Raw genomic sequence first — 141,709 nt, forward strand, 5'->3', positions numbered from 1 at the left:
TACTCCTTTGCATCTGCTCCTGCCCCCAGGTTCCTGCCTTGAGCTCCTGTCCTGACTTCCCTGGATGATGGGCTCCACGTTGTAAGCTGAAACAAGCCCTTTCCTCCCCACGCTATTCTGTTGTTACAGCAATAGAAGTCTAACTAAGACATACTCTGAAGAAAAAAATTACCCGTTGCCATTGGTTTTTTTTTAAATTGTTTTATTTACGTGTGTACACACATGCATGTGGGGCCTTTCTGAGGCCAGAAGTTGGATCCTCTGGAGCTGGAGTTGCAGGAAGGTGGGAGCCACTGACATGCGTATGGGAACTGAACTGGGGTCCTCTGGAAGAGCAGTATGCATCGTAGGCAGTGAGATGTCTCTCCAGCACCTTCATCACTTGTGTGCTACCAGGTGCTGAGCCCAGACTCGTGCCTGTCAGCCAGGAGCTTGACCATTTTTGTTTTTGTTTTTAAAGACTTCTTTAGAGGTGGGTGTGGCCATGTGCCTTTAATCGCAGCAGAGGTATAAGGAGTTCTGTGAGTTGAGGGTTATCCTGGTTTCCATAGGGAGTTCCAGACCAGCCAGGGCTACATACTGAGACACTGTCTCAAGAAAAAGGATATACTTTATTTTATTAATTTTTATCTATATATATCCAAGTGCCCGCAGAGGCCAGAAGAGGGTATTGAATCCCTTGAAGCTGGAGTTAGAGTAGGTTTTAAGTCTTCCCACACGAGTTCTGGGAACTGAACTCAGGTCGTCTGGAAGAGCCACAAGTGCTATTAACCACTGAGCCATCTCCCCAGCCCAGCTCTGTTGCTTTAAATGAAGTGTGAGCCAAAGGCTAAGATTTGGCGGACTCCAGTGTCCAGAGCCTGACCCAGTCAGGTAATCATGAGGTCTGCAAAGATGGCAAGCGGTGGCTGGATTCTCATGTGCACATTCAAGGGCATGGAGCATGTGACCCAGGATGGTTTGTCTAAACTTTCCGGAAAAAAGGAGCGTTTTGTCCATTAGGCTGACCGGTTAATCTTGCAGTAAAGGCTGGGGTTTGGGTGCGTCAGCTTCTGTTAGACAAAGGAGAAAGTGACTTCTGTTAAGTGTACACTCTGGTCTACTTGACTTACATTCTGAAGCCCACACATCCTGGGCTGTTCCCCCGCCCTCAGAAACTCCTCTTTTGTTACGCTATAGTCATGATAGTGCCTCCAGGAGTGGCCTGTGGACCTGAGGACCTGCCCGCTGTGCTAGACAGACTCTGAGGCAGCCCACAGTTCCCCACCTCTGGGCCTTGGTGCCCTTATATGATTCCCAGGCCTGATGAAGGAACCTTGATAAAACAAACAGGACAAAGACCTGGGATGTAGGTGGTTCCGTGGCTATTGCAATCTGTCCTGTGAGATCATTGACTTTGAAAGAAACACGAACCAGTGCCGTAAGCTGCCCACAGAGAGGAACACATAGAAAAAAGGCTGAAGGTTACTTGACAATCAGTAAGAAACCAGGGCTGTGCTAGTTTGAAAATGGATCCTCCCTAAGTGGAGCCCCACTTGAAACCTCAGTGGTCCCCAGCACCTCCATTCCAGCCTTGCAGGAAGCCAAGGTGGATGATGCTGGACCATAAGGAGGTGACAAATGTGTGATATCTTGAGCTGCTCAGTCAAGATGACTTCACTGAGGTGACCGATAGAGAAAGCACCCCCAGGAGGCCCTTGATGCCCTTCAACTTGACACCTCCCCCCAACTCTCTTGACCTAGGTTTCTCTTCTCCTCCCTCCAGAATGTAGCAGATACTGGATCGGATGGAGGGACTCTCTCCTCCATGTGCTGGAGAGCCTGGGAAGCCTAGCCCATCACGTTCACAGCCTTCCCTACAGCAAGAATACCATGGTGGATGGGGGGAAGCCTCCAAGGGGAGGCCCCAGAAAGACCTTTTTCTCTAAAGACAAAGGGAATGTCCATGACTCCCCTACTTAGGCCCTGGTGGGGAGTGACTTGAGAATTCCATTCGTGGCCAGAAGTGGTGATAAACGCCTTCAATCCCAGCACTCAGGAGGCAGAGGCAGGCATATTTTTGTGAGTTTGAGGCCAGCCTGGTTTACATACAGTCGGGGCTACACAGAGAAACCCAGTTTCAAAAAAAAAAAAAAGGAAAAGGAAAAAAGAAAAAGAAAAAAATAGAGTTCCATTTGTGAAAGTCAAGGGCTGACTGGAGAGCTCACCACACTGAACACAAGACAGATGAGAGATAGCATGAGCCAGTCTGATGCTCTCTACGGGGCTTGAACATAGACGCACTGAACCTTGCTTGAGCATGGTGATGCCCGTCTGTAGTCCCAGTGCTGGAAAGGGCAAGGCAAGAGAAGTGCCCTAAGTTCTAGGCCTGGGACGTCTAGAGAGAAGCAGAAGCATAACAGCCCGGCCTATAAAGAGTGAAACTTGCATCAATGAAGCAACGTCAAAGAAATGGGAAAGTGGGGTGAATGAGAAGAGAAAGAAAAGAATGGAAGGGGAGGTGATGTGGCAGAGAGCAGCTGGGCAGAAACACGCATGCACAAATGTACACACACGCAAAGTAGCATGGAAAACAAATATCGGGGGTAAAGTGAAATGGGAAGACAGGAATGGAGGCTAGGTGTGGTGGCACACACGGGCTATCTAGCACCGGGTAGGCTGAAGCAGAAGGATGGTGAGTTCAAGGCCAACATGAACTACACAGAGAGAGACCATAGAACGAAAAAGAAGAGATGGAGAAAGGAATTCAACGGAAACAGAACAGTGGAGTAAATGGGGTGAACCACAAGATTTGGAAACGAACCGAGAGTGCTAACAAAGGCAATAAAATGGAATTGAAAAGACTGTGTGTGTGTGGACGGGCACACACGGGCACATTTGTGCCCGCATAGGTGTATGCGCATGTGTGTGCGTGTGTGGGTGTATGCGTGTGGAAGCCAGAGTCCACTTCAGGTTTGTTCCTCAGGAATTGTCTGCCTTTGGTATTTTGTTTTGCTTTGGTTTTATTGTTGGTGGTGGTTAGTTTTGCTTTGTTTTTGAGACAGAGCCTCCCTGGCCTGGAGGGTGTGATTAGGCAAGGCTGACCACCAGGCCTCAGGGTTCCCACCTGTCCCTGACTCCCCAGCACTGGGATTATGAGAATGTCCCATCATGCTCAGCTCTTCTGCAGGGGCTGAGGCTTGAACTCGGGTCCTCACTCTTACATGACAAGCACTTTACCAGCTGAGCTATCTTCTCAGTCCCTAGAATGGAGATGGTTCTCAGAGGAAAGCTCTGTTGGACGTTTATCCTATAGAGTTCTCAGCAGGGGACAAAGGTTTCTACCAGCCCAGAGACAAAGTGACATCAGAATACATGGCATCAAATTACCTCATAATTTGATTCTGGGTTTCTTGTTGATACTGGGGGGACCAATGGCTGCTCCGGAATTGGAGTTGGGGGCAGTGGCTTCCTGGAACCTTCAGGAGCTACAGAAGGTAGCTTCTTCTGCAAGTAAGCAAAGAAGTCAGGTGGGACCCATAGTCACAGATGAACTGGAAGATGGCAATCTATACTCCTCAAAGACCCAGAGAGGCTGGGTGTGGTGGCGCACACCTTCAATCCCAATACTCAAGAGGCAGAGGCAGGAAGATCTCTGTGAGCTCAAGGCTAGCCTGATCTACATAGCAAGTTCCAGGGCAACTATAGTTACATAATAGAGAGACCCTATGTGAAAAGAAAGGGGGGCGAGAGGAGGGGATACACCCAGCTCAGGGTCCTACAGACAATTGCAGTGGAAGAAGAGCTGGAACCCCAACTCCTGCTCTTCCATAAGGTGTTCTCTCTCTCTCTCCCTCCCCCATCTCCATCTCTCTCCCCAGTCTTCCACCGCTCTCCCTTGCCACTTTCTCCCACCCATCATGTGCCTGGCTAGCCCCAAGGGCTGCTGGAAGGGGTGACTTGGACACAGAGCCCTGTGAGGCCGTGGGCCATGATCTCCCCGTCCCTGGGATTGTAATGCAGTGAGTCACCTCTCAGCCTTGATGAGCATAAAATCCTCTGGTCACATTTCCCCCCACGGTTTCTATAACTGGATGCACCAGGTCCAACCTACCTCATAGTCCTGCTCCGGAGAGACAGATGACAACACCTGGGGAAATGAGTTTTGAAGAAGTCAGAAGCTGGGGGTGTGGCTCAGCAGTGAAGAACTTTCTAGAATCCCCCAGTGAGATGCTGGGGGCATGGCACAGTGGTAGAAGCTAGTTTAGCATGCTGAAGCCTGAGTTCAACACCTAGCAAGACATAAAGATGATAAAGAGAGAGAGAGAGAGAGAGAGAGAGAGAGAGAGAGAGAGAGACGGAGACAGAGACAGAGACAGACAGACAGACAGACATACAGGGAAGGGAGAGAGATAAAAAAAATAGAGGAGAGGAGAGAGCCTCTGGCTATGGCAGCCTCTCATCCTAAAAGGTAGACATCCCTGTGGACTGGGGAGGGACCAGTCACAAAGTACTGGAGCAGTGACAGTATTGGGGGAAACTCACCCACCTCTTTGCCAATGGCCTTCCACTGGGGCTTCAGCTCATTGTCGTACACAGCCTTTGGCTTGTCTAGAGAAAGCGAACACAGACCGTAGTGAAAGTGAGGCCAACATAGAGAAGGTGCTGGTTTTTTTTTAACTTCCCCTCTTCCCCATCATATTTCAGGCGAGACTAATGAGCCCATTGAGTGACAGGAAGAGAGGAAGTCATCTTGGCTGTGTTCATGAGCCGAGTGTGGCTTGCCAAGTCCTCACTTTTTACCCTCTGTCATCCTGTTTCCTGTCTGTAAAATGGAGCAGGGACCCGGGCGTGTAGGTTCTGGCCTTTAATCCTAGCTACTCTTAAGACTGACGCATGAGGATCACAGTTTAGGGTCTTTCTGGGCCCCAAGAGACTTCAAGGCTACATGGGCAAATTGAAAGGCCCTGTTTCAAGGTAAAGAAATTTTTTAAAAAGGAAAAAGTATACCCGGCATGGTGGCACCCATTTCAGTACCAGCACAGGGGGATCTCTGCGAATTCAAGGCCAGCCTGGTTTACAGAGTAAGTTTCAGGACAGCCAGGGCTACATTGTGAGGCCCTGTCTCAAAACTACGCACACACACACACACACACACACACATACACAAAAACACATACATAACAACAAAAAAATAAAATAAAACCCTAAAGCATAGAAAATAATCACGGGCTCAGAACTCACCTGGAATTTACTACAAATGTACTAAGCAGGATAAGGAATCGAGCGTCAGAGCCCTTATTTAGCATATACAGGCTATGGGTTCCACCCCCAGTTAATAAGAGAGACAAGAACAAGGGGGAGGAAGAGAAAGAGAGAACATTTAAAACAAAGGAGGACAGGTTAGGATGGAAACAGCGCATCGCAGGTAGAGCACAGTGTTCCTGGGACCCAACAGTCACCTGGGGCTAAGCCAGGAGAGTCCCGGGCTCCCAACATCACTGCCATGGAGTCATTGCATCTGGACTCTGTGGGCCCCTGTGTCGTGGTCCTGAGAGTAGCATCACTGTCTGGTCTCTTGCGGGTCCTGAAAGGTCAAATCCCTTATGATCTCCCAGTGTGGGTTCTTGCCTGTTTCCACGGGTGCTGTCTATATCCCCATGCCCATCCCCTCATCCCATCCCATCTGCTCTTGCGCAGTGACCCCAAATACCCTGAATTCTCAGGATGCATGGACAGGGTTCAAGACCACGACAGCAGCCATGCCTCTCTTTCCCACGGCTGGCCCCAACGCCCCTTGCTTTTTTTTTTAATATTTATTTATTTATTATGTATACAATATTCTGTCTGTGTATATGCCTGCAGGCCAGAAGAGGGCACCAGACCTCATTACAGATGGTTGTGAGCCACCATGTGGTTGCTGGGAATTGAACTCAGGACCTTTGGAAGAGCAGGCAATGCTCTTAACCTCTGAGCCATCTCTCCAGCCCCCCCCAACACCCCTTGCTTATTACCATCTGTCCTTCCGGCTGTAGAGGAAATAGGCCAATCCTATCACCAAAGCAATGGCAGCCAGGATCCCGATGACGATGCCAGCAATGGCTCCAGGAGATAGAGAGGATGACGGGGGACCTCCTCAGAGAGAGAAAGACTAAGCTTAGCATGCTCTTCTCCCTATCCCCAGCTCCATCCAGAGTTCCTGGATTTATCTTCACTAAATTTGAGTATGTTGTTTTCCAGCCCCTGGGACCCAGCAATTGGTGGTGTGAATGGCATCCTCCCTAGAGTACGATGGCTTGGGTTCGAAGCTCCCAGTTGTGTGACTTTGGGCACACTGCTCAACCTCTCTGTGCATCAACTGTGTCTCCTGTATCTGTATAGATATCTGTATAAGGGAAAGAGGGCCTCTTCTGTAGGGTTGCTGGAAAGATTAAACGTGTTAGTTAAATATGTTATGTAGAGTAAAGGTCCTGAAGTCCTAGGAAGAGATCAGTAAATGAGTGTGTGTTGGTGGAACTGGTTATGTAGATGATCAGGGCATGGACCAGGGAAAAAGATTTTGGCAACAGAAACCTGGCTCCCCCTCAGATAAGGCCCCTTGACTCTCCGGGGCAGTGTGATCCTGTGCAAACCAGTATTCTCTTACTGGCAATGAGGAAGGTGGTACTCACTACACAGGTGTCTCAAGGATGAAAGGAGACCATAGCTGGTCATGCCTCACACGGAGCAGATGTCTCGTAAATGGCCTGATATTTGCCCATCCACTTCTATCTCAGCCTTTCTCAGAAGGATAAGGGCCCAGGGTTGGAGAAAGTGGTCCCATTTATGGAACTTCCTGGGACCTCTGTCTGTCTGTCTGTCTGTCTGTCTGTGTCTCCATACATGTGTGTGTGTGTGTGTGTGTGTGTGTGTGTGTGTGTGTGTGTGTGTAGACCTGTTTCAAACTCACTGCTATTGATTAACACCCCTAGCCCCTCACTGGTACATTCCACACAGACACACCCTAGCCCAGAAATGTCCTTAAACTTGGAGGCCTTTGCCTCCCAAGTAACTGGTACTGCATGCCTGCACTAAGCCTCTAGAAAATCCTTTTTAAAGATTTGTTTTTATTATTTTAAGAACTGTGCACATGTCTCTGTGCGAATGTGTGTGTGTTCATGTGAGTACAGGTGTCCTCAGAGGCCTGAAGCCTTGGGTCTCATGGGGCTGGAGGGGCAGGCAGTTGTGAGCCATCTGATGCGGGTGCTGAAAGCAAGCTCAGGTCCCCCGCCATAGCAGGCAGCGCTTTTGACTTCTGAGCCATCTCTCCAGGTCACTGAGGTGCTTTCACCCAGAAGTCTGGTGCACCAATAAGACTAGTACCAAATCTACTATAGACCTTTGCGATCAAGCAGGATCATGCATGAAACTTCTAGAACATTCGAAGATACACTTGTGCACTCATGAACTTATACACACACACACACACACACACACACAAATAAAATAAGAAAAGAATTCAAGGGCTGGAGAGATGGCTCAGTGGTTAAGAGCACTGGCTGCTCTTTCAGAGGTCCTGAGTTCAATTCCCAGCAACCGCATGGCGGCTCACAACCATCTGTAATGAGATCTGGCACCCTCCTCTGGCCTGCAGGCATACATGGAGGCAGCATGTTGTATACATAATAAACAAATAAATCTTAAAAAAAAAAAAGAACTCAAGCGAAAATGCAGGGTTTCTCTACCAGGCATATCTAGTTATTGGCATAACATATTAATACTATCAACATATTAACTGCCGACCCCATCACCTCACTCACCCCACACACACACACACACACACACCACACATACACACACACACACACACACACACACACAGGCTTTATTCAAGATTCGTCGTCTCTCTAAACAGTTCAAGAATGCAGCCATCATAGACAGGGGTGGTGATGCACCCCTGTTTTCCTAGCACCGAGGAGGCTGACGTAGGACGGTCAGAAGTTGGGGCCATACGTCAGGTGTGGTGGTGCACACCTTTAATCCCAGCCAGGTCTTGGGAGGCAGAGGCAGCTGGGTCTACATTCCAGGCCAGCCAAGGGCTATGTAGTAAAACTCTGCCTCAAAAATAATTCTAGGGTCAGCCTGGGCTACAAAGAGAGAACCTGTCAAACAACATCATGAGACTGGGGGGATGGCTCAGTGATCAAGAGCACATACTGTTTTTGAATACACTACAACCTCAATTCCCCAATACCCGTGTCTGGCATCTCACAACTGCCCATCACTCCAGCTTCCGGGATCTGATGCCCCCTTCTGGCCTCTTAGGGTATATGCATCCATGAGCACATACCCACCCAGCAACACAAGCATATAAAGAATTAAGGGATTTTTAAGAAACACCACAAACCCATCTACAGGTGAAAAAAATAAGGCTTAAACAGTTCAGAGAGGCTACACAGTACAAATCCAGGCGATCTGGGCATTAGGTGTGGGATTCCCTGGTTCTGCATTGGAAACCTAGCTAGGCACTGTCATACTTCAGCCATGCTAGGGGAAGGCTGGGTGGCTAGAGCCACATGGGGAAAGAACACGTGGATTCCAGAACAACGGAGCAGGAGCAACTCACCCACCACCTTGACCAGGACAGAGGCGGACCGGGCCAGGCCGGTGATAAGGTTGGAAGCCGTGCAGCTGTGAATGCCCTCATGCTCCCAGCTCAGCGCCTCTATGCTCAGCTGCTCCCCAGTGTGCACTGTGGAGGAGTGCTCGTGGGTCCAGTGATACCTGGCATCCGGATTGGAGTCAGCCCGGCAATGCAGGGTCAGGCTGGAGTTGAGCATCGCCTGGATGGTGCTGGCCTCTCCAGATGCTGACCCCGGGGTGATGTCCACTCGGTCAGGACCATCTGCAAAGCCAGACACCGTGAGTGTTCGGGGCCACAGGCAAAGTGACCAGATTTGTCCTCTCCTGCTTTTCTTTTTTTGCTTCGCTTGTTTCTGTTTTGCCTTTGGGGTTTGTTGTTATTTGAGGCCTTTTGGTTTCTTGTTTTTTTGTTTGTTTTCAGACGAAGTCTCAAGTAGCCAAGGCTAGTCTCAAACTCACTATGTAGCCAAGGGTGATCTTAAACTCCTGTTCCTCCAGCCCTCCAGCCGCCCCCCCCCCCCGTTTGTTGTTGCTTTTATCCATTTATCCTTCCAGATTCTGGCTGACCTCAAACTTGCCAAACTCTTGTCTCAGCCTCTCAAGTGCTGGGATTATAGGTGTTACACTGCTGTGCCCTGGAAGAAGGGACTCCTTAAAGAAGGAGGGGCGGGGCAGGATGGGAGAGGAAGGCAAGGAGGAAGAGAAGGCCCAGGCCCCACCACTCACAGTTGATGGCAAGCCTCAGGGGAGCACTGCGAGCGCGGCTACCCCAGTTCCACACCTCACACTCATAGGGCCCCGTGTCGTCCCTCTGGAGGCCGTGGATAATCAGGGTCCTGTTCTGAGATGACAACGTCAGGCGATCACTGGGCCAGAGTGGTTGACCCCTCAGAAACCACTGGACACTGGCCTCCTGGTGGCTGGTTTTGCAGGTCAGGGACACAGAGGTAGCGTTTTCCACAAGAGGCAGGATTGGGAACTCGATACTGGGTGCAGTTAATTTTTCTGGAAACACATGGAGATACAGGTTCAGAGTCAAGGATGTGCCCCAAGTCTACATTAGCCAGGAGTGGTGCACGCCTTTAATCTCAACCCTTCGGGGGGCACAGCTATCTCTGTGAGTTCAAGGCCATCCTAGTCAGCACAGAGACTCACAGGCAAGTCAGTCAGGGCTGTATAGTGAAGCCATGTCTCAAGACAGCAACAAAACCAAAAGCAAGCCTGCATTTTTAAGGTGTGTGTGTGTGTGTGTGTGTGTGTGTGTGTGTGTGTGTGTGTGTGTGTTTGGTACAGGGACATATAGTACAGGGGGGACACAGAAATGTTGTGTGTTTCTGGGGGAAGAAAATGTGGGATTGGGGCATGCTGGAGGGAGGGGGTGCTGATTTTGTACCTGCTCTATGTGTTGTGTTATGTGTGTGTTGTGAATGTAAACTGTATGAGCAGAACACACATGCACTTTGTGTTACATACACACATACACACACATATCTGAATTTGTGTTCTATATCTGTAATAGTGTATATGTTATGGTACATAGTGGTTCCTTATATGCATTAAGGAAAACTGTTGTGTGTGGCATATATATGTATATTGTCTGGGTCTGTATTTTTTGTTGCTGTTTTTTACTATCAAGGATTCAACCTAGGGCCTCTTAAATTCTAAACAAATGGTCTTCCACCCAGCCCCAGCCCCAGTCCCTCACTGGGGGATTCTAGGCAGGGGCTCCACTACTGAGCCACACTCCAGCCCCTCACTGGGGGATTCTAGGCAGGGGCTCTACCAATGAGCCACCCCCAGCTCCTCACTGGGGGATTATAGACAGACATCCCACCACAGAGCATCATGCTCAGTGGTATTCTGAGACAGGATCTCACTAAGTTACACATACTGACCTTAAACTCGCTTTGTAGCCTTGAACTTATTTATTTGGGTGGTGAGATGGCTTGCCTTCCTCCAAGCCTGATGACCTCAGTTGGAGTCCAGGACCCAAATAGTGAGTGGAAGGAGCCAAACTGTCCTGTGACCCACGCATACCCACTCTCACACACGGTCAGTCAGTGTTACTGTGCATCTATGTGTACACGCGTGGTGGGGCACATGCCTGTGGAGTTCACTCTTTCACCCTCTACATGGCTCCTGAGGATCAAGCTCATGCCCTCAAGGGTGAGCAACAAACGCTTTATGTGCTGCGCCATCTCCCTGCCAACCCTTGAATTTACAATCCCCCTGCCTCAGTTTCCCAAATACCTGGAATTACAGGTTAATCTGTATATATACGTTGTGTCAACTGTATGTGCATTGAGAGTGTAGAATAGATTTATACTGATTTTTTTGGGCGGGGAGTGGTTTAAGACAGAATCTCTCTTTTATGTAATCCTGACTGTCTTAAAACTCACTCTATAGACCAGGTTGGCCTCAAACTCATAGATAGCCACCTGCCTCTGCCTCCTGCATGCCAGGATTAAAGGTGTGCACCACCATGCCCCACTGGTTTATATATTTTCTGTTGTATGTCTTAAGTGACTGTGATGTGAGTGGTTATGATCTGGGGTGGGTGCTGAGTCTGTGATGTACATGTCGTGTGTATGTTTATGTTTTATGTGTGTCGTGAGCTGCCATATTTACTGCATATATGTTGTATGTGATATATGTGTATCTGTGTTGTGTACATGCATATTATACATGTATCACAAATATAAGTGACTAGGGCTGGAGAGATAACTCAATGGTTAAAAGCACTGGCTGCTCTTGCAGAGAATCTGGGTCTGATCCCTGGTACCCACTTGGCAGCTCACGTCCATATTTAACTCCAGTACTAAGGGATCTGGTGCCCCCTTCTGGCCTCTACAGGCACTGCATGTGCATAGTGCAAATCCAGACAGACAAAACATCCACACACAAAAAATAAATCTTTGAGAAAAATACATGTGTATTGGGTGTATATATGCTATGGGTCAGTGTCTACAGTGTGGTGTCTGTGTGTGAGCGTGCGCGCGTGTGTGCATGTGTGTGTGTGTGTGTGTGTGTCTGATGAGCGTGCTCTGTACTTTGCATTGAGCACTGCATGCGTTTGTGTCTTGTGTGTTATATGCCTGAAGTATCGTGTTGTGTTGTGTGTATGTGTTGTATGTACATTGTGTGTGTGCGAGTAGCCTGTGCACATAATCATTCTTCCACGGTATGTGGACTGAGGGCTGTGCCAGCATCTGTCTGTGCAGACACACAACTCCTTCCTACTCAAAGAATCAAACCGTGGACATGAAGAGTCAAGAAGGTGTTGAAGACATGCCAAGCTAATGCTGTGTCCTTCACTGTGGTAAGAGCCCTGCTCTGTCACCAGCCAAACGAAAGTCACCTGTCCTCTGCTTCCTTCTCAAATACTGAGGTGCGCATTTGGATGGTGACTTGACAACTGACTGTTTCTTTAAAACATCACCCAGACCTAAGGTGCAATTCCACACCCACCCTGGTAATCACAGAATGTCCCCACATCCCAGATTAAGTCTCTGGACCCTTGTAAAACCTCGCCTTCCAGTCCCCCAAAGAAGCAAAGAGAACCGTGAAATAATACTCACCAAGCACTTGGACTTTGACAACACCCAGGCGGGACAGCTGGGTGACACTGTTGGACACCAGGCACCTGTACATGCCTTCATGTTCCTTGGACACAGCCTGGATGGTGAATGTCCCCGTGGTGGGAGGCTGGATGGAGTCAGTGGGGAGATACCAGGTATGGTCAGAGGCAGGGCGAGATCGTGTTTCCACCCTGAAGTTCACAGCTTGGCCTTCTAGCACCTCAACCACATCCCCAGCCTCTACGCCTGAGTCCAGCTTGATTGCTACAGGGTCAGGACCATCTGAGAGGGCGGAAACAAGCATGGTCTGTGTTAGAATGAGCAGTAGATCACTTCTGGGGGTTCTGTAAGTACAGCTTCCTTCTCCAATCAACTGCAAGGGAGATATGGATCTGATGGAGGTGGGGATCTGATGGAGGTGGGGATCTGATGGAGGTGGGGATCTGATGGAGGTGGGGATCTGATGGAGGTGGGGATTTTATGGAGGTGGGGATCTGGTGAAGGTGGGGATCTGATGGAGGTGGGGATCCTAGTGGAGGGGATCTGATGGAGGTGGAGATCTGATGGAGGTGGGTATCCTGGTGGAGGGGATCTGATGGAGGTGGGGATCCTATTAGAGGTGAGGATTTGATGGAGGTGGGTGTCCTGGTGGAGGTGGGGATCTGATGGAGGTGGGGATCCTAGTGGAGGGGATCTGATGGAGATGGGCATCCTATTAGAGGTGAGGATTTGATGGAGGTGGGTATCTGATGGAGGTGGGTATCTGATGGAGGTGGGGATCTGGTGGAGGTGGGGATCTGATGGAGGTGGGTATCCTGGTGGAGGGGATCTGATGGAGATGGGCATCCTCTTAGAGGTGAGGATTTGATGGAGGTGGGTGTCCTGGTGGAGGTGTGTATCTAATGGAGGTGTGTATCTGATGGAGGTGGGGATCTGGTGGAGGTGGGGATCTGGTGGAGGTGGGGATCTGATGGAGGTGGGGATCTGATGGAGGTGGTTCTTTTATAGAAGTACTATTTGAAACTCAAGTTTTAATCCACTACATTGGATATTTCTAATGGAATCCAAATGTGAATATCAGTTTCTTGTTTAAAGTCTACATTTGATTTTTGTCCTATGTGATTGTTACTGGGATCAAATCCAGGGCCTCATTAGCGCTAGACAGGGACTTTAATTCTACACTTCACTTTCTTACATAAATCTCTGGGCCAGCATTTTAAACCAGGAATGTGGTACCAAGGAAGTGAGTGTCAGCCACAGGTAAAGGGAACTGGAGACTCACAGTTCACATTCAGCAAGACACCGTCGCTGCTCTGACCCTCAAAGCCTTTCCGCACTTCACACTGGTAGGACCCCAAGTCCTCTCGCTGGACAACAAGGATGGTGAGGTTCTTGTGATCCGCAGACAGCTTCACGCGCTCATTCGACACTAGTGGGAAGTTGTTGGAGGTCCAGTGGATGGTGACATTATCAGCATCAGTGTGACAATAGAATGTCACCATATCCCTCAGCTCTACGACAGTGTTCTGGCTGACTGACAGGGTGGGTTTGACCAGTGAAGCTGAGGACAGCAAAAACAAGAAGCAATGACAACACCACAGAGACACATATTTAGAACAAATCACAAAAGATCTGCTGAGACCAGAAAGGACTAGAATAGTCAAAAGGATATTCTGGCAATGAGCTGAGTCCAGCACTATGTTTGGGCACCCAGTGTAAAACCATTGTGTTTGAAGTGTATGTGAACTTTAAAAAAATAATTATTATTTTTGGGGGTGTATCCCTCTGTGTGTATGAGCATATGTGTGTGCAGTGCCTGTAGAGGCCAGCAGAGGGCATTGTATTTTCTTGGAGCGGAAGTTACGGGTGGTTGTTAGCCTTTATAAGGGTGCTGGGAACTAGATTCATGTCCTTTGCAAGAGCAGCAAATGCTTTTGTTTGTTGTTCTTTTATTTTTTTTTTAAGTTAGTTAGTTTGTTTGTTTGAGACAGGCTTTCTCTGTACAACAGCCCTGGCTGTCCCAGAACTCAGTCTGTAGCTCAGACTGGCCTCAAACTTGCAGAGATCCACCATCTTCTGCCTCCTGAGAGCTGAGATTAAAGGTGTGTGCCACCATGCCCAGTTCAGTGCTGATCCATCTCACACAAAGTCCCTAGGAGTGAACTTTTGCACCCTCCTTCTGTTCCCCGTGCACCACTGAACGGGATGTGTAAGTGAAGCCGGGGGTGTGGGACATGGCAGGGGCATCAGGACACCTCCCACAGTTCCTGGCTCCCAGCTGCTGGTGCTGGTGGGGTTAGGTGGGAGGAGGTGAATCCCTGGGAGTGTAGTTTAAGGGTTATAGTTTGTTTGGCCTCCCTTACAGAACTGTCTCTGCGTTCTTCTCTGCTATGTGTGAGAAACAGCTGCTACCTGACACTCCTGCCTCTACACCCTTCCCACCATGATGGGCTGTATCTCTTTACATTATGATCTTTATATCATAAATCCTTTCCCCCTTCAATTGTTACAGTCACAAGGAAAGTAATTGAGGCTGGAGAGGGCTCAGTGGTTAAGAGAGCCTGCTGCCCTTGCAGAGGACCCAAGTTTGTTTCCCAGCACCCATGTTGGGCAGCTCACAAACACCAGGAACTCCATTTCCAGGGGATCTGCTATCTGGATGCCACAGGTGTGCACACACACATAAAAATAAATCTTAAATATAAATATAACTAACAAACAAAGTCAGTCTATGTTGATACAAAAAGAGAATCAATTTTTTTTGTTTTGTTTTTCAAGACAGGGTTTCTCTGTGTAGTTCTGGAAGACCTGGAACTCTCTGTGTAAAGCAGGCTGGCCTCTAACTCAGAGATCCTCCTGCCTCTGCTTCCTGCTGGGATTAAAGGTGTGCATCACCACCGCCCAGTAAGAATCAAATTTTTAACAACAGCAAGGGTCCCTTTCTATCTCTTAGCCAACACTGCCTTGCCCACAGCTGTGACAGCTACTGCTGCCTTCAACACAACTGACTACATGCGCCCTCACCAGAGCTTAGCGAGGCCAATCAGCACGTCTCCTCTTAGCACCACGGGCACTGCCCCAGTTAACATCAGCTGTCGACTTGACACAGACTACAGTCATCTGCAAAGAGTCTTAATAGAGTCATTGTCTGTTTCAGGTTGGTCGAGGGATAAAGTCTGTGGGTATTATCTTGGTTCTTCTCATTGACACAGGAGGGCCCAGCCCACTGTGGGTGGCACCGTTCCCTAGGCAGGCGGTGCTGGGCTATATGAGAAAGCGAGCTGAGCACAGACCTGTGAGCGAGCCAACAAGCAGCATTCCTCCTTGACTGAGCTCCCCAGTCAGAATCCCTTGGATCCTGCCTTCAGGTTTGCACCTGGAGCTCCTGCCCTGACTTCCCTCCGTGATGGACTGTGCCCTGGAAGTGGAAGATGAAATAAACCCTTTCCTCCCCTATACTGAATTTGGCATTTGTCCAGAGTGTTTTAGCACAGCAACAGAAAGGAAACTCGAATAGGCATGAGACCCAGAGGGAGGACCCTCTGTTTTGACAACTTGATACAAGCTAGAGTCATTTGGGAAGAAGGAAACTCAATTGAGAAAATAGCCCTAGCAGACTAGCCTGTGGGCAAGCCTGTGCTATGTTTTCTTGGTTGATGATTGATGTAGGGGAAGGGTCAGCTCACGACAGGTGGTGTCTTCCCCAGGCAGGTGGTCCTGGAGTTTGTATGAAAGCAGGTTGAGCAGACCTGGGGAGGCAACCCCAGTAAGCAGCATCCTCCATGGCCCTGCATCTGCTCCTGCCTCCAGGTTCCTGCCCTGTTTGAGTTCCCACCTTGATGTCCTCAGTGGACCAGGACCCAGGATACATAAACCAAATAAACCCTTTCCTCTCTGTGGTGATTTGCATAAGAATGGTTTCCATTCAGTGCTTAGTCACCAGGGAGTGGAACTCTTTGCAAAGATTAGAAAGATTAGAAGGTGTGACTTGTGGGAGGTGTGTCACTGAGAGTGGGCTTTGAGGATTCAAAAGCCCATGCCAGACCCAGGCTCTCCTCTCCGTGATACCTGTAGAACTCTCAGCTACTTCTGCCTGCACGCTGCCATGCTCCCCACCATGATGGTAATGGAGCCTCCAAAACTGTAAGCCAGCCTCCAATTCAATGCTTTATTATAGGAGCTGCCTGGGTTGCGGTGTCTTTTCACAACAATAGAACAGTAACTAAGACAAACTCTAAGATTCTTTGGGCCTGGTGGTGGTAGTTGTTCCTTTTGGAGACTACAGCTCCCAGCATCCCCCTGGCCTGGAAGCCGCACAAGGCGCAGGGCATTTCTCCCAGACGCCCCTGTGTTACCCGTTAAAAACAGGGGTCGCCACGAGCCCTCTCTCTCTCTCTCTCTCTCTCTCTCTCTCTCTCTCTCCCCCTCTCTCCTTTCGTCTGTTCACACCCGTCCCTTACCTGTTGTTACCCACCCCCTCATTAAAGTGCACCCACGTGGGACCGCCGCGTGTCTGTGTCTCCTTCCTAACCCCGCACCACCGCCGTGTGTCTCTCGTAATGTCTCCACTCTCTAACCCCGAAGACAAAAAAGAATAACAGTAGTGAACACCTTTAATCCCAGCACTCAGGAGGCAGAAACAGGCGGATCACTGTGAGTTCGAGGCCAGCTTGGTCTACAGAGTTCCAGGACAAGCTCCAATGTTACAGAGAAACCTTGTTTTAAACAAAAATCTTTTGGTTACAATGTCTTATCACAGCAATAAAACCCCTAACTAGTTTAGGGCCATGGAATATTGCTGACCTGACCATGACATTGACAGCCCTGACCATGTTTGGGTGGAGGATTTGTAAGGACTTTGGAACTTTGGGATAGAAAAGTCATTGATTGCACAGAGTTTAATAACCATTTGTGGGAACTTAGAAGGCAATGCTGAGAGCAGAGAAGCCTGATCTTTGGCATTTGAGAGGGAAGATTTAAAAGTCCCCTAGAGATTCTATCAGAGTCAATTAATATTTTAATTAAGAATGACTCAGGTGAGCCGGGCGATGGTGGCGCACGCCTTTAATCCCAGCACTCGGGAGGCAGAGGCAGGTGGATCTCTGTGAGTTCGAGACCAGCCTGGTCTACAGAGCTAGTTCCAGGACAGGCTCCAAAGCCACAAAGAAACCCTGTCTCGAAAAAAAAAAAAAAAAAAAAAACAAGAATGACTCAGGTGAAGCCTTTGCTTTGCTGGGTGTCTCACTTGGGGTCTCATTGCTGCAATGAAACACCACAACCAAAAGCAAGTTGGGGAGGAAAGGGTTTATTAGGCTTACACTTCAGCATTGTTGTTCATCACTGAAGGAAGCCAGGACGGGAACTCAAACAGGGCAGGAACCTGGAGGCAGGAGCTGATGCAGAGGCCACAGAGGGGTGCTGCTTATTGGCTTGCTTTCCCTGGCTCGCTCAGCCCACCTTCTTATAGAACCCAGGACCAGCAGCCCAGGGACGGCACCACACACAATGGGCCGAACCCTCCCTATTGATCACTAATTGAGAAAACGCCTTACAGCCTGAACTCATGGAGGCATTTCCTCAACTGAGGCCTCTTCCTCTCTGGTGATTCTAACTTATGTCAAGTTGACACACAAAACCAGCCAGTGCACTGGGACCATGGATGCTGGTCAGCTAGGGTTGAAGAATCTTCTGTGACTAAGAAGAGACCAGCATTGTTGAGGTAGAATCTTCTGGGACCTGTTTCCTTTGGGTCAGAGCATAGGAGTGCTGTAGAATAATCCTTTTGCACACTGTGAGGATGTGTTGCTCTCATTGATTTAATGAAGAGTCAACTGGCCGATAACTAGGCAGAAAGAGGTTAGGGAGAAGAGCAGACTGAAGAAGGCTAGAAAGAAGGAGAGCAGGGTCACCAGCCAGACACAGAGCAAACAAGAGATGAACATGCCATGCTGAAAGAAAGGTACCACCACGTGGTAGAATGTAGAAATAATATGTGTTAATTTAAGTTGTAAGAGTTAGTTAGTAATAAGCCTAAGCTATCAGCTGAGCATTTATAATTAATAATAAGTCTCGGTGTGGTTATTTGGGAGCTGACTGGTGGGATAGAGAAGTCCATCTACAGGAGCTGTTGATCAGAGGGGTCTGGGGCTGCATCTCATGCTGGTAGCTGAACTTGGTAGCATAAGAGTCACCCAGATGGTTCTGGTTTTAAAGGTCTGAGGGGTACCAGAGAGCATCTGAGGACTGGTCATTGTGTGGCAGGGCTGGAGTCCCCAACAGGAGGCCAGGAGAGGTCACTGGTGAAGATGGAGCCCTCAGTTGCAGTCAGAGCCCCAGGGGTGAAGGAGTCAGAGTCATGGCATCATGTGGCAGTGCTAGAGTCCCTGAAGACAACCTGGGAGGAGCAACCTGTGAAAGTGCAGCCCAGTTGCAGCAGAAGACCCCAGCATTTCAGAGATGCCAGTACCATGGGACGACTGCCAAGAACAGTAGCGACATGGAGTGGAGCTGGCCTGAGCCTAGGAGATGTGCTGTGTCCGCTGTTCCGGAAGTCTTACACTAGGCTTCACACAGTTGGAATTTGATTTAACTTTCATCTGATTGTGACCGTGCCCTGGTTTTCCCCTCTTAGAGTGAGAAAGCATGTCACATTTCTTTTTTAATTTTTCAGGAGCCCACAGTTAAAAGAAGTTTTAGTGAGATTATGGATATTTTGGAGAGACTTTGGATATCTTAGACCAGTATTTCTCAACCTACCTGACACTGTGACCCTTTGATACAGTTCCTCATGCTGTGGTGACCCCCAACTGTAAATTTATTTTTGTTGCTACTTCATAACTGTAATTTTGCTAGTTATGATCATGAAAGTATCTGTGTTTTCTTTTTTAAAAAAAAGATTTGTTTATTATGTATGCAGTGCTCTGTTTGCATGTATGTCTGCAGGTCAGAAGAGGGCACCAGATCTCACTATAAATGACTGTGAGCCACTATGTGGTTGCTGGGAACTCAGAACCTCTGGAAGAGTCAGTGCTCTTAACCACTGAGCCATCTCTCCAGCCCGTATCTGTGTTTTCTGATGGTCTTATGTGACCCCTGTGAAAGGGTTGTTTAATCACCTCAAAGAGGTTGTGACCCAGAGGTTGAGAAATACTGTTTTAGAGGCTTTGAATATTTTAAAGAAAGTGAACTTCTTAAAGTGATGTGGGAGTCTTCTGTTTTGTGTTGATTTCATTGGTTAAATAAAGAGACTGCCTTGGCCCTTTAAGAGGACAGAAAATTAGGTAGGCAGAGAAGACAGAACAGAATGCTGGGAGAAAGAAGCTGAGTCAAGGAGTCGCCATGATTCTCCTACCAGACACAGATGCAGGTTATGATCTTCCCTGGTAAGACACCTCGTGGTGTTACAGGGATATTAGAAATGGGTTAGATCGATATGTAAGAGCTAGCCAATAAGAGGCTGGAACTAATGGGCCAGGCAGTGTTTAAAAGAATACAGTTTCCGTGTAATTATTTTGGGTATAAAGCTAGCCGGGTGGCGGGAAGCAGCCCGCTGCTCCTATTACAACATTAAAGTGTTTGGATTTTAAAAGCTTATGGGACATTTAAAGATTAGAATATGTTTTATATTATGATATTACTATTAACATGCCATCTTGGGGACAAATGAGAAAGGAAAGGTTCTAGCTGAATAGTGACATGTGTTGTGGAATAGAGCGTTTGTTTAACTATGTAAAGATGTGTTACATTTGTTGATGCTGCACTTGTTGAACTATGTAAAAGTATTTTTTTGTTCCACCTTGCCTACATAAGGCACCTTATTGGTCTAATAATAGCCTCAGGGCAGCACATAGATTAATAAAAATTGGATTAATTTAAGTGAAAAAAAAAGACTAGCTTGAAACAAACCTATGCTAAAACCGAGCATTTATAATTAATAATAAGAATCCACGTTTTATTTGGTAGCTGGTTGATGGCCCAAAGAAAATGCCAGCTACAGACATGCTGTGTGACAAGTAAACAAGGGGTTAAGTGTGCTAGCTAGCTCTATTACAGCATTAGAAGCCCTAAGACACTGTGAAGACAGACACAGGAAAGATGATCTCATTTTCTGTGCTCACGTCACAGTCTGATGTGTGTCTGGGAAGAGAACCCAAAGATAACATACCTCTCCCACTTGGAGTGTTGCTAAGCAGGTCAGCAGGGCCGGTGAACTGGGCAGCCATTGGCGGGATCCATGTGGTCAGAAGTGCGACTGGAAGGGGAGAGAGAAAAGACATTGAGGGAAGGAGAGGTGGCATCGCACGACTGGTTAGTCTGCATAAGCCGGGAAGAAACATGCAGCAGTGCTGGCCTGTAATCCCAGGACTCGGGAAACCAGACGCAGGAGGATCACAAGTTTGAAGCCAGACTACCATCAATGGTAAGCCGCTGTCTTGAAACAAAAATCAAACGAACAACAGCAACAATAGCAAATATTAGCTTGACACCTTTAATCCCAGCACAAAGCAGGCAAAGGCAGGAAGATCTCTGAGTTCAAGGCCACCCTGTTCTACAAAGAGAGACTCTAAACCCCAACTCCCCTTTTGTGGAATATTATTTAAAGATATGTTGCATTTGTTTATGCTGTGGAATACTTGTTTAATGATCAAAGATGTGTTGCATTCTTTTATGTTGCATTTGCTTAACTCTGTAAAGCCACATTACTTTGCCTGTCTGAAACACCTGATTGGTCTAATAAAGAGCTGAGTAGCCAATAGTTAGACCCCAGAAGGATAGGCGGGGCTGGCAGGTAGAGAGAATAAATAAGAGAAGCAAGAAAAGGAGAGGAGGATGCCAGGAGCCAGCCACCCAGCCCCACAACCAGCAATGGAGTAAGAAGTAAAGAAAGACATACAGAATAGAGAAAGGTGAAAGCCCAGAGGCAGAAGGTAGATGGGATAAATTAAGAAAAGCCGGCTAGAAACAAACAAAACTAAGGCCAGTCATTTATAAGTAAAAATAAGTCTCCATATATTTATTCGGGAGCTGGGTGGTGGGCCCCTAAGAGCAAAGGGTGGAGGGAAAAAAGGCTACATTTCCCCCACCTCCACTTTTAAAAAACTGGAAAGGGAAGATCGGTGTAGAGGGGTGGACGGAGGAGGAACAGGAGCAGGCGAAGCAGCTTCAAGAGCAGCAGCAAAGGGAGCTCTGAGATCACGTGCAGGACGTTTTGTTCTGGACCTTTGTTGTGTGGCTAATCTCAGTTGTCAACTTTGAAATCTAAAATCGCCCTGGAGACAGGGTGTGCCTGCAGGAAATTATCTCAGTTAGGTTAGTTGAGGTGGCAAAACTCATGCACTGGGGTGACAGCATTTCTTGGGCTGGGATCCCGACTAAAACGTAAGGAACTAAGGACCACGATTTTTAGATCTCTGCTTCCTAATGGTGGGTGTAACATGAGCAGGCGCTTCAGGCTCCTGCTGCCTTGACATTCCCATCAGGATGCACTGTGTGTACCCTTGAACTCTGAGCCAAATCAACCCTTTCTGCCTTAAGTTGCTTTGGGGTACTTTTATCACAGTAACTAAGACAGTAGTCCTACCCACTTACTGAATGTAGTAACATGTAGAACAAATTTATGATCTGAACCTCAGTTTCCCTATCTGAAAGGCTGGCGTAGTATCTTTGCATTGTAGAGTGGTGGTAGTTGTGGTAATAAATACAGGCAAGCTGTGGCTGGGTCCCACTTGCTATTCTGTTCTCCTCCACCAGCCCACCTCTGAGGGAGACACCGCAGGCTTCTCCGTCACTCTCCAAGTCCCTCTAGGAGATGCAGCTCAGTGGAAGGGTCCTTGTTGGGGGCTGTGGACCCAGACCCTGAATTTCCTGCAAACAACCTGTTATGCTTGCAGCTGCTCTGAGCAAAACACCTTGTTTTTCCTGTGTTTGTAGCTGCTCTGAGCATGAGACCCTCAGGAATGGTTTCTGATGGGTTTGCCTAGGATCCATATATAAGCAACTCTGGTACACAATAAAGAGGGCATTCTTGTTTCAGGATGACGTGTGTCTCTGTCTGTGTGTCTTTGTGTGTTTAAATCTCCAGGCCCTTGCCCAGCTCGGGAATGGTCCTGTAGTGCAGGCTCCGCACTGCAGGTGTAGTACTGTAGTACACATAGTAGTAGTACGGTCGGTACAAGCCCTCACCTAGAATCCCCCAGTGAGGGCTGGGGGTGTGGCTCAGTGGTAGAGCCCTCACCTAGAATCCCCCAGTGAGGGGCTAGGGGTGTGGCTCAGTGGTAGAGCCCCTGCCTAGAATCCCCCAGTGAGGGGCTGGGGTCATGGATCAGTGGTAGAGCCCCCACCTAGAATCCCCCAGTGAGGGGCTGGAGTGTGACTCAGTGGTAGAGCCCCTGTCTAGAATCCCCCAGTGAGGGGCTGGGGTGTGGCTCAGTGGTAGAGCCCCTGCCTAGAATCCCCCAGTGAGGGGCTGGGGGTGTGGCTCAGTGGTAGAGCCCCTGCCTAGAATCCCCAGTGAGGGGCTGGGGTGTGGCTCAGTGGTAGAGCCCCTGTCTAGAATCCCCAGTGAGGGGCTGGGGTGTGACTCAGTGGTAGAGCCCCTGTCTAGAATCCCCAGTGAGGGGCTGGGGTGTGACTCAGTGGTAGAGCCCCTGTCTAGAATCCCCCAGTGAGGGGCTGGGGTGTGGCTCAGTGGTAGAGCCCCTGCCTAGAATCCCCCAGTGAGGGGCTGGGGTGTGGCTCAGTGGTAGAGCTCCTGCCTAGAATCCCCAGTGAAGGGCTGGGGTGTGGCTCAGTGGTAGAGCCCCTGCCTAGAATCCCCCAGTGAGGGGCTGGGGTGTGGCTCAGTGGTAGAGCCCCTGCCTAGAATCCCCAGTGAGGGGCTGGGGGTGTGGCTCAGTGGCAGAATGTTTACTTAGCATGCACAACACTATAGGTTTGATTTTTTATCACAAAGACACAAACACAACACTTCCTCCTTAGCTGTCAGTCACAGCGATGGTTCTGGCTCTTTCCATGTCTGTACTACTCTGCTTCCAATGCCACAGTCCAGAGGGTTTCAGTTCCTGCCTTGTTACCCATTTGGTCTAGTGACTCTGAGTCTCAGTTGTCTCTCTTGACAAATGAGAGTAAAGATAGTTCCAGTCTCACTAAGACTCCTAAGGACGAAGGAAGCCACAAGAGTGAATGAGCCAAAAGTGGACCTTGTCACCAAGCTGCCTGGGTGGAGAAGAACCTCTAGGGAAAGGCCCGGACTTGGCTTCCTGCTTCCTTCTCCTGTCCTGACTTTGATCCCCACCAGGAGACAGCAAACCTTACGGTGAGATTTGTGCACACAGCTGATAACCCAGGCTTTGAGAGGACCTGGAGTCTGTCCAGCCACAAGTCAGCCTTGAAGCTCTGACCCAGAGAGGGGAGCATCGGCCTCAGGGTCACACAGCATGACTGAGCTGAGCCCTTAAGCCTGAGGAGGACTCATCACAAATCATCTCCTCACCTTCAAGTGTTTTGCTTTATCAAAGTACTCTAGCAACCCTCAGTCTGTGTGTGTGTGTGTGTGTGTGTGTGTGTGTGTGTGCACATGTGTGTGTATGCACTCGTATACATGTGGGGGCCCATGCCTGTGTGTGCGTGGGTCAAGGTCATCTTGCTATATCTTTTTCCACCTTATTTATTTGAGGCAAGTTCTCTCCCTGAATCTGGAGGTCACTTTTTTGTTTTGACAGCCAACAAGCCTCAGAGATCCTTCTGTCTTCATCCCACATTGCTGAGGTTACAGGCTTGCATGAGCCCATGTCTTGCTTGTCACGTTGTTCTAGGGTCAGAACTCATCCTCAAAGTTGCATAAGTAAAAACAAACAAACAAATAAAAAAAACTGTAGACCCATCTATCTAGCCCCTTTCACCTCAGATGCTCAGTAAATGTGAATTTTATATCCATCCCATAATGATGTGTGGACCACTAGGGACTGAGACATTCCTGCCTGTCCCTCCCCCATTCATCTAGCTTTATCAGAGTTTCCTCTCTCTCTCTCTCCTTTTCTCTTTTCTTCTCTGTTTTTCTTCAGTTTTCTTGATGTCTCTTTGCCCTCTGCTGTCCTCCCTCTCTCTCTCATCTATCTCAGTCTCTCCCTGGTTTCCGTCTGGCCGACTCTCTCTCCCCTTTACCCTCCCTTCTTTGTCCTCACTTCCTTCACCATCATTCCCTGTCTACTCTTTCCTTTCCCTCCTCCCTCTGTCCCATCCTTTCTCCTCCCTCTCTATCTTTCCTTATCTCTCTCCCTTATCAAGAGAAAGGTATTTCTCTCTGGCCTTCTAATCTTTTTCATTTTTGTCTCTTTTTGTTAATGTCCTTGGTGTCTGCTTTATTTCTGCCTTGCCTCTATTTCTTTCTGTGTGTCTCTTTTACACACACACACACAGATTAACACACACACACACACACACATTCCAGCCACCCAACCACCCAACGAAGTCTGTCTGCAGAAGCAGGGACCTCACCTGAAAGGAGGATTCCTGTCCTCAGGCAGCCGTGGAAGCCAGCAGGCCCCATGAGTCCTGACACTGGTGTCAGCGTGCCAGGCTGTCCCTCTCCTGGCTGGTGCACACAGCCTGTGGCACAGTGTGGATAGCGTGCTGGGGGTAAGGCCAGCCGTGCTGGGGGCAGGGGAGGAACAAACTTTGTCCTCGTCTCTGCCCTCAAACCCGGAGTCCTCTTTCTGCAGAGATAGGAATCCCTGGGACCTCAGGGATCAGGAACTAAGACTTCTATGGCCCACAACAATGCTAATACAAACAATAAAAACCAGTTACTCTGATGGTAGGAAAGCTAGGCCGGTTGCCAAGCTGGCTATGAGCGGCCACAAAATATTAATTAAATGAGCAAGGAGCATGCCCACGGGGGTGGGTCCTGGTCATAAAAGAAGGCTGTGGTGTCAGGCTGAGTCCCAGAGGGCAAGGAGCCTTCCTGGAAGAGGAGCCCTCTTATGATACGAGAAAGAGCATAAAACAGTATTGTAAAAGAAAGGAAAATATAAGTCAGCAAGGTAGCACACACCGGTTTCCCCAGCACTTGGGAGATTGAAGGGTCAGAAGTTCAAGGCCAGCGTGGGTGACATAGATTTTTTTTTTATCTCAGCAATAAAAACTAGAGAGATGACTCGGTGGTTAATAGCCCTGGCTGTTCTTGCAGAGGACTCGGGTTCAATTCCCAGCACCCCAATGGAGGCTCACAATTGTCAGCAACTCCAGTTCCAGGGGATCTGTCACTCTCTTCTGACTCCTGCAGGCACTGCACACACGTGGTTCACAGACACACATGCAGACAAAACGCCCATACACATGAAATAAAATCTAAACATCTGGAGCTGGGGAGATGCCTTGGTTAGTAGAGGTCCTGAGTTCAGATCCCCAGGGCCAGTATGAAGGACATGGTAGCTCGCCTCTGCAATCCCAGCAGTCCTATGGTAAAATGAGAGGCTGAGGTAAGAGAATCCTGGGAACTCAAGGGCCAGCTAGTCTGGTGTACACAGCAGCGAATGAAGGAGACCTCATTTCCAATGGGGCTGTCTGCAGACACACACACCATGGCGTCTATACTCACATGCATCTGTACACCCATACACACGCACAGAAACATGCACACATGCTGTGGGATGATCTTTCTGTACACCGTGGGTATGTAGTCCTCTCACTGGCTGTTAACAAAAGCTGTTTGACCAATAGCCAGGCAGGATAAGGTTAGGCAAACTGAGAACTTGGATGAGGAGAGGTGGAGCCAAGAAAGATGAGTCACCTGCCAAACAAGCAGGACATATAAAAAAGTGAGGTAACAAGCGTTAGGTCGAGTGGCAAAACATAGATAGAAATACGGGTTCAATGTAAGAGTTAGCTGTTAAGTCGGAAGCGTAACAACCCCAGTCCCTGGCATCCATCCCAGCCCCCTGGCCTGGGAGTTGCCTTGGTCTGGACTCCAAATCCCAGCATGCGAGGCCCTGACCCATCCCGCGGGAGGGTCAGGACCATGCCCACAGAGTATTTAAGTGAGTTCCCAGAAGAGGAACACGTGGTTCCGGGTTTGCGCGTGCTCCCCGCTTTCCTGTCTCCCGCCATGTGCTAGGCTACCCGAGAGTGCCGTATTTAATATAATGATGGTCATATTAATTCAGTTTGATCTGGCCTAACTGGATTTCTTTGCGCCAGAGGAGCCGTCCGTCTTAGGATTTTTTTCCTAACATAATGGAGTGTCCCACCAAAGGGCCTTAGTTTGTCCTGAGGAAAAATGGGAAAACAGGCCTTCCTGTGCACACAATCTGCCAGGCAAGTTCGGCTTCACCTTGGTATGTTCCCCCTTTTAATCTGCATGCAGGTAGGGTTTTGGGGTGACCCATTCGCTTTTCAAGCTTTTATTGAAGTCATGGCCATGCCTAACGCGCGCGCGCGCGCGCGCGGGCGCGCGCACACACACACACACACACACACAGAGCAGAGGCCAGGCCTCCTGCTGAGATGAGATTTTTTTTTGGGGGGGGGGGTTGTGACAGAAGACATTCCCAACCAATTTCTCATGTACCCAGGTTTCCTGACTCCGCGCCCTTCCAGTGGATGCACTGCACCGGGCTCGTGTCACAGGCACGCATGTGAAGTGGGTTTCTTGCCGGGCGGTGGTGGCGCACTTGGGAGGCAGAGGCAGGCGGATCTCTGTGAGTTCGAGACCAGCCTGGTCTACAAGAGCTAGTTCCAGGACAGGCTCCAAAACCACAGAGAAACCCTGTCTCGAAAAACCAAAATAAATAAATAAATAAATAAAATAAAAAAATAAAAAATAAAAAGTGAAGTGGGTTTCTTGTGATTCCTAGCTGATTTCAAACACCCTTAAGTGGGCACTTAAAAACCGTTAAATGGGACCAATCTAACTTAAAGCAAATTATGCTCCAAATCCCGAATTTTTTTTCAAGTATGGCGCTCCTGTTCTTTCCCAGGCTTCCGCTTTTCTTTCTTTGTCCATTTGTGACCACACAGTTTGTCCCGCCCCCACTTCCGTCTCTCTGTGTTCATTCGCATTTTAAGAATAATAGAGCTTCTAACACAGAGACACACCAGCTTTTGCAGCACCCTATGTGTCCTCTAAGAATACAGAAGACCTTCTGCCTTGCCTCTGGGTTTGGCAAAGCCACCCACATAGAAGCAAAAAGTTACCTTTCATCCAGGGAATCGATCTGCTCATCTTGCCAAGACAGGTAGATTAAATTCTTCCCCGTCGCACGAAAAATCTTTGGGCCTCTCGCACTCAACAGCTAATGGCAAATACTGCTTCTAAGACAGATGTTCTCCAAGGACAAGGAGAGGTTTTGAGATTGCCTGCTAGCCAAAAGCTGTCTCATTTTTTGCTCATTTATTCCTCCCAGATCTGTCTAAAGGCATTTGACAACTCAAGGTACTGTTCTTTAACAGACTTCGTAGTCCAAGATTAACAGGTTTTATTCTTCAGAGGGTCAGAGTTCCCAATTTCCTCTAATAGCCTTCTAACCTATGACACCAAGATATAAATTCTGTTCCTGGAAAAGTTCTATCGCTACACAAAACCAAGTCTGGTAAAATCCAAGGTTTTTAATTTTAATCCCAGCCAGTTTTAATCATATTTTGCAGGTTACTCCTGCTGCCTAAGTCAAGACCAACTTACAAGACGCTCCCAGGACAACACCAAAAGTGCCAGCATCCGTTCCTGAGACTTCAACATTGATACCAACTCTCCTGGATCAAGGACAGCTACCAACTCTTCTGGATCAAGGATAACTACCAACTCTCCTGGATCAAGGACACCTACCAACTCTCCTGGATCAAGGACACCTACCAACTCTTCTGGATCAAGGACATCTGCCAAGTAAAATCTGGTTTCATCTGCTACTGTGTCTCATCCCATGGCTAGCCTCATTTCATAGGGCCAATGATGAGAATTTTTTTCCTCCTAGACACCTGTCTTCTTGCCTCCCTCAAGAAACAGATGCCTGGCATCTCCATGATGTCAGTGAACAGGATACCTCTCCAGCCACACCTCCCACTGAATGCGGACCCACCAACACCCAGCTCTCCCCTCCCCAACATTGCCCCATGCCCACAGGAAGTAGCCAGACTTGAGTCTATGCCCCTTTTCCAAAGAGAGCCTAAAATGTTGGTCATAATTATCACCTCAACTTCCTGTCACCCCTATATCCAAAGAGTCTGGAATGTTAAGTTGGGAACATCGCCCCAGCCCCTGGCATCCATCCCAGCCCCCTGGCCTGGGAGTTGCCTTGGTCTGGACTCCAAATCCCAGCATGCCAGGTACTGACCCCTCCCAAGGGAAGGGTCAGGACCACTCCCAAAGGTATTTAAGTGGGTGCCCAGAGGAGGAACACGTGGTCCGGGTTTTTGCATATGCTCCCCAGTTTTCTGTCTTCCCTGCCATGCTCTTGGCCACCCGAGAGCGCTGTATTTAATAAATCAGGGGCATTTTAATTTGGTTTAATTTGTTTTAACTGGATTTTTGTGCATTGGCAGAGCGACTCGTCTTAGGATTTTTTCCTAACAAGCAGCACCCCTCCATGGCCTCCGCATCAGCTCCTGCCTCCAGGTTCCTGCCCTGACTTCCCTGTTATTGATACTTGTGTAATAAACCCTTTTGTTTCCAAGTTGCTTTTGGTCATGGCTTAGGTTAGACTGGAGATTTTGGGACAAAAAGATCTCTGTCCCCCTTCCAGCTGGAAGCTGGTTCTTGCAGAGAATCTGAAAACCGACCAAAAGCTTCCCACCAGAAGCCCGAGCCCTCAAAAGCCCTGACAAACCACTGGACAAAGCAGACACTTGCCGAGCGGTGGTGGCGCACGCCTTTAATTCCAGCACTCGGGAGGCAGAGGCAGGCGGATCTCTGTGAGTTCGAGACCAGCCTGGTCTACAGAGCTAGTTCCAGGACAGGCTCTAAAGCCACAGAGAAACCCTGTCTCGAAAAACAAACAAAAAAAGCAGGCACTTAGCTCCAGATTCCAAAGTGACCACTGGACTCAAGACACACCTACGGGACCCCAAATCTAGCCGATACTCCCAATACCTTACCAAGCACGTCACTTCCTCCCACCCAGCTCCCACAAAGTTTCTAACCCTGTCCAGCCACACGATTTCTTGGACCTCCAACTACAGACCCCTGACTCACCCAGGAGCAATTAATCCCTAAATAAATCTGCCTTTTACTCTTTAATTTCATTCAGTTGGGTTTATTGCCGTGGCAGGTGGAGAAGTCAGTTAACTACTGTCACAACAATGGAAACCTAAAAGAAGATAGGCATTTTCTCAGTCGAGGCTGCTCTTCCCAGACCACCCTAGCTGGTGTTGGTTGACACAGCCAACCAACGCATATGAGGGGCGTGGTGAAGATATTGCCATGTCTTCTCCATTGTTAGGGAGGTTTATATTGTGAATAAGAGAGAGAAAATGCCCAAAGGCACCTGGAGGAGTCCAGAGTAGAGAGGAAGAGAAACAGACTGGACATGACCAGGGCTATCCATGAGAGAAGGGAAACCTTCCCCCATAAAGAGAACAAACGGGTGTGTTGTGGGGATTGGCCTGGAGATGTGAAAAGAGCTAGGATGCTAGTACGGGTGACAGGCACTTGTGGCACTGCGTATACTGCCAACAATAACACCACAGACATCCATTTGTTCATCCCTTCTGCCAGAGGGAACGGAGAGTTTCCTTTTGGCAGGTGGGAACCAGTTTCACAAGTTCGGAGGAATGCTGACTTTCTCTAATGGCCTCTATAATCCAGTTTGAGCTCATTTCTGGCTGTCAACACCAGGAAGCCCAAGGACAAGCTAATCTAATCTAGGCAGTTCCTCAATTGAGGCTTTCCTGTCTGGAGGCTGCAGGCTACGTCAAACTCACCAAGATTCACTCCTAGCATTTGTAAGGCCCTGGGTTCAGCCTAGAGAGTCAGGGAGGTTGGGAGGGAGGGAGTAAGGGAGACTGTTCACCAAGGAACCAGTTTTGTTCCTGCAATGCCAAGACCTGTACCTGACCTGAGAATATTTTTACCAGCATGGCGCCTTCTCCCTTCTGGACTGCTACAGCCACGGCCTCGCTCCCTGCTCCCAGGAGTCTCATCCCTGACCTCTGCCCTCACCTCCCACTCTTCCAAGCCCTCCACTCTAGTCACACACACCTCCCCTGAATATGGGCAGCTGCATCCATTGGCAATGGGTCCAGAATGAATAAAAAGAAAAAAGCTAGCTAAACTTCAGGCTTCATCTCTCCCTGCTTCCTGACTGTCGATACAATGTGACCTGCCGCCTATCATTCCTGCTGCTATGCTTGAACCGCCATGGATGTCCTTGGTCTGGGCTTGTGAATGGATGTCTAAGACCCACCCCCATCTGAGAGGTAGACTGAACTCAAAGTCAGTGAGGATTTCTGCCCTTTGGGCAGCGGGACGGTGGCAGGAATGAAGGCTCTACCCAGTGAGCACATTTCCCAACTGTTAGAAACCAGGTCCTCTGCCAGCCTGCCTTCAGCAGCTCATCCCCAGCAGCTACATCATTGCCGGCTATGTCTTCATCACGCCAGTACATCATGCCCAGGCGCCAAACTCGATCTGCGGCCCTTTCACACTTGCTCTCTCCCTCAGTCTGTTTCTCTCTGGTCCCCTCCCCCTCCTCAAGAATCTGTGCCCAGAGGCACTGCTAAACTAGAGCTAAAGGCAAAGGGGGCCTTGTGAAAATGCCCCAAGGCACTCCTAAGGGCATAACAATTCAAATGGAAGCTGATTTCCCACTAGAAGTGGCAGGACTTTCAAATTGCAGAAGGAAGAAAACTGGCTGTCACAAATTCTAAATCTAGAGCTGGGGAAGATGGTTCATTGGTTAAAAAAAGCATTTGCCGAACAAGGGTGAGAACCTGGTAGTGAATCTCTAGCACCCACATAAATGCCAGGTGGGCCTAGTAGCCTGCCCGTAAATCCAGATCTCAGAAAGCAGATTCGGGGTCCCCAGAACAAGCTGGCTAGCTACTAGCTGACTGGCAAGCTCTGGCTTCAATTGAGAGACTCTGTCTTGATAAAGAACGTGGAGAGCTGTTGTGGGATATTCCTTTACACTGTGCGAGGATGCGTCCCTGGGATTGGTTTACTGTGGAGCTGAAGTGGATGCGGCACTGGGATTGGTCTACTGAGGAGCTGAAGGAAGAATGCATCACTGGGATTGGTCTACTGAGGAGCTGAAGTGGATGCGTCCCTGGGATTGGTTTACTGCTGAGCTGAAGGAAGAATGCATCACTGGGATTGGTCTACTGAGGAGCTGAAGGAAGAATACATCACTGGGATTGGTCTACTGAGGAGCTGAAGGAAGAATACATCACTGGGATTGGTCTACTGAGGAGCTGAAGTGGATGCGTTCCTGGGATTGGTTTACTGAAGAGCTGAAGGGAGGATGCATCCCTGGGATTGGTTTACTGAGGAGCTGAAGTGGATGCATCCCTGGGGTTGGTTTACTGCAGAGCTGAAGGGAGAATGCGTCACTGGGATTGGTTTATTGCGGAGCTGAAGCGAGGATGCAGCACTGGGATTGGTTTACTGCAGAGCTGAAGCAGATGCAGCACTGGGATTGGTTTACTAAGGAGCTGAAGGAAGAATACATCACTGGGATTGGTCTACTGAGGAGCTGAAGTGGATGCGTCCCTGGGATTGGTTTACTGCTGAGCTGAAGGGAGAATGCGTCACTGGGATTGGTTTATTGAGGAGCTGAAGCAGATGCAGCACTGGGATTGGTTTACTAAGGAGCTGAAGTGAGGGCTGGAGAGGTAGCTCAGAGGTAAAGAGCACCTTGGTGGGACCTCAATATATTAAAAAAATTCCTAAGACCAGCCACTCCACTGGCACACACACACACACACACAAAAATTCCAATCAGGTCAAATCAAACCAAATTAAAATGCCCATGTTTTTATTAAGTGCAGCACTTTTGAGTGGCCGAGAGCATGGCAGGGGAGACAGAAAACCAGGGAGCACATGCAAAGTGTTCCTCCTCTGGGTGCCCACTTAAATACCCTGTGGGGTGCTCTGGAGAGTCAGGATTTGGAGTCCAGACCAATGCAATTCCCAAGCCAGGGGGCTGGGATGGATGCCAGGAGCTGGGGTGATGCTCCCAACTTAACATTACATTCCAGACTCTTTGGATATAAGGGTGACAGGAAGTTGAGGTGATAATTATGACCAACATTTTAGGCTCTCTTTGGAAAAAGGGGTGTAGACTCAAATCTGACTACTTCCTGTGAGCATGGGACAACGTGGGAGAGGGGAGAGCTGAGAGTTGGCCTGCTCATGCTCAGCAAAAGGGGTGGTTGGGGTGACATCCGGTTTCCTGTCATCCTGGAGACCTCAGGCAGCTGCTTTTTGAGGGAGATGCGAAGGCAGGTGTCTAGGAGAAAAAAAATCTTGTTATTATTGGCCCTATGAAATGGGGCTAGCCATGGGATGAGACACAATAGCAGATGAAACCAGATTTTACTTGCCAGGTGTCCTTGAGAGCTGGTACCGATGGTGAAGTCCCAGGAGCTGGTGCAGGTGCTTTTGGTGTTGTCCTGGGAGCGCTTTGTAGGTTGGTCTTGGTTTAGGAAGCAGGAGTGACCTGTAAAATATGCTTGAAATTGGCTGGGGTTAGTGTAGCAGTAAAACAGTTAAAGGAACTGGGAACTCTGGATTTAGCAGAGCTGATTCTGATGTAGCAATAGAACTTTTTCAGGAATCGGTAAGGGAACTGGGATTTCATAGCAAAAGGCTATTGCTTTAGGTTAAAGGAAATTAGGAACTCTGACCCTCTAGAGATTGAAACCTGTTAATCCTGGACTATAAATCCTGTTAAAGAACAGTACATTGAGTTGTCAAATGCCTTTAGACAGATCTGGGAGGAATAAATGAGCAAAAAATGAGCCAGCAGGCAATCTCAAATCCTCTCCTTGTCCTTGGAGAACACCAGTCTTAGAAGCAGGGCTTGCCATTAGCTGCTGAGTACGAGAGGCCCAAAGATTTATTTTGTGAAGGGAAGATTTAGTTTACCTGTCTTGGCAGGATGAGCAGATTGATTCCCCGAGTGAAGCCTTCAGAAAGCTGGAGGGGTGAAAGGCCTTTTTTTGCTTCTGTGCAGTTTGCCAAACCCAGAGGCAAGGCGGAAGGTCTTCTGTCTCCTTAGAGGACACATAGGGTGCTGCAAAAGCTGGAGTGTCTCTGTGTTAAAATGCCGTGGTCTCAGGTTTGTAAAGGCACTTCAGAACCAGGTACCATTACGTGGTATTTTAAACTGGGCATATAAGCTATATTTAGATGTGTATTTTATCCAATTAGTTACAGTTTACCATTGCTAGGAGAATACTAACTAGCACACGTGGGAACTCTAAAATGGTGGCTCCCCCTGTGTTTGTATTTTTCCAGAGCTGCTGTAATCTGGAAGCACACGTGCACATAAAAACTTAAATCCACATCATGAGAACACAGTTACACACTTATATAAACATATTGTGGCCACATTATTTTAACAGGGAAACAAATAGGACAGTCTTAGAAACCTGTGTTGGCTGACTAGACATTGTAAGAGGTAACAGAAACATAAGGACAAAACATTAGGCCAGGGAGACAGCTGATGGAGAATTTTGGCAAGGTTAGGTCTGGCAGGGAAATGGCACGCAGCAGGGAAGGAAGCGGGGAGTGGGGCCAGAGTGGTTTGGGGCGTACTCAGAGGGAGTTCGAGATCTGTCCACCCTGGGCCCTCATTCTCCGCACCACCACCACCGCCAATGAGGCTGAGTGTGGAGCCCAGGGAGCGGGTCCATTGGAGTCCCATGGGAGCCCATCTGCTCCCAAGCCGCGAGGTAGACAGACACACATGCAGGCAAAACATCCATACACATAAAATAATAATTAATTTTTAAAAAGAGCCAAATGCCCATTAGCTATGCAGGCAAAGCTTAGGCAAGGCTTCAGGATGCAGAGAGTTCAGAGAAGAAAGGCAGTGTGCCCATCCAGACATGGAGGAACCAGGGTGGACAAAGTAGAGATGAGGGCACATGGAGGAATGTAGATTTAAAACTACGGGTTATTTTTAAGTTATGAGTTAGTTAGAAAGAAGCCAAAGCTAAGGCCGAGCTTTCGTAATTAATAATAAGTCTCCAAGCCATTTTTTGGTATGTGAGCTGACAGCCCCAAAAGAAAAGTCTGTCTGTTAGTATTCAGGCATCTGTACTGGCCTGCCCTTGGGGTCCTGATGGGATCCATTCTCAGCTGCAGCCACTGAGAGCACCTTCTGTGCACATTTGCTACGTTCCCTTATAAAAGGTGGGCCTTGTACACCTCCTGTCTCTCGCTCTCTCTTCCTTTCTCCCCCTTTCTCCCCCATCTCTCCCTCTCCCCGCCCTTCTCTCCTCTCTCTCTATTCCTCTCCCTTCCCACGAGGTCACTTCTGCACCTCTTCCTCTCTCTTCTTCTTTCTCTTCCCCTCTCTCCAGCCCCCACCCATCTCTCTCTTCCACCACTCTTGTCCCCAGGGACCAGTCTCTGCCCCTCTCTCTGCCCCTTCTCTCTCCTCTTCCAATGAACGTCCTGTGTGAGCCCTGTTGCATGGCGTGACTTCTCTTTGTGGCGTTTTTGAGTAGATTATGATATCAGCCTCATACCTGTACACACACTCACGTACCCACTCGCACCTGCACCCTGCTCATGTGCCTCGTGCTCATGTGAACAACCATGCACGCACACACACATCATACATGACGTCACATGGAAAGAACTCTGAGTCCGGCAAAAAGTATTCCTCAGACATGGAGACAAAACAGAGTGGAAACTGTGGGTAGTTCAGTTGCCCTTGACTCTGTCCAGGCCCCGGTGGATGAAGAAATGTACAAGCTTTCGTCTATGTGGCCATGCGGAGTGAACGTGTGCATACATGCCAGTGAGAAAACACCCATTGAGGCCGGAGAGATGATGGCTCAATGGTTAAGATCTGACTCTTCTTCCAGACAACTTGGGTTCGGTTCCCAGCACTCACACGGTATCTCAGGACCGTCAGTAACTGCAGTTCAGGGGATCCAATGTTCCTATCTGCCCTCCTTGAGCTCTGTGTGCACATATAGCGCATAGGCGTTTGCCTGGAACGAAACGACCACACAAATAAAATAAATGAATACAAAATTTAACAATATATTTTTAATTTGAAACTAAGTAGATCCACCTTTTTTCTTTTGGTTTTTTGAGAGAGGGTTTTGTTGTGCAGCCTTGGCTCTCCTGGAACTCTCTCCGTAGAACAGGCTGGCCTCCAACTCAGAGATATGCCTACCTCTGCTAAATGCTGGGATAAAAGGCATGTGCCACCACTGCCCAGCCTAAAAATATGTTTTTAAATGAGGATGTGTTTGGATGAAGAAAGAGGAGAGGATAGATGATATAGTAATGTTTTAATTTTTAAAAATGTTTAAAATCAACAAAATGGTCTGGCAGTGGTGGCGCACGCCTTTAATCCCAGAACTCAGGAAGTAGAAGCAGGCGGGTCTCTGAGTTCAAGGCCAGCCTAGTCTACGGAGCAAGTTACAGGACAACCAGACACAGAGAAACCCTGTCTCGAAAAACAAGACAAACAAACAAACAATAATAATAATTTTAAAAAGTGCTCCTGAGACAGGAACGCATGCATGAGATGCAGTTCCACAGTTGGACAGGAGGTGGCGCAGCTATGCAGGTTTACAGCTCCCTTATACCCTGTTTATTGAAGCAAAGTCAAGGAAATTTGTCAAGAATAAAAAAGTTGACAATGTCGTTTGCCAGTTTGGGAGTCACGCACCTGAAATGTTTTCCTTTGCTAAAGAAGGAAATTGACAGTACACTCTGGAAGACTCAAGTTCAAATGTCGGCAAACCCCGATTACTGAGGCGGGAGAGGCAAGTGCTCCAGCAGCGCTGGTGTTTAAGACTTATTAGGTAACTCTGGCTCGTCTAGAACTCTCCACATAAAGCAGGTTGTCCTTGAGTTTGCAGCCGGTACACCTGCCTCTGGAGTGCTGGATTACAGGCGTACAGCACTCACCGTGTCTGGTGCACCCTTTATTTATTTTTGTATTTCTGACGGGGTCTCAAACTGACCAGTGACCTCGAAGTTGTGTTCCTCCAACCTCCCCAGTAGCGGGGGTTACAGGCCTGGACCGCCTGGTCTGGCTTCCTTTGTCTTTTTGGAGCCCAGACTGGCCTTTATTTCCCTAGGTAGCCCAAGCTGGCCTTGCTGCTCAGGGATGAAGATCTGGTATCAGATCTCCAACACCCACATAAGTGAAAATACTGTGTCAGCCTCCCTGGTGCTGGGACTGTGGGTACGCACTGAGGATTCTAGGAATAAGAATAGGAATACAGAAATATAGGCACCAGGAATTAGAAGGTGGAAATTAGAATGTAGAAAGACATATAACGTTGCAAACCTAAACGAACTACCAACAGCTTTCTCAGCAGCTTTAGGATCTATTAACAGCAGTGGGTTATTTCATTTTACAACTGGCTGCTCTGTTTACAAGGCTGAAGTTTCCCTCTGTAAAACGAGGGTTAGCCCCAAGATAACACCCCAGGTCACCTGTGATCAACACCGGATACAAGCAGAGTTACCCTTTAGAAGGTGGGATGTATGTGACTTCTGCTACAGGAAACTGGCAGCCTTAGGGGGAGTGCAGAGCTTGGGTAAACACCACCAGGGAGCGCCAGGCAGAAACAAAGACCTAAAATACAAACACTAGTCTAACTAAAAACCCTGTTACTGGCAATTGCAAAGAAAGGCAATTTGTATCTAAGTTTCACCTGAAGATTGTAAAAATTCCTTTGTTCATACCTAATGCTTGTTGCTTATTGCTATAAAAAGGGGGAGTTCAAAAACTGTCTTTTGCAGTACTTGCAGAAGCCAGATCTCTGGCAGTGGTCTCAGCTAGCTGACCCGCGGTGGTTTTGTTTTATTTTTTCTTTTTTTCCTGGAATATAGTTTGCCTCTGGTTTGCTAGATTTCAGTGGTCTGTTCCCATCTTTGCACGACCCCCATGGAACCAAGAAGCACAAACACTCCTAGCTAAAATAAATGGCTTCATTTCAGTTACCTCTATTTGTGCATGGAAACATGAGCTGTCGTGTGTGTGTGTGTGTGTGTGTGTGTGTGTGTGTGTGAGAGAGAGAGAGAGAGAGAGAGAGAGAGAGAGAGAGAGAGAGAGGAGGGGTGGGTCACGAGTGTCATGGGGCCCTTGGGGAGGTCAGAGGACAACTCTCAAGAGTCATTTCTCTCCTTCCACTTTCATGTGGGTCCCAAGGACTGAACTCAGGTTGCCAGACCTTCCCAGCAAGCATTTAACCTTTGGAATCACCTCCCTGGCCTAAGAACAAATGTTTTTAGAGAGTTCAGATTTTCTTATCTAAAGCAATATTTTACTGTGTTTTAATAAATAAAACTTGCCCGAAGATCAGAGTTCAAAGCTAGCCACCCTAATCAACCATACAGGCCAGGCAGTGGTGGCACACACCTTTAATCCCAGCAGCCCCACTAGTTAGCCATCGAGGCCGGGAGGTGGTGGTGCATGCCTGAATACCAGCACTAGAGAGGAATATAAGGTGGGATTAGACAGGAACTCGCTCTTTCAGTCTGAAGATTTCGTAGAGTTGAGAGCTCTCTAGTGGCTTGGCTGCTTTGCTTTTCTGACCTTCAGCTTGAAGCCCAGTGTCTGTCTCTGGGTTTTTATATTCATGCTACACTTACCTGTAGGGAAGTCTGTGTCTTCATAGTTCCAGTTTCCAAAGTTCAATGTGCATTGCCGTTGCTTCACTAGAAACAAGCTGCCAACCACTTCCTGCTTTGTTCTGTTCTTTGTTTTGAGATGGCTCTCACTGTGTAGTCCATGATAGCCCCAAACCCATGGTGAACTTCCCATCTCAGGCCCCATTGCTGAGATTAATGGCATGTCTACTCACTCCGGGTATGGAGTCTGATATGATTCGCTGGCCTGTCACATGGGTGCCCTGTCCCCTTAAGAGACAAGCCCTGCCCAACGAGGCAAGCAGATCTTCCTCCTCCTCCAGCCTGCACTCTCTCTTTCTGTCCCTCTTCTGAAGAGGTAGCTGCTGCCTGTCTCTCTCCCTCTTCTCTCTCTCTCTCCCCCTTCTCCCCTTCCCTTCCATAACCCACTAAATAAACTTTATACCCAAACTCTCTCTCTGCATGGCATATCTGTCTGTCTCTCACCACTGTGGTCTCCCACCCACTAACCTGACTAGGCCTCTGGGAACACACCGATGCCTTGGGTGACCTGCCATTACCCCGCTGAGACCTTGGGTAACCTTCTGTGGCCCCACCAAGGCTTCAGGTGACCTACCACAGTGGTGTGGGAGGTCCTTCTGTCTATGTGTTGCTTTCATTGGTTAATGAATAAAGAAACTTGTTTGGCCTTATAGGGTAGAACAGAACTGAGGTAGATGGGGAAAACTAAATGGCATGTTGGGAGAAAGGAGGCAGAGTCAGGGAAATGACATGCATCCGCCACCAGAGATAGATGTGCCGGAACTTTGCTGATAGTCCACGACCTTGTGGTTATATACAGATTAATAGAAATGGGTTAATAAGAGTTAACCAATAAGAAATTAAAGCTAATAGGCCAAGCAGTAATTTAGTTAATCTAGTTTCTGTGTGGTTATTTTGGTTCCGGGAAGCCAGGACGAACAAGTGGGCTCTCCTGGCAACACCACAGCCCCTCATGGGAATGGCTGCTCCTCATAGGACCAGCCTTCCCCCTCCCCCACCCCTATATCTTTAAAAAGAACAACAGAGTCTATTCAGTGGCCCACTTCTAATGGACACAATATGGCAATTGAATTAAAGCTAAACACATGCAATCACGTCTCAAGTCAGTCAGTGCTACATGCTAAAACTGTGTCTCAAAAAAAAAACATGAATTCATCAGGCATGGTGGCACACGCCTTTACTCCCAACACTCAGGAGGCAGAGGCAGGTGGGTCTCTGAGTTTGATGCCAGCCTGGTCTACAGAGTGAGTTTCAGGATAGCCAAGACTGTAGAAAGAGACCCTATCTAGAGAAGACAAAAATAAGAAAGGATGGAAGGAAGGAAGGAGGGAGGTGAAAGGGGGGGGAGATCAGCAGGGGACCAATAATCATCTCTCACTATAAGCCATTACTGGGAGGGTAGGGGTCGACTGAGCAGGCAGGGCATGGATTTTGAAAAATGAGTTACTTTAGTTTGGGGAATTGTCATTGTTGAACTGGATGGGAGGAGCTTCACAAAATGACATGACTGTTAGACAATTTATTGACGCCTCAGGAGCATGTGACACTCTGCCTGTCCTGGGCACTATGGCAGGCTCTCTCTGCCTCTGTGTATTGCCTGCCCTGTAAAGCTGTTGCTCTTGTTCAGGTCACAGGAGAGAGAGTCAGACACCCGGGTAAAACCTGGAGGAAGGGGAAAGGGGAGGGAACGACACAAGCGGGGGCAGGGACAACACCAACAGCAACACACTGTCTTCCAGATGCATCAGAGCGCTCTCCCAGATGAATTCACTGAAGCTGTGGTTCCCAGCACAAAGCAAACCAGTTCACAGTTCCAGCTTGAGTGGGCGGGGGCTTATGAGGTGCTGTTGTAGGAACTTCTTCAACCAGTGGCCTTTAAGATACCAGCCCACTTGAGCATGGCCTCTTACACTAAAGTAGGCACTTGCTTTCTCTTCCGGCTCCTGGATTTGGTTGCTGCTGAACAATAAGGATTATTACACATACAACAATTTACCAAATTCTCATAACAAAGGTAACTATTTGACTAATAAATCAATAAACTTGAAAATTAGATAATGACAGAGAATATTGCCATCCTGGTCTTCGATGGGGTTGATGACTAGATAGTCAAAGTTACTTTCCTCTCATGACTTGGCCAAGCTATTTCTAACACAAGACTTAAACTCCTTAGGATAGGATAATTATTGAAACATTTATTGTATGTTTCTTGCTTGATATTGTTTATTCTAATTTTATACTTAATATTTGTTCTTATTGTATATAATCTTGTATTAGGCTTAGAACTCTCTTATTTAAACAAAAGGGGAAGGTGCTTTAGGAACTCCTTCAGCCAGTAGCCTTTAAGATACCAGCCCACTTGGGCGTGCTCACTTTCTCTTCGGGCTGCTGGTTCTGTTGCTGTTACCCATTCCTGCAGAGGACTGTGATCTGTGAGTCTACCCCTAAATAAATAAACCTTTATTATACTCAATTCTGAGCTAGTGTGGGATTTCTTTTTAGCGTCCATCTTCAAGGCCCTACCCCTTGCCTAGTTGCTACTGGCAACGGACATCTGGGGAGGTTGGGTGAGCAAGGTGGCCCCCCGAGGTTGTTCATATGCAACCAGGTAGTGACTGTATCACAGCGTCACTAGGTGCAGTGTCCCTGTGACTGTATCACAGCGTCACTAAGTGCAGTGTCCCTGTGACTGTATCACAGCGTCACTAGGTGTGGTGTCTCTGTGGCTGTATCACAGCATCACAAGCAGCATCTTCCTTTTCCAGAGCTGGGCTCAGAGCTGACAGGCCTAGAACCTGGCAGTGAAGAGGAGAGGCGGCCCCAACTGCCATCCATCTCTTTGACCTTTGGCTGCCTGTCCTTCTGATGGGAGTGAGGGGACAGGGCTATATATAACGCCATGCCTTTCTTCCTCGGCATTCACTGAGCTGGTTGTGGGTAGGACCCTTATCCTGGAGACCTGGGCTATCCTGTTCCCCTTCCTAATAGGGGTACGAGAGGAAAAGACTGAGTAAGTGGGGGCCTCTGCCCAGCAGAGTAGGAAAGTGGCTGAGGCCCCATAAAAGACCCTGCATGCCCACAAGGTTCTTCTTCCCAGAATTTCCTGAGAGGTCCAGAGACAGAGGGCAATATGAACTGTCTTCCAGACACAGGCTGTGGCCTCATTCCTGACTTCCACTAACAGGTGGGCTTCACCTCAGGTTGGGGACAAAGGGACATCCTCAGAGAACCCATAAAACCCGACACACAGACCTCCAGGTTATGAAACCAAATTCTCCAGTTTTCTTTTTGTTTTGGAGAAGGGATCTTCTTTTTTTCTTTCTTTTTTTCTTTTTTCTTTTTTGGATTTTCGAGACAGGGTTTCTCAAAACGGAGTCTCACTAGGTAGCCCCACGTGACCAGAAACTTCCTGAGATCCTCCTGCTTCAGCCCCTCCCCTCCTTCCACCACTGGAATCCCAAGTGTTTGCCCACGGCACAGCCTGCCTCTATCAGCTGTTCTCAGTCACACCCTTCCTGCCTTAAGGGCCCGACTAGTTCTTTACAAAGAAGAAATAGAAGAACAGAGAGGGCTGGTCACTTGTCAGTCTCTCCAGACTGGCGAAGGTCAGAATTAGAACTCAAGAGCGCAGTCCCTTTCGGGCAGAGTACCGCCGTGCTCCAACTATGCAAATACTAATAAAATTATCACAGTCCAGCTCAGTAGCACGTGCCGATTATCTCAGAACCTGGGAGGCTGGGGCAGGAGGATTGCTGGGAATTTGAGGCAACCTGTGTTAGTGAAGGCCACACTAATCAGGATCACATAGCAAGACCTTGTCTCAAATTCATAAACGAACATTCACCTATCGGGTGCTGAGGACTGGTCTCACCTTGCTTGCATAAGGCCCTGCACCAAAATAACCAGGTGTGGTGGTGCACACAGTGATCCCAGTGTTAGGGAGCAGGGAGGAGGCGGGAGGATCCGGAGTTCAAGTCATCCTGGTTACAATGCAAGTTCAAGGCCAGCATGAGCTACATGACAACTTGTCTTGAAAATAAAACTGGGTTTGGGGTGGGGAGTAAGATAGCTCAATGGCTATTAAATCTTAACAACCTGAATTCAGTCCCCAAAACCCATGTAAAGTCGGAGGAGAGGGCAGGGCGGTGGTGGTGGCACACCTTGGAAGGCAGAGGTAAATGTTATTCTTTTTTAAAAAATGCTGCAAGATCCCCTGTGGCAGTAATGCTGTAGGTCCCAAATGGTGGTGGCAGGCAGCGGGCCCTGGGAGCAGCCAGTCCCAGGCAGAGACAGAGACGGCTGCTGGTCTCAGAGCAGTGGTGGCGGGCCATGTGGCAGCAGGCAGTGGGCCCCAGGCAGAGACGGCTGCTGGTCCCTGAGCAATGGCTGGTTCCAGGCAGGGAGACACATGGCGGGCAGAAGACAGAAACATGGATAGAAACGACATGCAGGGTGAGGTTAAATGTTTATTCAGGGGGTTATGTAGGGGGAAGGGTGAAGGGAGGACAGAGGGAGAGAGAGAGAGAGAGAGAGAGAGAGAGAGAGAGAGAGAGAGAGAAGAGGAGAAAGAGACAGAGAAGGGGGGAAGCAGAGAAGTGGGGAGAGAGGCAGAATCGAAGCTGCCTCTCTGAGAGGAAGATGGAAAAGAGAGAACGAGCTCAGGCCAGAAGCTGAAGATCAGCCTGCCTCAGCGGATGGGGAGGGGAATGGGTGTGGCTTGTCTCTTAAAGGGACCAAAACCATAACATTCCCAGGTCTTCCTTATAATAAAAAGCACGCACGTCAAGGAAGCAGAAAAGGAAGGGCCCAAGATGGCAGTGGGCAGGTCAGAGGTAATGGGAGTGGGCGTGGCTTGTCCCTTAAAGCGACAGGAAAGCACAACAGTAAACAGATCTCTTATGAGTTTGAGGCCAGCCTCAAACTGATTTACAGAGTGAGTTCTAGGACAGCTAGGGCTGTTACACAGGGAAGCCCTGTCTCGAGACACTAAAAAGAAAAAGAAAAGAAAAAATAAGAAAAAGGTGGAGTGTTGACTGAGGTTTCTGTCCTACAAGATCCCACAGTCGTTAAGCCCTCAAAGAAGTACACAGAGGTCTACATTAATCATAAACGTATTGGGCTATTACCTCAGGCTTCTTATTAACTCTTATAACTTATATTAGCCCATAATTCTTATCTGTGTAAGCCACGTGGCTTGGTACCGTTTTTGGCGAGGCAGTCACATCTTGCTTGCTCTGTGTCTGACTTCCTCTGTGTCTGGGTGACTACTGCAGTCTGACTCTTCCCAGAATTCTCCTGTTCTCATTGTCCCGCCTATACTTCCTGCCTGGTCACCCCACCTATACTTCCTGTCTGGCTACTGGCCAATCAGCATTTATTTAAAATACAAGGGACAGCATACAGACCGTTGTCCCACAGCAGTGGAGGGGAGAACTCACCACACAACTGTCCTCTGGCACACTGGGGCATGTGTGTGTGTCCCCCACATCATGCACAGTAATAAAACAATCACGGTAACAGGAGGGTGGCAGCCATCATAGCATGTGGTCACTGCAATTAAACACATCTACCTACATTACCTCCCACACAGGCTGGTCCTCCCTACACAGCGTGGAGGGTGATGGGTAGGGGCAGTGTCCACACTGCAGCTCAGAGAGGTTGCATAGCTTCCCCAGGGATGGTGACATAGCCTCCCATACATGTGTCCTCACTACACAGTAAGGAGGTGGTCTGTTCAGTGACATTACCTTTCACACATGCGTCCTTGCTACACAGCGTGGAGGATGGGTAGGGGGCAGTGTCCACACTGTAGCTCAGAGAGGTTTCATAGCTTCCCCAGGTCACACTTGGAGATGAGAAAGAGGCTTTGAAATGCAGCTGTCTGGATGGAGGAGACCATAGAGAAGGCTTCCTGTAACAAAGGAACTGCTTCCTCCCCCAGGCCAAAAGTTCCCAGAGATGTTGTGTTCCAGGTCTGTAATCCCAGCCCTTGAAAGGTTTGGCAGGAGGATCTCACAAGTCTGGATCCAGTGTGGGCTCTGTAATGAGACCTGATCTCCAAAGAGAACAACAAAAATGTCCAGCTCTGTCCATTTTAAAGCCCTGAGGGAGGCGCGGTGGCACACGACTGCAATCCCAGCACGTGGCAGGCAAAGGCGGGGGAGGGACACAGAAAGCTGGAGGCCAGACTGGTCTAGCCGGCAAGTTCTGGGCCAGCCTGGCTCCACAGTAAGGCAGTCTCAAAAACCAGCAAAACATAAATGAGAATAAAAAAGCCCCCAAATCTACCCAGCTTAAAGCCTTCCTGGTCCTAGGCCAGGGCTTGCTCTGCAGTGGGAATAAAGACCCTCCAATGGTTCTTCTCCTACTCTGTCTGGATAGGTGTCCTTCCTCCACTGCAGAGCTGCTTCGAGGGAGAAATGGACAGGCTCAAGCAAGTGTTTGCACCTAACGTAGTTTTGGGGGGGAGACTGTGTGTGTACTAATGAATCTTTCTGAATGGGGTCTCCTTGGAAACCACTGCTCTTTGGAAGTTCAGCAAGATCTCCTACCACCCCTGAGCCTCTCTGCTTAGACAAGTAGGAGCCCTTCTTTCCCATGGGTGTGACCCAAGAGAGACATCAGCTCCCTTCACAGCCCTCTGCTGTTCTTTCCTTACAGAATGCTGGCAGTGTGGGTCATTTACTAAGGCTTCTCCTGCATAGGCATACTTCCCACCATTGCAATGCGGGGACTTCATACAAGTCTAGGGCCCCTCGTCTCTCAAATTCTGGGAGAAGCTTCCCAAGGCCTACACCCTAGCCCCATTTCAAGTCTTGACCAAAGAGACCTCAACAAGCCACCTCAGTCTCCTCCCCACAGCCACAGACCTTCTCTGACCCAGGAGGGGCTGGAGGAGTCATGGAGGGGTTAGCTATTTGTGCTAGGCCTTGGTAGGGGTATGTGGATTCTTGCCAAGGGAATATACAATTTATACTTGACTTTTAAAAAGTTTGGGGGTGGCTGGGCAGCAGTGGCGGCACATGACTTTGATCCCAGCAGAAGCAAGCAGGTCTCTGAGAATTCGAGCTCAGTATGGTCTACAGAGTGAGTTCTAGGACAACCAGGGCAACATGGAGAAACTCCTTGCTCTAGATACCAAAATAATCATCATCATCATCATCATAATAAATCCGGATGGGGTTTGAAGAGGTAGCTCAGCAGTTAAGAGCACTGGCTGCACTTGCAAAGGGTCTAGAGTCAGTTCCCAGCACCCATGTGGAGGCTCACACATGGTCCCCTAAAAACAACGTCACTGCAGGCAAAACGCCTTTTACACAAAACTGAGAGAATAAAATTTTGAAGTTTGCTGGATGAGGGACAGAATTCTAGAGCCGAGTCACAGATTAAGATTCTGGAATTCTTAGCCAACACGAAAACACATTTCTTATTAGCATGCATGTGTGGGTTGGGTGCCATCGTGTGCACGCGGAGGTCACAGAACCACTGTATTCACTCATTTCTCTTATTCCACCTTTTCTGTGGGTTCCAGGGATCGAACTCAGGTCGTCAGATAGTTAACAGCACTGGCTGCTCTTCCAGAGGACCTGAGTTCAGTTCCCAGCGCTCACACTGGGTGACACAGAATGTATGTGAGGGGACTCGGTAAAGAAACTGATATAACTGCTCCATATGCTTAAAGCTTTAACTACAGGAGAGAGAGAGCAGAGAGGAAAGGAAGTGGGCTGAGCATGACCAGGGCTGGAGGAGCGGGAGAGAGAACAGAGGATATAGAACGCTAACAGAGAGCAGAGAGAGGAGCGAGAGCCTCAGAGAGGAAGTGAGGTCAGAGAGTAAGAGCAAAACAAGGGAAGAAGGGGTAAGAGAGAGAACAGTGGAAATAGAGAGTAAGTGTGGGGGGGGGGGATAGTAGAGAATAGCAGGTGGTAAGGAAGGTGAGTTGCTGGGGAAGGGAAGGGGCAGGAGACTGGCCTGGGGCCTTGAGATGTCTAACAGGCGCCTGGAATCTGGCGCATAGATAGCCTTCTGCCAGAGGCAAAGGAAATGACTTCTTTTGGCAGGTGGTAACTGGTTTCACAATTTGCTGAGGAATGCTGGCCTGTATCTAAAAATCTTCCTACAGTCCAGGTTGAGATCATCTCTGCATATTTGCACTGCCTGCGACTGTCGTGTTCCATTTGTTTGTGTTGCAGAATAATTGTTTAACTGTGTAAAGAGGTGTTACAATTGTTTATACTGCATTTGCTTTACAATGTGAAGATGTGTTGCTGTTTCACCGTTGCCTGCCTAAGGCACCTGATGGTTCTAATAAAAAGCTGAGTGGCCAATAGTTAGGCAGGAGAAGAATAGGCGGGACTGTCTGGGCAGAGAGAAAAAGGAGGAGGCGGAATCTAGGAGAGAGGGGAGGGAGAGGGAAAGGGAGAGAGAGAATGAGGGAGAAGAGAGGGAGATGCCTGGGTCGATCAGTCAGCCCTGGAGGAAGTGAGATGGGCAATACCTAAAGGAGGTAAACAAGCCCCGGCAACACATAGATTAATAGAAATGGGTTATTTTAAAGAAAAAACTGGCTACAAACAATTAATTGTAATTAATTAATATTCATAACTAATATTAAGTAAATCTCTGTGTCATGATTTGAGGGCTGGAAGTCCCAGAAAGCCTGCTACATGAGATCTATAACACCTTTAACCCCAGATGTAGGGTATCTGATACCCACTTCTGGCTTTGATAGGCACTATACACACACACACAGGCACACACAGGCACTATACACACACACACAGGCACACACAGGCACTATACACACACACACAGGCACACACAGGCACTATACACACACACAGGCACACACAGGCACTATACACACACACACAGGCACACACGGGCACACACAGGCACTACACACACACGCACAGAAACAATAGCATGATGGACAAAAAAAAGCCTGGTAGTATAAACCTGTACTCCAAACACTCTAGAAGGCTGAGTCAGGAGGATTGCCACAAGTGAGTGGCAGGTCAGCCTGGGTAGCCTTGGCTACACAGTGAGGCTCTATCTAAAAACAACAACAACAAAAAGAATCAATCCATTTCTGTTTGAGACAGGGTCTTGTGTAGCCCAGGCTGGCCTCCAGTTGGATGTGGAGTTGGCTTTGAACTTCCGACCCTCCTGTCTCTACCCACAAGCGCTGTAACCATCACTCCTGGCCTCTCTATCACTTGTACTAATGACTCTCCTGTTGCTGTAGTAAGCTCACCCATGAGCGCGGTAGGCAAGAAAAGGGTTTAGTTTTGTTTTGTTGTGGTCCAGGGCCAGCCCAGACCATAAATTATTTCTCGAAGCAGGAGGGAGGTTTGGGAATAAAGACACAACTCACATGACCTTATCAGGAAGAAGTTTTCAGGGATCCCTCATGAAGTCCTAAGTTCACATCCTAAAAATCGTGTTTATTCTCAAAACAGCGTTTATACCAAAACATAAACTGAGGGGGAAATTCATTAGCATTCTGTTTCCAGGAGATGACCTTTCTATGCCCATTTTGTCACGTCTTCCTACCTATGACTTCTCTGTTTTTTGTTTTTTTGTTTGTTTGTTTGTTTGTTTTTTGGGGGGTTTTCGAGACAGGGTTTCTCTGTGGTTTTGGAGCCTGTCCTGGAACTAGCTCTTGTAGACCAGGCTGGTCTCGAACTCACAGAGATCCGCCTGCCTCTGCCTCCCGAGTGCTGGGATTAAAGGCGTGCGCCACCACCGCCCGGCTGACTTCTCTGTTATATAGACTGAATTAACACCTCTTTCCCAGGTGACCTCCCAAATTAAAAAGAAGGAGCAGAGCGACATTAGTGTATCCTGACCCTTTGTTTAGGATGGCGTCAGTTTGTCGGGAAAGGCTAGGTGACCACCTGTGTGGCAGGTACAGATTGTGGCCTGAAATTCTGGCCACCATACAATGTAGAAATATAGGCCTGTATAATACAGCCCTACAATCCACTCTTTCTTATTAATTTTAATAAAACATGTGCTTCTGCAACAGGACAGATGATCACGTCTGTCTTAGGCAAAGACTCCTTCATTTACCCAAATTTACCCGTCCTTTGAACAGGCATTCCATTCATGACTGTCTTAGGCACCTGAGGAGAGGAAGCTTCAAACCCATCTCTGACTGCCGACCTCTGTGAACAAAAGAGATTAGAGGAGAGAGATACCTTTGGGCTCTGTGTCTCGGAGCCATACTTTCTAGTCAGGAAAGATCATAATGTTTTATGAACATTCATGCTCCTAAAGACTATAGTCTCCTAGTTAAAGGAGAGGAGGATCACCTGAGTTGAAAATGTTTCTTCAGCTGGTCTAGAGCACCTCTTAAATTTTTTACATTGCATCAAAATCTAAAATTCTTAACATATGCATTAAACTCAATCATTTACAGGGCTTGTCAAACTTTTCTCTACATCTTATAAGCAACTACAAACATTATCAGGTCAATAACATAATTAACAATAAATCCACAATTAACATATCACAATCTTCTTAAATCCATATTAATCAGAAGACAGGAAAAGCTCTTCTGATGGGTGGGAACAATGACGTCGCTGCTGTCAGACACCAGTTCCAGTCTGCGCAGCAGTTAAACCCCCAGGCTGCCTCCTCTAAGTGAAGAGGGCTTCAGCCATTCCTTATTGAGTCTTTCTTTCCCTGAGGGGAGAGCTTAGGTCTTAGTTCTCAGGTCCAATATTTCAATCAAAATGAGTTCTGTGTCGCAGAGACTAAAACAGTCAAATGTTCAGTCTGCATTTACTGCAAGTATGTTGTAGTCACCACAGTCATTGCAACAGGGCCCCTATGTCTGTGTCACGAATGTCTGGCGGCAGCAGGAGGCCCCGCGGGTCAGGCACTCCTCTGTGTGGGGGCCGGGGAGACTGGACCATGGACTCCTCTCCAACTCCTCTCTCCAACTCCTCTATGAGGGCTTTATCAGCTACCGTGTCGTCAGGTCTGCCACTCCTTTGCCGAATAGGCAATCATCTCATCCAGCTTTATCATCTTTCTGTGGAAAAAAAACACAAACACATCCTTGACCCCAAATTAATATGGGCTGGGATTTTTTCATAATTCACTACAAGAGCTTTTCCACCTTGCTTTAGCAAGATCACCTTGGTGTCACCATGCCAGATCTGTCTGCAGCAGATCTGCCTGCAACGTTTATCCTTTTGTTTTCAAGAAGCCATGGCACACTCCACAATTCCTTTTCATTATTAACCATATATGCAGCTCTTCCATTGGAAGAGCCACATGTAAAATTTAGCATAACATTCTTTCAGGGATCTCTAGCTAAAACATTAGCAAAATATAGTTGTGAGAATAGCAGCAATGATTATCTAGGAAAAGATTATTACTCTGACCTTTAAATTGAGCAAACACAACTGTCCAAGAATTGCCACCTTAAAATTATCAGTTAATCTGTTGCGTAGTATAAGAAACATTGACCATAGTCAGTTCTCGGCTAAATCATCTCCTAGGTCCGTCCTTGCTCCTCTGTACTGACGAGCTACTGCTTCAAATTAAGAGTTTAACATCCTAACGGGCAAAATGGGAAAGTGCAGTCATGAAAGGCAGATTATTTTTTTCATAAAACCCCTGTAGATTAAGTTTTATATTTAATATACATGCTTGCTAAGGCTGAATCATAATTAATATACTCTACTTGCTTGAGAACCCATCTGGCAGTTTTTGTAAGCTGTCTATTGGAAATTGGCTCATTGCTCCCTTTAAGAATTTTACTTTGTAGCTCAGTATCTCCCATAAGAATATTATAATTAAGGCTTTAGCCATTGTATATCTAATTAGAAGTTTGTAAACTATTCTCCTCTTAAGTTTCAAGTTTGTCTAACTGATAGGAAAATGGAAAAAAGAAAGCATATTCAACTAATGGTGCTGGCCTAATTAGACATCAGCATGTGGGACAATGAAAACAGATCCATATTCATCTCTATGCAAAAACTGAAATCCAAACGAATCAAAGACCTCAACATAAAACCAACCACACTGAACCTCATAGAAGAAAAGTTAGAAGTACACTTGAATGCATTGGTGCATCTCAATTACAGCCTCAGTGGCACAGACAGTGAGAGAAACCACCAATAAATGAGATCTCCTGAACCGAGAAGCTTCTGTATAGCCACGGACATAGTCAACAAGACACAATATCAGCCTATAGTGAGAGAAACCATCAATAAATGAGATCTCCTGAACTGAGAAGCTTCTGTATAGCCACGGACATAGTCAACAAGACACAATATCAGCCTATAGAATGAGAAAAGATCCTTACGTAGCCACTCCAAATATACAAAAAAATTCAAGAAATTGGTCATCAAAAGAACAAATAATCCAATAAAAGAATATGGTACTGACCTAAACAAAAAAACTCTCAACAGATGAATTTAAAATGACTGAAAGACACCCAAAAAAACTCAACATCCTTAACCATTAGAGAAGTACAAATCAAAACAACTCTGAGATTCCAAGAATGGTCAAGATTAAAAACACTAATGACAATTTATGCTGAAGAGAATGTGGGTAAAGGGAACACTCCCCAATGTTGGTAGGAGTGCAAACTGGCACAGCCACTTTGGATACTAGTTTGGCGAATTCTCAGAAAATTAGGCAATAAACTACCTTAAGACTCAGCAATACCACTTTTTTCCCTATACACAAAAGATGCTCAACCATACCATAAGGACATGTGCTCAACTATGTTCACAGCAGAATTACTTTGTCATAGACAGAATCTGAAAATAACCCAGAATGCACCTTTTCTACACAGATGATAAATGAGCTGAGATAGAAACCAGAGAAACATAACCCTTTACAATAATACCATAAAATATCTTGGAGTAACTCTACCCAAACAAATAGAAAAGTCTGTATGATAAGAACTTAAAATCTTTTTTTTTGTTTGTTTTTGTTTTTGTTTTTCGAGACAGGGTTTCTCTGTGGCTTTGGAGCCTGTCCTGGAACTAGCTCTGTAGACCAGGCTGGTCTCGAACTCACAGAGATCCGCCTGCCTCTGCCTCCTGAGTGCTGGGATTAAAGGCGTGCGCCACCACCACCCGGCCAGAACTTGAAATTTAGGACATCAGAAAATGGAAAGATCTCCTATTCTCTTGTGAAGGTAGAACCAACATAGCAAAAATGACAATCTTACTGAAATCGATCTACAGATTTAATGCAAATACCCATTAAAATTACAGCAAAATTCTTCACAGATCTCGAAAGAACAATCCTCAACTTCCTAAGGAAAACCAAAACTCAGGCTAGCCTAAATAATCCTAAACAATCGAGGAACTTTTGAATGTGTCACAATCTCTGACTTTAAACTTCACTATGTGGAGATTGCACGTTCACTTTCCAGCCCCCCGACAACACTGCTTGGCCAACAGCTTAGGCATATTTCTAACTAGTTCTTATATATTAAATTAACCCATTTCTATTATTTTGTATTTTACCACAAGGCTTGCAGTTTGTTACCTCTTGCTTCTTGGGCAGCTGCATGGTGTCTTTCTCCTTCAGCAGCTACATGGCATCTCCTTGAGCCCACCTACTCTCTCTGTATATCTCTGTTCAGATTTCCCACTTGACTTTATTCTGCTAAGTCATTGGCAAAAACAGCTTTATTCATTATCCAATAAAAGCACTAAATATACAGAAGGACATGCCACATCATCTCCCCTTTTCTGTCTAAATAAAAGGAAGGTTTTAACTTTAACACAGTAAAGTTACATATAACAAAACAGTTATCAAGCAAGAATTATAATTACAATATTTATATCTAATTTATTATTTTTCATAACTAAAGAAAACTATAAATATCAATCTTCAACTACAACAAAGACCCCAGAAAGATATATTACCTAAGTACACAGGATACAGTGCATTGTAAGCAACTTCCAATACTTTACAATTGACAGAGACATCTCATTGCCTGGACAGTCATTCAAAGTTCTTCTATAATTTTGGGGCATCCATTTTTAGTCTACAGGCCCAAAACACCTGGAAGACTTTTCAGTGAAGCAGGAAATTTGAAGATCTGTTTTGCCTAAACTGACAGTCTGTCAATCACTTTCTTCTGTGTCCTGCAGAATGTCTGGCAGTTTCTTCTGTGACGCAGGAACCCGGAAGGATCATCCTGTCCTCCAGAAAGTTCAGCAGTCATTTCTCTGTGGTTCCTGCATGTCCAGTTCATTCAGCATACCATCAAGCAGTTCAGGCAAGAACAGTTTCTTGCCCAAATGACTTGCAAACTCCATAAGAAGACTCTTCGATGCCCATTATCCTCTTGAAGTCTTTGGAAGATGTGTCTCATTGTCAAGAAAAGTCTAAGTTTTAAAACATCTTAAATGTCTTATTCTGTAGAACTCTGAAGAGTTGAAGAGTATGTATCCATCTGAAATATATCTCTGTATATCTAGAAAGCCTAACTAATGTAATTAAAAGTTTATTATAGATAATTATCTATTAATCTGTATTTCTTACCTATACATTACATTTTTAAATGAGTTGCACAAACATAATACCTTAAACAAGAACAGAAATACATATATACAGTGTAACAATGTAGGGCCCGGGTCTACCCTTGTTCCTGGGGTGCATCTTGAGGACAGTTTCTGGTCAGCCAGCTAACTAAAGCATTCTGTTTGTTCCTGTGCTCCCCCTGCCCCACCTGGTGATTAGCTGTAGGGCATTGTTGACTCCATCTTTGGCATGGTAATTTCCCACCTGCCTGGGCGGAAATCCTTGTGCAGCAGCTAGGTATATAAGGATTTCCCCAAGGTTGAATAAACGGCATTCGGCTGATCTCCTTAGGAATGACCCAGGTCTCTTTGTGTGTTCTTTCAATCTCCAGGCCCATGCCCGCTCGCATACGGTACAGTGGTGAGCGAACTGTACCAAGGGTGTAACACAGAATCGGGTGTTACATAACAAAATTGACCTTAAATTTCTATCAAATAGACTAAGACCCATACCAATGTAAAGTACTCTTTTATATATCATAACCCCCTTTAAATGAAAACATTTATAAACAATCATTTTGGTAATTTGGGCATAGCTTTCTACAAACTGCTTCCTGCTGTTTGTTGGGCAAAGTATTTTTAGGGTTCACAGAGACCATTCAGGGGGTCTTCTTTCATTAAACTACTTTAGTCTGGAAGGATTCCACAGGTTCCCACCCTCTGTAGAAACAAAAGCAGAACCTCTTTCAAAGTAACACATCCTTAGACTCAAATTTTGAAGTCAAGATATCTTTATGTTGGTTTAACTTAGCAGCCCCCAAAATCAAATGTCTCTCTGTAGTCCAAAAATTGAAAGAAAACACAACAATACACATAATCCAGACTCTGTGTGTATTTTTCATCTTTACACAGCTTATTTCTTTACTCCTTTAATCTATGGCTCTGTACTCTTTTATATTACTTTTATTGCCTCTTTAAAGACTTTATTTTTTAAACTATTTATTCCTTTTTCTAACTGTCTATATTCTTTTTCTTCTCTCTCCCAAGCCTACATACACTTTTTCAACACACTATGACCTGTTCAGAGATTTATTTTTGTTGGAATCTGTCTTTACTGCATATTTGTAATCATTTTCTGACCAGGAGCACCTTTTTTTTAATGCTAAGTGGGCATGGCTAGGACTAACTCTGGAGACCCTGCTTGTTTGCTCTGCCCCATCCAACATGGTGGAGATATGTTCATCTCCCCTGTGAGACATGCTCACCGCCCCATCTCCAGGGACACAGTGGGTCTGTGTTGCCATTAAGCAACTAGTACCACACTGCTCAAAAACCCCATCTAAGACAGGACCTCCCAAAAGAGCCAAAGTCAGTCCTGCCAGCATGAACCAAGAAGCTGTTTCTTTAAGATGTCTGCAGTTTTTGCTGAGTCAGGAAAACTTCTCTTAAAGGAAGCCACACCTCTACTCACCACCAACAAACAGAGCCTCTCTGAAAAAATGCGGCTACCAAGAAGCTGTACTTGGCTTCCGTTTTTGTGGGTCTAGAAGCCCTCTCTTTTTTATTAAGTTTTTTTTAGGTCGTAAGTGGATTTATGCCCCAGACATGGGCACTATTATGTAAATGGAGATTGCACGTTCATTTTGTAGCCACCCAGACCTAAATAAATAATCACACAGAAACTATATTAATTACAATCTTGCAGAACTGACCCACAGAGATAAGGAACATGCAGCTCATGTACTACTGACCTGTAATCGCATAAATCCCAGGAAAGGAATCTCAGGACATGATGGGAACATCTTGGGGACAAATGACCGACAAAGCAGTGGGGAGGAGGGCCCACAGGCAGGGGAAGAGGTGTTTAATGTTACTTAGGGCAGCCTTTAAAGGGGGGACTTTAATACTCTGATAGTTGGACCTTGATAGTCTGCTGTGGGACAATGGTTTGTACCCTGTCAATCTTATGTTAATAAAATGCTGATTGGCCACTAGCCAGACAGAACGTATAGGTGGGGCAACCAGGCAGCAAGTAGAGGTGAAGGAACAAAAATTCTAAAAAGAGGGAAGTTTCATTTTACAGTCGTAACCCAGACGCAGAGGAAGCAAGATGTGACTGCCTCGCCAAATAAGGTACCAAGCCACATGGCTAACATAGACAAGAATAATGGGCTAATATAAGTTATAAGAGTTAATAAGAAGCCTGAGCTAATGGGCCAATCAGTTTTATAATTTTTTCTCTCTTTTTTTTTTTTTTTTTTTTTTTTTTTTTGGTTTTTCGAGACAGGGTTTCTCTGTGGTTTTGGAGCCTGTCCTGGAACTAGCTCTTGTAGACCAGGCTGGTCTCAAACTCACAGAGATCCGCCTACCTCTGCCTCCCGAGTGCTGGGATTAAAGGCGTGCACCACCATCGCCCGGCTATCAGTTTTATAATTAATGTAGACCTCTGTGTGTTTCTTTGGGACTGAATGACAGCAAGACCAGGTGGGACAGAAACCTCAGTCAACAATAGTCAGCCTCAGGAGGAGGAAGTGACCAAATAAGGGAATGTTCAGCGAGGCAAACCTCAACAGGTTGCAAGCCCTCCAGTGGCCCAAGTTCAGAACTAGAACATACCATTTGCCATTCTATTGGCAGGAGCAAGTCACGTGACCATTTCGTTTCAAGAGGTGGAGGATTTGGTTCTGCTTTCTCCCAGGTAAGGAGGTACCTGTGATCAATTTTACAATATGAGACCTCCTAAAGTTGGGCAGAGGTGGCACTCTGGAGGCAGAGGCAGGTGCATCTCTGTGACTTCCCTGGAAGTTGACCAACTCAGCCAGCTGACTGACTTCATTGCAATGTGTGACATCTCTGGTTTCCTGCTGGGATGGACACAGGGATGCAGGGTGCTGAGGTCCAGGGACTGCAGAAAATGTATTGCTTTGCCTTGTAAGCTGGGCAGAAGACAAAACATGTCTTCTGCATGTGCAGCTAATTTCCAAATTAAAAAAAAAAGATTTCCCATGCACCCAGACAAGGGGAGGTTATGGTAGACCCCCAAAAATCATGGAGGTCTTGTGGATGACACCAGTCACCTTGGACGTGGGGGCTCTTTAGGTCTGGCTGGTTGGGGTTTCTGAGACACGGTCTCACCTTGTAGCCCAAGCTGGTGTCTAATTCATAACCAGTATGCCTGAGCTATGTGGGACCCAGGCTTAGGAGGAGGAGGAGGAGGAGGAGGAGGAGGAGGAGGAGGAGGAGGAGGAGGAGGAGGAGGAGGAGGAGGAGGAGGAGGAGAAGGAGAAGGAGAAGAAGAAGAAGAAGAAGAAGAAGAAGAAGAAGAAGAAGAAGAAGAAGAAGAAGAAGAAGAAGAAGAAGAAGAAGAAGAAGAAATAATTTTAAAAATTGAGGACATATGGCTCAGGAGTTAAGATCACTTTCTGTTCTCAAAAGCGACCAGAGTTCAGTTCCCACCACTCTCATCTGTAACTGCAGTGCCAGGGACTCCACTTCCTCTGCTCAGATCTGTTGCAGGATATTTGATGACATCATGACACCCCAATGATGGGGAAACCACCTTCAACCAATGACCTTTACGAGGCTGGACCAGGTTGGGGCATGATCTTTTGGGTACCCAGAGAAAACCACCGGCTCACCCACGTCTCTCCTCTCTCTCTCTCTCTCTCTCTCTCTCTCTCTCTCTCTCTCTCTCTCTCCTTCCTGCATTACACACCTTGAAGTTGGACTTCTCATTTCTGTTCCATGAGTTTTCCCCTTACAATAAAAAATAATAACAAAAAACTTTTGGAATTAGTTTGGGATTATTCGACTTGCATCCTCACCCCCTTTTACGTGTTCAGCTACACCCTGAGACTGTTAATAAAGTTAATCTTGAATCAGGGACCAGAATCAGCAACTAGCTGACTGGAAATAGTCGTAGAGATTTTGAAGGACCCAGGAAAAATAGAAGGCACAGGAAGGAGGAGGGAGGGGCTTAGAAAGATTCTTAGTCTTTTCAATCTGGGAAGCTTGGAGAGAGTCTTAGCTAGTCTTACCTCTGCTGTTTTCTTGATCTATCAGGTTTTTTAGCCCAATATCTGGCTCCCAGGTTTTTACTGATAATAGAACAATTTAGATAAACGCATCACAGGTCTGGTCTCTGAGAACACCCACACTGGTGGCATATACTCACACAGACAAGAGCTCATACACACAAGTAAAACATAGAAAAATAAAAACAAACCTCTAAGTAAATCCCAACACACACACACACCAATCAAACAATTCAAAAGTAACCTACAGAAAAAAAAATAGCTGCTGCTAGTTTCTCCCTCCTCATAGCTCAGTAAGTTCTGAGTAGCCACTGCTTCAGAAGAGGGCAGTGACATATTGAGTTCCAGACCACCCAGGGCTACCTAGTGAGACGCTGTCTCAAAAATAAATTAATAAATAAACAAATGCAGCCAGGCAGTGGTGGTGCACACCTTTAATCCCAGCACTCGGAAGGCAGAGGCAGGTGGATCTCTGTGAGTTCAGAGGCCAGCCTGCTCTATAGAGTGAGTTCCAGGAGAGCTGGAGCTACAGAGAGAAACCCTGTCCCAAATATAAATAATAAATAAATAATTTTTCTTATCCCAACACAACCGGCATTTCCTTGTTCTGCCATCCTCATTTTCACCCACCCAGAGACCCCCTCCTCAATATCTGTCAGAAGCCCCATTCTTTGAGTGGCATCTCCATGATGTCCATCCTGTCTGGTAGGGTCTGAGCTCCCAGGACAGAAGCAGGGTTGCGGGGGAGGCCTCTTAGGGCAAAGGGAAGTGAAACAATAGGATGTTCTAAGGGAGATGAGACCCTCCATCCTATGTGAAACCCAACTGGGCAAGCATCAGGAAGCCCCAAAACTGACAGATATCTGAGGCCCCTCCTCCCCAGCCGAATATAGTCAGTAAAGACCTGAGAGTCATTCTCAGACCAGCTGGGCCTGGGAAAGACACTCCCCACCCTGCTGAGCTGCCTGCAGGCTGTACAGTGTGCTCCAGATTCCCAGATCAGTGAGCTGTCACTCATGCAGGCGTGGGCTTTAGTGATGAGCTATCTTTGAGTCATTTCTGTTCCTGTAAGTAACTCCTCACCAATACTCCCGTAAATAACCCACGATAAAACTCATTGGTTCACCAAATTGGACTTCAGTGGTGTGGAAGTTTGAATGCAATTGACCCCCATAGTCTCATAGGGAGTGGCACCATAAGTGACTTTGTTGGGGTGGGTGTGGCCTTGTTGGAGGAAATGTGTCACTGTAAGGAAGGGCTTTGAGACTTTCTATGCTCAAGATATCACCCAGTCCTTTTCCTCTGCTGCCGCCAAGGTGCTCGGTTCTTCCGAGGAAGCTAAGGCCGCGTTGGGGTGAGGCCCTCACTTCATCCGGCTACTAGCACCGTGCCGGCAGTCCGCAACATGGCCTCCGTCTCTGAGCTCGCCTGCATCTACTCCGCTCTCATCCTCCACGACGACGAGGTGACGGTCACGGAGGATAAGATCAATGCCCTCATTAAAGCAGCTGGTGTCAATGTTGAACCTTTCTGGCCTGGCTTGTTTGCAAAGGCCCTGGCCAATGTTAACATTGGGAGCCTATCTGCAATGTAGGGGCTCCAGCAGCCGGAGCCGCACCAGCAGGCGGTCCTGCCCCCTCCACGGCTGCTGCCCCAGCTGAGGAGAAGAAAGTGGAAGCAAAGAAGGAAGAATCCGAGGAGTCTGATGACGACATGGGCTTTGGTCTTTTTGACTAGGCGTTTTGATACCATGGCTAATAAAAGGATGAATCTGTAAAAAAAAAATCACCCACTGTCTCAGTTGACTTCCTGTTGCCTGCAAGATGTAGCACTCTCAGCTCCAGCATCACCCAGCCCCAGCATCACCCCGCCCCAGCATCACTCAGCTTCAGCATCACCCAGTTCCAGCATCACTCAGCTTCAGCATCACCCAGCTCTAGCATCACCCAGCCCCAGCATCACCCAGCTCCAGCATCACCCAGCTCCAGCATCACTCAGCTCCAGTATCACTCAGCTCCAGCATCACTCAGCTCCAGCACCACTCAGCTTCAGCATCACCCAGCTTCAGCATCACCCAGCCCCAGCATCACCCAGCCCCAGCATCACCCAGCTCCAGCATCACTCAGCTCCAGTATCACTCAGCTCCAGTATCACTCAGCTCCAGCACCACTCAGCTCCAGCACCACTCAGCTTCAGCATCACTCAGCTTCAGCATCACCCAGCTCCAGCATCACCCAGCTCCAGCATCACCCAGTTGCAGCATCACCCAGCTCCAGCATCACCCTGCTCCAGCATCACCCAGCTGCAGCATCACCCAGCTCCAGCATCACCCAGCTCCAGCATCACCCAGCTTCAGCATCACCCAGCTCCAGCATCACCCAGCTCCAGCATCACCCAGCTCCAGCATCACCCAGCTTCAGCATCACCCAACTCCAGTATCACTCAGCTCCAGCACCACTCAGCTCCAGCACCACTCAGCTCCAGCACCACCCAGCTCTAGCACCACGACTGCCTGCATGCCGCCATGCTCCCACTCATGATCATAGAAGATTGAACCTCTGAAACTGTAACCAAGCCACCCCAATCAAACGTTTTCTACATAAGGATCGCCATGGTCATAGTGTCTCCTTACAGCAATGAAAGCTGTAACTAAGACAGGTAATGTGGGATTCCACTCTGCATGCTGTGAATATGTTTCATTATCATTTTTGGTTAATAAAAAAGCTGCTTTTGGCCTATGGCAGCACAGAGTAGAGCAAGGTGGAAATTCTAAGCAGACATAGAGGAGAAAGAAGGCGGAGTGAGGGAGACGCCAACTAGCCACCAAAGGAGAAAGACACCCACCCGCCGGAACCTTAGCAGTAAACCACGAGCCTCGTAGTAAAATATAAAATAATAGAAATGGGTTAATTTAAGGTGTAAGAGTTAGTTTATAAAAAGCCTAAGCTATCGGCCAAGCAATGTTTAATTAATATAGTTTCTGTGTGATTATTTAAAGTCTGGGCAGTAGGGAAATGAACAAGCCACCTCCGTTTACAGACAGCTGGTATCCTTACTTTAGTCTGTCTTTGGATTCCTAACCAGGGTGAGTGGACATTGAAGGGTCCAAGAATAAGAAAATAAAAATGTAGATTCCAGAAATAGGAATATAGGAAAATAAAATAAAGAAATATAAAGTTGTAAGCCTAGGAGAATGAGAACAGACGTCAGCAGCTTTCTCAGTAGCTCGAGGATTAACTATTAACAGTGGGTTACTCCACTTTACAACCCACAGCTCTGTTCACAAGGCCAAAGCATCTCTCTGCACACTGAGAGCTAGCCTATGGGTATGAGTTTAGTCAACTTTTAAGAGATAGATATAATCTCTGGGTTACGCATTATCCCTGCTATGTGAAACTGGGGAGAGCACAGGGCTTCAGTAAACACCACCTGAAAGTACCAGGAAAGACAATAGATTAAGTCACTAGTTCAAATGAAAGACTCTGTTAATGGAGATTGTAAATTAAGGCAATCTGTATCTGAGTTTTTCCTTGCGATTGTAAAAATTCCTTTGTTCAGACCTAATGCTTGGTGCCCCTACTATAAAGAGGTAGGTTCAGAAACTGGGCTTTGCCATAGCCTTACAGAATCCATCTCTGGCTGTGGTCTCAGCTAGCTGATAAGCTTTTTGTGCCTCGTGGAGATTTTTTATTTTATTTTTATTTTTTCCTGGGTTCTGATTTCTGGAATAAAGTTTGCTTCTGGTTTATTAGACTTTGGAGATCTGTCCCCATCTTTGCACGACCCCCCTGGACCCAACAGACATTTATTCATGTCTTCTTGGAAAAGAGAGGTCTTAGGGAAGCTGAGGGAATGAAAGAGCCAAGTCCGCCAGGCATGTCCTGCTGTAACTCCAGCCCACAATCTCTCTCTTCAGTCTTATTTTTCACACCTACTTTGTGCTAGGGGAGACATATTTCTTCTTGGCTACCTTTTCAAAAAGATATATTTTATTTTTAATTGTGTGTGTGTATGTGTGTGTGGTGTGTGTATGTGTGTGTGGTGTGTGTATGTGTGTATGTGTGTGGTGTGTGTGTATATGTGTATGATGAGTGTATTATTATGTTTATGTGTTTATGTGTGTGTGGTGTGTATTGTGTGGTGTGTATGTGTATATGTGTGTGGTATGTGTGTGTGGTGTGTGTATGTGTGTGTGGTGTGTGTGTATGTTTGTATGTACATGTGTGTGGTGTGTAGGTGTATGGCATGCGTGTGTGGTGTGTGTATATGTGTGTATATGTGGGGGGGTGTATACACCATGTTCATGCATGTGTCAGAGAAATGTTGGATCATTGCTGCTCACGTCACCGGTTGTGAGCCATCTGATGGGGAACTGGAAACCAAACTTGGGCCCTCTGCAAAAGCAGCACAAGCTCTCAACCCCTAGCCTGCCTCCAACCCCCGCTACTGTTTCTAGTAGACCAGTGCTTACTGTTTATTAAGATCTCTGGGAACTCATCTGTGCTCCCTGAGGTCTGCCTCTGTGAGGCTCTGACTTTGCAAACTCCGTTTGAAGCAGGGATTCATCTTAAGCCATATAATGGGGGGGGGGGGATCTCAGTTCCAGAGATGCTCTGCGATAGTGGAATTTGAACAAATACCCTAAAAATGGTCAATTAAGGAGACAGGGAACAGGGCCATAAAATTTAACAAAATCCAAATGTTCCTAGGAGGCATCCCGTCCTTGAAGATACCTTGTCTTATTAATGGGTCTTTGATAAGGTTTTCTCGCCCAAAAACCTGACCAATGGTTTCAGAAACTACCTTACCCTCTGTTCTCCTTACCCAATCCCAAGACAACAGGAGCTGACCTCCCCTGATTAAGGCATTTCAAAGTCCTATCCTTCCCTGGGCTGGGGCTGCACGTCCCTCACCCTTTGTGTTGATGTGTTGGAGGTGTGGTCCAGACTCGAGTTTAAATATTAAGAACCCTCCTGTGCTTTACGTCAGAATCCAGTTCCATGGAGTTCTTTCTGGGGATAACACTTCCTATGCTGACATCAGGCAGAGTGATGTCTGCCACTGTAAATGCCAAAAAGCAGTGTTTGCGTTAATCATTGATTAGTGATGTCTGCCACTGTGAACACCAAAGAGAATACTTGTATTGATTAATGATGTCTGCTGGAAGCGTAAACTAGAAGGCGGGGGCTCTATAATTCTACTTTTGTTTCCTAATCTGCTGCTATGTGCCATCACTCTCGTGACCCCACAGGGAGATCAGAACTCTCTGGCAAGTTCGGGGCCTGCTCATGGTCTGCTGCGGTGACCAGACACAGAAGGATTTCATTCCAGCAGTGAGTTCCTAGGTCCCCATCCACGCTCCACACCTGCGGCTATGTGGAGTTTGCACACAGGACTCGGAGCCCAGCCCTAGCCTTGTCTCCCGGCTCTCCCAGCCCCTCCTCTGTTTACATTCTCAGCCTCTCTTTCTCACCATCCAATCTCTCTTCTCAAGTCTCTCTCTCTCTTCATCATGAGAAATTTTTCTTTAAATTCTAGACTTCTAAAAAAATATTTTAAATCCTATTTTAAATTATGTGTGTGTGTGTTTGTGTGTGTGTGTGTGTGTGTGTGTGTGTGTGTGTGTGTGCGTGTGTGTATGGGTGTGTGCACTTGAGTGCCTTGCCTCAGAAAGCCAGACGTGGGCGTCATAGCCTCCTGAAGTTGGAGTTACAGGGAACTGTGAGCCACCTGACCTGGGTGCTGGGAACTGAACTTGTGACCTTTTTTTCTAAGTCAAATTCTTGAGTACCCCCAACCAGCCTTGAAATTGCTGCAGAGCCAAGAGTGACCTTGAACTCCTGATGCTCTTGCCTCCACCTTGCAAGTGCTAGGTGATTATGAGCAGGAGTCACCACCTCTGTGGGGCAGGGGGTGAGTGATGCCGGCTAGGCAAGCACTCTACAACGGAGCCACATCCGCAGCCTCTGCATGGAACTGCCTTGTTCCCTACTGCTCCAAAAATGCCTTGGATGGAATTACAGTTTGTTAAGGTAAATACAGTCACCCGGTTTCCAAAGGTTTACCGTAAACCTTTCCCCTGTACATGGAGTTTCTGGAGAGATTTCGAGAATTTCACAGGAGCCCTTGGACCGGCAAACTTCGCCTGCCTTTCCAGCCTGCCTCAGGAAGAGTTAGAACAGGGCGGATGTTGAAACCCACCGGGGGTCTTGGAAGGCTTCCCAGAGGAAGAACTCTGACCACTACAAGCTAACAGAAGTGGAGATTCCCAGCGGCCACAGAGGAGCACCAGGGAAGGGCAGGCGTGGGCATCACCCATGCCTCAGTATCTAGGGAGGAAACAACGGGACAGCTGGCCGCTGGGAGGCCCTGGTTAGTCATCAAGGGCGTAGTACTTAAAGAGGGTGTTTCATTTCCTTCTCTGGGCTTTCAAAAGAAGGGAAGTGGGGGAATTGTCACTGTCACTGGGAAGGAATGTGGAGGGAGAGAGTGGGTTCTTCGGAGCTGGCCGCCTTTGGGGAGGATGGCCAACAGAGTGTTTATCTCCCTCTGAAATCTAGAACTTTCGCGCTCAGCTGCAGAAAAGAAGACAAAAGCTTTGTCCTGAATCTGCCACCCCGTCCTCCCGACAGTGTTGAGGAGAGAGACAGGATTGTCACAGCTCTGTCCACACTGGAAAAAATGAGAGATGGCAGCAAGAAGGTCCCTTGCACTGAGTGGCTCTCTCCTTCCTTCCTTCCTTCCTTCCTTCCTTCCTTTGTTCCATTAAGTAGACAAGGCTAAGGATAGCCTTGAACTCCTGATCCTCCTGCCTCCACTTCCCAAGTGCTGGATTTCCTCACCAAGAGCATGAGGTGCTGCGGATGACGTCCAGGGCTTTGTGTACACTTGGCAAGCACTCAAGGACTGAGCCACGACCCCAGCCTCCGTGGGACTCTCTGTAGAGCCTACAGAAGCAGATCCTAAAGAGGAGTGTCCAGCAAGGTGACCCAGGGTGAGTGACACTGGGAGCAGGACATGGGTTTTACCCTAACACCCAACCCCGCCCGAGGAGTCCCTTCAGACCTCCACTAAGGAGAAGCCAGGAGTTTCCTTTCTTCTGTGTGTGTGTGTGTGTTTTATTTTTGAGACAGGTCTAATGTAGTCCAGGCTTGTTTTGAACTCCCTTCGTAGCCTGTACCACCACACTCAAGTGAAGTAATAAAGCTGGATTTTTTTAATTTATTTATTATATATACAATATTATGTCTACATGTATGCCTTCTTCAGGTCAGAAGAGGGCACCAGACCTCATTACAGATGGTTGTGAGCCACTATGTGGTTGCCGGGAATTGAACTCAGGACCTTTGGAAGAGCAGGCAATGCCCTTAACCGCTGAGCCATCTCTCCAGCCCATAAAGCTGGATTTTTATTTATTTATTTTAATTAATTGATTGATTGATTGGCTTTTTGAGACTGGGTTTCTCTCTGTGTAGCTCTGGCTGTCCTGGAACTCACGCTGTAGATCAGGCTGGCCTTGAACTCAGAGACTCCTGTGTCTGCCTCATGAGTGCTTTGCATGTGTACGTTCATATGTATATGCATGTTTGCATGTGTACATTCATATGTATATGCATGTTTGCATGTGTACGTTCACATGTATATACATGTTTGCATGTGCATGCACACATGTCCCTGGGCATGTCCCTGGCATGCATGTGGAAGCTCATCATTGACACTGGAGTCTCCTTTGTTCCCTCCTCACCTTCGTTTTTGAAGCAAGGTCTCTCTTTTAACTCTGAACTCAGCAGCCCCACTAGACTCCGTAGCCAGCTTGCTCTGGGGATCTGCCTTCTGAATGCTGGGATTACAGGTCTGCTTCCACCAGTAAATTCTGGGGCTCCAAACTCCAGTCCCTGTGCCATCTTGCTGGCTCTAGAAAAAATTTCTAACATATTTAACATGGGCATTAAGAGAGAGAGACTCAGGAAAAAGATGGTACATGCCCAAGGTAGAGGAGCAGGCACAAGAGAAGGGGTTGAGTGAGAGGCTCAACATTTGTATGACATCTAAAACACTTTTATTATTTACTATGTGTTTGTGCACATGTGTGCAGGTGCCTTGCAGTGGCCAGAGGTGTCAGATCCTCTGGAGCTGTAGTTACAGTTGTGGGTCACCTGACCTGGGTGTTAGGAGCCCAGTTGGGGGGTCCTGTGGAAGAGCAAAAGAGGCTCTTAACTGTCGGGCCCCGGCGCCAAACCCCATATATACATGGTTAAGGTGGCTTCTGAAACTACATGGTTTAACAGGCGTTTTGGTTTGGGTTAGGTTTAGGTTTTTTAAATTACAATTTAGTGTGTGTGTGTGTGTGTGTGTGTGTGTGTGTGTGTGTGTGTGTGTCGCCCACACATGTGGAGGTCAGAGGACAGTTTTCAAGGCTCAGTTCTCTCCTTCCTCCGGGTGGGTCTCGGGGATCGGACTCAGATTATCAGGCTTGCCAACAGGCGCCTTTCCCCACTTAGTCATCCCACTGGCTTTGGTTTTGGCTTTCGGGTCAAGAGCTCGTGTAGCCCAGGCTGGCCAAGAACTGCCTGAAAAGCACTGGCTGGCTGTGGGGTTTGGATGAGAATGCCTTCCGTAGACAGACTCCTGGGTCTGAGGGCTTGGTCCCAGTCGAGGAACTGTGTGGGAAATGGTGCGGACCACGTTGCTGCTTGGCAGGGTTCCAGCACTCTGACATTGTGGATCACGACCTGTCGCGTGTAACTTGGCGCGGGTGTGTGGGTTAACGCGGGTCCGTGGGTTCACGCGGGTCAGTGAAATAAAGACTCAGAGGCACATTGAGAATGAACTTAGCCTCTGAGGCTGCAGGGGCTCCATCTCGGTGAACTGAAGGGCCTTCCCTTGACTCTTGGCCTTTTTGTTCTTTTCCTGTATTTACACTTTAGCTAATAGATTTCCATATCTCAAAAGAAACGGATAGAAGCTTCCAACAATACAATGCCAGGTACCTGATTAATGAGGTACCACGGTTTGGTTTTTCCAGGTTTCCTCTAAACCAAGTTTTGCATAGGCTTTGTACCATGGGAAATTCTCAGTCAAGATTCCCATAGGACGACAAATGGTACCAACACACAAAGGATGGACTAGGAGCTGAATGAAAACTCCAGAACTACGCCAGGTATAGCCCAGTGGGGTTTCATGGCTAGTGGAGGTTGCTTGCTATCCCTCTGGCACCAGGCCAGGGAGACATTATACCACGAAAACCCTCCACCACCTTTTTACTTTCATTTTCAATGATCCTCATGTGTGTTATGGGAATTTCCTTCAGCCTCTTCCTTTGGGAAATTTGTTCGGGGTTTGGTATAGGGTGAAAATGTATTCAGTGGCAGTCTCTTTAAACGAAATAATTCTTTGGAAAAAACAAACCCGGCACCATGGAACTATGTAGCATGATAACTCTACTTACTCCCCACACCGGACTCCCCATTATTATACTCCCTTGATTATACCAGGAATAGAGAAATTTTCCAAACTGGGCATACCTGGTCCCAGGAATGAAACAAAGGACCCTGAGCCAGAGCCTGAGGCGCTTTAGGGCAAGAATTTGGTTAATGAGTGTAGAATAGTGCCTTGCCTGGTTGGATGGATGGTAAATTCTGGTCTACCCCACAGGGGACAGATTGTGTTGAGAAACTAGACTGGCTTGATCCCTCTCTGCCATATGCAGGAGCACACACTGAGGAAATCAAATTGGTGTGGTATAGAAAAAGAATGGGCTCTCAGGACCTTCCCTTTGGCGAGCTTATGATGGGAACAGGCCCATATTATAAGGTTAAGGCACAGAGGAATGCAGTTCGGGCACAAACACCACGCCATGCCCTTGAAGAACACAAGCTACTCAGCTGGGTTTATCTCTCACATCTGACGCCTCCTGGCCACAGAGGCTAAGCCGGTGCAGCAGGAAGTGTAGGAGAGCACCTGGAGGGGTTACTGAACCTTAGCAGACAAGAGGCATTTATCTTGCTAAACTTACTAGTTTTTGCTTCAAGAAAGATGCTGAAATGACTTTGATGACCACTTTCACCCCAGGATTATTAAGTCTGCTTTCAACATTGCTTGTGGCTCAACTATGATGCAATTGTAGAGTATATAAGGTGCAGCCTATTTTTAATAAACAGGCAGCCACCCTGAGTCTCCTTCCCTCGACACTGACTCCACACCTCCTCTTTGGGATCTGAACCCCTCTGGAGCTGGACTCCTGGCAGGGAAGGATTAGGAGGTGTGATCTTGTTGGAGGAGATGTGTTACTGAGAGTGGGTTTTGAGGTTCCAAAAGCCCAGGCAAGGCCGTGTGTGTGTGCGTGTGAGTGTGTATGCTGCCTGTGGATATAAAGCTCTCAGCTCCTGCCCCAGTCCCTTGCCTGTCTGCTCCCACCATGATGATCATGGACTCAGCCTCTAAAAGTGTAAGCGAGCCCCTACTTAAATGCTTTCTCTTGTACCAGCTGCCTTGTGCCTTGTCATGGTGTCTCTGCTCAAACTAAGACACACACCTTGAATCCCTCCCCTGAGTGCCAGGGTCATAAACCTCCACCGCCAGGCTCCAAACTTGGAGGCTAATTTTTTTGTCTTTTTGTTTTGTTTTATTTTGGTGTGTGAGATCACAAGATTGTTCTGTGTAGAGCAGCTTAGGAAGGATGACTCATGAAAAGCAGCCCTGAGTCATAATGGTGAAAATAATCGCTCCCAGCCTAGGCTGTGTTTTCCTGACTTATCAGCTGGGTTATTAACCAAGCTCTGTATCTGGTTTGTGAGATTCCGAGGATCTTTCAGGTTCAAGGGAGGAGGATGGAGAGATGGTTCAGCTCAGAGGTCAGGAGCAGGTCCTGGGCCTGCAAATACCTTGGGCTTGGTTCCCAGAATTCACAATCGATGGCTCATAGTCACCTGTACTTCAGCTACAGGGGGTCAGATGGCTTCTTTTGATCTTTTTGGACCACTGCACACACACATGCCTGCCCCCACACACACAAGCACGCACACACATATTTGAATAAGTAAACTTTTGAAAAAATTAAAGCAAGGGTCTTACATGCTTGAGTGTTGTGGAATATTATCTTAAGATGTGTTACTTTTGCTTGTGGTGTAGAATATTTAATGATGCAAAGATATGCTGCACTCTTTTATGTTGCATCTGTTCAACTCTGTGAAGTTGTGTTACTTTGCCTGTCTAAAACACCTGATGGTTGTTATGCCCAAATCCGTGGGTCCCCACAAAATCCAACAAAGGAGACTGAGTGCCGTATGTAAAAGCAAAGAGCCTTTATTTTAATCAAGTTTGCAAACTCAGTCTCTCCGCATGTCCAACATATTGGAATAACTTGAGAGCCCCGAGCTCAATTAGAATTGGGTTTTTATAGTAGTAAAGGTGGGGGTGAGGGGTCTCTGAGGTTCAGGACCCCAGACTGGCTGACATTTGTCTAGGGGTGTCCTGGTGAAGTGTTGGCAGGAATTCCCTTTGAATGGTCTGCTCTTGGGTGAGGGTCAGATAATCTTGGCCTGCCAGGCATTGTCTCAGGGTAAACTACTGAGACTTTAGACTCCATTTAAATTTATCGATGGTCAGAGTCCCAGGTGATAATGATTGGAGGAAGCAAAGAACTTCCTTTCTGCCCAGACTTAGATTATCATGGCTGGCCCTCACAATGGTCTGATAAGGCAAGGCATGAGAAAGAATAGGTGGGACTGGCAGGCAGAGAGAATAAATAGGAGGAGAAATCTGGAAAGAGGGGAATCAAGGAATGAGAAAAGAAGGAGAGAGGATGCCATGGGCCAGCCACTCAGCTACACAGCAAGTCACAGAGTAAGAAGTAAAGGAAGGTATATAGAATAGATAAAGATAAAAGTCCAGAGGCAAAAGGTAGACAGGGTAATTTAAGAAAAGCAGGCTAGAAGCAAGCCAAGCTAAGGCCAGGCATTATAAAAATAAACCTAGATGTGATTTATTTGAGAACTGGGTGGTGGGCCACTCAAAGAGCTAAGTGCAAAGAACCAAAGAGTAAAACAACCAACACTTTGGTGTTCCAGCACTGCCCTGTATTTCCGTGTAGGGCGTGAGAAAGTCGCAAGGGAAGCAGGGAGAAAGGTCAGGGCTCTGCTGTTCAGCCAGCAGCCTGTGGCAGCTCAGATACTGGCATTCCATAGCTAGGAAGGGTATGTGCAGTTCCTGGTCATGCTCCTCAGAGCTGTAGGCTCGGGAATCAGGGCCCAAGAAGCAGGCGGAGCCAGCACCAGAGCCTCAAGGAGGACCCAGCTGAAGCTTAACAGTTTAAAGCTTGCTCACATGGTCGAAAAGGCTAAAATAAGCACAGTAAAAGAGAACCAGACAGAAAAAACTCTGAGTGGATTCTAGTGTGTTTTGCAATGTGCATAGGCTTAAGGAAAGAATACAGGTATGCAATCATAGAAAAAAATAACTTAAAAAATAATAAAGTCTGTAAAGAGACAGTAAAAGTAATATAAAAGAAAAAAGCCATGTAAGATGGGAAATACAGAGGGAGTCCGTATCCTGGGTTTACCGTGTTGAATTTTTTTGATGGCTGGTAAGCAAACAGCAACTGCTAAGAGACCCGGAACCGAGAGAGGGACTGTGGGAATAAAGCAGCCTAGGTACTTCAGGAGTGACTCCCAACTGCCTGGTCACAAATAAACACACAGAAGCTTACATTAATAACAGAAGTTCAGCTGGTAGCTCAGGCTTATTATTAACTATCTCTTACATTCAAATGAACCCACTTTTGTTAATCTATATATTATCCTGTGGCTTCCCCGGCAGCCGGCTGTCATCATCTCTCCCGACTCCACTCTTCTTCATTTTGATTGTCCCGTCTAACTGTATCCTATTCAGCAATGGTCCAAATAGCTTTTTTATTAACCAATGAAAGCAATACAAATTCAGAGCGTACAAAAGGATCATCTCATAGTGATATGTTGCATTCTTTTATGTTGTATTTGCTTAAGTCTGTGAAGCTGTGTTACTTTGTCTGCCTGAAACATCTTTAGCCTACTAAAGAGCTGAATGGACAATAGCCAGGCTGGTGTGGGCGGTCCTTCTGTCTATGTGTTGCTTTTATTGGTTAATAAAGAAAGAAACTGTCTTGGGCCTGCACAGGGAATAGAGGTAGGCGGAGAAAACTAAACTGAATGATGGGAGAAAGAAGGGTGGAGTCAGAGAGAAACCATGTAGCCTCCCCACCCCCCGCCAGAGACAGATGCAGAAACTTTAGCCAGTAAGCCACAGCCACATGGTGATACAGATTAACAGAAATGGGTTAAATTAATATGTAAGAGTTAGCCAATAAGAAGCTAGAGCTAATGGAAGAAGCAGTGATTTAATTAATATAGTTTCTGTGTAGTTATTTGGGGGCTGAGCAGCGGGGGGGGGGAAAACAAGCGGCCTCCTCCAACCCAAGGCAAGAGAAAGGGTTGGTGGGGCTGGCAGGCAGAGAAAATAAACAGGAGGAGAAATCTGGGAAGAGGGGTATGAGGAGCAAGAACAGGAGAGAGGACTCCAGGGGCCAGTCACCCAACTCCCCAGCCAGCCAGGGAGTAAGAAGAAAGGTATTTAGAAAAGAGAAAGATAAAAGCCCAGAGGCAAAGGTAGATGGGATAATTTAAGATAAGGAAAGCTGGCTAGAAACAAGCCAAGATAAGGCCCCAACTTTTTTTTTTTTTTTTTTTTTTTTTTTGGTTTTTCGAGACAGGGTTTCTCTGTGGTTTTGGAGCCTGTCCTGGAACTAGCTCTTGTAGACCAGGCTGGTCTCGAACTCACAGAGATCCGCCTGCCTCTGCCTCCCGAGTGCTGGGATTAAAGGCGTGCACCACCAACGCCCGGCAAGGCCCCAGCTTTTTATTTACTTGTTTGGCTCCCTCTAAAGAGCTAAGAGCAAAGAGCCAAAGGGTAAAACAACCAATAACACTTGGGTCTTAAGCAGGCTTCATTGTTGTTTTGTTTTATTTTTCTTCTTTTTTAATATTCACTTCTTGTAGTTTTTGAGGCAGGGTCTTCTGTAACTCAGGCTGGGCTCACACTTGCTACTGGTGCTAAGGGTGACCTTGAACTCTTAACCCTCTGCCTTCAGCTTCTGTAGAGCTGAGCTGACAGTCAGGACTCTGGGTTACTCTTTCCTTGTTACACTGTAGCCCAGGCTGTCTTGGAACTTGCTCTGTAGCCCAGGCTGGCCTCCAACTCCCCGAGATGCACTGGCCTGTCTCCTGAGCACAGGGATTAAGGACGCGTGCCACCACCCAGCTCTTAGCTTGCTATTTTGCACTCTTGTTTGGAATGTGGGCAAGTCCTGTCTCTGTGTAGGCATTCTGCACCACTTCTTGTTCTACTTTAGTCAAACATTTCCACCCTCGAGGGTGTCCAGACTTCAACCACACTCTGGGGTGAGGGGCTTCTTTCCAGTCACAGCCCTTCAGGTCTTTCCTGCCCCAAGACTCCGTGAGAATCCAGTATTACTGCTTGATAAGCAGCTATGTAAGGGAAATGGTTTTTACACATTAAAGTGTGTGTGTTTGTATGTGTGTATGTGTATTGTGTCTGAGTGTGTGTGTGAGTGTGTGTGCACATGAGTAGATCAGAAGACAGCCTTTGCTGTCCTTGCCTCCCTCCTGGGTTTTAGGCAGTCTCCTGTTTCCGTTTCCTCTCTGTGCCAGCCTTGCTGACTCACCTGTGTCCACCTTCATCTGATCTCAGCAGTGCTGCGATCACAGACACACGCTCCGTGTCCAGGAAATACTGTACTCACTGAGTCACCACGGCAGCCTGCTTTTTCTAAATAACCTCAACACAGGGCATCACCACCCTCTAGTTTATGGATGGAGGGGTGTGGCTGGTTTGATTTCAGAGTGTTAGCTTTCATCTTTTCTGACTGCTACCTCTTGTCCCTGGTACCTTCTGTTTGAAGTATGTAAATCTTATCTGAGTGTTTCCTAAAGGTTCAAAGCCTTTTCAAAACCTGGTTACAGGAGGACTCAGCACACTGAAATGTCCTGTGATTTGGAGAATTTGCATTGATACTGTCTTGGATAAGAGGTGTGGGTTGACGGAAATTGACTTGCTAAAAGTGTGAACTGTATAACAATTTAAAAAAGCCCTTTGCAAAGCAGCGATGAGTAGATTTAACGGAGGCTGACCCCCTGCAGCTGGAAAGGCTAAAAATTCTTCCAAGAGCGCCCCTGTGTCTTCTTCCCACGGACCCGCGTGAATCCAGACCCGATACAACAGGGGTGGGTGGCAAGAAAACCGATCCCAGTTGCCCAGGACCATCAGCTATAGAAGGGTAGAGGCAGAATTTGACAGAGAGAAGTACACCGTATTTCTTCTCCTCTGTCTCTCGGTCTCTCATCTCTGTCTCTCTCTTTCTCTCTGTCCCTCCCTCCCTTCCTCCCTCCATCTTTTTTTCCCCTCTTGCTACCCTGCAACCCAGGAACGTCAGTGTTCTGGAGTTGGTCACTCCAGGTTCTGTTGCAGGCTCGGAGACAGCTGGGGGTCCAGCCTCAGGGAACTCAAACAGCTGTGCAAAGCGTATTTATTGATGGTCGCACAAAAGCTGTTTTGGGGAACAAGTTCCTCATACCAAAGCCTTGATCTAATCTGTTTCCTGAAGGAAAATGTCACGCACACCCCCACCCCACAACCTCAGTCCTCAGGGGGCATTGTTTGCAGCACCCAGTAACACGAGACGTTCCAGGTGTGCCGGGACATCTGGTGACTAAAGCCATGCCAAGGCTGTGCAGTGCCTTCAGGGAAACAGCTCCCTAAATCACAGAGAACAATCGCCTCTCCAAGGTCTGAGCACTTCTAGAAAACACCTATTTTTATTCTGATGTTTACCCACGATACGACTCTTCCAGAATTCCACTACACAGGACCTGGCTCAGCCCCGAGTGCTGGGATCCAAGCAGTGAGTTGCCACTCAGAGAGTCTCTCCTCCTTTTCTCCTTCTGCCTTTCCCCTCCCTCTCTCCCTCCCTCCTTTTCTCCCCATGCCTTCCTCTGTTTCTCTTTTTTTTAATCCCTAGACCCCTGTACCGTTTTGGGGAAAGATCAGCATCTGAAACCTTACAAATAAAAAGGATGAAATTTATTTAGTTACTTTATGGTGTGTATGTATGTGTGTGTATATACACACGCGCACGTGTGTGTGTCCCATGGCATGCATGTGGGCGTCAGAGGGCAACTTGCAGGAATCTGTCCTTTCTTTCCACTATGTGGAAATCGAACTCAGGTGTCAGGCCTGACTGCTAGCATCTTTCTTTACCTGTGGAGCCAACTCGCTGGCCCACTCCTCTGAACTTTTTAAGAAAAGCCCTTTAATGCAACTTTGAGCACCTGACTTTGCCAGCACAGGCTGCTCCTGTCAGCAACTGGGCAACATCTAAAGCCACAAACTCGCATGCCCTTTCACCCATTCAGGAAGCCACAGGACGGATACCGTCACATCTGTAGGAAGTAGGTGTACTTACTGTCTCTCGGGCCAGCACATTTTACCACTTTCCTTGGTTTTATCCGGGTGCTGGAGTGCAAACCCAGCCCATCATGTTTGCACACAGAGCAAACGCTTTCCCAACTGAATCGTCTCCCTAGCCCTGAACACAGGCTTGAGAGAGGCACACAGAAGCAAGCACACGTACTGTATGGGTCAGCATTAAGGGACTATAACAAAATACCTAGGTCGCTAGCCTACCCATCACACACAGAAGAAGTTTCTGTGGCTCAGGTTAGTGGTTTTTTTTTTTTCTTTCTTTCTTTTGAGACAGGATCTCTCAATATATAGCTCTGGCTGCCCTGGAACTCACTCTGTAGACCAGGCTGGCCTCAAACTCCCAGAGATCCTGCCTCTGCCTCCTGAGTGCTGGAACTGAAACCACACCCAGCCTCGGAGTGGTTTTTCAAAGCCGAGTTCAAGACAGAGGAACCCCCTTGGGCCAGTGGTGAGTGGCAGATGGGTCACGATGTGACTGAAACGCTCGCTGTGTTGAAGAGCTTGTGTCACAGAAGAGCCAGCCACAGTCCCCAGGGAAGTACAGAACTCTCTGATAGGGAGGTCAGAATGGCTCAGTGGGCCCAAGGGCTTGCCTCTAAGCCTGTGGACCTGAGTTGGATTCCTAGAGCCCACATGGTCAAAGGCAAGAACTCATTCCCACACGCTGTCCTCTGACCCTCGTATGTGAACCACAGGGCACACACACAAATGAATGCTATACAACAGTATAGGGCTGGGAATGGGAGTAGGTGGAGAAACTGTTTAGCACGCAGGAAATGCTGGGTTCCCAGCATTTCCTGCGTGCTAAACAGTACGCAGTACTGTAGAGTAGAGTAGGGACCAGTCTGGTGGCGATGCCTGCCTGCTGTCTCAGCACTGGGAAAGAGGTATCAAAGGTTCAAGGTGTTTCCTCAGCTACATAAGGAGTCTGGGACCAGCCTGGGCTACAAAAGAATAGGACTGAAAACTGTTGTTGGTTGTTTTTTGTTTTTACTTTTTAGTCTTTGGGGGCCCAGCACCCAGATAAATCACACACACGGAGGTGTATTACTTCCTATGAATGCTCAGTCTTAGCTTGGCTTGTTTCTAGTCAGCTTTCCTTAACTTAAATGATAGCATCTATCTTTGGCCTCTGGGCTTTTACCTTTCTCTATTTCTGTAGATCTTCCTTTCTTTCTCTAGCTGGGAGGTTGACCCCTGAGGTTCTCCTCTCCTCCTTTTCTCGTTTCTTGATTTTCTCCACTCAGATTTCTCCTCCTATTTATTCTCTCTGCCTGGAAGCCCCTCCTATCTCTCTCCTGCCTGGCTATTGGCCATTCAGTGCTAGACCACCAGGTGTTTTAAACAGGCAAGGTAACACAGCTTCACAGAGTTAACAGATGCAGCATAAACAAAGAAACACATCTTTGCAGCCTTGAACAAATATTCCACCGCATGAACAAATGTAACACACCTTACAATAATATTCCACAACGCAAACATTCTTACCGGTCTTCTGAAATGGATACTGAGAGCCAGTCACCAAATCATGTAAATGGTTACTGTGGAAATGCTCAAACACAGATCTTCTTGGGAACCCATAGCCAAACTCCCAGGAATACTTTATTCTCTCCCTATCATTTTCACCCCACTTAAAACAATTTTAAGGGCAAGAGAGATCTTCCTCCTGAAATTGTACTGGGGACTGACATTCCCCAACGCCAAAAGGCCACACCTGCGTGAAGATTCTTCGGCCATGACTACTTCATATTGTAGGGGGTTAGAAGGTAACAGATGCTGTGCCAAATCACCACGAGCCGCCTGCAGCCTCTGAATAGCAGCCATTCCTGGCCCAAATCTACATCTGTTCTAGTTTCCTTTTGGGCATCACAGGGAACCTCTGGCTACACATTATCTTTACAAATCACCCATTCGCACCAACTCCGAAGCTAACGATGCCGCCAGATAGCATCTGAGAGCTGTCTCAGGGCTCTCCCTTGTTTGGTCATCCTCGTCTGCTTCATGCTGCAGTGATAAAACACCACGATCGAAAGCAGCCTGGGAAGGCAGGAACTCAAGACAAGAGCCTGGAGCTGAAGCCACAGAGAAATGCTACTTACCAGCTTATTCCCTGGCTCATGCTCACGCCTAAGGGTCAGTGCCGCCTATAGTGGACTGTTCACGCCTAAGGGACAGTGCCGCCCACAGTGGACTGTTCACGCCTAAGGGACAGTGCTGCCCACAGTGGACTGTTCACACCTAAGGGACAGTGCCGCCCACAGTGGACTGTTCACACCTAAGGGACAGTGCTGCCCACAGTGGACTGTTCACACCTAAGGGACAGTGCCGCCCACAGTGGACTGTTCACACCTAAGGGACAGTGCCGCCCACAGTGGACTGTTCACACCTAAGGGACAGTGCCGCCCACAGTGGACTGTTCACGCTTAAGGGACAGCCGCCCACAGTGGACTGTTCACGCCTAAGGGACAGTGCCGCCCACAGTGGACTGTTCACACCTAAGGGACAGTGCCGCCCACAGTGGACTGTTCACACCTAAGGGACAGTGCCGCCCACAGTGGACTGTTCACACCTAAGGGACAGTGCTGCCCACAGTGGACTGTTCACGCCTAAGGGACAGTGTTGCCCACAGTGGACTGTTCACGCCTAAGGGACAGTGCCGCCCACAGTGGACTGTTCACACCTAAGGGACAGTGCTGCCCACAGTGGACTGTTCACACCTAAGGGACAGTGCTGCCCACAGTGGACTGTTCACACCTAAGGGACAGTGCCGCCCACAGTGGACTGTTCACACCTAAGGGACAGTGCTGCCCACAGTGGACTGTTCACACCTAAGGGACAGTGCTGCCCACAGTGGACTGTTCACACCTAAGGGACAGTGCCGCCCACAGTGGACTGTTCACACCTAAGGGACAGTGCCGCCCACAGTGGACTGTTCACACCTAAGGGACAGTGCCGCCCACAGTGGACTGGATTTCCCCTACATCCATTAGCAATCAAGAAAATGCCTCCTAGACATGGCTACAGGCCAACCTAACGAAGGCAATACCTTAACTGGGGCTCCCTTTCCCAAGGCGTATCATATTGACTAGCAAGATTACCTGTCACTCATGCCTACCTGATGTTTCCACTACCGTGGAGCCCTGGTTGGCCTGATATTCACTGCATAGACCAGGCTGGCCTGGGACTCACAGAGATCCACCTGTCTCTGCCTCCCGAGTGCTGGGATTAAAGGCGTGTACCACCCTATAGCAGTTGAGCTGGCCAGCATAAATGTGGGAACCGGAGTCCTCTGGAAAGCAAAAGGCACTCGTTACCCCCTCGCCATCTCTCCAGTCCCTGGCTTCCTAGATTGTTCAGAAATACTTATGTTCTTGATGCTATTTGGCGTTTTCTTCCTCCTGGATCTATTTCTCCTCCACCTCCTCTGTTTACTGTGGCCTCGCCCTAGTTTTGAGACTCTGAGCAATCCACTCATAGAGTCTGACACGGCTAAGAGGCACTTTCTGGCTGGAGCCATGGCTCATTTGGGGGGAGGGGGTGTCACTTGCAACCAAGCCTGATGACCTGGGTTCGATCCCCAGGCCCCATGTGGTGGAAGGGAAGGATCAACTCTGGCAAATTAACTATCAGAAGAAATTCCTTTTTCCAAATTCTGACAGACAAAAGCCGGCATTCCCTTGGGGACTTGGGAAGCTGATTCCCGCTTGCTAATATAGGAATCATTCTCCCTGCCTCGTGGAAAAGGGACACATGACTATCAACACATCTGATCCAGGCTAGCCGCCAAGCCCCCCACCCCAGCTAATAGGCTCCCTTTCTCCCAGGTTCTCACTCCCTTAGAACCCAGAAGAACCCCCCTTTCACTTCTCCCAGCTTCCCCTGGGGCAGACAACCTTGGCAGTTTGGAATAATTTTTTTTCCTTTTCACTCAGGAAGCAGGTATTTCTGTATCAGTTTCTTTACTGTGCCCTTCACACTCATTGACTTCTGACCTCCAGCTGTTCACCGTATCCACACTCAAATCGAACACACATACAATAGATAAAATGCAATATAGATTTAATTGATTTTTTTTGAAGAAGCATTTTCACCCTCCCCAGCAGGATGGTCACTTCAGGGGGATTACCATAGGGCTGGCAATAGACTTATAAAGAAGTCCCAAGTCAGGCGGAGGTGGCGCACACCTTTAATCCCAGCACTCGGAAGACAGAGGCAGGCGGATCTCTGTGAGTTCGAGACCAGCCTGGTCTACAAGAGCTAGTTCCAGGACAGGCTCCAAAAGCTACAGAGAAACCCTGTCTCGAAAAAAACAAAAACAAAAAAAACCCTAAGTTACAAAGAAATCTTGTCTCAAACCCTGCCCCCACCCCAAAAAAGGCCTTATCATTCGGTTGGATGGACCTGTGATTAGCTCAACCAGAAAAACACAGGGTAGTACTGATCCCTTGGTCTCCTGACCCCTCTAACGGAATGAGAAGAGCAGAGCTTTGAGTGATAGCCTGGACAAAGGCTGCCATCAGTGGCAGACACCTCACCAAGCCCAGACTCTCTCTTGCTAGCTTAGAGAGAAAGTCTGTCACGGCTCAGGAGTCAAAAGAGACAGAGATTCATAAGAGGAAATGCGAGAGAGAGAGAAAAAAGACATTTGTTACCTCAGACGGTTTAAGGTTTCATAGTGACGTTATTATAATTAAGATGTATTTGAGGGAAATTCAAAAATCAAAAAAAAAAATACCCTGGCTTTCCGTTTCCCTCCACGGAAAAGAGTCAGCATTGCCAAGCTTGGTTTGATTTCTCCATTTGTGTGCTAACAGGTATGCACCCACCTTCTGACTGCTCCCACTCCTGCTTGGCCAAGCCCACCTAGACCTAAGCATCAGCTGAAGAGACAATGGCAGCCTCTCACTGTGGTATCACCAGTGAAAGGGTACCTAAGGAAGAAATGGTGGAAACCGCTCATGTAGAAAAACAATTCGAACTGGAAAAGCGGGCATGGCGGCATAGTGGGCATCGTGGCGTCTCAGGCACTTCCCTCAGGAGCTTCATGACTGGGCTCGTAGAGCCCACATGCTGGAGGGAGAGAACCTGAGGGTTGTACCAAGGCATGTATGGGTGCCTGTACACACACACACACACACACACACACACACACACGTATGAAAGTATGTACACAAGAACATACACATACACACTATAATACACACACACTACATACACTCATAATCACACATGACACACACATGAATGCTAACACACCATATACACACACTATACACACACACTTCATTTATACACACTATACATACATAAAGACATACATACATACATACACACTCAGGAACACTCAAGCACTTCATTCATACACACTACATATCCACACACACACATACACACGACATACACACATACTATAAACACACAGTTAAGTACACACAGTGCATACATACATTGAAAAGAAGTTTTAGGAGACTGGAAAGATGATTCAGTGGTTAATAGCACTGACTGCTCTTCCAGAAGACCAGGGTTCAACTCCCAGCACCCACGTGGCAGCTCACAACTGTCTATAACTCCAGTTCCAGGGGACCTGACACCCTCATACAGATATACATGAAGGCAAAACGCCAATGCACATAAAATAAAAATAAATCATTAAAAAAGAAAAGCAGTTGTAGAATATACCAAATTTGCGCCTTTAATCCCAGCACTCGGGAGACAGAGGCAAGCAGATCTCTGTGAGTTCGAGACCAGCCTGGTCTACAGAGCTAGTTCCAGGACAGGCTCCAAAGCCACAGAGAAACCCTGTCTCGAAAAACCAAAAAAAAAAAAATAAAAAGAATATATCAAATTTGGAAACAGATGCTAAAGAACAGCAAAAAAAATAAATAAATAAAAACGTCATGGTTGGTGTCAGCTTTCCTGAGAAACTGACTGACTTTTCCGTCTCTTCTTTCACTTCAGTGAGCTCAAAAACTGTGAGGCTGGCCAGAAAGAAAGACAAAGGGCCAGAGACCCAGTGGCAGAGCAGCCTTTGTGTGGGAAAGGACTAGAAGAAAAGCTTATGTTTGCTTACAGGAGAGGGGGAGTGGGGGAACTTTTCCCTTTGGCCCGGAGGACAGTTTCCAAGACGGGTTTCTTAGTGTAGTCCTGGCTGTCCCGGAACTAGCTAAGTAGATCAGACTGGGCTGCCTGCCTCTGCCATAGCAATGGGGAGACCCGGAGGAAGGGGAACCCCATTGTCAGGACAGCATGGTCAAAGGAGGAACACAGGGGCCACAGAATCTTAGTGTGGAAATACCACAGAAGGACTCAAAAAAAATCCAGAGATTTCCAGGAGGCTTGCCCTCAGATTCCATTCAGAAATTAACTCAGAGCGGGCTTTGTGCGCACCCCAGTCATTCCGTCATTCCTGCACTGCGGGGAGGGGGTGGTGGTGGAGGGGTTGCCACCCCTTTGGGAGTCGCATATCAGATCTTGCAAATCAGATATTTACATTGCAATTCATAACAGTAGCAAAATTATAGTTATGAAGTACCAACGAAAATAATTTTGTGGTTAGGGATCACCACAACATGAGGAACTGTATTAAAGGCGTCTCAGCATTAGGAAGGTTGGGAATCACTGGCCTAGAATCCAGTTTGAGGCCAACATGCCCCGACATGAGAGACCCTAATTCTTTTAGACACTAAGTAGTCCTACCCGGCCTGGAATTCTCTATGTGGACCAAGCCGGCAGATCTACCTGCCTCTGCCTCCAGAGCTCTGGAATTTTAGAGGCTTTTTGTCCCCCCTATTAAATTAAATTTATTTTTATTTATATTTATTTTATTAATTTTTGTTTTTAAAATAAATTAATTTATCCTATTTAATTAAAAAAAATTAGGATGATCTCATATGGCCCAGTTTGGTCTCAAACTCGCTACGTAGTTCAAAATGACTTGAATTTCTGATCCTCCTGCCGGCGTCCCCAAAGCGCTGAGATAACGGGTTTACATAGAACACTAGGTGTCTGAGTCAGGTCCTGAGGCTTATTCCACAGCAGGCTCCCAGCCGGGGTTTCCTTTTGCTCCCCCGCCCCCGCCCGGAACCCCCACAGCCCCCCCCCCTTTTTTTTTAATTTAATTGTTGGTTGAGACAAGGTCTCTCCTAGCTCGGACCCACCTAATGTAGCCCGGGCTGGGCCTCAGACTCACAGCGATCCTAGCCGCTTTTTTCTGAGTGCTGGAATTTTAGACCTGCCCGCCCCCACACTCCCACACGGGGCGGGTTTCTGCGCCTGCGCAGAAGTTTTTCTAGCCAGACTCCCTTTTATTCTTTAGCCGGCACGGGTTCTGACGGACGTACTCTCCTCAGCGCAGCTAGGTGGGATCCCGGAGTCTCGACATTCGCCGTCCGTGTAGACCAAGGAGGAGCTGAATCGGCTCCCGAACTCCATGAATCAACACACCCCTCTCGCCTGGTCGCCACGGCTGCTGCTACCGGGCCTGCTGCTGCTGCTCCTGCCGGACCGCGCGAAAGCCGGTGAGTAACCCCCGGGCCTGCTCGCTCCCGGTCCCGTGTGCTCCTGCTGCCCCCCCCCCGGGCCATCTGATCCCTACTTCGCCCCCAAAGTTTAAGGTCTGGATTCCGGGGCACAGATTCCAGAAAGATTGGGCGTAATGGCTCACACCGGCCACCTTAGGACCGGGGAGGATGAAGCTGGAGGATTGCCCCGAGTTCCAAGCTAGCCTAAGCTCCAGCATTAGGCCCCCCCCCCGATCTCCCTTCCCACCCCCAACACAAGTTCTGACTCACCCGTCCGTACCACCTTCACTTGCGGCCACACCCTATGCATGAAGAACGTGTGGAGTTAAGTCACCCCGCAGCCCCGCGACTTTCATTCAATTTTTTAGTTGTGTTGGAGACTGAAACCAGCCCCTCACTCTAAGATTAAATTTAATTGTGAAGAGCTCTACCCCTCGGGACGTCTGGGTGCTGTGGTTAGAACCTTGGTCCCCACACATAGCAACTGGAGCTCAGCTCTGGACCTGCTCCATTCTTTCAGAGGGTGGAGGGTGACCGGGCAGTTCGCCACTGCCCCGAGTGAGGCAACTCACCCAGACAGAGTGCAGCAACTCAGAGATATTAGTCAGGAGACGGTGGCCCACGCGCTTAATCCCAGCATAGCCAGGGCTACTTTGAAACCGTGCCGAAAAGAGAAAGAAAAGAAGGAAGAATAGAAAGACTGCTATATAGGTCCACCTCTGTTTTGTCTTTGTATTTTCGAGACAAGGTTTCTTTTTGTAGCCCTAGCTGTCCTGGAACTCACTCTGTAGACCAGGCTGGGCTCGTATCCACAGAGATCCATTTCCTTCTGCCTCCTGCGTGCTGGGATTAAAGGTGTTTGCTACCACCACCCGCCAAGGTGCCCTGCTTAAGGGTTTAAACCTTGGCACGGGTGGACCGTTGGTAGTTTACATCTATATTAGAAAGTCCATTTTCAGATGCAGAAACTGAGGCCGTAAGAGCAACCCTGCGCAGAGGAGCCCACGGCTCGTCATGGCAGTGCTTGAATTCCCAGAATTTAACTCTGAAGTCATTATCCTTGTCACCCAGAGTGCCTGATACTGTTTTCAACTAATGTTGAGAGCCAACTGTGTGTTGCGCTAACGATAGAAAGAGTCTCACAGAGAGCCTACTGGGATGACTATGAAGCCACCTTGTCATCTTATGCCTGTGTGGTACCCTAGCAAAACCTTCTGTGCCTCCATTTCCCCGTTCATAAGTGGCACCTCTAGCCCAAGGTAGTGATGTACACTTTTAATCCCAGCATTTAGGAGGCCGAGATAGAGGTGAGCAGGTCTCTGAGTTCCAGGCCAGCCTGGTCTATATACTGAGACACTCTATCAAATAATAATAATTATTATTATAAATAAGAATGTAAACTAGGTAGCTGGAGAGGTAACTCAGCTGTTAAGAGCACTAGCTGGTCTTGCAGAGGACCTGGGTTCCTTTCTCAGCTCTCACATGGAAACACACAACCCTCTGTAACACAAGTTTGGGGATGGAAATCTGCTGCCCCCTTCTGGACTCCATAGGCACTGCACACATGTGGCACATACGCATACATGCTGGCAAATTGACATACAAATAAACCTTTAAATGAATTGAACTAATAAGGCCTCTGGTTTCACAGCTTCCGGTGTAGCCGTGCAGGTGCTCACTAATGTGACTGGCGTCTTGAATGAGTCTACCACCTTGGTATGTAATCTGATGTCTACTGAGAATGTGACAGTCACCCAAGTAACCTGGATGAAGAAGAAGCCAGATGGCTCCCGCTCTACCGTGGCTGTCTTCCACCCCACCAAGGGACCCAGCATCCCAGACTCAGAAAGGGTGATGTTCTGGGCCCCCAAGCTGGACGGGCATCCTTGGAATGCATCTCTGGTGATTTCCCACTTGCGAGCCGAAGATGAAGGCAGCTATGAATGTCAGTTTGCCACATTTCCCACGGGCAGCAGGAGCAGCAGTGTTCATCTGCGGGTGCTCGGTAAGTGTTAGGGGGAGGAGAAGAAACCCTGGGGCCAGAGCATCAGGGAGCTAGCCAAAAGCGAGGAGGCCTGGGTTACACCCTTGGGATGTGACGTGTCCTCTAAGTCAAAAGATCCAGGCAGGATCCAGGTAGCCCAGGCTAGCCTGTCGTAAGGATGACCTTGACCTCCTGACCTTCCAGTCTCTGCTCTTGAGTGCTGGGACTAAAGGTGTGCGCCACCACCACCCAGGGGAGCATTTCTTTTTAATGTGTTTAAATGTACACATCTTTTTGGGCCACCAACCAGCTCCCAAGTCAGACACAGAACCCTATTAGTGTTGAGTGCTCAATCTGGCTTAGACTCGTTTCTGGCTAGCTGTTTTAATTTAAATTAGCCTTTCTTTCTCCTTATCTAAGTTTTGCCTCGGGGCTTTTTACTTTTCCTTCCTTCTGTAAATCTTACTTTCTTGCTTCTCCTGTCTGTTTGGTGACTGCCTGGCTTCTTGCCCCAGGTATGTCCCCCATTTTCTCCTCCTTTTCCTTCTTTTCTCGAGCCTAGATTCTCCTATTTATTCTCTTCCCACCAGCCCCACCTATCCTTTCTCCTGCCTAGCTATTGGCCACTCAGCTTTTTATTAGTCAATCAGGTGCATTAGGTAGGCAAGGTGAAACAGCAACAGATCTTTACATGAGTGAACACACATCCTTACATCGTTAAACAAGTGCAGCATAAGCAATGTAACATATCTTTACATAAACAGTTCACAGCATATATATACAATATAGGTAGATATATGCAGTGTGTGTTATCTATCTATATAACACACATGAGTGTTTTCCTTCATATATGTCTTTGCACCACACGTGTGCCTAATGTGGAGGAGGCCAGAAGGGGGTGTTGAATCTTTGGTGTTAGTTGTGAGTACCATGTTGGTGCTGAGAATTGAACCCCAATCCTCTGGAAGAGCAGCCAGTGCTCTTAACTGTTGAGGCATCTCTCCAGCTCCCTCCCAGAGATCATTCTGACAGCTTGACCTGCGTATTCTTTTTTATTGTTGTTGTTTGATTGGTTGGCTTTTCGAGACGGAGGTTTCTCTGTGTAACAAGCTGTCTTTGCTGTGAGAGACACCCTGACCACAACAGCCCTTATAAGGAAATATTTAATTGGGATGACTCACTTACAGGTTCAGAGGTTCAGTCCATTAGCATCACGACAGGGAGCATGGCAACATGCAGGCAGATGTGGTGCTGAAGCCGAGAGTGCTTTCAAACCACAACAGCCCTGGCTGTCCTGCAACTCGCTCTGTAGACCAGGCTGGCCTCGAACTCACAGATCCACCTGCCCCTGCCTCCCAAGCGCTGGGATTAAAGTGTGCGCCACACAGGCCAATGACCTGTACGCTCATTTTATCTCCCTTAGACCGACTTGTCTACATCTATCTGACTCTTCAGGAGCAGGGTTGAGGCTGTTTTTTTCATTATATTTTATTTATTTGTGTGCCTATGCATAAGTGTGGTGATGTACCTGAGGCTGTCAGGGAACAAGGTGCAGGAGTTGTCCTACCACGTGGGTTCTGGGAATTGAACTCGGGCTGTCGAGCTTAGCGGCAAGCACCCTTATCCACCGAACCATCTTGCCAGCCCAGAGCTAGGATTTCAAATTGACCAGCCCATAGCCTGTAAATTGTCCCTTCAACACCAAGCATAGTGGCAGGAACCTGTATTCCTGCCACCAAGGAGTTTGAAGCTCATGAGCTCAACCAAGGCTACACAGTGAGATCTTGTCAAAAAAAAAAATCAAGGTTAAGGCACTTGCTTCCTCCTGCTACTGAGCAGCCAGTAAAATGACGTGTCTTCAATGGATCTTGCAGCCCTACCTACAAACACTGCAGAGGCCCTGACGCCTTCTCCTACCGGGAAGCTGCAGGACTTAGCTAAGTGCATCTCCACTGGCGGTCGCCCTCCGCCGCAAATTTCCTGGCTCTCGGACCTAAATGGAGCCGAAACCCCCGAAACCCGTGAAACTACGGAGCTAGGGCCCCAGCCAGGCACCGTCACAGTCACCAGCTTCTTTTCCGCGATGCCCTCGAGACATGCCGATGGCAAGAACATCACCTGCAGCGTGAAGCATGAAAGCGCCCCGGAGCCGGAGCTGCTACTTGTGATCCTTTCTGTGCCCTGTGAGTATGTCTGCGCATGCGCACAAGCCCCAGGCCGCCTCCATCTCCCCGCTTTCTACGCTAATTCATCCACCATTTGCTCCCATGCTTTAGACCACCGGCTTGGAGAGCTGGCATTGTCTGTGCTACATGGACCCGCTTACCTTTTCTAAGTCACCCACTGCTTACCCAGCGTGGTCCCCTTGCCCCATTGTCTATGCCGATCCGCCCGTTCACATTCCACTATCCCAACCATGTAGACTGCCTATGTTGACTCCGCCCACAGTTTGACCCTGAGTCCCTGGTCAGTGTTCACACGGTCCTCCAGGGTAGTCTACATGGCCTGGTGCTGTCTACACTGGCTCGTCTCTGGGCCGTCTGCGTTCTCTCCACATGTAGGTAGCAGTGATTTATGTATGGACGGAGCCTCACACTCTATGCCCAGGGTCACCTCCCTTGCCTAGCCTTGTCGACATGGCCACCTGCAGACTTACCCACAGAGAGTCCAGCCAGGTTCACCCCCACAGAAGCAGCCTCAGGAAACCTTGACTGTCTTAGTTCAGCGCCTTAGAAGACGCCGGGGGATCTGGCTCAGTTGGTAGACTGCTTCTCTAGTGTGCACCCAGGAAGCAGAGGCCAGATGTTGAAGGTCATCCTAGGGCTTGATGGAAGTACATTCAAGTCCAGCCTGGGCTACATGAGACCCTGTAAGTCTGGTGTGATGGTGCACACGTAGAATCCCAACACTCGGGAGGCTGAGTTCAGAGCATTCGAATTTGAGTCCAGCCTGGGCTATGATACACTCAGAAACAAACCCAAACTCAGTTAACGCTCGTAATGGATTTTTCCAAGAGATTAATATTTTTATTACTTGTGTGTGTGTGTATGTATTTACGTGTCTAAGGGAGATACACTGCACATGTGTGGAAATATTATTTGTGTGTATGTATGTATTTACGTGTCTAACGGAGATACACTGCGCGTGTGTGGAAATCAGCCCTTCACTTCTCCCCTTCCACCGAGGAAGAATTGAGGCTTCACATCAGGTCTGGTGACAGGCACCCCCTGAGCCATGTCGCTGGCCCAAGGTCATCACTTTAATGTGTGAATGATTTCTTAGACAGTCTTGGTGAAACTTTTTACATTCTTCTTGCCAGACTAAATCTTCAGAATTGTGTGTCTTAGACCAGGCATGAAGCCCTGGGAGTCTGTGTGGCTGGTGGTTACCATATTGGACTGTGGGGATTTATCTACACACATACCCACGCATGCATACATGCACATTCTGTCTGTCTGTCTGTCTGTCTTTCTGTCTGTCTGTCTATCTTCCTAGCTTTACCTTAATATTGCCCCCTAATATCTTTGGCCTTGGTTCCTAGAAACCAGCTATGAACTATGCCCCTACTCAATAATTTACGGTCCCATATTCTGTCTCTACCAAGCCCATCAGCAGTATCAATGCAAGATCACTTTTCAGGGGAGGAGTTGAGTGAGATAGGATCTCCCAATATAAGCCAGGCTGCCCTCGAACTCATGATCTCCTGCCTCAGCCTCCCAAGTGCTACGATTAATACCTGACTCCTATACACGGTCTTGAGACATCCTACACACCTTCCTTCCCGCCATTGCCTACCCTGGGCTCTCTCTCCCAGGATTTCTCGGAGCCTTGAATGTGCTCCTGGGTGTTTGGGGTGTCCAAAAAAGTCTTTACACACAGGACACCCAGGATGAGCCAGGGGCTGTTTTGGGAAACACACTTAAAGAAAGGATCTGTGGGAAGTCCTCTTCGTGTCCCCCTGACTAACGATGCCCTGGGCTAATGCCCAAAGTGCCAAGCTGTTCCTGCTCAGAAAGCCCTCAGACACTGTCCAGATCTCAGCCTTCATGTCCGTTCTCTCCAGATCCACCTGAAGTGTCCATCTCTGGCTATGACGAAGCATGGCCTGAGGGTCTTACTGATGTGGCCCTGTCCTGTGATGTGCGAAGCAAACCAGAGCCCACTGACTATGAATGGAGCACGTGAGTGAGGGGACCTGAGGCTGGCTGTGCGGGAGGAGGGCTGTGCTCAGAGCCCACCAGCTATAGATGGAACTCTGAGTGAGGGGACCTGGGGCTGGCTGTGCGGGAGGAGTGCTGCGCTCAGAGCCCACCAGCTATAGATGGAGCTCTGAATGAGGGGACCTGGGGCTGGCTGTGCGGGAGGAGGGCTGTGCTCAGAGCCCACCAGCTATAGATGGAGCTCTGAGTGAGGGGACCTGGGGCTGGCTGTGTGGGAGGAGGGCTGCGCTCAGAGCCCACCAGCTATAGATGGAGCTCTGAGGGGACCTGGGGCTGGCTGTGCGGGAGGAGGGCTGCGCTCAGAGCCCACCAGCTATAGATGGAGCTCTGAGTGAGGGGACCTGGGGCTGGCTGTGCGGGAGGAGGGCTGCGCTCAGAGCCCACCAGCTGTAGATGGAGCTCTGAGTGAGGGGACCTGGGGCTGGCTGTGCGGGAGGAGGGCTGCGCTCAGAGCCCACCAGCTGTAGATGGAGCTCTGAGTGAGGGGACCTGGGGCTGGCTGTGTGGAAGGAGGGCTGCGCTCAGAGCCCACCAGCTATAGATGGAACTCTGAGTGAGGGGACCTGGGGCTGGCTGTGCGGGAGGAGGGCTGCGCTCAGAGCCCACCAGCTATAGATGGAGCTCTGAGTGAGGGGACCTGGGGCTGGCTGTGCGGGAGGAGGGCTGTGCTCAGAGCCCACCAGCTATAGATGGAGCTCTGAGTGAGGGGACCTGGGGCTGGCTGTGCGGGAGGAGGGCCGCGCTCAGAGCCCACCAGCTGTAGATGGAGCTCTGAGTGAGGGGACCTGGGGCTGGCTGTGCGGGAGGAGGGCTGCGCTCAGAGCCCACCAGCTGTAGATGGAGCTCTGAGTGAGGGGACCTGGGGCTGGCTGTGTGGAAGGAGGGCTGCGCTCAGAGCCCACCAGCTATAGATGGAGCTCTGAGTGAGGGGACCTGGGGCTGGCTGTGCGGGAGGAGGGCTGCGCTCAGAGCCCACCAGCTATAGATGGAACTCTGAGTGAGGGGACCTGGGGCTGGCTGTGCGGGAGGAGGGCTGTGCTCAGAGCCCACCAGCTATAGATGGAGCTCTGAGTGAGGGGACCTGGGGCTGGCTGTGCGGGAGGAGGGCTACGCTCAGAAGCCACACGTCAGAGATTGGTGAGAATACAGGAGCAATAAAAATAGAATTGGGCGTGGTGGTGGCGCACACCTTCAATCCCAGCACTCGGGTGGCAGAGGCAGGTGGATCTCTGTGAGTTTGACGCCGGCCTGGTCTATGGAATGAGTTCCAGGACAGCCAGGACTACCTGGTGAGACCCTGAATGAATAGTGGTAGGAGAGATGGCTCAGAGGTTAAGAGCACTGGCTGCTCTCCGGGTTCAACTCCCAGCACCCACATGGCAGCTCACAACTTCAGTTCCAGGGGATCTGATACCCTCACACAGACATACAGACAGATAAAAAAACCAATGAACATAAAATATAAATAAATTTTTAAAAATATCAAAACAGGTAGAATCATTCTATATTCCCAGTAAAAATTTCTTCTTGTGACTGGGATTTTCTGAGGTGAGCTGATCCAGGCCATGGCCACTAGCTCTCCTGGGATTTTTTTTATACCACACCCCTAGGGATTCCCCATCTCTGTGCAGGTTGAAGGTCACAAAGTGCTGGGACAATGGCTTAATACTGGTAAGTCCCTGGGTGAGCCCTCACGGGACAGAAGCAAAGATGTCTGACTAACCCCCAGACGTGGGTTCCTGACTGCCCCGCCCCTGAAGCCTGCCAGTCATCCCGGTGTGCAGAGCAGGAAGTTAGCCCCAGAGCTGTGAAAGCTCCAGATTGGAGGCTGAGGGTGTTGGAGATGGCTCGGTCGGTTGAGAAAGTGCTTGCTGTACACACATGAGGACCTGAGACTGATGCCAGCACCCACATGAATAAAAACCTCATCTCTGTTTATAACACGCTCACATGAACATCCATGCAGGCTGCTCTCATATGAACATACATGCAAGAAAAGTGTGACTTTCTTCAGTGGAGGCTGGAATCCAGGGTCATACACTCTAGGAAAATACTTAACTACTGAGCCACACCCCACCGCAGCCCCTCACTGGGGGATTCTAGCAAGCTCTCCGCCACCTGCCCAAATGTATAAATAACATATTTTTATTAGACTTCTTTTTTTAAAAAAATAATTTGGCTGAACCATTCTAGAACTTCCAAACAGTTCCATTCGAAGCAAAAACAGTGTGTGTACTCAGATACAGCCACCCATGCCCCAAAACAGCTTCTACTGTGTTTGGTTAGTCACACACACAGACACACAGACACACACACACATACACATGCCTGCCCCTGCCCCTATCTTTTGCTCTGGCTCCCAGCAGCTATAATTTTTCCACCAAGGGGCAATTTCCACACATTTTCGTCCATCTTAAAAATATTTTTTTAAAAGCACTTAGTTTCACAACTCTGTTTCCTCCAACATCTTGGTAGAGAAATTTTCAAATATACAGTCACAGGAATTTTCCAAATGAGCGCTCAAAAAACCCAAAATCCAACCTCAAGGATTCTCCCACTAATATTTCACTTCTCCTAATTTGATGTTTTGGGAAATTACTACATTTATTCGTTTATTTTACTGGGAGTAGGTCCCCAGTGCCACAGTGCACATGTGGAGATCTAAGGACAACTCGCAGGAGCCGGTTCTCTCTTTCCAACATGTGTGTCCTGGGGCTCGGCCTCGGGTCATCAGGCCCCATTTTTGGCTTTTTGAGACAGTTTCTATGCAGACCGCAACATGGCTGGCCTTGAACTTGCTGCAGCCCTCCTGCTCCCTGTCCCCAAGGTCTAGAGCTAAGGGTGTGGCCCAGAACTTGAAGACCCTTTTGCCTCAGCCTCCTGCTTGCTAGGATTCCTGGGGTCACCACCAGACCCTGTCCGTAGTTTGATGTCGTTAGAGTCTTTTCTGTATGTGTCATCAATTACTTAAGCAGTCCTTGGGGCCAGGTGTGGCGGTGCCCGGCACTTCACAGGCAGAGGCATGTGGGTCTCTGAGTTCAAGGCCAGCCCAGTCTACAAAGCAAATTCTAGGCCAGCCAGAGCTACATGGTGGGAGTCATTATAAAAATAAAACAAACCAGTCTGTATTGTGGGATAAGGTGACCATTTTTATATGTTAACCATGTGGTCATGCCCTGGTGGTTGGTGACCAGACCACATTAGTCGGTCTCTGGGTACCAGTTTCCAGAGGAAGGAACTAACATCAAAGATTTGGCAACATTAGAACTGGGAACTTGATTGATGGGGAGAGCACCTGCCTAGAATCCCCCAGTGAGGGGCTGCGAGTTTGGCTCTTTGATTAGTGGTTATTTAGTATGGGTTCTAGCCTCAGTACAAAAGAAAAAAAGGGTGATGGTGGGGCACAGCGCATAGAGGTGCCTCGGTGCTTGAGTGGCTGAGGCAGGAGGATTTCCCAAACGCCACAGCTGAGGCTGTAAGACCAGATGGGTGGTTGTGTTTCCTCCTCGCTTCCGTAGAGGGTTCAGGACTCCACACTCCCACGCCCTCCCCTCCCTGCTGGGATGTGTTCTCGGGGCTTGGGCCGTCCTTCAACCCTATGCGGTGACTAATGTTGGCCAAAGTCTAAGCTCTGGGCCTCACCAAGCAAGATAGAGTTATAAAGAAAGTCTGAGAAATGTCTGCTATAGATCAAACAAGGGTGGGGATTAGGGAAAGGGGGGTGCTTCGCAGTAGAAACAGTGGGGCGAGATCACAGGGGTGGATCAGGCAGAGCTCTCTGCACCTGGAGGAAGGCATTGTGGGTAGAGAGAACGACATTTACAAATGCATTTCTGTCCATCAGCTGTTGCTTCTAAAAAGACCTAAGTGGGGTGTTGGTGCGTGGGGCAGGAGGTCCATGTGACTGCACAGGGAGGCGAAGGAGAGAGTGCTGAGGGCACTGGTAAAGAGGGGGAGCATCACGGGTTTGCTCTGCCCGAGGCCTGGCTCTGGGAAGTGGAATTGGGTTCGTGCGCGCCCTCTTGTGGCTATATGGGGGAACAGCCACAGACGAAGAGGAAACCAGAGCCTGGGAGCATGAAGATGCGACCAGTGCGGTCCGCCTGTAGCCTGTATGTGGCTAGAGCTGGTCCGTGTCCCTGACATACTGTGGATGCCCCATCAGCAGAGGCTGCCTGCTCACCATCTTGTCTCCTCCAGGACTACGGGTCCTCTGCCCAACAACACTGAGGCCCAGGGCAATCGGCTCCTAATCCACAAGGTGAACAAGACCACTATCAATAACGTGACCTTCGTCTGCAATGTCACCAATGCCCTAGGTTCCGGGCAGAACCAAGTAACCGTCCACGTTAAAGGTGAGCTGTTCTCAGACCAGGAGGGAAGGGTACAGCAGGATGGCCCCCAGGGATGGGAGCTGGGTGTGCGTGTGGCTGAATGACGGCAGGTCATAGGTCACAGATTTCACCAGCCCCGGCTAGGACGGGTGTGGGATACCTCTGACCTGAGGACTCGGAAAGCCCTCTCCAAGCGTACTGGACATAACTACCGGCTACAAAGACTGAAAGGGCGGTCCGGTCGCACAGGGATGACTCAGGGGCCAAAGGTGCCTGCTGCCAAGCCTGACCTGAGCTCAGTCCTTGGCACACTTGGTGGAAGGAGACACCCGACTTCCACAGTTTTCTTCTGTCCTGCACTTATACCCACCATGGCCGGCACGTGTGCACACATATGCAACGCACACACATAAACAGTCGTATTTTTTAATTGGAAAAAATGATAATTTGTTGAAAACACAGCTTCAGTTCTGGTTAGATCCAGGTGCTAGACCCATGTCACCCAGGAATTCTCTTTACATCTCTCTTTTTTAAGATTTATTATTATCAATACAGTGTTCTGCCTGCAATCAGATCTCATTACAGATGGTTGTGAGCTACCACTTGGGTGCTGGGAATCGAACTCATGACCTCTGGAAGAGCAAGCAGTCAATGTTCTTAAGCTCTGAGCCATCTCTCCAGCCCCTTCTTTACATCTCTGATCTCTGACGCCAGGTGTGGGAGCGCACACCAATAATCTCAGTACTCGGAAGGCTAAAGCAATGAGAAAGACAGTTTGGGGCCAGCCTGGGCTAATTGCCTAATTCTGCCTTTTTTATGCTGGGTTAAATATCAGGCAGGGTCTTCCCAGGCTAGACAGGGAGAGTGGGATGTCCTGATTGACCAGGCTAGACAGCGAGAATGGGATGTCCCGATTGACCAGGCTAGTGTGAAAAAAGAAAAAGGAAATCCCAGTTGCTTGCATAGCATGCAGGAGGTCCTGGGTTCAAGCTGTAGTACCCCATTTACCTGGTTCACACCTGGTTGTGGTGCACGCCTGTAATCACAGTGCATGGGAGAGAGAGTGGGAGGAGAAATGGGTACATGGGGTTATCCTTGGTCACAGAGCAAGTTTGCCGCCAGCCTATGCTACGGGAGCCCCCATCTCAAACAAACATCCCCCTGTAGGGATCGTAAAATGTGGCCAACACCTGGACACTGTAGACTGAGGAAGATGGGGTTCCCCACAGAAAATGGAAGGTTGTTTCAAAAATGCAGGGTTAACTTGAAAGCTGAGTAACTTCTCACCTGCTCGTCCATTTATTTTCCAGAGCCTATGTCATCAGGCCTAAGCTGGGCTGCCATCATCGGCATCTGCATTGCCATCGGCATTGGCATCTTAGCAGGACTCTGGTGTTATTGTGAGTCTCTTCTTCCTTGGTACATTCTCTCACCCGCTTCAAGGCCACTGCAAAGGAGTCCCGGTTATGTGCAGCCCCCAGCCCCTCACTGGGGGGTTCTAGGCAGGGTCTCTACCACTGAGCCACACCCTATCCCCTCACTGGGGGATTCTAGGCGGGGGCTCTACCACTGAGCCACGCCCTCAACCCCTCACTTTTCTAAGCACTGGTTCTGAGTGCCGCTAAAGTCTGCACAGGAGCCTGTGTTGTGTACAGGAAGGGACATGCTGACACTGGCCGGCCTTTGCAGCCACAGAGATGCAGAGTGGCCCATCAGTCATAGAAGGCCCTGCTTCATGACTGGCTTTCTCCCTCAGTCACGAAACAACCCTGCCGCCTTCAGTCTCACCCAGGCCAGCTTTCCTCAGTCCTTGTGATCACTGAGTCTCTCTTCTAGTGAACTGTGAGCACAGAGGGCTTGGCAGGGACTGTCAGGGTCAAGGATAGCCTCCGGTACACAGGTCAGGGAACAGAAAACAAAACATAAACAAAACAACAACAACAAGGAGAGGCTAGGGAAGAGAATGAATATATCAGGGTCCCAATAATTCCTTCAGGGTCCCACTCCAGTGACCTACCTTCCTCATGGTAGGCTCTGTTCCTACAGTTCACCACCTCTTGACGCCTTGAATCTAAACCTTTAAAACACGGGCTTTTTTGGGTGGCATTCAAAAGCCATACTCTAAGATGGGTGTGGTGACACGGGCCTCTGTCATCCCAGCACTTGGGAGGTAGAGGCAGGAAGATTGTGAATTGGAAGCCAGCCTGGGCTACATGGCAGAGCCCACTCCTCCAAGATAGACCTGCACTATAGCCCCTGTTTTAGTGCAACAAACGGTGCCCAACGTGGGGAACTGCGTCCACATAAAGCCTGAGAGAGCTTGGGAAGTATTCTAGACAGAAAAGAATAAAGCATGGCTTATTGATAGCAGCACTTTCTCGGGTGGGCTCTGCTTGCTAGAGGAAAGCGCTCTCATTTAAGAGAGGCTTCCTGACTCAGCTTTGGCTGCAAAATCTTGCAGGTCTTTTAAGAGGTCCTGCCACAAAACACTTAAATGGTGTTGATGAAAAGCTGACCGCATGCTTTTGGTGGTGGGGCCTCATTATGTCAGTGGTTGAGGGGTGACTTCATCTCTGTGACTGAGTTTCCTCATCTGTAAAAAGGGTGGAATGACACATGCCAATGCAGATAACATGGTTAGCACAGCACTTGCTGTATGGGAATCACGCACTGGGAATACATTAGCTACAATGATTATCGTCATCATCATTAATGCCCCAGAGAGGCCGGGTTGTCTGCATTGTTCTCAGCTATATCTCCCGTGTCTTCAATTCCCTTATCACAAAGGAGGTTTTTGTCCTTTTAACCCCTGCTATAGCTGAGGGAACTGAGACACCAAGAAGTTAAGTCACTAGGCCCAAGGTCACGCCAGCACTAAAGAACAGAGATGGAATTTGGGCCCTTGAGTAAATAATTTTGGTTTTGAGACAGGGTCTTACTCTGTAGCCCCAGCTGACCGGAATCCAGTACATAAGTCAGGGTACTCTGAACTCACAGAGATCCCCCTGCCTCTGTGTCCTAAGTGCTGGGGTTGAAGGTGTGCACCACCATGCCTGGCTTTATGTTTTCTTTTGTCAGCTTGCATGGGTGTTTTCTGTCTGTGTGTCTGTCTGCGCAGCTCATTCATGCAGTTCCCACAGCCAGAAGAAGGCGTCTGGTCCCCTGGAGCTGACATGTGGGTGCTGGGAATTGAATCCAGGTCCCAGAGGAGCCAGTGTGCTTAATCACTGAGCCATCTTTTTGGCCTCTTTTGTTTTGTTTTGTTGAGACTGGCTCTCATGTAAATCTAGGTTGACCTCAAATTCTTTATGTAGCCCGAGATGACCCTGAATTACTGGTCTACCTCTAAAGTGTGTGCTACTTCCCTGGCTCCTCCCTGTCCTGCATCAGTGCAGAGGCAGAAGAGGATTGACCATTCTAGTCTAGACGACGCCCTCTTCCCACAATTCCCAGAGTCCTAGACGCCTCTTCCATGATTCCCAGCCTAGACGCCCTCTTCCCACGATTCCCAGCCTAGACGCCCCCTTCCCATGATTCCCAGCCTAGACGTCCCTTCCCACAATTCCCAGCCTAGACGCCCCCTTCCCACAATTCCCAGCCTAGACGCCCCCTTCCCACTATTCCCAGCCTAGACACCCTCTTCCCAGGATTCCCAGCCTAGACGCCCCCTTCCCACGATTCCCAGAATCTCTTTCTCTCTGACAAGTTCTCCCGTTTCTCCAGTTCGATCTCGGCGGCCCAGGTCTGATTCCAAGTCCGATTCCAGGCCCTCAGCAGAGGTGGTGGTAAGTACAGAGGCACAGGGAGGAATACAGGGTCTGGGTGGACCACGGTCCTCTTTGTTTTCTGGGACTCTCTCAAGGTATCGGGAAGCCGGGGCTTTCCAGGTTTCCAGCTTATGGACCACTGGGAGGCAGTGGAGACTTCGGGGAATGGGCTCTGGTGGGAGGGGCCTGGGTTGTGCTGAGTGTGTCTCTGGAGGGGATATTGGGACCATGCACACACAACCCACTCAGGCTTTTATTGTTGTTTTCTGCTTTCTGCACTTTTTTAGGCTTGGGGTGGGGTTGAGACAGTTTCTCATGTTCTCCTGGCTGACCTGTGACTTGCTCTGTAAACTGGGCTGGCCTCAATTCACAGAGATCTGCCTGCCTCTGCCTCCTGAGTGCTGGGATTCTTTGGGGGAGATTTATTTATTTATTATGTACACAGCATTCTGTCTGCACGTATGCCTGCAGGCCAAAAGAGGGCGCCAGATCTCATTACAGATGGTTGTGAGCCACCATGTGGTTGCTGGGAATTGAACTCAGGGCCTCTAGAAGATCAGCCAGTGCTCTTAACCTCTGGGCCATCTCTTCAGCCCCTGCTTTTTAGGTTTTTGAGATCAGGCCATCCTTTGAATTCACTGTCTGGCCAAGGCTGGCCTTAGCCTCTCAGCCTACCCATCTCTATCTCTCCAATGGTGGGATTACGGGCATGTGCCGTTACATCAAAATCACTTAATTTTTTGAGACATCTCACTGTGTAACCTAGGATAGCCTCTAACTCATGATCCTCCTGCCTCAGACTCCAGAGTGCTGAGGTCATGAGACATGCCTATCTCCTAAGCCCTGCCTGTGGCCAGGGCTTAGAAGCCAAAGTGCTCTTTGAACACTTCACTGGGAAAATTGTTTATCTGAGAGAGGCCCCGACTGATGTTTGATGTCCCCTTCCAGTATTCACCTGTGAACAACAACATCAACTCTACCCAGGACATAGAGATGAACAACATTAATTCCCATGACCAAAGAACTTGAAGCTTCAACAACTGGAACCCCACAGACAGATGAAGAAGCCTCCAGAGAGACTGACTGCCCAGTGTGGTGATTGCCAAATGTTCGGGGGTCTCCCAGGACCCTAGTAAATTCTACATTGTCAGAAAGCACTCGTGGAGCCCAGTGTGGTGGCCCACACCGTCATTCCAGCAGGAGGACAAATGCAAGCTTGAGTCTAGCCTGGGCTACAGAGTAAAACCTGTGTATACACAGACAAGCAAACAAACAGGCTTGAGGGATTGAGAAACTGGGACAAAAGCCGAAGTCTTTCCGTGAGTAAGATAAATCCTCTACCTCATGTTGGACCGTGTAGAACGGTCAAGGAGCTGAAAGACTTCGGCCACTGAGATTCAACACCAGGATCTCTTTAGCGATTGAGTCATTCAGGGCTCTCCACTCTCTTGCCAAGGTCTCACTATGTAGCCAAGGCTAGGCTCAAACTCACAGAGATCCGTCAGCCTCTACCTCCCAAATGCTGGGGTTAAAGGCTTGAGGCACCACACCCTTCTCAGTCTCCCTTTTGATAAAGTGAAGAAGATTTATTTATTTTTAAAAGCTATATAGTTTTGTATGTATTTTTGAGACAGAGTTTTATATAGCCCAGGCTAGCCTCAAGCTTACTATGTAAGCAAGAATGATCTTACTAATTTATTCTAACTTATTTGTTTTCAAGCGTAAACATACCCCACCCCCCTCCCCTCTCCTCTCAATCCGTTAGTCTCCTTGATTCTCCCGGGACATCATTCTGATTTATGTTTTAATTGCAGACATTGTTTTATTTAACCATATAAAAATCTGTGAACAACAAATGAAAGAAAATGTATTTGTCTTTCTGAATCTAACTCAATTTATTTAATATGATTCTTTCCACTTGTATCCATTTTCCTGCAAATGGTGGAACCTTGTTTTCCCTTGTGGCTGAAAAATCCCCTGTGTGTGTACCACCTTTTCTTACCCACTCCTCTGTGGGCGCACACCCAAGACGGTTCCGTGTCTGAGTTATTGTGTGCAGGCTGCAGTAAACACCAGCATGCAAGTGTCTCTGTGATCTAGCGACCTGGAATTTTGCAGACAAATCCCCAGGTATGGCATAGCCAGGTCATGTGGGCTATGGATTCCAGCTTTGGAGGAAGTTGTGTGCTGACTCCCACCATGTAGGGACGAGTCTGCATCCACACAGTGGTGTGTAAAGGTTCCATTGTTTGCGTCCTTGACAGTGTTTGTTGTCTGACTGGGATGGGATAGAGTGTGTGTGTGTGTGTGGCCTGGCCCTTCAATATACTTTTAACCTGCATTTTCCTGGGAGCTAATGAGGTCAGACATGGTGGTAGTTTGAATGAAAATGGCCCCTGCAGGCTCATAGGGCTTGGCACTGTTAGGAAATGTGAACCTGTTGGTGTTGTGCAATATTATTTTAAGATGTGTTATGTTTGTTTATGCTGTGGAGTATTTCTTTAATGATGCAAAGATGTGTTGCGTTCTTTTCTGTTGCATTTGTTTAACCCTGTGAAACTGTGTTACTGTGCCTGTCTAAAACACCTGATGGTCTAATAAAGAGCTGAACAGCCAATAGCAAGGCAGGAGCAAGGATAGGCGGGGCTGGCAGGCAGAGAAAATAAATAGGAGGAGAAATCTGGGGAGAGAGAATCGAGGAGCAAGAAGAAGGTGAGAGGCTACCCAGCCAGCCACCCGCTACCCCGCCAGCCACGGAGTAAGTGAAAGAACGGTATACAGAAGGAGGAAAAGGGAAAAGCCCAGAGGCAAAAGGAAGATGGGATAATTGAAGTTAAGCAAAGCTGACTGGAAATAAGCCAAGCTAAGGCTGGGCATTTATAAGTAATAAGTCTCCGTGTGTATTTATTTGGGAGTTGGATGGTGGGCCCCAAAAGACCAAAGTAAAGAGTAATAAACAACCAACAACTTCTGGAGTGGGTGCGTCCCCGTCACCGCAGATGGGCTCTGAGGTTCAAATGCTCAAGGTCAACCCAGCATCACTGTTGATTCAGACGTAGAACTCTCGGCACCTTCTCCGGCACCATGTCTGCCTGCACACCAACATGCTTCCTGCCATGATGATAATGGACCAACCTCTGAAACAGTAAGCCAGCTCCAGTGTTTCCTTATAAGAGCTGTCTTGGTCATGGTGTCTCTTGACAGCAGTAGACACCCTAAACTAAGACAGACATTTTTTTTTCGTATCTATATCACCATTTGTTTTCCATCTTTGGAGAACTGTGTGTTCGTTTTGTGAGACCATTTATTGACTGGGTTGTTGTTTTTCTGTTTAGTTTTTTTTTTTCTTTGAAACAGCGTCTCGATGTAGGTCTGGTGTCCAGAACTCACAGAAATCCTCCTGCCTCTGCCTCCTAAGTCCACCGCACACTGTGCCTAGATCTTACAATGTCTTCCGTACAGTCTGCTCAGCAGTCCCCGATCCCACACCTACGTTAAGGTCCATGGTGCATTTGGATTTGGTTTCTGTTCAGGGTGAGATAAAGGGATTGAGTTTAGTTCTCCGCGGTGGACACCGTTTCCCCAGCACCATTTGTCTTTTTTCCAATGTTTACTTTTTAACATCTTTATTTAAAACACACAAGAAATCATTAGCCAATCCTGGTGGCGCACGCCTTTAGTCCTAGTTCTCTTGTGAGGCAGGGGCAGGCGGATCTCTGTGAGTTCGAGGCTAGCCTGGTCTACAGGGCAAGTTCTAGGAAAGCCAGAACTATGCAGATAATCCCTTTCACAGAAAGGAAAGAAAGAGAGAAGGAAGGAAGGAGGAAAAAAACAGAAACCAGCTGGCTATAGTTGCATGAATTGTAGCCCAGCCTGTCCTTGAAGTCACTGTATAGCTGAGGCTAGCCTTGAACCCTAGTCCCACCTCCACCTTCCAAGTGCCAGATTTACAGGTGTACAGACTGGAACAGTGAAGAACTGTCAGCTCCGGCAACATTTTGCCAAACCCTGTGTCCTGAGACGGGTCCTGTTGGGGTAGCTGGGACTGGTAAGTTTTTAACTAACCTGTGAATAATGCTGGGGTCCCTACAGCCACGCAGCACCAGGAGGCACAATAGCTCAAATGTGGCTGCAAGTGACACTTTCAAAGACCTTTGGGCGTGAGGACCTGATTCAGGTCCTAGCACACAGGCAAAAAGCACACTTTCACAAATATATGTGCCTGCACTACACACACAAACACACGAGTATGCCACACTCATATGGGGTTTCAGCAAACCCCAGGGCAGGCAGAGTAAGAACCCCGAGAGGCAGGAAGGAAGTCAGCTCAGCACAACCCAGTAACTGGTGTTGGTTCAAACTTCTAGAGTCTGAACATGGGGTAATAGTTTATTTTAGGCAGATTTATATACAGTAAAATTTGGGGAAATGTTTCCTGGTGTAACATAATTCTGTGTGCACAAGGAGACACAATTCTATCAAAACTTCTCAAAGCACATGTCACTTCTTCCATGAAGATGGGTTCGCAGATAAGCTGCATGTGTTATCTAAAGGGCCAAGGGAATGGTCTGGTGTGGTCTTGGTCATACGGATAGTGTAGAGATCCTCTGAACCCTACAGAAAGAAAGGATAATTGATGCGGAAGTAAGGAATTAACCATGTGAGCCACTGCTCTAGCGTCTGCGTATTTACAAACACCCGCTGGGCTTCAGGTGTCAACCTTAGAGCGGTTAGCTGAGAATCTCCAGAAAGCAACCTGGAGGGCGGAGACAAACCCAACTGATGTGGCCCGAAATGTTAAATTTTGCTCTTTTAGTTAATTTCTCATGAAAGTTAAGCACTCATTTAAGTGTTGATCAGATGAGCAGAAGAGGACGATGTCATCCACGCGATGAGTGACGGAAGTTCATCACGTAATAAGGAAGTTAGCCTCGGGACAGCACTCTGGCGCTGGAGGTCCCAGCTGCCTTTGTTCGGAACGAGCGGCCGATCTGTTTTAATTTTTCCCCATGAAGGGACCATTGAACAATCTATACTGGGTTGTTTCCACTGTGGGAGTGTAAGGTGTTCCGTGTTGCTCGGGATGATCAAAGAAAAACAAAGAGGGTCACTCCAAGGTGTCATTCAGGCTCAGAGGCAGCAGAGAGGAACAGTTTCAACAGCCCTGCAAAGGCATAGGAGGTGTCATTCAAGCTCAGAGGCAGCAGAGAGGAACGGTTTCAACAGCCGTGCAAAGGCGTATTTGTTGACTGTGACACCAAGCTTTCTTGCTTGAAATGAATTCCTCATTCCAAAGCCCCTGATCTAATCTATAAGTTTCCGAAGGAAAACATCACCCCCCCCCCCACGAGACCTAATTGTGTTCTGTTCGCAGCACCCAATGATTCCCGATATCCAGGTGTGCCAGGAACGTCATGCAAAGGCTGTGCCTCTCTTTCAGAAAGGGACGCCATAGAGAACAACCACTCTTTTCTACAATGGTTTCTTCAAGGTCTAAGTCCTTCCAGGAAACGACTGTTCATTCCACTTCTGTGGTGGAATGATCTTTTTGTACACTGTGAAGATGTGTCTCTCTGATTGGTTTAATAAAAAGCCAACAGCCAATACCTTGGCAGGATTTCTAGGCACAGAGAATGCTAGGAAGAAGAAAGGCAGAGTCACCAGCCTGATAAGAGAACAAGGAAGACCTGAGGAGGAGATGTAACAGACACGAGCCCGCCATTTAGCAGCACATAAATTAAAGAAATGATTAATTTAAAGAATTATAAGAGCTAGTTAGAAACAGGCCTAAGCTATCCCCTAAGCTTTCATAGTTAATAATAAATCACTGGGGACCCTGCAGGTGTTACCTAGACTCAGTGGAAAAAACCGTTTCATTCTACTGTTTAACCTCGATACAATGATTCTACTACAGTTCCTCTTCAGAGCTAGTGGGGAGGGGGAAACAAGGGAAACAAGCTAACAAAAGGCCAAGCCCTACAGCTGTGGAGCCCTAGCTCCCTCTGTATTGGCGACTCCACCAGCCCACCCTTGGAACTCTAATAAGTAGTTAGCCTGGGAGGAGGAGCCCCGAGCTCCAGGGACTCTGTGACCGCTAAGGTCTGGAGACCTGTTGTAAAGGCAAAGGCAACAAGTGTTAAGGGCCTAAGGGGAGGATTTTGTGTCACCTTGGTCTTACTGATAGTGCGGGGTTATCTAGACTACTAGCCACCTCCAGTTCTGCTTGGAGCCGCTGGCCATTCAGATAGTACAAGAGTCACCTAGGCTATGAGCCATCTCCATTCCCAGCCTTCTGGGCAGAAAACAGGTTACAGAGACAACCCTGCTTTATCTAGTGATTATCTGTGAGCCCAAGGGCCTTCGTGCTTCCCACAGGCTCACAAACACAGGCCTTTGGGAGACTAGGCAGCTGCTCAGGGGTAGAGCGCTTGCTGTGTGGAGGACTGGGTTCTACTGCCAACACCACAAAACCTCATGTAAGATTTACTTAATTTTATATGTTTATATGTTTGGTCTGCATGAACGTGTGTGCACTGTGTGTGTGCTGGTGCCCATAGAGGTCAGAAGAGGGCACTGACTCCTTTAAAACTGGGATTAAATATGGTCATGTGCCAGACTCCTCCAGAAGAGCAGCTGAGCCATCGTCTCTAGCCCCTCCATGAAACATCTGTAAAAGTCTTGTGATCACAGATCCAGCAGGCTCTTGCTACCCAGAGGGAGCTGAGACTACAAAACAGCAAGTGGGGAGGGAGGGGGAGGGGGAGGAAGCTGGGGGGACCCCACAGTGTGGGAGAAGGGACATCAGTTGCTCTGGTGGGTGAGTGGCTCTCAGCACTTGATCAACTGCTATAACTTTCTACGCAAGCTGGGCGGTGGTGGAGCACGCCTTTAATCCCAGCACTCCCAAGGCAGAGGCAGGTATATCTGAGTTCAAGGCCAGCCTGATCTACAGAGCTAGTTCCAGGACAGCCAGAGCTTTACAGAGGACCTTATCTCAAAAAATGAAAGCAAAAACAAACAAACAGAAGAGAGAGTGAAAGGAAAAGAAAAAGGAGCAGAGAAAGTTATGACCTCGAGATTCCAGCCTGCCAATAGGCCAAGCAAACCCATCAAACCCCTCATAGAGACTTCAGTGGTGGTGGCAGCAGTGGGGGTGGGGGATTCTGGGAAGAAAAGCATATAATTTTAAAGTGAAGCCATCATGGCGGGGCAGAAGCTGCCATGGCAGGGGCAGAAGCCACCATGGTAGGGGCAGAAGCCACCGCGGCAGGGGCAGTCCCCTAGCCAGGTCCCTACCTGCCACACTGGATTAATCCTTAGGGGTAGACAGAGTTCAGGTTACATATCCACCTGGAGGTAGGTTCCGGTCTTTACACCTGTCTCAAAAATAAGTGTCAGAATTAAAATGGAATTGTGGCTTTAAAAGAGAAAAGCCTTGGCAGAAAAATTATCTTCTCAGTTGTTTGCTACGGGCACAAGATTTGGAAGTGGTTCAAACTGGAAAGTGAAAGACTTGGTTTTGTTTTTCTTTTTTTTTTTTTTTTTTGGTTTTGTTTTTCAAGACAGGGTTTCTCTGTGTCCCTGGCTGTCCTGGAACTTGCTCTGTAGACCAGGCTGGCCTCCAACTCAAAGATCCGCCTGCCTCTGCCTCCCTAGTGCTAGGATTAAAGACATGCACCACCACAGCCCACCTCGAAAGACCACTTGATATAAGATGTCCTGTTGGGATCCAGCAAGATGGCCCAGCAGGTAAAGATAGTTACCACAAAACATGAGGACCCGAGTTCAATTCCTGGGACCCAAATGATGACAGGAGATACCCCCCGCAAGTTGTCCTCTGACTGCTACATACAAGGTACAGCAAGTACGGGTGCACACAAAATAAATAAATAAATATTAAAAAGAAGAAGAAAAGGAAGGAAGGAAGGAAGGAAGGAAGGAAGGAAGGAAGGAAGGAAAGAAGAAAGGAAAGGAATGTGGTTCTCAGGTGCCTAAACCACCGGGAACTGAAAGCCAGTGACCCGCAGCTTGGGGCTGACAGGATCTGGGCTGTCTGGTTCAGCAGCAACACCACATGTGGCTCAACCTGTCTGCTCTTCATCTCCCCTCCACACACTGGTGTCACCTCAGACTGACACCATCAGGATTCAGACCCGGTGAAGAAGCCAACCCCTTTTTCCATCAGCCTCAGCCTCCAGCAGCATCCACCCTCTGATCTCACTGGTTTGCCTCCTATTCTGTTTTCATGATCTAAATGTTTATATTGAACGCTGGCATCCCCCCTTTCATTTATTTACTAATTTATTTTTGAGGCAGGGTCTCGTCCTATAACTCAGAGATGGGCCTGCCTCTGCATCCAGAGTGCAGGATTAAAGGTGTGCATCACCGCACCTGGCTATCTGCCTTTATTATTTGTATTGTTTTACAGGGCCGCTTACTGGCCTGTAGCTTGCAATGCAGCTAGGCTGACTAGCCATCCGGTCCCAGGGATCCTCCTGCCCCCACCTCCCCCGTGCAGAGACTACAAGTGCACATTATAGCACATGACTTTTTATGTGGGTGCTGGGGCTTGAACTCAGGTCCTGAAGCTTGCAAAAGAAGCATTTTACCTCTCCCCAGCCTGTGTGTGCACATGTGTGTGCAAGCCCATGCAGGTGAATGCAGTTCTCATGGAAGCCTCGAGACGGCGCCAGATCCCCTGGAAATGGCGTTAGTAACAACTATGAGCTTCTGTGTGGTTGCTCAGAACCATAGCAGAGTCTTCTGGACTAGACCCAGGCCCTCTCAAAGAGCAGCCAGGGCTCTTAGGAGCTGAGCCATCTTTCCATATCCTCTAGAAACAGCCTCTAGATGGCAGTTCTCAATCCGGAGGTTGCAACCCCTTTGAGAGTCACGTGACCCTTTCACAGTAGTTAAGTGTTGACACCCTGCATATTAGATATTTACATTATGGTTCATAACAGTAGCAAAATTACAGTTATGAAGTAGCAAGGAAAATCACTTTATGGTTGGGGGTCACCATCACAGGAGGAACTGTACTAGGAAGGCTGAGAACCACTGGTCTAGATTGACAACAATGTTGTTTCACTGTCTACAGCCACTCCATGGCGGACAGAAACTGACAGGACCTGCTGCAAGAAGGATTGCAGGGGGGCATCCTAAGGACCACCTCCAAGCCCTCCATATAGAGAAGATGGGGTGTCTGCAGCTCTTTCGCAGGGCTGGGCATGGGCGGCAGGAGGGTCCAAATGAGTCCAATGACAAAATCAAAACCAGTGACTGCAGGTCACTGGCTGCTCAGCTACGGCTCTGGCGCTACTCCAGGCATGAACAGGAGGGGGCGATGTGCAATCACGTTTCTCAGAGGAGTAGGGGCGGGGCCGCTTGCGCCAAGTGCCAGCAGCCAGGTGGGTAAGCAGAGGTTCTGAGGCTCCTGGTACGGTTGCCCACCTGGCCCAGTGGGGTGTGGTGACTCTCACCTGTAACCCAGCATAAAAAGGCACAATTCTTGACTGCCCCACCTAGGGACTGAGTGATGCTGGCCATCATCTCCTGCCATCTCACGACAGGCGTCCCGGAGACACACAAACCCACTGCCCCCATCTGAAAGTGCTCTCTTCCTGGAGGACCAGAAATCTCACTAAGGCCTTCCTCCTGTCTCTAGATCACCTCCTTTCAATAGAACTTTCTGGAAATATTACGTTTATGTTGTCCAATGTGATTGCCATTAAATGCGTGTGGCTAGCAAGTGCTTGAAGTGGCTGGTTGAGGAACTAAATCTAATTTTTCTTTGTTTGAGACAAGGTCTCTCTATGGAGCCCTGGCTGTTGGGGAACTCACTCTGTAGACCAGGCTGGCCTGGAACTCACAGAGATCCCCCTGCCTCTGCCTCCACCCACAGCATGTATACAGAGATCAGGGGACAACTTTGTGACCTGGTTCTCCTCTTCCACCGTGTGTGTCCTGAGGACATAGCTCAGGTCGTCAGCATGGCAGCAAGCGCCGTTAGCTGCTGAACCACCTCACTGGCCTGACACACGTTTCGGTCTCATTGACCCTCCATGCCCTCCTGTCCTCCGTCTCCCACCATTTAAACAGTTTGGGTTATTTCTACTTTTCAGTCAATGCGGCTCACTATTTCAGAATCCAGCCGGTCCCGAAGCTTCTACCCCAAACTCAGTCCAGGCAGAGCTCAAAACCCGGCAGAACTGGAGAGCCTGCCTCTCCTACCTACTGGCCTCACTCCCTCATGCAGCCCTTTCCAGGGCCTCGCCTACCCCGATTTCACAGTTCCCAAGGCGCACCTGGGCGGCCAGCTCAGCCTCAGTCCCTTGCTGAGCAGCCTGGGTCCCCCGGCCCCTCCATCATTTCTCTCCTGATTCCAGATTGCCCCCTTCAGGAACCCTCCGTATCCCTTAGGCTAGGCGAAGGCATCCCTCCTCCCCCTTGGTTTCATCTCTCCTGCCGGGGCGGGGGAGGGGGAGGCAGTGTTACACACAGAGGACTGACGGCCGGGAGGACCCATCCTAGTCCACATTAGGTCTCGGGCTGAGCATGGAGAGTGGACGCTGGATTGAGTGGATGAATACTTTTGAGAAAAGCTAAACAAGAAAAGCATGGGCTGACAAGGTGGCTCAGAGGATGAAGGTACATGCCGCCAGCCTGATGACCAGAGTTCGATCCCTGAAACCCACATGGTGGAGGGGCGAACCCCGCCCCCCCGCACCAAATGTTAAAAGAAAAAGTAAATAGAGTGAAACACACCACAGACAAAACATCTCGGCTACTCACTGACTCCCCGGCTCCCTGAACTTCAATTTCCCGGTTCTGGCTTCTGCGGGAGAGGAGGTCGTGGGAGGAGGGATTGCTCAACCAGAGGCAACCTTGCTGTTTCAGGGAGCCAGCCATGCTGAGAATGGAGGGGCTAGGCCTGGGAAGTCCTCTGTCACCCTGGAAGACAGGTCCAACCAGTGTGAGCGCTTCTTCTCGGGACATGGGTGGAGACTCGGAGCCTGGGAAACTGTGGAAGGAGGTGCTGGGGCTCTGGGACCTCGCAGCCTGACTGTGTCCTGAGGCTGTCCCCGAATGCCCAACTGAATTTCAAGCTCCAGAGAGCCAGCCTGTGGCTCTCAGTGACTTTGACCTCTCTACAGGAAGCAAGATGGAGATTGGTACCCGGACCCCAGGCAGCTTCTCAAAGGGCTTCCTGTTCTCAGGTAAGGAGGGAAAAACCTGGGAGGACCGAGGGACAAGAATGGACAGGATGGTAAAATCCCATCTCCACCTAGATTTCATCTATGGACTGGGGGAGTAGGAACTTGTGTTTACTTCTCTACTGGGTTCTACAGAGAGAGGTAGGGGACTAGAGACAAGCCGGATTGGTGGTGAGTCGGTCTCACCTAGGATCCCCGTGTTTGGAAGGTAGACCATCCTGAACTACACAGCCAGTTCAAGGCTGGCCTGGTATACTTGGAGACCTTGTCCCAAATCAAACTCTAGGGAAGAGCCAGGCATGGTGGTGTATATATGTAACGGCAGCACTTTGGAGCCTGAGACGTAAGGGTCACAACTTGGAGCTAGACTACACAATGAGTTCTAGGCTAACCTAGGCTATAGAGTGCAAACCTGACTCAAAAAAAGAAAACCAAACCAAACAAACTAAAATCTAGGGAATTTTAGACATGAAATTTTATGATGTAATTGGCACGATAACTAATATAATAGATATCCCTTTAAATATTGGCTGAATGAGTGAATTCAGAGGGTCCAAGTGTTTAGAGACAGACCACATAGCATCTCAGGGGAAAAAACAAAAAACCAAAGACCCTCTTCTGCCAGTGGGGTGGCAGATCTGTGGCATCTGTGCCTATATTCCTATTCCTACACCCAGGGCAGACATCACTAATCAGTCTCATCATTGAGTCCAGTGGGAAGCCCTCTGAATCCTTGCTTCCAGTTGAGAGTCTATAGTGAGGAGGGTTTTGTTATCTGTGCTTGAACTCAGGCCTCCTCCATACCTTCCCACAGCCTTGATCCTGTCTCTCTGGCTGCCCCAAGGCTCCCAGGCAGCCCTCCATATCCTAAAGACCCCAGAGAAGCCCCAAAAGAACCAGGACCTTCTCCTGTCCCTTCATGGTGTCCCTGGCACCATCCAGGACTTTATCTGGTACCTGGGGGAGGAGACTAATGGAGGCACAAGGCTGTTCTCTTACATCCCTGGACTACAGCGGCCCCAGAGGGATGGCTATGCCATGGGACAGCGAGACATTGTTGGCTTCCCCAATGGTTCCATGTTGCTCCGAGGTGCCCAGCATTCAGACAGTGGCACCTACCAAGTGGCCGTCACCGTCAACCCTGCCTGGACATTGAAGGCCAAGACTGAGGTCCAAGTGGCTGGTGAGTGCTTGCTCTGGAGGACTGTGGTGGGAGGAAAGCCATGTGCAAACACTATTTCACTTGACTTTCTCACTAATATGCACAATGTGCATTGATTGAGCGCCTACTGTGTACCAGACCACGGATATCCTTAGCCCTAAAAAAAACACCCCATTTCATTAGTTCTTCCCTTATAATGATTATCCCCATATTTGTTGAGCACCTTAAAAAAAAACCTGGCTCAATTTTCAAGCCAAGTGTTTGATGTTGTTGCTCCAAGTGAAGGGCTAGGGGACAGGGCAGGGGACAATAGTGGCATCTAACACTTCTAGGGAACCTTACCGGACCAAGTATGATAGTAAATATTTTCCGTAAATCGGGCTGTTAGGTCTGGCTGAAAGCTTGGGGTCAAAGACTGGGCGCCTCAGAGAAGTTAGACAGCCGCTCTGGTCTCACTACACATCACTAGTGCTCGCCACTCTTAGGACCCCAGACGGTGGCAGAACCAGAGCCACCCCTGCGTGAGGACCAGTAACTTTCCCTCTTAAAGAAGCTTGCTGGGGCGTCACTGTTGTGAGGCTATGATTTGCCTCCTCAGAAAATTAAACAGGATGACATGACACAGGAAGCGGGGTCATTAGAGCAATCTCTAAGATGACCCTTAGTTAGGTACCACCCAACACTGGGGAGGCTGAGGCAGTGGGGGTAGGGGAGATTCTGCGCCAGCCTGGGCTACAAGCAACCTAGCAGAACCATGTCTCAAACATGTCAACAGGGTCAGCAAGATGGCTCAAGTGGTAAAGGCAATCGGTGCCAAGCCCGACAGACTGATTCTGATCCCCAGGACCCCATGGAGAGAGCCAGCTCCCGAAGTTCCCCTTTAACCTCCACCCGCAAGTGCACACAGACACATGAATAGATAAATAATGAAAAAGGAAAGATAGGCATGCTTGGGTTTGAGGGTTCACAGAGGGACCTATGATCTTGGTTTACTACCACTGAGCCACACCCCAGCCCCTCACTGGGGGATTCTAGGCAGGGGCTCTACCACTGAGCCACACCCCAGCCCCTCACTGGGGGATTCTAGGCAGGGGCTCTACCACTGAGCCACACCCCAGCCCCTCACTGGGGGATTCTAGGCAGGGGTTCTACCACTGAGCCACACCCCAGCCCCTCACTGGGGATTCTAGGCAGGGGCTCTACCACTGAGTCACACCCCAGCCCCTCACTGGGGATTCTAGGCAGGGGCTCTACCACTGAGCCACACCCCAGCCCCTCACTGGGGGATTCTAGGCAGGGGCTCTACCACTGAGCCACACCCCAGCCCCTCACTGGGGGATTCTAGGCAGGGGCTCTACCAGTGAGGGGCTGGGGTGTGCTCAGTGGTAGAGCACGCTTTCCAGCATGCATAGCATGGCACTACATAGTAAATAATTAGGAGAGGACAGACAGAAGCCATCACTGATACAACCCTCTCTCCCAGATACACGCGAATACTCACTCACATCCCACCTGCCTGTCAATGCTGGGATCATGGCTGCTACCATCATTGGGAGTCTTGCTGTGGGCTCACTGCTTGTAAGTGGCATTGCCTACCTCCTGGTCACTCGAAGACAGAAGGGCAGAAGCCCCAGGTACAGGTCCCAGATCTCCCTCCACATCCTCCATTTCCTCTCCTTCTCCTCGAGGTGCCCTGTCTTCCCCAGGCAGGGTGAGGGTCAGGTAGTCTCCATGTTCTTGGGGTTCCCTTCCCCCACCCCAGTATCTCAGGGTTCTTCTATGTACTCCCAGGGTTGCAGCTACAGAGCAGCCGGAACTGAACACTATTCCTGAGTCTGGTAAGAAGGAACACGTGTCTTTCTGTATCACCCCCTTAAAGGCCTCCAGTCCCACATGTAATCAGAGCCCACTGGGACCCTTGGACTCACTGAGGGGACCACAGACCCCTCCTAAACCTCCAGGGTTCCTGCTCCTGACAGGTCCCCTGTTCATAAGCCTTCCATAGCTCCCCAGTGCTAGGGACAAACTTCCCTTTCCCTAGCGTGCCTCCCCGGTTCCTCACTCTCTCGACAGTGGGCCCTCTTGCCAGCCTCTGGCAAGCATCCCTTCGGCATCAGCCCAGTTTTCACTTCTCACTGTCTCAGATGACCCCTTCTCCGGGGAGTCCTCCCTGATGTCCAGGGTGGTCAGGCACCTGCTTCTATGTTCCTACAGCTGCTCCACCCCCGCCCCACTCCCAGCCTTAGACTCTCTGGGCTGTCAGTCTTTGGGGATGGATCTTTCTTGCCCCAGGGGACTTCAAGCACTAGGAGGGCACTGCCTGGATTGTCTGGGCCACCACTATGTCCCCAGCACACAGTTGGCAGGAGGAGGGGACTGCATAAAATGTTGGTTGAAGGACTGAGTAAGTGAAATGGACAGGCAGAACGGGCCCACAGGAGCCTTCTGTCATTGGGGTCCCCTTCCTCCTCTACTTCAGGTGACAGCAACGTCTATGAAGTGATGCCATCTCCAGTCTTCCTGATGTCCCCCATCAGAGACACAGGGCCAGTGAACCCAGCCATGGTGAGTCTGTCCCCTTGGAGCTTGCTTCTCACAAGACCCCTTCCCAGAGTTAGCCATGGTGGTTGAGTACGACTCTCCATGGAGAGAGATCTCCAATCCACTCTTCCTTCCTTTCTTCCTTTCCTTCCTTCCTGTGTGTGTGGGGGGGAAGGGGAGGGACACGTGCCACGGCACTACGTGTGCACAGAGATCCAAGGACAGCTCGTGGGAGCCAGTTATCTCTGTCCACCAAGTGGGTGCTGGGAATCAAACTCAGATCATCAGGATTAGTGACAAGCACCTCGCCCCACGGAGCTGTCTTCCCAGCCCCTCTCCCCAATTCTTGTGTATCTCTTCAACCCAGATAGGGTCCGGTGACAGCGAAGGCAAGGATTCCATCCAAGTCCAGCTAGTGGAGCAGTGAGCTTTCTGAATTTACTTCCAGGGTGTGGGTGATTCTGGAAGTCACACACGGCAGGTGACAACTCAAGAAAGCCAAACAATTTGCAGGCAGAGGCATCAAAGAACCATGCTTCCCTAGCGACCCTCATCCCAGCACCTGAGTACTGGGAGCAGGAGAGTCAAGAATTCAAAGTCAGCCTCCATGCTTGAGGTCAGCCTGGGCTAGACTGAGACCCTGTCTCAAAGAAGAGCAAAGTAGGGGAGAGCTGGCTGGAGAGCTGGCTCAGCACTTGCTTGCTACTCTTGAGGACCCAAGTTCGGTTCCCAGCACCCACATCAGGTAGCTCACACCAAATTTAACTCCAGCTCCACAGACCTAATGCCCTGTATGGCCCTGAGCGCATGCACATGACACACACACGCACATGCATACAATACACACAAACTTACACACAGAGAACACAGATATATACACAGAGACACAGACACATACACACATGCACACACAATACACACAAACAGACACATACACACACACAGAGGCTCACACAAACAGACACACATGCACACACAATACACACAAACAGACACATACACACACAGAGGCTCACACAAACAGACACACAGGCACACAAATGTACACATACATGCACAGACACACGGAAACACAGACATATATACACAAAGACACAGACACATGACACATATACACAGAGACAGACAAACACGCCAATATAAATTAAAAGAAATCTCTAAAATAAATCAGGAAAACGCAGAGTCAGGAAATGGCTGTGCAGGCAAAGGCTCTTGCCCCACTAACCTGGTGACCTGAGCTCCCTCCCTGGAAACCACATAAATACCAGAGAAAATGATTCTATAAAATCATTGCCGTGCCAAGACACACACCCCTACATACAATAATATATTTTTTTATTTTATTTTTCCAAGACAGGGTTTCTCTGTGTATGTAAATCCTGGCTGTACTGGAACTCACTCTGTAGACCAGGCTGACTTCGAACTCAGAGATGCCTGCCTGCCTCTGCCTCCTGATGGCTGGGATTAAAGGCGTACAATACCACTATCCAGCAATAATAATATTTTTAGCTGGGTGGTGGTGGCGCATGCCTTTAATCCCAGCACTCGGGAGGCAGAGGCAGGCGGATCTCTGTGAGTTCGAGGCCAGCCTAGTCTACAAGAGCTAGTTCCAGGAGAGGAACCAAAAGCTACGGAGAAACCCTGTCTCGAAAATAAAAAAAAAAAATTTAGACAGAGAGAATGTAAAATGCAAAGGCTAATTGTCTAACCCCCAGTGTGGGGAGGAAGCTAAACATTAATGGTGAAACTGTCCAGCCCCTGGGCACCCCAAAAGTCCTCATGTCAGGCCAACCACCTAAGGTGCGTTGACCTGCAAGGCATGGGTTCCCTGCACTCAGGGCCTCATAATCCGAGGGCCAGTGGGGACTCTAAGACCAGGCATGTACATCATAACATCGGCATCAAAGGTTGGGGGACACGAGGCACCCTTCACCTTACCCCTCCCTTGCAGAGCCGGCCTCCACTCCCTTCCCAGCAACCGCAGCCTGAGAACCAGTACTACCAGGTATGGACTGGGGAGCAAGGGGGTCAGATGGCCAGGGATAGGGGCTCCTCCTTCCCCCCAGGGACACCTGTTTTGGGTTCCTTGAGACTGACCACCTGAACAAGGTCCTTCCTTACCTTCCTGTTCCCTGGGCCTCCTCCTCTGTAAAAATGATCCAAGGCTTCAAATCTCTCCAAGGAGAGGGGAGAGCCCAGAGTGGAAAAGGAGATTGCTCGGGGTCACACAGCAGAACAGGTCATGCCTCCATGGAGCCCCACTGCATGATGGGACTCACTTCTGGAGTGACTCTCAAGTTTCTCCAGTTCCCTCCTGGGCGTCCCTGAGCTCTGTCTGTCTCCACGGGTGTTTCTCTGCTCTTCTGGGCTTCCCCTGTGCTCCTCCCTCCCGCTATGTCTCCCATCTCTTCAGCCTCCCTCCTCCTTCTCTTCACCTCCCACCACGTCCTTCTCCATGTCCTCAGTTCTCTCACTCTATCCCATCTCGTTCTCCTGGTTCCATCTCCGTCTGTCATGTTCTGACTGGCCCCCATGCCCACCCCATCTCCCTCCTCCTCTTAGGACCTGCTAAACCCCGACCCAGCCCCATACTGCCAGCTGGTGCCAACATCCTGATGGGGTCGAGGCCAGGCCTGCCCAGAAGACAGAACTCTGCCTTTCCCTGACCACAGCCCTCAGGGCCTCACACCTGCGGAAAAGACACGCGTGACACCCACAGGCCAAAGCTGTGGGAGCTGGTAAGATAAGCTCGCCAGAAACCCAGTATTGCAAGAGGCACGTGCCCCACAGCGTGGGAGACGGACAGCCCCAGCTCCCCGGAGTCCCAAGAGGTTGTGCCTCTTGCCACCCTGCGGCCACCTGCCCAAGAAAGCAGGCTCCTGCTTCGCCAGGGCCAGGGTCTACATTCATGGAAGAAGGCCTCGAAGATACTCCACCATGAAATCCCATGGTGGCTCAACCAGTTACCTGAAGTCCTTTTCTTGGGGAGAAAACACTACCAGGAAGACGCTGGAGGAGAGATTCTCAACCTGTGGGTGGCAACCCATGGTGGGATGAGGGGGGCACCCTTTCACAGGGAGTCGCCAGAGCAAAAGCAGCTGACCTAAGAAGATAGCCCTGGCAAGTCGCCAGACCTCAAAATCAGCCACCCAGAGGACTGGGACACCTGCCTAGAACCCACCAGTGAGGGGCTGGGGGTGTGGCTCGGCAGGTAGAGTGCTTGTCAATCATGCATGAAAGACCTGGGCTCAATTCTCCGAACCACAGGATTAAAAAAAAAAAATCAAAATCGGGGCTGGAGAGATGGCTTAGAGATTAGGAGCACTGACTGTTCTTCTAGAGGACCTGAGTTCAATTCCCAGCAACCCATGGTGGCTCACAACTGTCTATAATGAGATCCTTCTGACCTGCAGGGATACATGCAAGCAGAACACTGTATACATAATTAAGTAAGTCTTTATAAAAAAAATCAGAAATCATTAGCCACTGGGAAGAGATGGCGAGCCCTACGCTAGGGAATGGGAGAAGGAAGACTCTAGAAGCTTGAAAGCTCAAGAAATCACACTCCACCCACCTCGCACCCCAGTCTCCAGATGCACCCAGCCCTGTGGCCTCTGGGACCAAAAAACAGTGACAACCACTTTGGACTCCGTTTTTTTACGATAATAAACTCGTGTTGTTTTAAGCCACTCATTTGGTAGCAGTTTGTTCCAGCAAACAAGAGGATGCAGAAGGATCCCAGGGTGGGGAAGTTCAGACCCGGCTGATTGGCACTATGCAAATGAGCTCCTCGAGGAATTTCCCCAGGCCTAGATCACACACAACCTGTGCCTGGTAAGTTAGCCACCCAGACAACCACGTGGCCTCAGGTCTAGAAGGGTCAGAGAATGAGTAAATGAAGCTGGGCTTCCTTAGCTCTAAAAAAAAAAAAAACAAACAAAAAACTTGGTTTTTTTAGACAATACCTCTTTGTGTAGCCCTGACTTGCCTAGAGCTCACAAAAATCCACCAGCCTCTGCCTCTTGAGTGCTGAGCTAAAGGCGTTTGCCACCACACCCGGGGAAATCTGTAATTAAAAAGATTTGAGGGGGAGGGGTTCAGTTTGACCAAATGACGTTCAAACCGTGCTCTTGCTCCCTCTTCTGGCCATAGGTGGAATTGCACGTCCTCAGCTTCTAATTAGGGTGCAACAATGTGACTTGCTTTGATTGATGAAATGTGGGTGGTAGCAGCACATCCGGGTGTGTCATCGCTTTCCCTCCCTATTTCTGTAACAGTGACTGGTCCTGTCATGGTTCCTGAGTGAGCCCTCATAATCCTCCTGACCCTTGTCACACCTGTCTACCTGAGACAGGAGTGTGCCCTTAATGAGCCATGCTGTGGGTGAAATGGGGCTGCTTATTACTGCAGCTTAACCCAGCTCACCCTGACCTCAGATGAGGAGACCCAGCCTCCTCAATATAAAATTACATTTCCCAGATGTCCTTGCAACTGGATCTCAGCATGTGGTTAAGTTCAAGTACAATCAAATATGGAGAGAAGTTTTATCAACAGTTCACCAAGAGGTCTTCTTGCTTGGCAAGAAGCAGAACACGTGAGGGAGTTGGGTGTGTGTGCTGCTGTAGGCAAATTCACCATGCCAGTTACATAGTAATCTGGATGAGAAAGACTCCCTTGCGTAAGCCATTTCTTTGAGGAGTCCCTTATTCCCAACTCGCTCTCTCTTTCTTCCTTCCTTCTTTTTCTTTCTTTCTTTCTTCCTTCCTTTCATTTATTTATTTATTTATTGTTTTCCCCTCCCCACAAGTTTGCGTCAGGTAGGCAGGTGCGGCAAGGATCAGGAGAACTTGGTTTCATGTGTGGATATCTTCAGATCTTCAGAAACCAGGTGACATGGTTAGACTTTTGCTTGTTTGTTTGTTTGTTTTTCGAGACAGGGTTTCTCTGTAGCTTTGGAGCCTGTCCTGGAACTAGCTCTTGTAGACTAGGCTGGTCTCGAACTCACAGAGATCCGTCTGCCGAGAGCTGGGATTAAAGACGTGCGCCACCAGGGCCCGGCTTAGGGTTAGACTTGGTAGCCTGGAAAAGCAAGGAACGCGGACGTGCACGCAGTGACTTTATTTATAAACTCCGAGCTTGAAGCAGTTTCCACTCGTTTTTTGCCTTGGCTGAAGCAAGTCACGTGGTACAGAGTCCTGCAAGGGCTCCAGATGTGCAATTCTACTCTGGCCAAAAGAGGGCGCAGGGAGCACTGTACGAAGCATCGAACTCTGATCCAGGTCTTCTGGCAGAATTGTCTAAGCATGCCTGCCCTGCTGCATTTATTCTTCTCGGACTCCATTCACCGAGCAGACACTGAACCAGAGCACGGCAGCTGCTAGGGACGAGCCTCGAGAGTCGATGGATACGGAAGCCCCTAGCAAGGGCTGGTTGTTGATTGAATAGGAAGGGTTGGAGAGCAAGCGGGGTGAAGCATCCATTCATGAATTTCACGAGTATTTATGAAGCGTCTCCTGCATACATCACTGTTTTGGGTCCCAGGAGATATCTATAATCAAAACAGAGACTAATCCCTAGTGAAGCCGACCTCCCGGAGACTCTGGGACAATCGACAAGGTGGGGATAATACCACAGGGGTGACAATGTTGGGAGGGGAAACAGTGAAACAAATGGTCTTACCACTAAGATATTTGTGCTTAATATGCACAAACTAAAAACAGGCCAGCAAGATGGCTCTGCGGGTAAAGGGGCTTGCTGCAAGGCTGATGGCCTGAGTTTCGATCCCCAGCACCCACACACTGGAAGGCGGGAACTGACTCCCACTAACCACCCTCTGAGCTTTGGCAAGCACACAATATTAAATATGTGTCATTTTTTAAAAACACTACAAGGAAAGAAGAGGTGAGGAAGGAGGAGTGTGAAAAACAGCCAATCTTGGATCCGGGAACCTCGCAGCTCCCCCACAGTTCCACGCTGAGCCAGTAGGAGGCAGCAGAGGCCGACAAACAGGCCGCCAGGCGCAAGCCCATCCAATCCCCACCCACCCCTTCTGCCCGCTCTGCTGCCTCGGGCCGAAACACCCAACTTTGATCGGATCGGCCTCTGCCTGCAGCAGGCGTGCCTGTCACCTCCTAAATTTAAGCCTCCCGTGTCCCAACAGTTCAGTCTGAACCAGGCAGGCCCCCTCCTCTCTGCCTCAGCCTCTGTGTCCTGTCGTTTCTCCCCCAGCCCCTCCAGGACCAGCCATAGCCCCAGTGCCTTTAAATACAAACTTCTCAGGTCAAGTATCAGGCGACATCCTTTTCATCCCTTTCATCCCAGCACTCGGGAGGCAGAAGCAGGTGGATCTGTATGAGTCCGAGACCAGCCTGGTCTGCAGAGTGAGGTCCAGGAGAACTACAAAGAGAGACCCTGTCCCAAAACAAACAAGCAAAGGACAAAAAGAAAACAAAAAAAAATAAATAAATAAAATAAAACCCAAAATAAAAGTACAAATAAATGACTATAAACTTCCCACAGCCCGCAAGTTTGAATCCTGGGGGGGGGGCTTTGGTTGCTACCCTCTTAGTGTTCCTCACCTCTTACCCCCACTTTGTGATCCACAGGACGAAATTTCCTCCTGCACCCCAAAATTCGACCTGGGGCTCTCCTCTCCGTGTTCCCGGAAGAATGTAAACGAATACAAAGGAAAAGGGCACAGAATGCCAGTTATTAGCCCAAAGCAAGTGTCAGTGAGAATGAGACTGCAGGCAGCCAAGCTCAGCCCAGTTAGATGGAGCCTGGTAGCTCCTGCTGGAACTAAGCCGCGTCCTCCAAGCACCAGGATCTTCCCACCAGGGGTCCCTGTTGCCTGCCCCGCCACTCCCGGGACAGCCCCAGCTTCTGGGAGATAGTGGCTCCTTCTTGGACAAATGAGGAAGTGGCCCTGGGGAAGGAAGTGGGCTGGGCTCTGACCCAGAGTCTATATGATTCATGGGGAAAACCTGTTCCAAAGCCACCTCGTCTGTGGGCGAAGGGGTCAGTGCCCGCTCAGCGGGGTCACAGGATCACCCATTGTAGACTCGTGAGCAGAAGTCTTGACACCTCGACTCAGCAGACCTCCATGAACTCCCGAAGGCACCAGGGTCTGTGCACAGGCTTTAATGGGCACCTAGGGGCGGCCTCCTTCCTATGGGAGGTAAAGGTGGCCCTGGTCTGGAGAGAGCGGCTCCACCGTAGAGCGCCGCGCAGAAGCTCCCTGTGGGCTCTACCGGCCGAGCCTCTCTAGCCCTTTTACTGGAATGTTATAGTTTCCTTTCCAGTTGTTTTGAGAAATTACCCTGAGAAAAAAGCAAGTTAGGGGAGAAAGTGCTTATCGGCTCACGGCTCCAAAGTCCAGGGTACAGGCTGCTGTGGCAGGGAAGTAAAGACAGGAACAGAAAACAGCTGACGGCTCACGTCTCAGCAGGAAGAGAGAAACAAACGCTGGTTAATGCTCAGGGGCTTCTCTCTCTCTCTCTCTCTCTCTCTCTCTCTCTCTCTCTCTCTCTCACACACACACACACACACACACACACACACACACACACACAGCATCTCACTGTTCTCTCTCTCTCTGTGTCTCTCTGTTTCTTCTCTCTGTCTCTATCTCTGTCTCCCCCCCCCCCCTCACACACACACACACACCTTTGACCCCAGCCCTCCCGAAGCAGAGGCAGGCTGATGGGCCACCCTCATCTCCATAGAGAGTTCCAGGTTCCAGGGCCACCAGGACTGCAGAGTGAGACCCTGCCTCATAAAAAAGAAAGAGAGAGAGAGAGAGAGAGAGAGAGAGAGAGAGAGAGAGAGAGAGAGAGAAAGAAAGAAAGGAAAGGAATACGAGAAAAGGAAACCGTGAAGAAGGAGCTGGGCGGTGCTTTCCCTAGTGTACAGGAGCCTCTGCTTCAACCTCTAGCGCCACAAGGTAAACGACAGCCATGTGGGGCTGGGGAGATGGCTCAGGTTCCGTTTCCAGCACCCACATGTGCCTCACAGCCATCTGTAACTACAGTCCTAGGGGGATCAAGGACCGCCTCTTTCAAGCACTACACACGTGTGGTGCACACATGTACGTGCAAGCTAACCACCATACACAAACAGTAGCAGTGAAGGTTAGTAATAATAACAGTGTGTTGATCAGTTGTGGAGGATACCTGAGAGCCACCTCTGGCTGCAGGTGTAGGTGTACTCCTGTGCAGACACACACACACTCCCACATGCATGCACACACGTGAGCACACACATGAACACATGTACAAATGCGAGTGAGCACGCACACACTTGCACATGCGTGTAAACACACATACACGCGTGCACACAAGCACACAGACACAAAACACCGTGTCTCTGATGAATATGTGCAGGTTTCTTCTTATCGTGTTTTCCCTAGAGCACCAGTGTCACCCACGTGGCAGTCTTTGGTATGCAGAGTTGACAGACAGCTGAGGTCACCCAGGACACTGGTCGATCTTGGGCCATCACACCATTTACCAGCAGCATTAGTACCTCAGGCTTGGGGCAGCCACGGAGCTGATTCCATATCCAATCCCAGAGGGACACCCAGGACCCTCTGCTGGTGGGCAGGCAATGTGATTAGCTGTGAGCTGTGGTGGGCACAGAAGTGGGAGGGATGACACCACCTTCTGCTTTGGATAAATGCATTCCATTTCCATAATAAAGGACTTTATAAGATTGATTTTATCTGTGTGCATGGATGCCACATGTGTTTGGATGTTCTCGGAGGCCGAAGAGGCCATCAGGTCCCCTGGAGCTGGAGTTACAGATGGCTGTGATGTCGGTGCTGGGAACCCTCTGGAAGAGCAGCACGCTCTCTTCACTGCTGAGCCATCTCTCTCCAGCCCTGTAATGAAGTCTTTTTAAGTTCGGGTGGTGACGCGCAGCTGTAACCCCAACAATGGAGGAAGTAGCGCTGAGGAAAAAGGAGTGTGAATTTGAAACTAGCCTGGACTGTACAGCAAGACTCTGAAAAAAAAAACCAACCTACAAACACTAGCCTGCCTCGGGACGCTTGAATATATTGTACTGTGCATTGGAAAACATGCCTCCCCTTACACCCTCAAGCTCCCCGTCACCTCAGTCTGGTCTCAGTTTACTTCCTCGGGTGTCTGCTGACCTCCCTGGCTGTAAGAATGACCTGTGTCCTCCCTATCCTCTTGACCCATTTTATCTTCTGTCTTACAGAACCACGACACTAATCTTTCTCTGATAATATAGGGGATTTAAAAAGATTATTGCTCGTGTCCCTCCAATAAGATTTAGCCACATAAGAGAACAAACTCTATCTGTCGTCTGTCCCCAGCACTTTGGCGTGGAGTCAGCACTCAGTAAATATTTGCTAGGTGATTGAATGACTTGGAAACCCCCGAGCAAGGAGAGGAGTGGGGAGGTGCCAAAGGGGTGGGAATGAGAGGCCCGTTTCTCCAATCCACCTGCCTGTCTAGCTGGGAGCATGGGTGCGTGCGTGTGTGCATGTGTGTGTGTGTGTGTGTGTGTGTGCGTGTATCTGTGCCTGTGCGCAAGTGTGTATGCTTCATGTACCTGTGTGTATGACGTTTTGTTTTTGTTTTGTTTTCCTGAGGCAGGGTTTCTCGGTGTTACAGTCCAAGCTGTCCTGGAACTTGCTTTGTAGACCAGGCTGACCTTGAACTCACAGAGATCCGCCTGCCTCTGCCTCCCAAATGCTGGGATTAAAGCGGTGTGCCACCACCGCCCAGAGTGTATGTGTTTTAATGTGGATCAAATTGAAGGTTTTGTATGTGCTAATCAAGTGCTCTGCCACTGATTCACACCCCCAGCCCCTCACTGGGGGATTCTAGGCAGGGACTCTACCACTGAGCCACACCCCAGCCCCTCACTGGGGGATTCTAGGCAGGGGCTCTACCACTGAACCACACCCCAGCCCCTCACTGGGGGATTCTAAACAGGGGCTCTACCACTGAGCCACACCCCAGCCCCTCACTGGGTGATTCTACCATTGAATTATTTTCCCATGCTTCTTTTTGCTGTTTATTTTTTAAAAAGGGTTTCATTCAATTCTCCAGACTGGCCTGGAATATACAATCTTTCTAGCCCAGTCTCCCAAGTAACTGGGATGACAGGCCTGTGCCACCAGGACCGACTGCTGGATGCTGTTTGCCGGTGAAGAATGAAGGGGACTTGGGGTCCTTTGAGCTAACAGCCTCCCTGGTCCATTTAGGACTTAAGGGATCTTGCCTTCCAGCCCTTCTTAGGAAGACAGTTCCCCAGAACAGGTTTACCAAATTCTGCCCTGCCCTGTGTTCAGCTTCCTTGGCTGGCAAGGGAAGGGGATAAGGGACTCCTTGCCTGCTTTGGTGGAGTAAGGGTCCCCAGTAGAATCTCCTAACACACTCCAGGCTTCCAAGTATTGACAAGTCAGTCTTGACTAGGAGGGAGATGGCTGGGCCCCTTCCAGTCTTGTGCTCCCTAGGGAGCTGGTGAGGTGGCAGATGAGATAAGGGGACTGGGGAAGGGGAGCCCCACAAAACAAGGTCACAGGACTGTATCCTCAAGTGGCCCCACAGACAAAGGATTGCTCTGTTTGTTTGTGCTTGTTTTATTTGGGTTTGAGAAATTCTTCTCTGTTAGTTTTGTTGTTGATAATTTTGTTTTTAAACTTTTGTTACATTTTATCTCTTGGGGGAGGGCGAGTGCCCCTGTTTTGGCACAGGTGTGGAGATCAAAGGACAGCTCTGAGCCAATCCTCTCCTTTCTCTGTGTGGTGCCAGTGACAGAGCTGAGGTCATCCTGGTCTGCTGCCAGTGCCTTTACGCAGCACTGACCCTGTTTCTGGGTTTTTGTTTTGTTTTTTTGTATTTATTTTGGTTGGTTTTTGTTTTTTGTTTTTGTTTTATTTTGAAACGGAGGCTTACGGAGGCTTGCGGGGTAGCTCAGGCTGGCTTCGAACTGGCAGCGATCCTCCCGCTTCACCCTCCCTAGCGTTGAGATTACAGGTGTGTGCTTCTGCCCCAGACTACTCCAGCATGCTATGGAAAGTTGTCCCGAGCATCACGGATTTTGGGGGTGGGGCTGGAGGACTGGAAACTGTCACCATCATTGGCCCCACTGCATCTATAGATCCAGCTCTTTTGGAAGCTAAGGCAGGAAGATTGCCTCATATTCAAGGCTAGCCTGGGCTATGTAGCAAAATTCTGTCTCAAAAAGAAAATGGGTTGGGCGTGGTGGTACAAATCTTTTGCCTTTGATCCCAACCCTCCAGAGGCAGGTAGGTCTCTGTGGGTTCCAGGCTTGTCTGGTCTACAGAGCCTGGCTACACAGTGAGATCCTATCTAAAAAAGAGAAAATTGAAACCGAAAAATAAGGGCCAGGGACTTCAATCGGTTTGATACAACGGTTGCCTAACCCAGAGCCCCGTGTCCGAACCTCAGCGCCAGGGAAACTAGGTGTGTGCCCGCAATTCCAGCATTGGAGAGGTGGAAGCTAGAGGCGGTTCAAGGTTACCCTACAGTACACAGTGGGTTCCAGGCCACCTGACTTCCAGGAGGCTTTATTTCAAAAACAAAAATGAAATTTACCCAAAAAAAAAATAAATTAAAATAATAAAAAGCTCTTCTAATGTAACATTCTAGTCCATCTGTTTTCGTCAACTCCTCACATAGAAATTGACCCTCACGTCCTCTGTTCTGTTTGAGACTGGGACCCCAGTGTCCTGGACAATGCTTGCACCAAGTCCGTGCTCCGATGTGTCAAATGGAGACTGACCAACGAGCCCCTCTATGCCCTGCACCTGACCGCTCAGCCTGAAGCGGCCCAGGTGGGCCAGCTCTAATCTCAGAAGACTCAGAGGGAATGGAGGTTTTGGTCACCCACAGCTCTGGGTACAGAGCAGCCTGAGGCTTGAGTGTAGCCCTGGGCCAAGCAAGTACACAGCAACAGCAGGTTTTGCTTAGGTTCAAAGGCTCCCACGGGGGCTGGGGGGTCACTCTGCCGGTAGAGTCCTTGGCCAGTTTGTAGGAAGCCCTGTGTAAACCACCTATAATTCCAGCACTCAAGAGGTGACTGCAGGACGGCAAATTCAAGGTCGTCCTCAGCTGCACAGTGAGTTCGAAGCCACTCTGAGCTACACAGACAAAATCCTGAAAACAAAAATAGGCTGGAGAGATGGCTCAGCAGTTAAGAGCACTGGCTGCTCTTCTAGTTGTCTGGAGCTCAATTCCCAGCAACCACATGGAGGCTTGCAACCACCTATGATGAGATCTGGTACCCTCATCTGGTGTGCAGTCAGTCAAACATGCAGACAGAACACTGTGTACTTTATAAATAAATAAATCTTTTTAAAAAATCAAAACCAAAAAAGATTCTTACTAGAGGAACACCAGGGATGGAGGAAGGAGCAGGAAGAACAGCAGACAGAGACAAGTCATGTGATGTTTTGGGGTTTAGAAGCCATGACACCAGTTAGGGACAAAAGGTAGCTCTGCCCAGAAACCTGGGCCTCCCTGGAGACTCCTAGCTCCTTATCGTCCACACCTGGTGTCAACTTCCAGAAGCACTGTGACCCCTACACAGCCCTGGGGACGCTGTGGAGACAGAGCAGGGAGGAGAGAGACGCGGGTCTGACGACTGAGATGAGGACAAGCTGGGGTCATGCAGGGAGGACCTGCCGAGCGGTACAGACAGGAGGAGGTGGGCAGCTCCAATGCTCTCTGTAGACTTCAAGGGGCAGAGGGTTCAAGGAAGAAAGGAAAGGAGGGGCAGGACAGACCGATGACAGACAGGCCTGGGAGCAGAACTGTGACGGACAGGGAGTGGGGGAAAGCACAGGGCTGGGGGGCGATGATAGGCGAGGGGGGGAGATTCCCATGAGGGTTGGCTCAGTGGCACACAGGGTCTCACGCGCCACCACCGTGACGATTCTCTATTCTGCCGAGGGCACGGGGAGCCATGGCAGCCTCTGTGCTGATGGAGCAGGGGAGGCATGAGGACTAAGACCCACGTCCTTCTTACAGCCTCAGGGGGCAGTGGCATCCTCTTGGACAAGAGCAGGGGCAGGTCTGGGAAGAGACTAAAGTCAGTTTGGGACAAGGCGATTGAGAGGCATCTGGGACCTTGGGGAAGCATTCTGAATAACAATTTGGGCCAGTTCCAGTACTCAGGCGACAGGGTAGAAGCGGGCCGACAGAGAGGGTGAGATAAGGTCACATTTGAAGTGGGGCGGGAGGCAGCTGCCCCGTCCCCACCCTCTCCCCTCCTCAGACCTCCTTCCCCTCTACACAGCCCCGCCTTGTTGAGGGCAATCCAGGACAAAGTAAAACTCAGGAGGCAACCAGCACAAGAGAGCTGCAGGTACGGCTTCCACCTAAAATCAGGCTGGGGGCCTCAGAGTGCAGTGTTTGTAACATGTTTGTAACGTGCAAGGCCTGAACATCCTCCCTCCACCTCCCTGCAAAGGGCAGACCCTCTTTCTGGCTTTGCTTTCCAGAGAAGTGAGAAGTTTTTTGGTTTTGTTTTTATTTGTGTGTTTGATTTGATTTTTAGATAGGGTCTCACTATGTACCTTAGGCTGGCCTGAAACTCACAGTGATCCTCCTGCATCAGACTCTCAAGAACTGAGGTAACTGGAGTAGACCATCAAACTCTAAGCTTTTCTGTTGTTCTGAGACAGGGTCTCAAGTCGCTCAGGCTGGCCCGGAGCTCACTGGGCAGCTGAGGATAACCTCAAACTTCCGACTCTCCTGCCTCCATCTCCTGAGCGCCAGGATGACAGGCGTGTGCCGCCACTCCTGGTGTATTCAGTGCCAGGATTGAACCCAAGGCTTCATGCTTACCAACTGGGCCGCATTCCCCAGCTGGTTCTACCTTTGTCTCACTGATCCTCGCCACGCCTGGGGATTTACCTAAACTAAACATTTGTCCCTAGACTCTCCCAGCTGCTAGGAAAATGTTGGCACACAGTAGGCACTCATTCAGTGTTTGTGGAAGGGGGAAGCTCATGTTTTACGGAGCACTTACTGCATGTCAGATGTTTGCACGCTTGTGTTACAGGCCCACGTGGGGTCAGGACAGCTGCCCCTCATTATTTGGAGGGGATGCTGGCTCTAAGAGCTCCTAGAGACACTGGAACTCACAGCTGCTCCAGGCTTTCTTACAAATGGCAGAAAGTTTAAAACAGCCTCAGCCAGAAGTGCCTCTAGATGACTGTCATGCAAATGAATGGGTTGGAGCAATGGCTCACTGGTTAGGAACACAGGTTGCTCTTCCAAAGGACCCAGGTTCGATTCCCAGCACCCACATGGCAGCTGACATGTCTGTAACTCCTGTCCCAGGGGATCTGCTGCCCTCTTCTGGCCTCCACAGGCACTGAACAGACATACATGCAGACAAAAGAGCTATCCGTGCACATACAGGAAAATTTTAATTTTTAAAAAAGAGAGAAGAACAGTAAAAGGTCTGAGGAGATGGCCCAGTGGTATGGACCCTTGCCACACAGCCTGATGAATGGTCTGAGCTCAGGTCCCGAAGCCCAGAGGTTGGAAGGGGAGAACTGACTCCTGCAAGCTGCGCTCTGGCCTCACATGCTGGCTGTGGCAGGAGCGTCTTAAGCCCTTCCCTCAGCAGTAAATATATAGAATGTGATAAAAACAAGAAAATGAGCTGGGCCTGGTGGTGCACAACTCTAATTCCAGCACTTGGGAAGCAGAGACAGGAGGATGTCTGTGAGTTCAAGGCCACCCTGGTCTACAGAATGAGTTCCAGGACAGCCAGGGCTACACAAAGATGTCCTGTCTTAAAAGCCAAAAAGAAGGAGGAGGACGAGGGGGAAGAGGAGGAGGAGGAGGAGGAAGAGGAGGAGGAGGAGAAAGAGGAGGAGGAGAAGGAGAAGAAGGAGAAGAAGGAGAAGGAGAAGGAGGAGAAGGAGAAGGAGAAGGAGAAGGAGAAGAAAAAGAAGAAGAAGAAGAAGAAGAAGAAGAAGAAGAAGAAGAAGAAGAAGAAGAAGAAGAAGAAGAAGAAGAAGAAGAAGGAAGAAGGAGGAGAAGAAGGAGAAGGAGAAGAAGAAGGAGAAGGAGAAATGCCAGCAAGGTGGCTCTCAAGACCACCAAGTCGTCCTCTGGTGCCCACACAAATGTGGTGGCACATGCCACTCACTTCACTTAACAAAAACAAAGAGGGAAGGACGGAGACACAAAGTAAGAGGAAAGAAAAGACAAACAGGGAAGGGCGGCGCTTGGCTCAGGTGGTAGAGGACTCCCGGAGTATTCACGTGGCCCTGGGGTCCACCGCCAGCACCCCATAAACCAGGTTTGGTGGTGAACACCTATAATGCCAGCACTCGGGAGGTGGCTGTGGGAAAACCAGGTATTCAAAGCCATCCTTTGTTACATAATAAATTCAAATATAGCTTGGGCTACATGGAACCCTGTCTCAAAAAAAAAAGGCATTTTTTCCCCTCTTGATTTTTTTGGGAGAGGGGCTTATGGTTCCCAGGCTGGTCTTTTAATCACTGCATGACTGAGGATGACTTTGAACTCGGGATTTTCCTCCTGCCTCTACCTCCCAAGCAAATGGGAGTCCTAAAGATGCCACTCCACAGAGTGGTGCCATCCACTGTGATGACACTGGTCACTCCCTGAAGCACTGAGGCTGGAGGGGCAGAACTTTCTCTCCTGTGCCCCTCGGTGACCCACAGAGCAGCAGTGAGGCCGTAGGCATGGTGGTCAAGAACAGCCCGAGAATCTTCTGTGCCTCTCTTTCCTCCTCCCCGGTGACCTGGTTCTCCTTTTCGGTACCAAATCTGGGCCTTTGGCACAAACTGGATTAGGCAGCTGCCCCAGGAGACCTGGCCGGGTCATGGCCCCTGGCCGGTGCTTGCCACACCCAGCCCAATGCCCAAACAGGGCCCCAGATCTTCTGTGACTCGATCCCTCCAAATTCCGGCGATCCGCCCCGATTCCAAATTGCCGAACGATCCCAGGTCCAGTGGCAGACGGAGCCAAGCCTCAACCAGGAAAGGGCCTCTGAGACTGGGACTCCATCACCACCAACCATCTCCGGCATCAACCTGGGGTGAAAGATGGCATTGGCCTGGTGCAGCTGGTTTTTCCTCAGTGGTGAGCAAGAGGGTTTCCCACCCCACCCCCCAGGTCCTCAGCCCACTCCCTGAACCATTAAGGGCCTAAAGACAGAGAGAGGAACCCCTGCCCAGGGGAGGGAACATGTGAGCCAGAAGCCCAGCTTGCACTGTGTGAGAGCAGCTTTGTTTCAGTCTTGAGAGGGAGGCCTGTAGGGTAGACTGGAGACGGCCCCTGAGAGATGTCAGCCATGGGAGAAGGAGGCTTAGAGAGTCCCAGAGCCAGAGCAAAGCAAGGTGACTAGTGGCAGGGTTTCCAGACTCTTGTTTGGGCTTGGTTTAGGTGTTTTTGAGGTAAAGTCCAGCCCAGGTTGGCCTGAAACTTACTTTGTATTTGAGGATGACTTTGCATTTCTGATCCTCCTACCTTCAACTCCCTAGCGTTGAGATTACAGGTATGTGCCATCATGCCAAGTTTATACACTGGGGATTGAACTAAGGGCTTCATGCTTGCTAAGCAAACACTCTACAAACTGAGTTGCATGCCCAGCTAATTTATATTGTCTTTTGTTTTTGAAATAGGGTCTCACTGTTTCCCTGGCTAACCTGGGCTAAACTCGCAATGTTGACCAGGCTGGCCTTGAACTCACAGAGATCCACCTGCTCTGCCTCCTGAGTGCTGGGATTAAGTTATGTGTCACCAAGCCCAGCACTAGTGAAGTCTTTTTGCTATTGTTGAGACAGGGTCTCACTATATAGCCCAGGCTGGCCTCAGACTTGAGACAGTCCTCATGCCTCAGCTTCCAGAGTGTGACCACTGTGCCTGGTTTGTGTTGCTCTTCCCTCAGCCTCAGTTACTCAGCCGTGAGTAGGCCTAGCTGGCAGGATCACTCTAAGGTCCTTAGAAGCAGGACTGATTAACATCTGCTGTTTACTGACTTGGAATCCTTATCGCTTGTTAGCATCCACTCTGAGAGGGATATTCGCCTGAGGCCCGACTTCCTAGGGAGGAAAACCAGGCCTTGAAGAGATGACTTGCTGGCCAGGGTCTCACCACACAAAGTGGCAGAGCTTTGCCCTAACCCCAGAACCTGTCACTACCACGCACTTCCTTCCAACCAGGAAGGGGCTGCAGACCAAGCCAGGCCTGCAAGTGTGTGTCATATGAGAAGTGCCAGGGACACCTTGTGAGCCACACAGAGAAGGAAGCAGCAGGGACCGGCCCTACTGGTTGGGACTTGTCTGTTTGCCCAGGATGGGGTGGAGGAGGCTGGGGTGTGGCTCAGAGGGTAGAGAGCTTGCCTAACACTGTGAGGCACTAGGTTTGCTCCCGGTACAGTGTGGTGATGTGTGCCCAGAGTCCCAGCACTCAGGAGGTGAAGGCAGTGAGATCAGAAGTTCAAGGTCACCCTCAGCTATGTGTCGAATCCCTGAGTCCTGGATGGAGGAGAAACTAAAGAAAGGAGAGAGAAAGGGAGGGAGAGACTCCACATATCCTGCTCTCTATGTGGGGCCCTTGTGCACACAGAGCGAGTGCCCCTGGATCGGGCGACAGACTTGGGCAGTTCCTGGCGTTAGTACGAGGTCACAGACTCACTTGGCTATATGAGCCTATGGTCCCGTCTGAGTCTCAGCCCAGTGCCTCTCATGGGAAACGTCCTGCCCCCACGTTGCTCTGCAGAGACACAGGTTGTGTATGCATAGTGTCAGGTCAGGTGGCCCAGGACGCAGAATTCCCCTTTGTATCATCAGCCTTGAGAAGATGGAGGTGAGTGCAGAAAGAGGCAATGCCATGCACGCTGTGCAGACTCTATGAACGCTCAGGTGTTAGAGCCTGACTTGTTGGTACATGCCTGCAAACCCTAGCCCTGAGGAGACCCAAGACAGGAGATCAGAACTTCCAGATAAGCCTTCTCCACTCCCTGCTCAAAATTAGGTGGCTGAGATGTTGAGGGCCAGAGGTTGGATCTGTGTGTCAGTAGCAGGGTATTTGCCTAGAATCCCCCAGTGAGGGGCTGGGGTGTGGCTCAGTGGTAGAGTCCCTGCCTAGAATCCCCCAGTGAGGGGCTGGGGTGTGGCTCAGTGGTAGAGCCCCTGCCTAGATCCCCCAGTGAGGGGCTGGGGCGTGGCTCAGTGGTAGAGCCCCTGCCTAGAATCCCCCAGTGAGGGGCTGGGGTGTGGCTCAGTGGTAGAGCCCCTGCCTAGAATCCCCCAGTGAGGAGCTGGGGTGTGGCTCAGTGGTAGAGCCCCTGCCTAGAATCCCCCAGTGAGGAGCTGGGGTGTGGCTCAGTGGTAGAGCCCCTGGCTAGAACCCCCCAGTGAGGAGCAAGGATGAGGTCCTGGGATTTATTCCAGGAGGAAATGTGGCTGTGGGATGCACACATCTTGCGTGTGTCTGATCTTGCAGACACTGGGGATGTCACCTCTGAGCTTGTCAACTCCTGTCAAATGAGGTGACAAGTCAATCCTATCCCATCCAACCTGCCCCTTCTGTTCTTCCTCAGCCTGGATGCTGAACACTAGGGCTGAGATCTCCATCACCCCTGAGCCCGCCCAACCTGCAGAAGGAGACAATATCACCTTGGTGGTCCATGGGCTTTCCGGGGAACTGCTTGCCTACAATTGGTATGCAGGGCCTACGCTCAGCCTGACCTTCCTGGTGGCCAGCTACATTGTCAGCACTGGTGATGAGACGCCTGGACCAGCCCACACAGGGCGGGAAGCTGTGCGCCCCGATGGCAGTCTTGCTATCCATGGTGCCCTGCCTGGGCACACAGGCACCTATATCCTACAGACCCTTAACAGGCAGTTTCAGACGGAGGTGGGCTACGGACACATGCAGGTCTATGGTGAGCAATCCCTTGCAACAATCCAGGACTTTCCATCCTCTTCCTTCACCCCTCCCTTGAAAAGAGAAGCGAAGAAAAAATATTCTTTATAATTGCATTTATTGAATTTGTTTACACATGTGCGTGTGTGTGCGCGTGTGTGTGTGTGTGTGTGTGTGTGTGCGTGCATCTGAACGTTCATGTATTTTAAATAAACACGTGGAGGTCAGAGGACAACTTTCAAGAGTCAGTTCCTTCCTTCTACCATGTGGAACCCAGGGATCGAACTCAGGTCGTCAGGTTTGGTGGCAAGTGCTTTTACCCACTGTACCATCTTGCCAGCCTCTTAAAACAGGGTGTGGGGGTGCCTAAAATAACACTAAAATGCTCACCTTCTCCATTCTGGCTTCCAGGATAATGTCTGTCTTCTTTGTCACTGTGGCTGGGGGTACAGAAGCACAGCTTGGCGGTGCTTCTTGCCCCGGGGACAGGAGGTGCCCCTCCCCTCCCCCTCTGTCTCTTGCTCCCCCTCATAGAGATCCTGGCCCCTCCCACGGTGATGGCCAACGACACTGCGCTGGTGGAGCGTAGGGACACCCTTCGTCTAGTGTGCAGCGGCCCCAGCCCCGCTGAGGTCCGCTGGTTCTTCAATGGCGACTCTCTACCTGTTGCTGTCCGCTTGGGCCTGTCTCCCGATGGCAGAATGTTGACCCGTCATGGCGTCCGCAGGGAGGAGGCGGGCGCCTACCAGTGCGAGGTGTGGAACCCCGTCAGCGTCAGCCGCAGCGAGCCCCTGAACTTGACCGTATATTGTGAGTCTTCCGAGGCACCCGATACCCACATCTCACAGATGGAAACAGAGGCCAAGAGAAGGAGTTCACAGTCACACAGAAAGCAAGTTGGGAAGGAGCAAGGGTCCCTCTTAAAATACACCTGACTTGTCGGTCACTCCATGAAGCACACAGATTGTAGCTAATAATGTCAGGTCGATGTAGATGAGTGACGGAACAGGTGTTCCTTATCAGGGTGTCCAGAGGTAGAGGAAGAAGGCTCACCATTAATGCCAGCTCAGTTAGAAAGATTTGTCTCAAAAAAAAAGAGAGAGAGAGAGAGCTGGGCAGTGGTGGTGCACACCTTTAATCCCAGCACTAGAGAGGCAGAGGCAGGAGGATCTCTGTGAGTTCAAGGCCTGGTCTACACAGCAAGTCCCAGGACAGCCAGGAATGTTACACAGAGAAACCCTGTCTTGAAAAAAAAGGGGGGGAGGGATATAGCTGAGCTGGCAAGACATTTGTCTGTCATGTGCCAAGCCCTGGGTTCCATCTGAAGAACTCTAAAATGTTCGTCCACAGGGAAGTGGAGACAGGATCCTGAACTTAAGCCTTGTCAGCTGTGTATTGTTCAAGGCCAGCCTGGGCTACAGGAGGCCCTGTCAGAAAAGAAAAACTTCCCTAAATAAGATGTCCAACAGGGATGTTTGGATTTGACAGGGTGGAGGATAACGTCACCAGGACTTAGGACTTAGAGGGGACAACACAAAAGCTCATCACAGAAGCACATAGTAGTACCTGGGGCAAAAGCTTGGTGGAGCGGAATCCTGAGAAAATGAATCACTACTATGCCCAGCCTTGGCGGAGCAGTCCTTTAATCCAGGAGGCAGAGGCAGGAGAATCACTGTGAGTTCAAGACCAACCAAGGCTACATAATGAGGCTCTGTTAAAAAAAGAAAAAAAATCAGGCTGGTGTATAAAACCTGAAGTCCTAAAGCCCTAACCAGAGGATGACAAATGCCAGCACCCTAGCAGCAGAGGCGAGGCTGCGGAGTCTAGACGGCAAAGCCTAGAAACAACCCTAGCAGAGGTGAGGTTCCGGAGTCTAGACGGCAAAGCCTAGAAACAACCCTAGCAGAGGTGAGGTTCCGGAGTCTAGACAGCAAAGCCTAGAAACACCGCCAGCTGAAGTGGCATCCTAGAACCAAGTCATGATACCAAAGCGTCTAGACCAGCGGGTCTCAACTTGTGAGTCGTGACCTCATTAGGGTTGAACGACCTTTCACAGGGGCCACCTAAGATCATTAGAAAACACAGTTATTTACATTATGATTCATAACAGTAGCAAAATTGCAGTTATGAAATAGCAACGAAAATAATTTCATGGTTGGGGGTCACCACAGCATGAGGAACTGTATAAAAGGGTCGCAGCGTTAGGAAGGCTGAGAGCCACAGCTCTAGAATCTTAGACACACAGATTTCTAGGGTCTGACATAGAATGTAGATTTGATTCATTTTGTTTTTCGAAACAGGGTTTCTCTGTGTGGCCCTGGCTGTCCTGAAACTCACTCTGTAGATAGACCAGGCTGGGCTCGAACTCACAGAGATCCACTTGCCTCTGACTCTTCCCGCTGAGATCAAAGGGGTTCCCACCACTGCCCAGCTCCAGACATTCTTTTTTATAGATGAGAAAAAAAACCTGAGTTCTGAGTTCTTGTGGGAGGGGAAGTGAGTCTCAAGATTACACAGTGGATTAGAGATCAAGACGCCACCAAGAGAGGCACAAGTCCTTTCTTCCTGTACTCAGGTCTGCCGGCCCCAGGGACCCAATCTAGTAGACAAGAAGGGGTGCGTGCTTCTGTCCCCTCCCAGCCAACCACCCGCCCCTCCTGTGTCTCTCCCTCCTGCCCTACAGTTGGCCCTGAACGAGTGGCTATCCTCCAAGATTCCACCACCCGTACGGGCTGCACCATTAAAGTGGACTTCAACACATCCCTCACCCTGTGGTGTGTGTCCCGGTCCTGTCCTGAGCCAGAGTATGTGTGGGCCTTCAACGGGAAGGCCTTGAAGAATGGCCTGGATCACCTGAACATCAGCAGCATGACGGCGGCCCACGAGGGCACATACACATGCATTGCTAAAAACTCCAAGACTCTACTGTCCGGCTCTGCCTCTGTGGTGGTCAAGCTGTCTGGTGAGTCAACCCCAGCCTGATGACCAGATGCTCTCCACAGAGGCCCAGCAGGCCTTTGATGACTGGACCACCATTTTCCCAGAAGAGAATTAGATTCCCAGCACCTGCGCTGAGCAGTTGGGACAAGGTGGCAGGCATATTGGATTGTCCCCCTCTTGTCTAGGAGCAAAAAGAGTCAGGCAAAATCCGTCACATCAGAAAATAAATGGTGACTCATATCCTCTGCCTTGAGGTTAGAGTGAGTGACGTGTGAGCCCCGTGTTCCCTTCGGGGGGTGGCAGAGTGGGACACTGGGGTCCATGTCCTTCTGTGTAATTATCCCTGTTGGTAGAAAAGCCATCGATAGCTGAGAGTCCTGCCCAGCCCAGGACACGCAGGCCTGAACCGCACACTCTCACACCACAGCTGGAAACCCAGAGGCAGCTGCCGGCTCCTGGAGAAATCCAGCCAGAGGCACTGTCTTCACATCTCTGTTCTACATAAGTGTGGGGGGTGTGGGGGGTGTGGGGGGAAGTGTTGGGCATTGAGAAACCTCAGAGAACACTGCCCATGCCACAAGGACAGTGGCTTTGAACATCAAGTTCTCATCTAAAAATCACAGTGTTTGAAAGGTGAAGGCAGGAGGATCAGGAGTTTGAGGCCATCACTGGACACAGACAGTTCGGAGTCAGCTTGGGCTACAAGAGACCTTGTGTCAAAAGAAAAAAATAGCATCGATAATTCTACCTGGGTTTCTTCTCAAGCGGCCATTGTCCCCTAGGGACAGTGGGAATCGTCCTCCCCCTCCTCCCTCCCTTCTTCCTCCACTAACAGGCTGGGTCTCATGAAAAGGGTGGGGATGGACCCCTCTTTCACGCAGAACAAAGATGGAAGTCCCAAAGGTAAGTGAGCCTCCTGTCTTACCTGTGAGGGCCCTTGGCTGGAGACAAGGTGGACCAGAGGACTTCGGGGACAGCATGGGGGGTGTCCAGGGTCTGCAGGTATGTGTAGGGTGTACCTAATGCAACACCCCCAAGTTTGCTTCCTCCCAAGCTGCCAGAAATCGTGTGGCATATGCTGGGAGTGAGATAGAGGACAGAGAGACATGACTGTTACTCTGCCTGGGAAACAAGCTGATCTGATGGAGGAGGCACGGTCTTTCTCTAATCTCAGGAGATTCAGGGAGGGGAGCTGCCAGTCAAAGAGAGGAGGTGCAGCCTGAAAGAATTTCCAGGTCATTAGGAGATACTCATTTACTTTAAAATTCATAGTCTGATGGGGGAGACACAGGTCCCACTATAACTGTCGTAGAAATTTTCTAATACAATTGAGATAATTGCTCCCAACTCTTGGGGAGGGGTCTCTAACTTGATCAGAGTGTTCCACTTTGATAATCCCCAATTTTTTAGTCTGATGGAGGAGACGGGGGCTCCCACCTTGGAGAGAATCTCAAACCCTCAAACCAATGGGGTAGTCTTCCCAGCTTCTAGGGTCCCAAACTTGATTAGAAAACAATCTAGACTTTCCCAATCTGATGGAGGAGACACAATTCACACCTCGTGAGGATTTTTAATGCAATACAGGATGCATGGCTTCTTACCTCTTAGAGGCTTCTGGTCTGATGGAGGAATTGTCAGCCCATATTCTCGGGTCTGCTACTTTCACAGAAAAAGACATGCTATGGGAAGAGAAGTTCCAGACATCCTATAGGGGAGACACAGCCACATTTTCTGGGATTCTCAACCTGATAGGAGTGTTTGGAAGCTCCCACCCTGATGGAGGAGACATGGCCAGATTCTCTAGGGTCTCCCAAATTCTTAGGAGGGACAACCTGCACCATCACCCATGGCTAAAATCTAGAGAGGGGAGATGTGTCCCTGGCAAGCACCACTGAGAGAGTCTATGTGATCACCCATGAAGTCACCTCCATCCTTGGCCTCCCCAGCACCTCATGAGGAGCACTTTCCCCGGAGGAGTTGGCCAAGGGAGGGGGAGGACTCCACCCCACACCCAAAGCAGACCTGGCTGACAGTGATGGTGGCTCTCTCTCCAGCCGCAGCCGTGGCCATGATGATTGTGCCTGTACCGACTAAACCAATGGAGGGCCAGGACGTGACCTTGACCGTCCAGGGCTACCCCAAGGACCTGCTAGTCTACGCTTGGTACCGTGGACCTGCTTCAGAGCCCAATCGATTGCTCAGCCAGCTGCCATCGGGGAACTGGATCGCCGGCCCTGCACACACGGGCCGGGAGGTGGGCTTTGCCAATTGCTCACTGCTGGTGCAAAAGCTGAACCTCACGGACGCTGGGCGCTACACACTCAAGACCGTCACACTGCAGGGCAAGACTGACACGCTGGAGGTGGAGCTACAGGTGGCCCGTGAGTGAGCGGCGTGGGGGGGCACAGTCCCACAGGTGGCCTTCTCCTCCCTCACAAGCCTGAGGGACATGGGCACGTGCCTCTCCCATCTGACCTGAGCGTCCCCATATGTGGCACTTGCCTTGCCTCTCAAACGATGACGACCACCAAGGGTGGAGGGGCCTCCATCAGACTGAGGTCTCCTTGCCTATGTAAGGTATATGTCAGATGGAAGGCTATAAATAGGGGTGTCGTGTGAGGGTGGGCATCTTTTCTCCTCAGGTGAGTGGAAACTAAACCACAGGGATGCAGCTTCTTCCACCACACTGGGGAGTTGGGGTGAATGCAGGTATTTTCCTCCCCCATGAGACGTGCCACAAGGGCAAAGCCATTTCCACCTTCTGACACGAGAGCTCCCCCAACCTGAAATGCATGATGTGCATTAGGATGCAGGCTGCTAGGTGTGTCTCCTCCGTCAGACAGGGTTCTCATTGGGAACGACCTCTCCCACAGTGGAGAACCATGTCTCTTCCATCAGACTCAAACCTGTCTTCTCCATCAGACAGGGAGTTCCCAGAGTCAGGGACAGCATCTCCTCCATCAGACTGGGAAACTCCCAGAGTCAGGAACTGTGTCTCCTCCATCAGACTCGGAACTCCCAGAGTCAGAAACTGTCTCCTCCATCAGATTGGGAAACTCGAGTCAGGAAATGAGACTGGGATCTCCCAGAGTCGTGGACAGCATCTCCTCCATCAGACTAGGAGTTCCCAGATTTTGGAACTGCATCTCCTCCATCAGACTGGGAAACTCCCAGAGTCAGGAACTGTGTCTCCTCCATCAGACTCGGAACTCCCAGTCAGGGATAGTATCTCCTCCATCGGACTAGGAGCTTCCAGAGTCAAGAACCATGTCTCCACTATCAAATTGGGAGCTCCCAGAGTCAGGAATCATGTCTCCTCCATCAGATCGGGAGCTCCCAGAGTCAGGACCCTTGTCTCCTCCATTACACTGGGAGCTCCCAGAGTCAGGAACCATGTCTCCTCCATCAGATTGGGAGCTCCCAGAGTCAGGGACTGTGTCTCCTCCATCAGACTGGGAGCTCCCAGAGTCAGGGACTGTGTCTCCTCCATCAGACTGGGAGCTCCCAGAGTCAGGGACTGTGTCTCCTCCATCAGACTGGGAGCTCCCAGAGTCAGGGGCATGTCTCCTCCATCAAAGACAGGGACCTTGTCTCTTCCATCAGACTAGAAGCTGCCAGTCAAGAACCATGCTCTCACAATTAAAGACCATGTCTCCTCCATCAGATTAAGAATTTCCAGAGATCTTCAAGGCCATGTTACTAGGGCAGGTGCGCTGGACAAGTGCCCCTGACAGAGAATAACAATCTGTAGTCTTGCCTGTCCCAAACCTAGACACCCAGATGTCAAGATCCTGAGCCAGGACCAGTCAGGACCCAGCCACTGGCTGTCTGGGTTCGCGCAGGCGCACTCCCGAGCCCGGGAATTCCTTTGCAGCCTTCTTTGTCACAGTCCAGCTGGAGGACCAGTCTACCTTCCTGCACCACCAGACCCCAGATCCTGGCACAGGCTGAGCGGGCGGAGGGGACCGCGGGAGGCGCGGTGGGCGGGGCTGCGGGAGGATCCTCCTGCTGACTGACAACCTCCTTGTCCCCGCCCTCGGTCCTCTTGCACAGCCCTGGAGTAGCCGCCGCCGCCGACGCAGCCGCAGCAGCAGCAGCACCCACACCGCAGGCCACTGAGACCTGGAGAGAAACGCGCTCTCGCAGCATCTACCCGCATCCACCCCTGAGCCCAGGACCGCTCACCTGTAGTAGGGATGCAGACCGCGGTCCCGCCATCGTGCCTTCATCTAGATTTAGTGCCGAGCTGTGGGAGAGCTACCCAGTCCATAAACGTCAGGATGAATGCACGTGGTTGTCAGCCTCTCCTTCCACCGCCGCCAGTTGGGTCAAGTGTAGTTAGGCCCCCCTGCTTTTGGTTGTCACCCCAGAGAGTGGGCGCATGTGCACCTAGGGATGCTTGTCCCACGCCCCCTCTGATCCAGGGTAGGACCTGGAGCCTTCGCACAGGTCTGCAGCTCACATGGAGGGGTGCCCTGCTCCCCAGAGAGATAAAGACCAGACCTCTATTGGGACAAACAGAAAGAGTGGAGTAGGGGAGGACCCTGTTTGCTGGGTAGCTCCAGCCCTCACCCTTGCCCTAAGGCGGGGCTACTTCCCCTCAGAGAACGGTATCTCTCAAGGGGCTGTCCAGCACCTTCTAGATCTCAGCCATTACATCAAGAACGCAACAATCATGGTGGTGCATGCTCGTAATGCCAGCAGAGCTGGAGGCAGGAGGATCAGGGGTTCAAAGCACAGGGCAGTCTATGTAACGAGGTTCAAGACCAGCTTGGTTTACATGAGACCTTATCTCAAAAAAACATTTTTTAAGGGACAGAGAGATAAAAGAGGGTTGATACTTTAGGAGTAGATTGTATGGACATAGAATTACTTCTCTCACACATTTAAAAAAAAATTCTAAGAAGTACATTGTTGGATGGAATCCCCACACAGTCTTCAGTAAGAGAACCGTCTGTCTTCCTGCTTCTTCTTTAGCTTACGGCTTCCAGTTTCTCAGTCACCTCAAAGGGCCCTACTGGCTGCAGGCTTCCTTGTTGCAGGGGACTCTGGGAAATGTAGTCTTACCCATGGGAGTGTTGACGCCCCCAAATGATGTCATCACTGGTCAAAGAGAATGGTTCCCAGGTGGGAAGCAGGCAGCCTCAGCTATGCTGGGTTGAAAATTCTGCATCTCACGCTGCACAAAATGACCTATTTTACCTACACCCAAGAAGGTAAGAGGCACAGCCAATTACCAGGTCCCAGAAAGCTTGGGGAACTACGGATGCCAGCTGAGGCTGTGTGAACTGGGCATTGTGTGAGGGGTAGATGCTTAATTAGGCCAGCAGGAGGGGGAGGCAGAGAGGGAGAAGGAAAGGAAGGCCTCTAAAGTTTCTAGGTCAAGCTAGGTTCTGTATCCCTGGTACAGGAAGGCTCAGGTGTCCCCATGACAGAGTCATAACTCCCTCTGGGCATCTCTAGGCGCCATCTCAAGCCGGTACAGTGTCCTCCATTTACAGGCCACGAACAAAAACGACAACCACCATGAGATAGGCTTTGTGGTGAAGGGCACTTAGCTCTGGGTTCCAAACCTGCAAAAGAATAATAAATGAGAATAATGTGGCTAGTTTTATTTTTTATTGCTGAAGAATGAATCTAAGACCTTGTGAAGACTAGACAAGCTCTACCACTGAGCCACACCCCAACCCCTCACTGGGGGATTCTAGGCAGGGGCTCTACCACTGAACCACATCCCAGCTCCTCACTGGGGGATTCTATGCAGGGCCTCTACCACTGAGCCACACCCCAACCCCTCACTGGGGGATTCTAGGCAGGGGCTCTACCACTGAGCCACACCCCAGCCCCTCACTGGGGGATTCTAGGCAGGAGCTCTACCACTGAGCCACACCTCAGCCCCTTACTGGGGGATTCTAGGCCTCAGGCTTTCTTTGGGTTTCTGATGGTTTGTTTTGTGCTTGGAGGCAGGGTTTTGCTACAAAGCCCAGGCTGACCTGGAAGCCAAATGCCTCCTTCCTCAGTCTCCTGAATGCTGGCAGGGCAGGGGCACCCAGCCGCACCCAGCTACACCCAGCTACAGAATTCTTCCCAAGGCATAAATGGCTCCCCACTCTTCATATTCCATTTCCTCTCATTCCACAGCCTTCTCTATGTTCCAGAAACCCAGAGGAGTAGAATAAATAAATAAATACATACATACATGCATATGAGAATTGGGCTGGTGGAGGCGGGGTGGGTGGCCAGATGACTCATGGGTAAATGCATTTGCTGTCAAATCCGATGTCCTGACTTCCATCTCCATGGTCCACATGGTAGGAGGAGAACTGACTCACAAAGTTGTCTCTGACTTCCACATACATGCCCTGTCATATGCGCACATGCGTGCACACACACACACAAACAAAGTTCAAGAATTAAGCTGGGGTACAGCTCAGCTTGTAGAGCGCCTGCCTCTGCACGAAGCCAGCCCCACATAAACCACGCAGGGTTGTGTACAACTGTCATCCCCCAGGAGAGGCAGAATCAGGAGGATGCAAGTATGTACGTTCCAGGCCAACCTGGGCTACAGAGTGACACCCTGAAACAAAAGAACCAGTCTCCTCGACTGGTTGTCATGGTGCACACCCGTAACCGCAGCACTCCAGAGGTGAAGTAGGAGAACCATCAATTCAAAGTCCGTCCTAGGCAACAAAGCCAGTTTGAGGCCAGTCTGGGCTACCAAAGACCCTGTCTCCGGAAAGCGAGAATCAACAGCATGGCTGAGAGGACCACTTGAATGCCCATAGCCAAAGATGGCTGGCTTGGGCATTTCAGGCTCTGAACTGCATGACGGGTCTAGGATGCCAGAAGTCCAAGGCCAAGGGCTGGTGAGGGAGCTCACTCTGTGAGGACCCCTATCTGGGCTGGTAGGGGGCCATCTTGTTTTGGCCTCCCAGGGCCTCTTTCCTGAGAAGGCCAGAAAGGCAGAAGATGGGCGAGAGTCCAAGCTCCCTAATAAAGGTACTAATCCCATCAAACCAGGGTCCCCTCTTTATTGAGCTTTATTATTTGTTTATTAATTAATTCATTTTTGGTTTTCAAGTCAGGATTTCTCTGTGTAGCCCTGGCTGTCCTGGAACTCACTCTGTAGATTGGGTTGACCTAGAACTTAGAGATCTGCCTGCCTCTGCCTCCCGAGAGCTGGGATTAAAGGCGTGCGCCACAATGAGGGCATAACCCCACTTTTATGGGGTTTATGACTGCCCCTTGACCTCAACGATGCCCTTTTGGGCTCTGTCTCTAAGTCCAGTTTCTTTAAGGACTTAGAGCTTTGGCACAAGGGAGTGAGGAGTGGATTGTCCCCACCGGTCTCTCAGCTTCGAAGACAGTGCCAGGCAAACAGCTGGTCCTCAACAGACGCTTGGTAAAGAACCAGTGGATGGAGTGGGTGAGCACCTCAGACCTTGCTCTGCTGGTCATGGGGTCTGTACAGGAGCCAGGTCGATTTTAGGGGTGCGTATTGAAGAGAGCAACAGGTTCTCCCTCAACAGCCCAAATAGGAAGCAGAGACTAGGAAAGCCTGTAGACATACCATTAAAATGATGGCCTCAAGGCTGGAAACAAGGAAACACAGGCTATGGAATTTAGACTGAAGATGAGAAGCAGCCTCATAGAGGCAGACATTCAAACTGTTCATGAGAGGGTGGGGGCGTGGCTCCATGGTAGAGCCCCTGTCTAGAATCCCCCAGTGAGGGGCTGCGGGTGTGGCTCCGTGGTAGAGCCCCTGCCTAGAATCCCCCAGTGAGGGGCTGCGGGTGTGGCTCAGTGGTAGAGCCCCTGCCTAGAATCCCCCAGTGAGGGGCTGGGGGTGTGGCTCAGGTGGTAGAGCCCCTGCCTGGTATTCATGAGACCCTGGGTTCAATCTCCAGTACTGAAGTAAAATGAATAAATTAAAAAATAGGAATGGCAAGATGGCGCAGCTGGTAAAGATGCTTGTAGCAAAAGCCAGAGGACCGGAGTTGAATTCCTGGAGCCTACATGGTAGAATGAGACAACCAAATCCTGAAAGTTTTCCTCTGACCTCCCACAGGGGTGTTTTGGCATACAAAGCAACACACACGTACTCACACACCACATAAATAAAATGAGGTTTGCACGGGTTTCTGCTGGAACATACAGCCACAATCATGGTGGCTTAAAATAAGTCTCCTAAAGCTAAAATGAAGCTGTTCTGAGGCTCCAGAGAAGAATCCATCCCTCCTCTCATCCCATTCCTGCAGGCTGTCAGTGATCTCAGATCAGAGGTGAGAGAGAAGGAAGGGCATTCCCGACAGAAGGGAACAGCACGAGTAAAGGCTAGAAGGCGCCCAGGAGGAGAAAGCAACTGGAATATCGAGGAGATGAAATAGCTGTGGGAGTCAGAACACTTGGCTAATCCTCTGGAAGGTGGGAACTGCGGCAGAGGACGCACAGGCTCTGAAGCTGGGTGCCACCAGCACCTCTACAGCTGCCTCTGAAAAACAGGCCTCACCGTAAGGGAAGAAAAGAGGCAGGGACATGCCAAGTGTTGGGCCCCAGAAGCTGCTAGACAAAGCAAGAAGACAGGAGGGGGGGTGCAGAGAATACAGTGAGAGAATACGTTGTTCTGGCCAGCCCTGCCTGGACCCTGAGACACAGGAGCTCTGGAGGGAAGTGGGTGATAAGTGCGGGCTGTGGTTTTCACCCATCTGCAAAGAAGCTTCGTCCTCTCCCCGACTTCCCCTCCCGCCCCACAGGCTGCCTTGTTTGTTCCTTCATCATTCGTCTATGATGGGAAAGGCTGGATTTCCCCTAACCCAGCAGACTCCTCTTCCCTCTGCCTAACCCGACCCTCCCACCTCGGGAAGCCCCGTGCGGCCTCCCAGAATGTCCCAGAAGGATGAAACTGCTGGTACCTTCTGTTACCCATTCATCCAGCCAGAGGGCTCTCCAAAAGAGGAAGGAGGTCACCCGCAGTCACCCAGCATGTGGTCAGCTTGGGACACTGGGACTTCATCGCCCTACTGTCCTCCCAACACCTCACAAGACATATCTTTGATATGAGGAACAAGTTTGTAGAGGAGGTTCTGCAGGAGAGGGGGTCTGGATTCACACCCAGGTCTGTAAGCTTAGAGGCGAAGGAGACAGGACCTGGCCCTGTCTTCTCACTTCTGTTGGGGAGAAAGAAAGACGTACCCCCAGACAGACCGGCACGGCCCAGCAGACAGGAGAGTTCAGGAGGCTGTAGGAGCTAAGAAGAACCAGCGAGGACTTCCTGGAGGAGGGGAACAGCTGCCTGTACCCTAGAGACAGAACAGTGTACAAAGGTGCAGCGCCAACGGGAAGCCCGAGGCCTTGGGAATATGTCCATTGCCCTCTCCGGGTAAACAGTATGCCTCAGTAAACAGTTAGGCACAACAAATATTCACTCGTTCATTGAATAAACACTTCCCGGAGTTCGGAGGGACGTGAAGACACCGCGGCGACTACCACGGTCCCACTTGGATTGCAACCTTGACCTAGGAGTCAAGAAGCCAAGCAGAAGGAAGGAGAGGAAAAAAGCAGAAAGGATGTTCCAGGCAGTGGGGACAGCCTATGAAAGGAGGTCGTTTCTCAGGGCGACGGTTTACCAATGGCTCGCGGTTCCTCTGAAGCCTGGGGGTGCTCAGAGAGGCCTGATAACTCTGGCCCATTGGCAACTCCTCCCTAAGGCACTGGGAGCCACAGAATAGCGAACACAGAAGGAAAGAGTGGGCTTGTGTTTCGGAAATAAGCCTCCTCAATGCCCCCGGGGGATGAACACAGAGAAGCCACAGAACCACAGCGGCAGGGGTGGTCAGAATTTGCACCCGGTGCCAGGGAAAGCGTGCAGAGACTTTTCTCGGTTCCCCGGCACTTTTCTCGGTTCCCCGGCCGTGGGTGAGACGTTGGCTCGTAGCAGCCTCCAGGTGGCGCCAGTGAGCCGCCCGCCGAGCTTCTCCAGCATCAAAGATGGGTGGGCCCTGAGCAAAACACTGAGGTTTCCCCTGTTGCCAGCCCATGCTCCCTG

General features: G+C 49.2%; 4 protein-coding genes and 1 pseudogene across 5 annotated transcripts; 4 read left to right on the forward strand and 1 right to left on the reverse strand.

The window, feature by feature from the left end:
• Positions 1-216: 216 nt before the first annotated feature.
• Ceacam20 (CEA cell adhesion molecule 20) lies at positions 217-24,749 on the reverse strand. Its single transcript, XM_075958585.1, has 12 exons — positions 24,675-24,749; positions 20,344-20,430; positions 13,462-13,740; positions 12,180-12,461; positions 9,328-9,606; positions 8,585-8,863; positions 5,994-6,114; positions 5,442-5,566; positions 4,529-4,590; positions 4,094-4,129; positions 3,370-3,486; positions 217-1,052 (listed from the first exon to the last, which is right to left on the reverse strand). Exons 1-12 carry the CDS (start codon positions 24,724-24,726, stop codon positions 999-1,001), a joined length of 1,773 nt encoding a protein of 590 aa, XP_075814700.1. The 5' UTR covers positions 24,727-24,749; the 3' UTR covers positions 217-998.
• Positions 24,750-57,826: 33,077 nt separating this feature from the next.
• LOC142841689 (large ribosomal subunit protein P1 pseudogene) lies at positions 57,827-58,321 on the forward strand (annotated as a pseudogene).
• Positions 58,322-63,413: 5,092 nt separating this feature from the next.
• On the forward strand, positions 63,414-97,779 carry LOC142859322 (poliovirus receptor-like). 2 transcript variants are annotated; one of them, XM_075989575.1, is made up of 9 exons: positions 63,414-63,530; positions 80,424-80,586; positions 82,241-82,594; positions 84,448-84,756; positions 86,637-86,754; positions 90,994-91,148; positions 92,438-92,527; positions 94,851-94,912; positions 95,843-96,059. In XM_075989575.1, the coding sequence occupies exons 2-9, from the start codon at positions 80,499-80,501 to the stop codon at positions 95,921-95,923; spliced, it is 1,257 nt and encodes a 418-aa protein (XP_075845690.1). In that variant the 5' UTR covers positions 63,414-63,530; positions 80,424-80,498; the 3' UTR covers positions 95,924-96,059. The 2 variants fall into 2 exon arrangements, with proteins under 2 accessions (XP_075845690.1, XP_075845689.1); XM_075989574.1 differs by lacking the exon at positions 63,414-63,530 and having other exon boundaries at positions 80,352-80,586; positions 95,843-97,779.
• Positions 97,780-106,055: 8,276 nt separating this feature from the next.
• On the forward strand, positions 106,056-112,426 carry Ceacam19 (CEA cell adhesion molecule 19). The gene is made up of 7 exons (XM_075958608.1): positions 106,056-106,110; positions 106,922-107,290; positions 108,753-108,903; positions 109,061-109,107; positions 109,749-109,834; positions 111,762-111,815; positions 112,373-112,426. Exons 1-7 carry the CDS (start codon positions 106,056-106,058, stop codon positions 112,424-112,426), a joined length of 816 nt encoding a protein of 271 aa, XP_075814723.1.
• A 6,316-nt stretch (positions 112,427-118,742) lies between these two features.
• On the forward strand, positions 118,743-135,846 carry Ceacam16 (CEA cell adhesion molecule 16, tectorial membrane component). Its single transcript, XM_075980656.1, has 11 exons — positions 118,743-118,797; positions 121,519-121,640; positions 123,104-123,172; positions 125,514-125,609; positions 125,706-125,890; positions 126,336-126,349; positions 128,399-128,743; positions 129,259-129,534; positions 131,408-131,686; positions 133,719-134,045; positions 135,718-135,846. Exons 1-11 carry the CDS (start codon positions 118,743-118,745, stop codon positions 135,726-135,728), a joined length of 1,779 nt encoding a protein of 592 aa, XP_075836771.1. The 3' UTR covers positions 135,729-135,846.
• Positions 135,847-141,709: the final 5,863 nt, after the last annotated feature.

This window comes from Microtus pennsylvanicus, chromosome 1, assembly GCF_037038515.1.
Source record: "Microtus pennsylvanicus isolate mMicPen1 chromosome 1, mMicPen1.hap1, whole genome shotgun sequence".
In the NCBI taxonomy this organism is placed as follows: Eukaryota; Metazoa; Chordata; class Mammalia; order Rodentia; family Cricetidae; genus Microtus; species Microtus pennsylvanicus.

Bases quoted from the DNA above. Each gene is read 5' to 3' on its own strand.
- Ceacam20 (XM_075958585.1), bottom strand. From the start codon at position 24,726: ATGGGGCCTGCTGGCTTCCACGGCTGCCTGAGGACAGGAATCCTCCTT. The intron at 9,607-12,179 runs GTGAGTATTATT...ATGTGTTTCCAG, and splicing joins TGTCAAAGTCCAAGTGCTTG to AAAAATTAACTGCACCCAGT. The intron at 1,053-3,369 runs GTAATTTGATGC...TTTGTCTAACAG, and splicing joins ACCCAGAATCAAATTATGAG to AAGCTGACGCACCCAAACCC.
- Ceacam16 (XM_075980656.1), top strand. From the start codon at position 118,743: ATGGAGGAAGTAGCGCTGAGGAAAAAGGAGTGTGAATTTGAAACTAGC. The intron at 121,641-123,103 runs GTGGGCCAGCTC...CCCTCTACACAG, and splicing joins CTCAGCCTGAAGCGGCCCAG to CCCCGCCTTGTTGAGGGCAA. The intron at 123,173-125,513 runs GTACGGCTTCCA...GGTGACCCACAG, and splicing joins CCAGCACAAGAGAGCTGCAG to AGCAGCAGTGAGGCCGTAGG.
- Ceacam19 (XM_075958608.1), top strand. From the start codon at position 106,056: ATGGAGATTGGTACCCGGACCCCAGGCAGCTTCTCAAAGGGCTTCCTG. The intron at 107,291-108,752 runs GTGAGTGCTTGC...CCTCTCTCCCAG, and splicing joins GACTGAGGTCCAAGTGGCTG to ATACACGCGAATACTCACTC. The intron at 111,816-112,372 runs GTATGGACTGGG...TCCTCCTCTTAG, and splicing joins CTGAGAACCAGTACTACCAG to GACCTGCTAAACCCCGACCC.
- LOC142859322 (XM_075989575.1), top strand. From the start codon at position 80,499: ATGAATCAACACACCCCTCTCGCCTGGTCGCCACGGCTGCTGCTACCG. The intron at 84,757-86,636 runs GTGAGTATGTCT...CGTTCTCTCCAG, and splicing joins TGTGATCCTTTCTGTGCCCT to ATCCACCTGAAGTGTCCATC. The intron at 94,913-95,842 runs GTAAGTACAGAG...GTCCCCTTCCAG, and splicing joins GGCCCTCAGCAGAGGTGGTG to TATTCACCTGTGAACAACAA.